General features: G+C 43.3%; 3 protein-coding genes across 10 annotated transcripts in view; 1 reads left to right on the forward strand and 2 right to left on the reverse strand.

Moving 5' to 3' along the window:
* The first annotated feature begins 4,597 nt into the window (after positions 1-4,597).
* Positions 4,598-43,120, forward strand: WASHC1 (WASH complex subunit 1). 3 transcript variants are annotated; one of them, XM_059845725.1, is made up of 12 exons: positions 10,288-10,340; positions 11,376-11,419; positions 15,551-15,704; positions 31,899-32,010; positions 32,717-32,863; positions 37,351-37,487; positions 38,396-38,531; positions 39,580-39,784; positions 40,242-40,406; positions 40,591-40,749; positions 41,333-41,401; positions 41,963-43,120. In XM_059845725.1, the coding sequence occupies exons 1-12, from the start codon at positions 10,303-10,305 to the stop codon at positions 42,112-42,114; spliced, it is 1,518 nt and encodes a 505-aa protein (XP_059701708.1). In that variant the 5' UTR covers positions 10,288-10,302; the 3' UTR covers positions 42,115-43,120. The 3 variants fall into 3 exon arrangements, with proteins under 3 accessions (XP_059701709.1, XP_059701710.1, XP_059701708.1); XM_059845726.1 differs by lacking the exons at positions 10,288-10,340; positions 11,376-11,419 and adding an exon at positions 4,598-4,690; XM_059845727.1 differs by lacking the exon at positions 11,376-11,419 and having other exon boundaries at positions 8,083-10,340.
* On the reverse strand, positions 43,065-59,717 carry DDX11 (DEAD/H-box helicase 11). Of its 5 annotated transcripts, none has more exons than XM_059845723.1 (26): positions 59,535-59,717; positions 59,220-59,444; positions 58,642-58,728; positions 57,140-57,297; positions 55,995-56,040; positions 55,359-55,466; positions 54,736-54,823; positions 54,072-54,274; positions 53,342-53,494; positions 53,193-53,239; positions 52,344-52,423; positions 51,153-51,197; positions 50,961-51,028; positions 50,541-50,579; positions 49,969-50,092; positions 49,314-49,448; positions 48,737-48,849; positions 48,319-48,391; positions 47,851-47,954; positions 47,145-47,294; positions 45,191-45,259; positions 44,919-45,019; positions 44,426-44,510; positions 43,809-43,884; positions 43,521-43,675; positions 43,065-43,396 (listed from the first exon to the last, which is right to left on the reverse strand). In XM_059845723.1, the coding sequence occupies exons 1-26, from the start codon at positions 59,679-59,681 to the stop codon at positions 43,367-43,369; spliced, it is 2,709 nt and encodes a 902-aa protein (XP_059701706.1). In that variant the 5' UTR covers positions 59,682-59,717; the 3' UTR covers positions 43,065-43,366. The 5 variants fall into 5 exon arrangements, with proteins under 5 accessions (XP_059701706.1, XP_059701705.1, XP_059701704.1 ...); XM_059845722.1 differs by having other exon boundaries at positions 49,314-49,451; XM_059845721.1 differs by having other exon boundaries at positions 43,065-43,675.
* A 65,697-nt stretch (positions 59,718-125,414) lies between these two features.
* PHF21B (PHD finger protein 21B) overlaps positions 125,415-143,095 on the reverse strand; it is a 145,274-nt gene continuing 127,593 nt past the window's right edge. For both annotated transcript variants that reach the window (XM_059847853.1, XM_059847852.1), the window contains 8 exons: positions 142,173-142,224; positions 140,282-140,358; positions 137,354-137,408; positions 132,846-132,868; positions 130,774-130,932; positions 130,028-130,103; positions 128,814-128,917; positions 125,415-126,596 (listed from right to left, as the gene is read on the reverse strand). In XM_059847853.1, the coding sequence (XP_059703836.1) occupies positions 126,372-126,596; positions 128,814-128,917; positions 130,028-130,103; positions 130,774-130,932; positions 132,846-132,868; positions 137,354-137,408; positions 140,282-140,358; positions 142,173-142,224 (771 nt within the window). In that variant the 3' untranslated portion in view covers positions 125,415-126,371. The remainder of the gene's footprint in view (positions 126,597-128,813; positions 128,918-130,027; positions 130,104-130,773; positions 130,933-132,845; positions 132,869-137,353; positions 137,409-140,281; positions 140,359-142,172; positions 142,225-143,095) is intronic.

Raw genomic sequence — 143,095 nt, forward strand, 5'->3', positions numbered from 1 at the left:
AATGGATGACCTTCGAATACCTGTTGCTTTTCTCTTAACCATGGCTGTTCTTAATATTTCTCTCTTTCATTTATTTTTTTATAAAGGCCTGCTATGGGAGGTTTGATCTCTTGCCAGGTAGCCTAGTGGGAATGCTCTGTTCAGTTATGCAAGGAGAATGGATTTGATCCCTACCTCCTGTTACCAGGCTCTTAGGAATCCACGTTACAGAAATAAAAGCATTAGCCTGCAGCCACGCTGCTGTGCTGTGCTCCCACACATCTCACGTGGGCAGCAGGTCAGCCCCACTCAGCACTCTCAGGGTTGGGGGTGCTCTGGCAGTGTGGAAAGGAACCAGAGAGTAAAAGAATGTGCATGGAACACTGTCCTCACCTGTGCTCCTCTCCAGGGATTTTCTACCTTTGTGGTCTATTTTGTTTCACTGATATACCTTTATTTCAGAAATGTGCTTTTCTTTAAGTCAACAAAGACTATTACTGTGAGCATGCAAAATTGTGTGGATCCAATGTGAAGAATGGCACTTTGAAGTTCACAGCTAAGAGTCTTCCCAGTGACACTTAAGACAGAGAACTTTGCAATCCAGCTTTTCCTTACCAATCAGTTCAAGGTGTGTCAGAGACACTAGCTCAGTGCAGTCACACAAAGAGGTACCATCCTTACCTGTGCCAGTAATACAAGAGTACTTTTATACTCAAGTGTGCACTGAAGAAGTTGCATTTTCATTGTTTATTTGGGGGGGGGTGGGGGGGGGTGGTTCCCAGCCTTGTCTGAGTGCTTCAGCCTGAGCCCTGTGGGGAACACTGTGGCACGTTGTGCCCTGCAGAACTTACAGTCTGATGGGCAGTGCAGGCACAGGGCACCAGAAGGGCTCTGGCACTCATAAGGAATGAGCAATGTGACGCTGGTGAGTGATGTTTAAAGATTCCAGGGCTGAGCAGTAGGCTTGGATGATAGTGGAGAAAGTGTAGAGGCAGAGGGGGTAGAGGAGAAGGAGAAACAAGAGTGGTTGAGAAGGGGTACAGGTATGGTACTTCTATCAACCTCAGGCTCTAGTTTGTTCCATTCCACTGCATTTTACCCCAAAGCCCCACTTCTAGGGGAAGAGGAAAGGCACATGTTTGTGAGGAAGTGTGTAGAAAAAGTGTCTCCAGATACCTGAGCCAGAAGAAAGCTTGTGCAAAAGGAAAAGGGGCTGCACTTGACCCTTGTTTTATCCCCCTACAGTAAGAATTCCTCAGAGCTAATGCAGGTATTCACGTTATAGTTGGAGCATCTGTATGCCATGGAGAAATAAAGCCTTTTCCTTTTCTCTCTCAAATGACAAAACACTGCTTAGTTTTGTCTTGTTTCAACATCTTGTGAGCATACACTGATCGTTAATGTGCACTCAGACGAGGTGCTAATTGTCACCAGACACAGAACAAGGCACAGAGTTCCTTCCTGCCTGTTCTTCTAAGGAAACACTGCAAGCAAAGCATTAGAGTCAGACCTGAAACAAAATCTGAGCTCCAAACAGTCTAAAGGTTAGGTGAGTTCGACCCTACATCCAACTGCAATAGCAAAACATCCCTGAGATCTGAAAACCCCCAAAACAAGAGGGATGTCTGGAGTGAGAACTGATTTGTGTTCTGACCTTGAGCAAAAGCGACTCAGACAGTTCTGCCTGAATGTTTGACAAATGCTGTTCAACAGACTACAGGAATTTCCAGCACCTTCAAAACACAACCACAGCAGCATTCTGTAGTCTCCTCACCTTTGCTTTTTACATTTTGCCTTCAGGTTCTAAGTTTTATGTTATTAAATTTTGGTATAAAACATAATAATAAATATTAAGCAGCAACATTTTCCATCCTAAAAATATTAAAGATGGAAAAATATTATTGTTTCTCTTTTTCTAGTGAGAAAAGTGAGGCAATAATTACCTGCCCAAGGTGACTTTTCTCAGTAAAAGATAAAAAAAGAAAGAGCAAGTTAATTTAATGTTTTGAAGGTTAAGTGTTTTGGTTTGCCCCCTTTTTAAAAATTTTTATTATTACTTCAGAAAAGCACTCTGGTGGGAAAATGCAGCTTTAGAAATGTGAAAATGACTTCAAATACAATGTGAATCTAAAAGGGTTGGCTGCTGAATTCATGAATTTGTGGCTGTGACACAACAATAGATGAGTGATCAGTTTGTGTATAGATAATTGCAATGGGTCTAGCCTACAGGAAAAAAAAATGCTTTTATGCAAGAGTTCTGGACAGGGTGGAAGCATTTGAATCTTGTAGTGGTGGAAAAGCTAACAGACAGAAGAAGACTCTAGACAGTAGAGACAGTAGGGCTCCTTTTGTTGGAGGAGAAAGATACTGTGTGTGACTTTTTGTTGGCTGGAATTGCCAGTGTAAGGCAGTGCAGGATGAGCTTGATGGTCATAGGTGCCAGTCAGATTCCTGAGAGTGGTCCTTGGTGAACTAAAAGGGTCCTGTCCTCAGGACCACCAAAAACAGCCAGTGAAAGTTATGAAATGTATCCAGTAAACATTTTTCTTGACAGAGAAGAAACTGTGTCCAGTATTCCACTGGCTGGGAATGAGTCAAGCCATGCAGCTGGATGGAGACTGGTGCCTTTGCACTTGAACTAAACACTGTGTCAAGCAGCTGCTCTCCTGATTTGCCTCCAGACTCCTTTTGTGCTGTTGTCCACACCTGCTTGTGCCTGGTTAGACAGATCTTGTCTGCATAGGAAAGAAGTTTGATATGTGACAACACCACCTAGGAGTTCACAACCATTTACAGCCTCTCACCCACGACCAAGATCTTCCTGGTCCTTTATCCAGTCCAGGGCTGCCCTGCTATTGCTGCTCACCCAGCACTTGCTGTACCCCTGCTGCTCTGCCCACCCAGCCTGAGAGCCTGTCTTCCTTTTCTCTCTCTCTGTTAGCTAGCTCTCTTTTGGTCCTTTAATGATGGATTTTGCAAACCTGCTGGCTCTTCTTCCTCAGGTTGGGAGGAGGACATGGGAAGGGACTGTGTCAGCCTCCCATCCATCGCCTCTTGCCTTCTCTTGAACTTTGAAAATGGTTTGAACTGGATTTCACCAAGCAGCAAAAAGCATTTGGCGGGCTTTCTGTCAGCAGTATATAAATAAAAATGGATAAGACTAGATTGGATTGTTGCTCCTTACATCCGCTTCCCCATTTTATTTCTGACAGGTCCTGACACCCACACACACGCTCCTTGCTCAGACTCAGATAGAGCTGATTTTTTATCTGCTTTGAGTTTTTGGCAGCATTTTTCATTCCTCGTGGAGAGTTTCAGTAGCTCCTATCCTGGTCCTTAGTGCTCAGGCCTTTTGCCCTTATGCTTTCCATACTTATGGGTCTTACCAGGCCCATCATTAAAACATCACAAAGGCAAGGACTGTACCTCCTCTAGGCTCTGAAACACAGAAGCTGCTGCTGGCTACTGATCTCCTTTGCAACTCCACTGGGTCCAACATCACTGCCCCCCTTCAGTCTGAGCTTCCCACTGCAGAGGAGGTGGAACCGAGCAAACAATCTGCAACAGGTAATTTATGTAATGAATTTACCCTTTTCCCTGAGCTAATATGCATGAGTGGGTGCTGATGTCTTCAAGAGCATTCCCTGTTTGAAGAGGCTTGCCTTATTTTTTTCCCCTGTGCACCGCTTTTAATGTTACATATCAATCACGAGTGTTCCCTGGTGCATCCAAAAGCTGGTGTTTGCTATTCAAATGGCGTGAAGTTGCAACTGTTTACATAAGTTTGGAGAAATTGTTTCTGATCCTGAAGTGGAAAAGCATTCAAATACCTCTGTGATGTGCCTCACGCAGCCCTTTTAAGTGCGAGTTTAATGTTTACAGAGGTGCTCTCACAATTCATTTTTCATGAGCGTTTGTGCTGGGAGACCTTGGCTCCTGGAATGCGTGCACAAAGGGAAGCGTGAAAGCAACACGGCAACAAACTAGTGCCAGATTCTTGAAAATTCTGTATTTGTAAAATCAGTTTTTAAATTGCCCGACTCTAAACATGAGCAGTGGAGAGGAGTGTGAGACAGAGATGCCCCCTTTTGCTTGCCATACTCTATACCAGATAACATGGAAGCAAAGCAGCCAGGTGCAGATGTCGGGCTGGACTTAGAGGGTGTCCAAAGGAAGGCCAAGAGGACGGTGAAGGGTGTGGAGGGGAAGCCTGTGAAGAGCAGCTGAGGGCGCTTGGTCTGTTCAGCTGGAGGAGACCGAGGGGAGAGCTCACGTTCAGCTTTCCTAAGAGGGGAGGAGGGGGCAGGCACTGATCTCTCCTCTGTGGTGACAGTGACAGGACCCGAAGAAATGGTCTGGAGCTGTGCCAGGGCAGGTTTAGGCTGGGTATCAGGAAAAGGTGTGACCCACAGAGGGTGGCTGGGCACGGAACAGCTCCCAAAGGCAGTGGGCACAGCACCAGCCTGGCAGAGCTCACGGAGCATTCGGACACGCTCTCGGGCACACAGTGCGATTGCGGGAAGGTCCCGCGCAGGGCCGGGAGCTGCACTGGGTGATCGCGCGTCCCTCCGGCCGAGGCCCTCCCGCCCTTCCCTCATTTCCTCTCGGACCGCGGCTCCGCAGGGCCGCCCCGGCCGGCCGGAAGTGACGCGCCCGTGAGGGCGGAAGCGGCGCGGGGCGCGGGGCGTGGGGGCGCGGCCGCGGGCGGCAGGTAAGGAGCGCGCGCGGGGGCGGGGCCGAGCCCGGGCCCCTCAGAGCCCCGGGCAGGCCCCGGGACCCGGGCGGGCCCGGGGAATAGCTCTAGGAACGGCTCCGGAGAGCGGCCGCGGCGCCGGTGGGTGCCCTCCCACCGGGCCTGAGCGGGGCCTCCGCGAAGGGCTGCGCAGGGGCTGCGGCCTGTCGCGTCTGGGGGCCACAGGCGCTGCCCTGCGGGAGCCCCGGGAGCTCTTGGGCAGGAGAGCTTGGCAGCGCCTGATAGGGAGAGATAGCAGGGCTCGAAAATGGTTCTTTGCACTTCATGTCCTAGGTGCGTTAGGAAGAGCATTGCCTGCAGGTTGAGGGAGGTGATCCTGCCCCCTCTGCTCGGTGTTGGTGAGGGAGTGCTGTGTCCAGTTCTGGACTCTCAGGCCGTGTGACACATGGAGCTCCAGCAGGGAGCGACAAAGCTGGTTAAGGGACTGGAGCATCTCTCTTGTGAGTGCAGGCTGAGGCAGCTGGGTCTGTTCAGCCTAGAAAAAACATTTTCCAGACAGGATGTGGAGTCTTCCCTCACTGAATATTCAAGGACCATTTGGGTGCACTCCTGTGCCAGGTGCTCTGGAATGATTGCTTGAGCAAGGGGTTAGACCAGATGACCCACGAAGGTCCCTTCCAGCCTGAGCCATTCTGTGATTGTTATGTGGTGCTTCAGTGCTGAGCCATGGGTTGGGTTGGGAGGTCTGCCAGGCAGGCATGGAGCATGGAATTCTCAAGTTAGCAGTGACATACAGGACTCCTGAACTCCACAGTGTTTCAAGGAATGGTGAGGGCAATGCCTTTTTTCAGTGTAGGTCAGGTACCCTGTAGGGATGGACGGGAGATGCTGCAGCCTGAAGGGAGGAACAAAAAAAGAGAAGGAGGTGTCTGAGACAGACACGGGCGGGGGGTTGTTTTTTATGTGATTTTTTTTCCTCAGAAAGTCAACTGATTGCTTGTGGTGGGGTTTGGGTGTTTTGTACTATTTGTAACACAAATAGTACTTTGTACTATTCCCAGGCCAGTACTTGTGCTGGTTGTAATGATTTGTCAAATAAAACCATATTGTCAGTGTTTCACCAAAATTGCTGATGCAGTTATTGGAATCATCTTTTTCTATGTTCAAAGTAAAGAATGAGTTGGCCAGCAATAAGGAGACCATAGGACTGCTAGTCCTAGCTGTATACATGAAGAGAGGATGCTGATGGATTTAGGGAATGTTGTGAATTCATATCCAGTGGTGATGGTCATTGATAGTATTTATATAAGTAATCAACAGGAAATCCTGTGATAAGTTTCCCCCCTCCTTTTTATTTTGTTTGTGGGGGTTTTGTATTTTGTTTGGTTTTTTTTTTCTTTTCTTTTTTTGGTTATTAAATGTGTTTCAGATATTGAATGGTTGAATAGCACCTGGATTTTCCCAAAGACCTCTTTCCAAAGAGGAGGCTATTTATCCCTGTGCAGAGCAGGCTAATTCTTGACTCAGTGCAAGTCACAGTGCAGCTTCCAACAAGCAGTGTGGGGTAGTCCTGGATGCGGTTGTGGCATTTCACAGGGAATGGTGAGGGCATCAATCACGTGGTTGAGGCGAATGTCAGCTGGCTGTTTGCTTGGAATGACCTCTTTATTTCATGGAGGTTGCATGGGGGGTGTTGCTGCCCATGTTGTGCAGACTGGGCTCACTCATCCTGGAGGCAGAACTGCCCCATTCCTTGGCAGCTCCCTGCAATACAGAGCCTTCCTGGAGCAGTGAAAGGAAGCAGAGCCAAGAGTGCTGCTCTTGCCAGAGGCAAGGCCTGGAAGCAAAGTGGCTTTGGCATGTCCTTGTAGAGACTTCTCTGCATGGTAGTTTTCTGGGAACCAGAGGTGCTCCAGTCAACTTGCTCTTGCTTAGATTTTATTTTAGGAAGGTTGGCTGATAAGTTCTCCTGATATTTCATGATGTTTGTCTTGTCTGAGTAGTGAAGCTGGGATGTAGAGGCTGTGTGATATATCTCTGTATTCCTGGGATGCTTTGGATGGGGGGGAAACAGCCACACCTCCAGAGCCTGAGGCAGAAGGGTGCCTGAGGAATGCCTAGAGCAGCACAGGCTGCTATTCTTAGCATCTGTCCTTCTTCTATCACTCCAAATATTTAAACTGAGTTTTAAATCTTCGTTCCTTCAGATGCAAAGTGCTGTTCTCTCAGCTCAGGGGTTCTTGGGCCAGAAAACTGAAAGATAATTCCTGGGAGTTACTCTGCAGTCTGGCTTCTGGGAATACCAGGTGACTGTGGTCACATCAAGCTCAACTTGGGGAGTGAAAGGGAAGGGTAGGAATTAAGGGCTGGGGAAAAATAGTATTGAGGTAATCCTGAAAGCAAGGCAGATTTTTTTAATAACATTTTTTTAGATTAAAGGTAATGTGCAGAGGAAGAAGAGGATTATGTCTGAAATGGTTATGTTTCCCATGGCTGTGGTGTAAGAGATTGAAGGGAATAATTTTTATCACTCAGAAAAGCAATTTCTGTAGCTAATCAGCTCTGCTTAGACTCCCTCACAAGATAACCTTTCCCAGAAAACAGTTCATCCAGGTGTCATTTTTTTGACCCAGCTTTTCATCAGCTCCTGTCAGTCAGGCCACTCTGTAGGGATATTCCTTCTAGCAAATGTGAAGAGACTTGAAGACATTCCCTCTTTAGTGAGTTCTCCTCCTGTCATCTTTTAGAAATGCAAATTGCCTTTGCTTTTGAATGCATTAAACAGACAGGAACTGATCTGGTCACTGGTTTGATTTAGTTGTTTCCTTAACTGTGTAAGGTTTTGTTGTAATGCTGCTCGTGGAGCCTGGGGGCTGTAAAACCCCGGAACTCTGGAGCAGAGGAGAATGTGGAGGTGAAAACCAGGACACTGCAAGTTATGGTTTGTGGCAGTGGTTGTTGGATCTGCAGCTGAGGTCCCTCTGCAGGAGGGTGGAGCTGATTTTGCATCAGAAAATTAGAGGGCAAAACTAGCTGGTTTTTTTTTTTTTCTTTTTTTTTTTTTGGACATGGTGTGTTTCTGGAAATGAGTATTGCTATGGCCTGATAGTGAGGATGAGAAGCTCCAGACATTCTGCAGGAGGCTCTGTAGCAGCATTCTGGTTAGCCTGGTTTTGGAATCCCATTGTTTAAAATACCTTATTGCAGAGAAATGCTTCTCTAGAGGACTTTGCATAGCCAGTGGCTTCTGTGTACTTCAGGCATACAAAACCAAAGTTCCCCCATTTAGGACATCAAAGAAGGAGCTGTGGCTGGATGTTTGGGATGGGATTCTCAACTTTAGTTATGGTGTTTGTAGAGTAGGTATAGCTAAGCTGTTTGTTTAGTCTTCCTTTGTAATAACTAGTGATAGGAAGGGAAGGCAGGCAATTAGCAGAGTGTTTGTGGTCAGTTGTATATGCTGCCCTGGAATCAGATCAATTGTTCATTACAGCATCTGTCTGTCTCCATTACTGCTGTGAGCCAAAGGTGGCAGTTGCAGAGGGGATTATCTGATTAACTTTAGATATCAACATCTGTCTGTCAAAATGAGCTTTATGTATTCAGCTGGAGGAAATAAATTTCAGGCTGTGCATTGAGGACAGGGCTTTCTCAGCAAGGTGATGCAGTGAGGGAGGCTGCCTGTGCTTCACAAACAGAGCTCTGTGTTGAGGGGAAAGATTGTCCTGAAGACAGTAGTGGCTTAGAGGGAGTCTTAGCTTGTGGAGCTGGCAGGATTGAAGTGCACCTCTAAATTCTTTTAAGTCTCTACTTTTCAGATTCTCTTTAAAAAAAGAAATAATGTAATAGCATTCTCTTTCTGGAGAGACAATGTAATTTGTTGTATCTAATCCATCTTTAAATGTCAGGTATTTTGCCAAGGAGTTGCCACATGCTATTGTAAAGCTGGGCTCTGAGATCTCAAATTTTGGTTCTTTCTCGTAAGCTTAAGTGGAATATGCCAGTAGTGACAACCTAACAGATCTAAGTGGCTCTGAGTAGTTTTTTGGAAGAGGGGAGTCTCCAGATTTCACCTGTAGCTGCTGCCACAGGTCTTTCTTTCAAAGCAAAGTGTCTGAGCCAAAGTGTTTTTAACAAGCTCTGACTTCTTGAGAAGGAGGTGCCTTAAATGCTGGGCTTGTGTTTTCAGAAGCAGATTTTTGACAGTCCAGTGCTTTTCTCCACGTAGTCTTGCTGACTGTCAGGTGCCTCAGTGCTCTACTGCTTCTGCAGGGCCGTGGTGAGATGTGAGGCTGGCTCCTTTTGAAAAGGGTTTGGCTGTTCAGGTTGTCCCATATCAATGAGCCGTTGTGGGAGCAGGAGATGCCCTGTAGGACTCATTTTCTACACGGAGTTTTTGTTGCTGGTGCTCTTGTGAGGTAATGCTGTACTGTAAGGATAGGCTCAAAGGCTGAGGTTGAGCAAGTATCCTCTAAAGCTGGAGGGGAGGAGCAGAAATGGCTTTTACAGCTGTGGCTAAAGTAACCTTGTGATGTAGATTGGGCTATGGTGTGCTCCTGCTGCTGAGAGGGAAGGAGAATGATGGCTTCTCAAGTTTTTCACTTTTCCTGCACCTGTTGCCAGTTTCTGTGTCTGGGGAACTCCAGCTCCTCTGTTTAATTCACTCCTTGATAGTGGGCAGGGTGGGACAGCTAGAATGGACAGAGTCATTTAGTTCCAGAAATAGCACTGGGAGGCAAAATCACAGCTGATGCCAAGCACTCCAAAGATGGAGAAACCCCTTTCTTGTCTAAAATAGCTACTAGAGGTCTTAAGACCAAAGCAGTAACATCTGCAAAGGAGTTTGAGGGTGCTACTATGAGAGACATCTAGTAACATGAGCACCCTGGTGGAGTACAGCCTGCTACGGGGCCTAATTAGGGTCTTATTAATGCTTTCTTTCATCACTGCCTTCCAGCCTTCAGATGGTGATTAGACCTATTTATAGGGGCAGAGTTCCTTAATATACAGCACGGTGTACTTCTTGCCAATCAAATCAGTAGCATCTGCATCTTTGATTGCTGCTTAATAACATTGTAGAAGATTGTTAATTAAAAAATATAAATAGACCTTTCATCCTCTTAACTTACCGAAGTGCTTCTCTCCTGTCCCCACCTTGCTTCCCCCAAAAAAGGTTAAAGTTGGATTAGCACAGGGACTGTGGTGAGCCTCTCATCTCACTGCTGGAAATGCATCCTGCTATCCTATCCAGGAGAGTTACCTCTTGTGTGCTCTGCTGGGGGACTAAATTTCATCACCTTCCATGAATGTCAGCACAGGGCAGAATGATTGTATGCTGCATGAGAATAGACTTGTATGTAGGCTCCTGTGCTGCATTTGAGCATTTTCTAGCTTTTGTTTCAGTGTCTACATTTGTGTGTGTTTGTGCACACACTGCCTGAACAGCATTTCATATGCAATGGTATATTTTGCTTTTCTAGCTTTTCAAGTCTCTTTTTAAAATACTGTTCTCTGTTTTTGCAGCTGGTAAACTCACAGGAGTGTGCTTCATCTGTGGAGGGCAAGGTGTTATGATTAACTTTTTATGTTGTTCTTATTTTTTCCTTAGAGGATTTAATTCTGATATTTTGATGGGACAGCCTCTAGGCAAGCCTCCAGAACAATCAAGGTATGACTTGAATATGCTAGCAGATTTGACCATGGGAAAATGTTTGTCCAGGTAAACATGGTCGAAAGTATTACATGTAAGAAATTACTCTCAGGGAGGAATTTGGGATGACTTCTCATGGTTAACCAAGTTATGGATGTGACTTTCCTCTGTCAGAGGAGACAGCACTTTCTGATAAGCTATGCCCAGAGCCTGTCTGCTCCATCTATTGAGTGTGTTTGATCTTAAACTGTAGTTCATTTGTGGTTTGGTCTGTTCCCACTTTGGAACCATACTGGTGGTAGTGGAGTAGTGGGGTGTGGTGAGGGACATGCAGATGTGCTTTATTGCATATTGCTGATCCCTGTATCCTAACAGGTGGCTACAAGGCATTGATCTTTTATTGAGATCCTACAAAAGAGAGACATAGGGTGAGAGATAGCCTGTCACTGCTTTTTGGAGATAGTACTGCCTGTGGGAATTAAAGGCCTCTAGTTCTTGCTGCCTTTCCAGTGCAGTGACAGAAGCAGCAGCACAGTAATTGCTAAAGCAGCCATTGTAGCTTTGAAGTATACAAACAGATTTTTTTCAAAGTATTTAATCCCTCTTCTCCCCTGAGCCTGCTCTTTTTAGCTTCTTGAAACATGTTAAGGAAGCAGGTATTGTTGATGGCTTGCCTTATTCTCCCTTTATTTTCACAGCAAAGTACTCATCTGGTAAGTGCTTGTATACAGCTTTACATTCTGTCTGTGTTAAGGGCAGCCATGCTATTTAATATTGCCTTTGTTTATGTTACTTTGAAAAACTAAAATATTTTAAGGTTGCAGGGTTGATTTATTTTTAGATAATTGTCCCAGTAGTCAATCCTCCATAGAGCAGTATTTCCTAAAGAATTTAGGGAAGTGTTGCTTCTTTTACAAACTCTGTTTGCTCTGTAACAAGTTCTTTTGGGCTTGCCTTAACATGAGAAGTTTTATTCTTATGGAGAGAGGTGAGGAAAGCAGGTGGAGTTTCTCTGCCTACCCAGAGCAGTGAGTGATATACTTTCTTTTCCAGGGGCAGAGCTCCACATGTCCCTCCAAGCATTAGACTTGGCTGTGGTGAGTGAAGAGTAAGCCCAGTTGTTGGTTCCAAATGCCTGGAAACCCTGAAGTGCTCAGCCTGGTTTAGGCCTTCTGGAGAGGCAAGACAGTCTGGTGGAGACTGATTCTGTTTCCCACTCCTGCTGTTTCTCTCAGTTTTTGCCAGTGTGAGTGTTGGAACTGAGAGGGAGAGAGCGGCTTTGAGTGCTGTGGAGGAGTAGCCACTAGCCCTGAGGAGCTTTGGGCCAGCTTGCCTGAGGTGAAAGGCACAGACAGCTTAAGGCAGAAGTGCAAATCTAAGCAGTCAGGAGCTTTAGTCAGAAATTCCAAATCAGAACATAGCACTTGGAAGCAGGTGGTGCTGTGAGAAAACAACCTTCTTCACTTTGTTTTCACTTTAATAAGGTAAATGAGGTTATTATATAACACCAGAGCATATTTGTCTTGATCATGAAAGCTGACATAGAAAAAATAATTGAATAAGAAATGGCTGGAACCCCCAGATGCTACAGCTCTTTTCCAAAGCCTCTTTGATCACCAAAAAAAAAAAAAAAAAAGGCAGCTCTGTGTTTCTGTGTTGCTGTTTCTTCTGCTTTGTGTGACCCACTGGTGGTCAAACCACTAATGATTAAATCTCTTGGATGATCTGACATCTGGTTTTGTGACTCATACTTTCTTTGGGCACACATGTTCATTTCTCACTGTAGCATCAGAGTATTTCATGTCAGCTGCCATAATTCCAGCATTGCTGTATTTCCTGCAGAAACACACCCTCTGTAAGATTCTGGAGTGATACTGGAACCAGTTTGTTGCTTTGTTGGAAGTCCCTTCTGTATGTAAGATATGAGCAGTTTATTTAAACCTTTGCTGTTCGTGTTACATAAAGGCTTGGCACCCAATGGATAGGGTACAAGAGTTGACATATTTTAACACCCAGCACTCACTTTTTTATTTTTTATGTACTAATTCTGATAGTGGAGCATGGCAGGAAAATGTGCTGCTTCCTTCTCAGTGCACTGAGTTTGAGATAAAGGAAGAGCCAGTCTTACTGAGTGATGTTCAGTCTTTGCTTTCCTTCCTGACTTCTGCTGGGAATATTTAGAATTTCCCTTTTAAAATATTCCTTATTCCTGCAGTGTCTCTCTGTTAAGTGAAGCAGTTCTCCTTTTATTCTAATCATGTGGTGGCCATAACTCAAATTGTTTGTAAAACTGGCTTATTTCTCCAATTCATTTGGTCCTAGGAGGTAACAAATAGCAGCTGTAGCATGGGATTGTGCCCAAGTCCAGTCATTTAGTTGTTGCTGTTTTCTCTCTTCCTTGCTGTAGCTCTCCAACTTGTTCTGTTGCACAGAAAGAATTGTCTCTTGTATCTGCCTCTGGCAGTAATTTCCAGAGTCTGCCATATTTCTCCACTGTTTGTTTTAGGAAAGGTGAGAATCTGAAGCTCCTTTGAGAGTCTTCATGGAGAACCTGTGAAGGTGATGTTTACCAGCAGACAAACTGTGACAGTGGGACCCAGGGATTTTCCTGCTTTGCCCAGTACTGGGTGCTCCTCTCTTTGCAAGGGAGCAGAGGGACCTGAGGGAGAGTCTGCAGCTTCTGACTGTAGGGAAAGAAATGTTTTGGGAGTAGCTAGAGGAGCAGTGCTCCCAAGTGGGAGCATCTGACAGTCAGCAGTTGAACTGAGCTTGGTTTTAGGAAGGACACTAGGAGAATTAGGATTGGCGCGAGTCTGAGAGATCATATTAGGGCTGCATAATCTTATCTGGCCTCAAGAGGTGAAAATCTTGGCTTTCTTAGGATTACCTTTTCACAGGAATGATTTTGATAATGAGACAAGTTTCAGAAGTTTCCTTCTTACCCCTGCTTCCCCCTGTGTTTCATGACTGGACAATTACAGCTGTTTATCTGGCTGTGGTAAATTGGGTCATTGAGCTGATTTGAGTTAAAAATAGGCTTCCCAAACATCAGGAGCACTGATGCAATGGCAGGGTTTTGACCAGTGGCAGGCAGGATTATAAACTCCTTTTGCTGCTGGGGCCAGAGTAACTCATAACCACATCCTTGCTGTGTTGTTATATCACCCTTTACTCCATGGTGACAGTCAAAGAGTAGCTTTGAAAGGAAAAGTATTGAAGCTTGATTGTGGTCAGCAGATCAAAAACTGCTGTCTCAAAATTAGCTGTACTCATCTCAGATTAACTTGTATGCTTTACAGCTCTAAATAATAATTTCCTGTCTGCAGAGCAGGCCCAGTCAAGAAGACTAATCAGTGTGCAAACATTGCTGCTAAAGAGTGCAGATACAGAGTCTTGCTGCCAGTGATGCATGAAATGAAACAGAGTAGGTCTAGGCTTCCTAGACTGGCAGCAGAGCCAGCTTTGTAATGGCTGGGCTTGATCTTGCAAATTTGTTAACTGTGGAAAGGCTTCTACATACCCTTACATCTCATATGATTCATTACTAAACAGCCCCTCAAAAAAACCTCCAAAACAGCTCAGCAAAGCCCACATCCCAAAAGAATACCCTTAAATAAGTCACATCACATTTACAGAAAGCTTTTCCTACCCTACTGTGGTATCATCTTAAAGGAAAAATTTGGGGAGGGTGGTGTTTCTTAAATATATAGAAATGGCTGCAGGGAAGTCTAATCTGTTATCTCTTCGTTTTGTGAAGCAAGATAGGGAATTGAAAAAAATGTGTGAAGACCCTTCTAATTTTCACATATTAAACTGTTTTTTTTATGTTGTGACTATCACTCTCCAGGCTCCTGATTTGTGAATTTCTCCTGTATGGGCTGTGTTTCTATGTCCTTCTCAGCCTGCACTGCTATGGAGCCAGGAATGCAGGTTGCACACAGCACTGCTCTCTGAACTAGCTCCTGCTCCAAGTACCACACAGGGAATGTGGTGCATCCTGAGATAGCCCTGGCTGTTTCTGATACCTTGATTTTTCATCCTCCTTTGTTTTGCTTCTCTTCAGCTTAATGAATATTTTCTTATACAGATGTACAGAGCTCTGTGTGGTGAATCCTTGTAATGAGCACCTGTAAAACCCTGCTTTTACAGCCTGAATGAGAAGAGACATAGAGAAAACAAGTTTGGAGGGAGTTGTGTAGAGCTAGCAGTAGAGTTTGGGTTAGAAAACTGTATGGATACTCTACTCTGTTCATTCTTTAGAATGTCCTAATAGAAATGTATTTGTGTGTTTGCAATTTCTAATGTGCTCAGAGAAATGGATTTTTTTCTCTTTATTCTCTTCCGAGTCCCAGGAACTTTTTTGTTATTTTTGTGAATAAAGACATGGGAGGCCAACTTTTTGGGAACTGCTGAGGGAGAGGTGAGCAAAGCTCAGGATGGAAACATGGGTGGTGGGTGACCTTCTCCTGGCTGAGCTGTAGAGCAGTGGTACTGGCCCAGCTGCTTCCAAAAGTGTGCATACAGCTCTGGAGTGTGGCACACAACTGAAACATTTTGGTGACTGGTTAGGCTAGAGATGTGAAAGGATTCTAAAATAAGGAGGCTTCTTTCAAGATAGTTACTAGGGAAAAATCCAGTCCAGGAGCAACAAAGAGCTCCTGGGAGAATGGAAGAACTCTCATTAACTTACTTGAAGTAAGGGAGTGTGTGCCTATGCATGCCTTGTAATTTCATGACTTCTGTTCTTGGAAGGGCCTGATGGTGTGTTTCTTGGAGCAGAAGTGTGAGATTAAATACTGCCTTTTGCTAATAGGGTTGGATGACCTGAAATATATCCACGTGGAATATGAGGAAAGGGAGGAGGGGACAGGGTGATTTGTGATGAGTTTTATTGCCACTCTGAACTGACTTTGCTTCTAACTCTGGTCTTTGTTTTCAGCACAATACTGAGCAGAGATTTGTTTACTTTAGCATGCTAAAGTAAAATTATGGCTTCCAAAAATGTTCAGATAAGCAAGAGAGTCTCAGTTCACTGTAGCTGCCTTGAATGTATTAAAAATCCAATATGTCAGCCTTACTACTTGTGCCTTTTTCCTCAGCTTACCAATTCTGTTGCAAATGCTTTCCTAAAATAATTAGTGGAGCAGAAAGTAGAAGTCCCTGAATAACTGCTGTGATAAAATGGCAGTGTGTTTAATGTGTAATGACCTATTTGTTCTTTCCCTTAGGTACAATGGCCACAGTAGCCCAGAAGCACTATTTGGAAGGGCAGACATACTCAGTGCCCCTGATCCAGCCAGACCTACGCAGGGAGGAGGCTGTGCAGCAGGTGGCAGATGCACTTCAGTATCTGCAGAAGGTGTCAGGTGATATCTTCAACAGGTAAAGTGCTCTCCTGGGGGGTTGGGTGCTTAGCATTCAAAACAGAGTGCTGGAATTAGGTTGCAGCAGTGAAAGGGAAAAGGCATTGTGTTGGTAAGCAATGGGAATTCAGAAAAGAGATGAAAAAGGACCAGATGCACTTCAATATGAGTTTATTAGATTTGAATCTGTCAAAGTTAACCATAATGAAATGGCTGCAGTTAGCCAGAGATTGTTGGTTATTAATTTTATATTTATTTTTATTAATGACTAAAAATTATTATTTTTTTATTCCACAAATTGCATTACTGCTTCTGCTGCATTTATCCCTTATTCCTTCTTGCTCATGTTTTGAAGGGGAGGCATTGTAATTTAGAGTATCCTGAAGATGTGTCTTCTTGAATCATTGAACTTGAAGCAGTGAAGTAGAAAATGTCTCTTTGTTCTGAGCTCTGCAATGTACAAACTGTTCTCTTTTGGCTTCTGGTGTTTCACACTTCCCTTTTTGTGTGTTGGAAGGGCTGAGTGCCCTGAGTAAGACTGGGTTTCTTGCCACGGTATCATAATCCATCAAAGTCTATCTCTTCAAGGATTTGGTCCAGACTTGGCACCTCTTGCATATGATCATCTTTAGGATTGGATCCTTAAGGCTGTCTACATATCAGATCAGAGAGATTCTCGTGTTTGCTTGCAAATGATGGTAGATAATGTGGTGCCTTTTTCTGTCCAGTGCCATCTTTGACATCTCAGTGCTCGGAGATGGTGTGGAGTATCACTGGGAGGGAAACAGATCAGCATTTACCTTCTCATAGTCTAATCAGTAAAGCACATGCTTTGGTTTCAGCAGGTCCCATGACTATCTAGTTTAATTTCTTAAGATGTGAGCAGGATCATGATGTTCTGTCTTTCTTTGAGTTTTGGAAGGTTTTTTTAAGGATAGATTGAAGTTCTGTGGTTTCTGATAATGATATTTGGAAGGGTAGCCTCTTCAGAACGAGCAGTGTCTAAGGCTGAGCTCAGGTTATTGAGGTTAAAAGGGTTTTCCACTGGAATAGTCTTTGTTTGGGCAAGGGCTGTGTGTGGGCTGGATTAGGCTGAACACAACGTCTACTTCATTTGTGCTCTTCCAAGTAGAGGAATAGTTCATGATCTAAGGCTGGGAGAAGGCTTTCTAGAGCTGCCATAAACATGTGGAAAGCACTTCTCAGACTTGGGCCTCAGTGCTGTCCCTCTCTGTGGGGTAAATGAAGCTCTTGATAATACAGGAGTGGCTCTTTCTCTGTCTCTATTTTTCCCTGTTTTTCCTCTCCAAACTGCTGTCTAACACAGTGCCCTGTAATTTCCCTAGGGAGATAAGCTTGCTGCTTTGTATGCAAGTCACTCCTGAGTACTGAGCAGTAACACTGAGCAGTGACTGTGATGCTGTTCTCTCACTCTTTGGTGCACTCATGACTTTTAATTACCAATTTTCTCCAACAACAGAGGAGGCTTCATTGGCTTCTTTGTTTGCTTTGCCTTTCCAGCGAGGTCTTGGCTCTCTGGTATAATTATGAGCGATTTAGTAATTATGCAGGCATCTGATTGGAAGTTCCATGACCTTGGTTGTTCCATGTCAATCAAGGGGCAAAGCTTTCAAGGTGAGAACTTTGCTACTTAGTGACCTTTTATCTTCCCTTTCCTGTGATAAGGCAGCTCGTTCTTCCATTTCCAGGGAGGAGCTGTCTTACCTGGGGAAGCTGGCTGTTTTGATCTGCAGAGCAGCAGCTTGCAGTGTTGATGAAGAGGAAACTTGTTCACTGTGGGAGACTTGGCTGAGTGTGTCCAACCCATTACTTCAGTACTAAAGAGATGCAGATGTTCTGAGGTTGTTTTGTGGGAGCAGGTGGATTGGTACAGTGCTTTTGAGAGTGGCAAGCCAATCTGTACTTTGTTGAAGGTGGAGTGAAAGTGTCTCCTACTCTCTATGAAGAAAGGAATATTTCCACAACCAGATCTTTGTTTCCATTGTAGCTAATCAAAGTTTCTGCTCAGAATTGTTGCTGACATGACAAATGAGTATGAAATCTTCAAATGAACATGTCCAGATGACACAAGAAAGATACCTTTCCATTCAGGGAATTGGAAGAAAATACATGGAGCTTTCTTCCACTTCCCCCCTTTTTGGGCAGTTTGAGAAATAACCCATGTGACAAGTCTCTGCCAACTCTTCTTTCCAGTCATTCTCAAAGAAGCTTGCTGGCTATCAACTATGGCAAGGTACTTGGTGAATGAGACTGCAGAATTCATTAGTTCATAGACAATCAAGGGATGTGTGGGTGCAAAACCACGGGTAAGCTATGGCTGAGACCTAGAGCATCCCCAGTGGGCCCAGCCTTGGAGAACAGGCCTGGACTGCAATCAGGAATCATTTAGAGCAGGATACTTCAGCTCAGCATCCCTCTCCATCATATTCCTAACTCTCAGGAGCCGAGACCCACCTGCCTTTTTTCACATGGGGAGCATCAAAGCTCTTGGTTGCTGGGCAGTAGAGATTGATGTCTTAGGCCAGTGCTGTCCAGCAGTGCCTTCCTCTGAGGAAGTCCTGTCCTCTTGGGGCTGATATCAGTGCTATGACAAGACCAAGAGGCTGCATGTCCTTCTCAACTTTATGCTTTGAAGTAAAGGAAGTTTTAAGCTTGTATGTGTTAACTGAATCCAAGTCATTAATCTATTGTGGAAGCTGCAAAGATCAGCTTCACTGCCTGTAGTTACTTAGATATTAATACTGCTTAAGACATAAATATTCTAACATAATATCTATTTGAATTTTACTCCTGGGTTTTAAGGAAAGGATTTTGATACAGGTCACAGGAGGTGGGATGACCAGTTTAAACCCTCAATTAACAGTAGTCTTTCATCTGTTTGTTTTCTCATTACCAGTATTTTCTGGGTGGGAGATTGTGTTGGAATCATGTGCTTTAGAGTATTTTACAGGAATGTTGTTGGTATAAGTGCTTAAAATAAGTGTTGAGTTTAGATTTCCTGATATTCCCTCCTAGTTAGGTAGGCTTGTCCTTCAGGATTTTTCAGTTTCTGAGGAGTTTGTGTTGGCAGGAAATGCTAATAGTTTCTAATATTGTCCATTTGCTATTCAAAGTGTTCACTTTTGAGTAATAGATGTGTGGAAAGTTCTTTTTGCAAGTTATCTCATGGAGTCTTACAGTAGTAGAAGGAAATCAAATGCTTGGGCTTAGAAGGTTGGTATCAAGGTCCAGGATTTTCCTGTAATCCAACCCCACATTGTCCTGTATACAAAATATCCCATCTTTATACTTCTTTTTTTGCAGTTTATGGAAAATTTTCTGGTTGTTATTTTTTAAAATCTTTATTCAGTGTCTTTTGCTTGTCTGGAATAATACTTTGCTAAACCAATGTATCCTGTTTCCTCCCCAGCTGAATTCAAACTAATTTCATATTACATATTTGAAAAGGGCTTTAATATTAAGCAGAAGTTTAACTGAGAGCTGCACTCTGAAAAGCGTAGCTGGAAAACAGAAGCACTGTGGAAATGCTCTTTGGGGTGGGGAAGAAATCTGGTAAGGCTGTGATAAGGAAGGTAAGGAGTAGCTGGCTGGGCAGCAGAGCCTTCAGGGATGTTTATGACAGGAGCAGAGCTGAGATGTGAGTAGTTCTGAAATTGAAAATACTAACAAAATCTTAATCATGAGGTACATTTGTGTGTTTTAAAGACCTCCTTGCTTTAAACTTACTACTTTGATTAGTCATGATCATCATTAATGGAAGTGGGGACTAGTACATCACTGTAAATGTGTTTAATTTAGGGGGTCTGTGGAATGGAAACTTGCCAAGAAGGGTCTTGCTGCAAGCTGCACTGTGCTCTTTGTTGTGCACTGGGGCTCTGGGATGCAGCTTGGAACTTGGACACTGCATTGTGTGTGTTCCTCTGCTGGCTGCAAGGGTGGATCTTTCTAGGAAGAGAGCTGTCCCCTGGGATGACTCCCCATGCAGTGAGTTTTCACCAAGAGACACACTGTAGCACAGGTAATCGAATTTTCTCCAGTTAATTTGAGAGTGTTGTGACTCTTGTTTAAAAACAAGGTGCCTCATGGTACTCTGAAGTTGTCCCAGAGGTCGTCTGAAAGAGGATGCTAGGTCTAGATTTGTTTCAGGTACCTCTCTTGAGAGGCTGTAGGAGCACTTGTTTGCTGCCAGGAAGATAAAGCAGAAGCAGTGAGGTAAAGAGTGAATGGGGTCTCCTGCAGACATGAGGAAATGGAGAACAGGGACATTTTGCCTGCAGCTAGTTGTTATTCTTGTAGATATATATCCAAGTAATGTGGATTTATTTTCCTTTTAAGTGTGGCACACACTTTGTAAGGCACCTTTCATTTGTTATGGCTGCCATGATCCTGTGGAAGATAACTTTGACAGCTTGTGAGGATGTAGCTTCAGAAAGCTTCCTAGACTGTAGAAAGAAGACTTTAGGAGGTGACACAAGGGTGTGATCAGCATGCTTGGGAGGCTGGGAACAGCTGGCACCAGCAGGCATCCTACACCCCCATAAAGAGGCAAAGGGAGTGTGACTCTTCTGCAAGAGACCAGGTCACAGCTCTTTCTGGATGCTGCTAAAATCCTTAAGCTTAAGATCTTCTGGGATCTGACCTGTGCAAAATTACAGGAGAGGTGTTCTCCTACTTCTGGAATTAGTCTCAAACCTGCTAAGCAAAAGGAGGCACACAAAAATTTCAGACTTTAAGGAGCTCTTGAGAACATTCTTTCTACTTTTACAGCAGTAGTGGAATATCTTGTGGAAATAGGAGACAGTTTGCTTTAAAACAGATGGCATGGGCAACAGGAAAGGCAAACAGTAAGGAGAAACTAAGGTAATTTCAGTACATTTGAATTGTTGATTTATTTTAGTTTGTGAGGTTTTTTTTAATGCTGACAGGGAAGTCTCTTGTCTGTACTCTGTTCCTTGTTGGGGAAAATTCAATATTGAGTAGCAGCCTTCAAGTTCTTGTAGCTAATTTTGTCCAGCAGTAAGTCTCTGTTAATTAAAAGGGTTTTGGCAAAGATCTTATGAACTCCTCCATGCAGAGAGTAATTCCTTTACCCCTCAGTCCCTGACTGCAAGTGGCTGTGGCTCTTACTCTCTGGAAATAGGCAAGGAGAAGCATGTCATAACAGCAGTGTGAGGCAGTGTGTGCCTCACAGCAGAAGTGTTCCCTTGTTTCTTAGCCCATGGTTTTGGCAATATTGTTGGATTCTCCCACTCCCACTATTCTTGATACAGTAACATCTGCCATGTTATCCCTTTATTACACAAAGTGATAGCTCTACCTTCTCAACCAGCTTCAGACACTGGAGATTCACATATGTTGGAGTAATTTTCTGTTCCTGTGGATGACTTTTGTGTACTCAGTCAGCCCTGGAGGAAGAGATTCAAACAAGTAATTTTGTTTTACAGGCATGACTTCCATTAGGGATCCAGCATGGAGAAAACTGTCTGGAAAATAACACTGAATGGCTTGAAATGTGTATTACAGGCTCATTCCTATGGGGGTGTGCACACTGAGGGGAGAGTTGGGGGAGGAACAGCAGTGCCAAAGGTCTGTTCTTCACACATGACTGGTGCATTAGATTCCCTTTCCATGGTGCTTCTTTCTGTCTTGCTGTGGTGCTGTCGGGTTTTGCAAATGGGGAAGGTTCTAAGGGTTTAGGTGTAAATGCAATTGACAGAGGAGACAGAGCAGTGCTTTTGGAGACAGGAGACCTATTTGTAGGTGCTAATGAAGGAGTTTCTGATTTTCTTCCATCTACATCTTCCAGAACCTAAATTACCCACCTGGGGTTTCTCTTTAATACATTATACCATCCAAATTCTTTAATTCAGGCTCCAGGAACTTTCATCCCCTCCTCTAAATGCACCAGACAAACATTTTATTGAAGGAATATACCATGCTGTGCCATTAATAATTTTTATCCCCTACTCTCCCTGGCACAGCATGGTGAATTGGATTCCTTTCTTAATTTATCCAAGAATATGATCCTTATTCCAGATTAATGTGCATTATAAAACCAGGTATTTGCATTTTAATTTACTTCTAGGACTCTCGTTTTAGATTGACCAGCAAAGCTGAATCTGAAAACATGCTTGATGGGCCTAAGAGGCATAACAAGACATTCCTTTTAGAAGAGGGGGTAAAGCTGTTGCATTTCTGCTCTGTGTGAGTGCAGTGGGAATAGCCTTCTGGTTGTCTGTGACATATATATAACATTCCAATACACACACACATATAAATATATATATATAACAGTCCAGTAGCTCAGTACCAAAAGGCAAGGAAGTTCATGGTCTCCACAGTGCAGTTCTCTCTGTTGTTTGTTTTGTCCCAGTGACTGGGTAGTTTGGTTTTGCTTCAACAATACTTTTGAGAGTGACATCCTGGATTTTGTTAATTCTGGAGTAAATTCAGACTCTGTGTGGTTTTTTTTTTTTTTTTTTTTCTTTTGAGTAAGGGAGGGTGAGAAGCTCACAACAGAGCACCAAGCAGGGTTTTCTTTCATTTTTCTAGCATCCAGGCAATTAAGGGAATGAGGAACAAATAGCCACATAGCCAAAATCATGCCCTTCATTACACTTCATGCTTACTTTTAGCTGGCATGAGGGGTTTAGCTGCTCTCAAAGCATTTGTCATAAGAACATTTCATGTGTATGTCACAGGCATAGTGGTTAAGCTAATAAAGTGTGTGAATTTACAGTTCTGGCAGTTTTGGGGTGGGGAAGGAGGTTTGGAAGGTACACTGTACAAATGTGTTCTGGTATTACTGTGAAGATTGTGTTTCCATTCTTAATGACTAATTGTGAGTTAGCGCCTGGGAAATGATTTTTAAAAAATTATCTTTAAAATGACAATGGGGGAAATTAAATCATGTGTCTAGACCAATTCTAAAGGTGTCTGATCACTGATGTGCCTCAGACTGTTTCATTGAAATGACAGAGCAGCTGTCAGTGCAAGCAGAGAGATATCTGCTTTTTGATGCTCTGAGGAGCATCTCTGCCTGTGGCCCAGAGTTTTTGGTGGAAGAGTAACTAAAAATCCCTCAAGAAAGTAAGAAAGTTGTAATCACTCAGGAAAGGTGTTAGATGGCTAAGGTGTCATAAAGAGTTGTTCTGATTTGTTAAAGAAGCACACTCAAATTAGCTTGTTGAAGGGCATATCATAGAAGGTGACTTTTGAGATTTGAGTGTGACTGCAACTGATTGTAGGAAAATGAAGAAGTAACACTAAACAACCTCTGTTTCTGAAGAGTAAATATTATTAAATAAAAAACTTCATTTGCAAAAAATAAGTGAAGAAGTCTATTCTTAAAGAGAAGGAGGCCTGTTTGAGAAGAAGAAGATCTGTTAAGTTCCCTTAGAAAGCAAAGGTAAGAAAGGGAAAAGCTAAATTAGTGAGGAAATTTTGTAACTGGCAAAGGGCTGGTAACTGTTTCTGAGAAACTCTATCTTATGTAGTTGTAACAAAATTTTGGATGGATCTTGGGAATCCACACTAGTTCTCTCAGGATGCTGAAGAGGATCATTGCTGACCAGAAGCAGTGAGAACAATGAAATAGAATTTTCACTGAGATGTAAGCTGTTGAAAAGTACAGGGATCACTGCATGATCCCTCAGAATCCCTGAGAGCATGAGAAACAGAAACATAGTGCTGAGTGCAAAACAGAATAATGATCTGGGTACTCCAAGTCATACTTCGAAGGCCAGTTTGGTCATTTACCAATCTGATTACAACTTCAACAGGTCAGCACAGTGAGGGAAGACCACAGAGGCAGACCCTTATTATGTGAGCAAAATCAGAAAGGAAGTAAGAGTTCTGAGAAGACATGAAGTGTAGTTGTCTTTAAACAGACATTTTATGGTAGCAAGTCTTTTTTCTGGGTTGGGCTTTCCTTCTCCTCAATATTCAAGTCCAATTGTGCAGGACAGCAGTTTTTATAGAGTAAGCACTAGCTTGTAAATGATAGCTTTTAGATATATTTTATTGAAAAGGAGACTGAAGGGTTCAACTTGTGACCTGCAAGTAAAATTTCGTGTGATTGCCATCAGCTACTTGGAAGTGGAGAAAATTTCAAGTCAATGCAAAAACCTTTACTTGTAAAAGTGTCTTAAACGTGAGTAAAGGCTACATTTTGGATCACAAGAAAGAAGTGGTGGTGATGAGAGAATTGTCAGTGTTTTGTGTCAGTTCTTGCTGGCTGTACTTTATTCTGGTGAGCAACAGTGGGATGGATTTGGCAATGGCAAGACATTGAAAAGGGCAGATGAACTTGCACAGGCGGCCTTAAACTCAGTAAAATGGAAAATTAAGCAGCTACTGAAAAATATGTGGTAAGTCCTGTGAATTAATGCAAAATTGTTCAAGTTAGTGAATAATGGACTGAAAATCTGATCTGCTGAAGCTGTACTGTGAATTTGCCTAGGTTTGCTTTGTTCCAGGGAACAAATGACTCCACTCTTGGTTTCACAAGCTACCAAGACTTAATTAACACTTGGAAATTGCTTGGAGATCTTTGGGTGAAAAGCTATGAAGTTCTGAGGATATTTGATTAAATGCAAAGAAAAGCAGTGCTTTTCTTGGAGAACGATGCGAATGTGAACTGCTATCACCAGGAATCATTTTCTGCTCTGGAGGCAGGCGTGTTTTGCTCAGCATTCTTATTCTTGATGACAATGGCTTGTTTCGGTGAGATCAGCAGACTAAGAGCAGTGTTTGTGCTGTGTGCTGTCACAGTATGAAAAACCTCCATCCCAATAAAGGAGTGGGAGCTCAGCTTTCCTGATATTTTCAGCCTCACATCAGGGCAAGACCTTTAGAGATGATCATTTCATTGTGTTTTGTTACCCATGTGTAACTGAGTACTACTTACCTTGGTTAAGAAAACTGATTTAAAACCATTTGGAAGGTATGGGGGAAAGCTAGGAATAAAGAGAAACTTCCTGACTGCCTGGCCAGGGAGGAGGAAGGCTCTGCAAATGTCATTCCTCCCACATGATCATGGCAACGTATCTTTGGTCAAGTGAGGCACAGCCTAAAAGGGCTGGGGTGGCTGCTTGTCAGTGCTCCTCTTCTGCTGTTGCTACCTTCAGGTGAAGCTCAGAAGAAACGGTATTTCTGGCTGGTGGCTTCTGAATTTCTCTTGCAGCCCCACCTGAGAGAGGGCACAGATCAGACATTCCAGTCCAGGCTGGTCTGCCTCCTGTAACTATTGCTGGTAGGGAAACGAGCATAATGTCAAATAAGAGTGAGCTGTGTAACAGAAATATTGTCTGTGTAGAATCAGACATGGCACCCTCAATGATCTAGAGGAATCTCAGATCTTTTTAAAGACATTAGCTCTCCCTATCCCAGATATAGTTCCCAACAGTGTCCCCTGGGCATTTCTGCATTGCTTGTGTTTCCTGTGACTCTGTAGTGATACACATCTTCTTTTCAATGGGAACGGGGAGAAGATCTTTGGCTAGCCTGAGAATGGAGCTTTGATGGGGGAATGAGAAACCTAATCTTTGTGTACACACAGTTGATTAATTTAAGGTTACAAGGTGCCAAAACACCTTCTCAAGCGATCTGCCAAGTAAGATCTATTACTTCAAGGAACATGGAAACAAAATTTATTTTTGACAGCCTTGTAAAATTCTGTCCAAACAGGATTAGCCCTCCTTTGACAAGTAATTAAAAAAAAAAGAACAAAACTGAAAGCACTTAAGGCTATTACTACAAAAGATTAAGCTTCAGTGAGTAAATACTTAATAAATTTTTTCAAGGATGAGTGGAAACTCTAAAGATAACAAACTATAATTCACTAGTAACTTTTACTGGTTACAGTACTAGTATCAGTTACTACAACTCCTCTCCTCTGAGGAAGGGCTCAGAGAGCTGGGGTTGTTCAGCCTGGAGAAGAGATGATTTGGAGAAGACCTCATTGCACCCTGTCACTACCTAAGGGGCTCATAAGAAAGATGAGGACAAACTTCTTAGCCTGTACTGGTTTTAAATTAAGAGGATGGATTCAGACTAAATGTAATGAAGACATGTTCTGTGATGAGGCTGGTGAAACACCAGAACAGGTTGCTCAGAGTATTCAAGGCTAGGTTGGCCAAGGCTCTGACCAGCTTGATCACCTGAAGATGTCCCTGCTCTCTGCAGGGGCTTGGACTTGATGGCCTTTAAGGGTCACTTCCAAGCCAAGCTATTCTATGATTCTGTGATTCTATACTGACTATCATCAGCTGCCTAGTATCTCAAGACTCTTCCTGTGGCTGCTGCTTTGGGAAGCAATTCCACTGCCAGTGGAGGAACTCAAAGGTCACTTGAGGAAACTCCAGCAGTACTGGTAAAGAGCCATTTTCTCCATTGCTTCTTTTAGAAGTAATTGAGTTCCTAAAGTCATTTTTCCCAAAAGTTGTCACTGTGATGGTAGGACCTGTGTTGTAGATGTGTATTAACACTGTTAATGGAGATTGACCAAAAGTAGCCTGTACAGTTTAAAGATCTAATGGTGTACTTTATTTGCAAACACAGAGTTTCTGTGTAGCATACACTGACTTTCTATTTAGTATATATTTATTCTAAAGAAACAAAAGTCCATCTGCTTTCAGACCAGTCAGTGGTATGAGACAAGTAAAAAACTTGGAAGGTTAAAGAGGAACTTGTTTGTGAGCTTTTTCTACAAAGAAAAAAAGAGAAGCTGCTTTTCTGGAGAGGAGAGTAAGCTGCAGGGGAAGAGGAGAAGGGTGCTGTGATGGTAGGTCAAAATTCTAAGTTTCCAGTTTTTACATAAACTTAATTCACAGTAGTGGGAGTGCCTTCTGAAATGAGAGATTAAAAATCAAAATGAATGTTTTTTTGTGTGAGAACATGACCTGTGGAGAGTGATATATGCTGGATCCTGCTGAGGATAACCTGGCAACCTTGATCACTCTCAAATCTGCAAGACCGTTCAGCATCACAGGAACAGGGCAATATGCAAATGCTGAAACACCTGCAAATCAGGCTTGAGGAGCAATCAGAGTGAGATAAACATTAATTAGTATAATACCCAAACCCTTAATGGAGGAAGGAACGTTGATTACACAGCCTCACTTGGGAGTTCTTTCTGTCAGAGATGGTGTATGATGACAGTTTCTGATTACACTTACTCAGATAAGAAGTAAGACTTCAAAAACTGCTTAAATATGGAGAGAGAAGAGCAGAAAGCAAACAAGTTGATCTTTTGATGAGTGGTTGAATGTGCTTGGCTCTTCATAGGAGTATGTATTTTTCCTTTTTGCCTTTCAAACTTTTGAGGTGAATTGGCTTTGTGAGCTGATTTTGAATGCTTCACTGGATCACTGTAAACCATAAGTGTCTTAGCAGACTTTCCTTTCCTCTCTCCATCTTGGTCCTGAGATGTTGCCAGCTGCAGGAGCAGAAGCACTGAGTTGGAGTGGGGAGTGGGCTTCTCACAGTGTTCATTTTGACACTTTCTTTCCTTGTTACCCTGCTCCATTACCAGCTGCTTGGAGTGTCTGAGAACAGAATTAAATACAACAACCATAAACTCAATCCCTTCTTATTCATGCCTCCTGCAGTAAGGGAGAAATTTAATAAAAGTGTACATCATTTAGCCAAAAAAAAAAAAAAAAAAAAAAAAAAGTGGCTTGACTTTTAGGCAAGAAGCCAAGGTTTTATAGAATAAATTTACTATATGTACCCTGAAGTTTAGAACAGAAATGCCAAGCATCCCCCTGCTATCTCTAAGGCTTGGAGCTTGGTCTGGGAGGTGATGAGAAGCCTGATTTTCTGTGATGTGTACAGTCCTCATTTAAGGAAAAAGTAATTTAATACTTCGTCTGCCTTATCCTCCTGTGCAACTTCATTTCTCATTCTGCTCTGTAATGTTCTTTCTCCTTGGTTGATCACTTACTTTTATACTTCAGACATGAAAATGAAGTTCTTTGGTATTCCAGAGAGGTTTGCTCCAGCCTCTGTTGCCTAACCTTTCTCGTTCACCTTGGTGTGCAGCTTGCCGATCCTCTCTCCCATTTCAGAAGTTTTGTCATCCCTGTCACTTTTGGGTGACATGGATGTTCAGCGTAGAGAGCAAAGGGTCTCTGGCTGCTGGTGATGCTTCCTTGCAGCTGAATTCTATCCTTCTCAGGCACCAGTCTTGGAATCTGTTGGCCTATCTTTAAACCCTCTCTGATTTTAAACTTTTTTTCTGTTGCTGCCTGATCCTTAGCAGATATAGATGATAAAAATCACCATTTTTTTGGCTGCCACTGTGAAGTGCAAGGACACTCCCATACAAATGTAGCATTATTGCCAGTGCTGACAGTACCATCAGGCAGTATCCAGTGTCCTGGATGCCAGATTCCTAATGCCTCAAATCTTTTTCCTCTGGGAGTAAGGAAACAGTGAATTTTCCACCATGAATAGATACAGCCACAGCAGAGGAAGTCTTTCAGTAGCCACCTGAATGTGAGATTTATCACAGGAGTTATAACAGAGTAAGAGGAAATTATCTGCTCTGTGGTTGCAGATGGAACAAAGGATAGGGGGCCACCAAGAGAGGCCCCCAAGAGGTTCCCAAGAATTGTGAGGAAGTATTCCTGGAACTTGCTGTGGGTGTTGGAGAAAATTGCCTGTAAAATGGAGAGTGGCTTAAACACGGCAGGATGAGGATTTTAGGACAAAGGAGAAACAAGGGCTAAGTTGGGGGTGAAGTGCACAGGGCTTGAGGGCAAAAATATTTCAGAGGGACAAGAGAAAGTGAAAGCTTGAATCAAAGCAGCTGAAAGGTTGGCTTTAATATCTGCTTAGATCAAAAAATAAAAGTCTGTATGGATTAAGAGATAATCCACTAGATAGATTTAATCTGCCATGTGTATTGCTTCCCCAAAGAAAAACAGTGGAAGGGGAAGGTTGATTTAGCTCAGCGCCCAGCATTTGAAGGTAGGTGATGTATTCTCCTTTTTTTCACAGACACACCCCCCACCTTCACTTGTCCTGAATGAAGCACATCCTGCTGAAAGGGAGGAGCTATAGCCTCCTGCTCCTTTGCAACTCCAGAGTCATATGGAATTTAACTAAAGGTGTTTCTCAAGCAGAAAAGAGCACTGAGAGCAAAATGACACAGCAATGACTAAGAAAATAGGCATGGGGTAGGTTCAGGTGCTCACGGTAATTTTGGCTGCCTGAGCAATTGGTTCTGAGAAGCAGAATTGGGCCATTTTCTTAACATTTAATCCCTCTTGTCCTAATTGTTCTTGTCTTCCCTTTAATGGAAGTTAAGGTCTGAATGCCACCTTTCCTCCAGCACTGCCCCTGAAATCCTCAGCCATATCCCTCCATCCCTTCCTTCCTCTTCCCTTTCTGTACAAAAACTGGTTGAGTACTTTGAGTAAGTTCAGTTTCCACAGCAGTAGAAATAGTTGATCAAACCTGAGGAGGTTTTCTCCTTTTTTTTTTTTTCCTGGTAAGGTATATGGTGTATTATCTCTTCTAAGTAACACATACAGCTGTATCTTGAACTGTTCATGCTAACAGTCATGAACTTCTAGGAGCCTGTACACATGGAATTTGGATTGGTTGGATTGAGGGGGTTTAATTTTAATTTCAAAGTTATCTTCTTCAACAACAAATAAATTAACCTGTAGACTGATATGTATGCCTTCTGTGTTGTGGGCCTGCATCTGTACCACCTCAGGTGAAGGTTTTTTGTAGAACCTGTAAGGTCAGTGGGTTTTGGCCTGTCAAATCCTTGAGCAGGAGATCACAGGAGAATGTACAGAGTGTCTCAGAGAGGATCCATCATAGTTTGAAACACCTGAGCTGGCACTGGACAACTTCCCCAGCTTGTGCTGGGAACAGGCTGTCTGTCTGAGATGGTCTCCTTTCACTGATGATATTTGGTGGGCAGTGGGGTTGGATGTCTCCCCTCTTTTTTCTTCCTTTTTCTTTGAGTGAGGGAAGGGAGGGGAAGAGGTTGGTACCTGGTGAAGCACTGGGGATAATGTGGGCCAGGAAAGGGAGTGAGGGAGGTGTTTGCCTCACTGGACCCACTCACATTCATGAAGTGAAAGGGGGGAGAACTTACTGGTTTCCAGGCCTAAGCTTGCATAACTATTTGCTTAGCACTTCCTTCTGGGAGAGAAACATGTGCCTTGTCAGATCCTGAAAATTGTGTCTGGAAGTCAGCAGGGTACTGGCTAAAAGGCAATTGATACTTTGCTTTTATTTGGAGCTTCAGGAAAGCTTTGTGGAGTTCTTCTAGGAGAGAGGTCTACTTTCAGGTGAGAGAGAAAATTGCATCATTGATTTGAGGGAGAGCAGCAAAGCAGAAATAAATGACTGGGTTTTTTCAGCTTTGAAGGAAGCAAAAATAGTCAGATACCCCTAGAGAGCAGTTCTGAAAATAGTGTCAATCAATACAATTATGAAACCTCTAGAAAAGAGGTGAACTGTGAGGTGGGAAAATCTGCTGGTGAGAGCAGTTAGGAAAGATTTAGGTCCTTCAGAGGCATCTCACACTTGAACAAAACAAGGCAATAGGACAGCCTTGTGACACATGAAATTTGCTGCAGACAGGTGCTAGGAAATGCAGACTGAAAGGAACAACAGAAACTACTCTGAGAACCTATCAAGTGTAAAAGTGATGTGAACTTACTCCACTGAGGCAGAGGGAGGGTGTGGGAAGGAAATCATGAACAGATTTGTACTCAGTGTTGGTACAAAATACAAGCTGTTAGACTGTGTTTAAAATAAAAAGGGGTAATGGAGAATAATTCTGAGAGGGAGAATCTCATGAGGTTCAATTTTGTTCATCTCCCACTCCAAGCAGAATAAGGTAGAAACAGGCTGTGTGCTATCATGCCATCTGCATAAGGAAGAATTTTTCATGCCTCCAGGAAGAGGAGAACATGGCTATAAACAAACAAATACTTCAAGTTTAGAGAAAGTGAAGGGTTTTTTTTTCAGAATGCTACAAGGAGAACAGGCTGCTTGTTTTTGCTGTTTTTCACTATCTGCATTGAGGGGGGGTTACATTTCTATACTGTAATAGAGAATGTGCTGCCCAAAGTGAAAATACTGGAAAATATGGATTTGGTACAGTTTGGAATTGGGAGTCGTGGATCTCTGCTGATCTCAAATTCATTACTGAAGAGAATTAGAGCAGAAAAAGAGCATGAGAGCTCTCTCCTCAAAAGCAAAGAGAGACTCTTGGTGAAATTTAAAGACAATACTTGAGATTGCTTTTTACAGGCACAGAATGATCCAGTGGAACTGGGGTGGAAGTTCAGAAGACTGTTCAGCTTTTGCCCTTGCAGCTGGGGAGAATCTGTTGGTTATGCATGGGGAAGGAGGCCTCTTTGAGAAGGTGACTCCATCATTAGCTGTGGCTCATGCCTGCTCCCAGCATCCCAAAGCAGTCTGATGCTGATCTAGTGGTATGGTTTATCTGCAGCTGGCAACTAAGCACCACACAGCCCCTTGCTCACCCCACTCCCTGCAGAGTGGGCGAAGGAGAACTAAAAGGGTAAAAGTGAGAAAATTATTTGGGTTGAGACAAACCCAGTTAAATTATTGAAATATAAAAGTAATGTAATGTAAAGAAAAATAACAAAAAAGAGAGAAATACAGCACAAGAAAGACAAGTGATGATAAAAACAATTGCTCACCACCAACTTGATGAAGCTTGTCCAGTCCCTGAGCAGTGGACCCCAGCCAACTTTCTCCCTAGTTTATATGCTGAGCATGATGCCATATGGTCTGGAACATCCCTTGGGTCACTTGGGATCAGGTGTCCTGGCTGTGTCCCCTCCCAGCTCCTTGTGGTGGGGTGAGAGGCAGAAAAGGCCTTGACTCTGTCTAAGCTGAGCAATAATTAAATAATCCCTGTGTTATCAACACTGTGTCTGTTGATAGTTTTCCATCTTTCTGTGCTTCCAACAGCCACAGGACCATCATGCTGTGAGTCATGGATTAATCCTACTTCATGTTGGAGTACCTAAAGCTCTCAATAGGATGGTACAAGCATGGCTCAACCATCACTGTTTTTCACTGTGAAACAACCCGCTCCCCTGAGATTCACATCCTTCTCTGAGGGGCTGGGAACTGCTGTTTTGAAAAGAACCACTGATTGTTCAGCTCAAGATGTGTTCTTGCTTCCTAGGATCTCTCAGCGGGTGGAGGCCAGCCGGGCACAGCTCCAGGCAATTGGGGAGAGAGTCACACTCGCCCAGGCCAAGATTGAGAAGATAAAGGGCAGCAAGAAGGCTATTAAGGTAGTGACTTCAGTGAAGGCTGCATGGCCTCTTTTCTTCTTTCTTTCTTTGCTGCTGACATAAGCTCTGGAGAAGAAAAGGTGCTCAGCTGCTACAGCTGCTGCCGACTCACCTCTCCATGCCTTACTGCTGAGTAGGATTGTGGTGAGAATCCCATTCCTGACTTGGCCAATGGATGAATTTTAGACCCATGAGCCACACACCTCCAGGCTTTATGTAGCCTTTATAGGTTTCTGTCCCAGCTGCTTCCTGAGAAAGAGAAAAGACATGTGCTGAGCTAAGCCTAACTAACACCTTCACTTCAGGCTCATAAACTCATATTTGAATGAAAGCTGCTGTCAGAGAGACTCCCTTTAGTGCATCTTAATCCCATTGAGCCATGTAAAACTGGTGAAAATCCTTCTTTCCCCATTCTTGCTCCATTTTATACAGTATTTCCAACTCCTTTGCTGCCAGTGGAAACCTTTTTGCCAGAGATCTCCTAGTCCTTTTAGAGAGAGAGAAAAGCTCTGGCAATTCCAGTTTCAGAAGTGGCAGCCCGTGCATTTTGGGGTCTGTGCACATAGCCCTTAGGAGCCTGTTGACTCCAAGGCTGTCCATTCCCACTGGCAGCACAGATTGCATGTTTGCTCCTCTCCATGTGTTTCTGCATCGTAGGATTGCCTAGTTGTTGGGGTTTTTTTAGTCCCTCCTTGTTTCTCCATAGGTATTTTCCAGTGCCAAGTATCCAGCCCCTGAACGGCTGCAGGAGTACAGTTCAATTTTTGCTGGTGCAGAAGACCCAGCTAAACAGAAATGGCCAAGACACAAGATTCAGAGCAAACACCAAATGCTGGATGAAAAAGCTCTGCAGGTAAGGAGGAGAACAGACCTTGGGAAGGACAAACAAAGAGAACCTGGAGGCTGTTAATCTCTTTGATAAAGTGGGCCAGGGCTTTGGGACATAGGCTAGGAGTAGAACATATTTTCATTTGGCCTGTCAGTGGGGAGGGTGTGAGGTCAGACTGGGAAGGTTATGGAGGTGCCAGTTGGAGAGGGCCATGTCAGTACAAGGGTTTGTCTGGGTGGCTGTGAACTGCCAAGTCTCTGGAGCAGTTCCATTTCCTGAAATGCTGCTGTTTCCTGCAGCAGTGTTGGTGGGTGCTGCTGCCTGGGCTTAAGGTTTTGGCTGTGCATAGTGAGGCAACTGGGATCAAGCTCATAATTGTTTCAGAAATAGTTTCTGAAGGCTCTGATATAACTTCTGGTGAGAGGGGGAAGGTAAGGAGGCTTGTGGTGTGTCAGGAGAAAAAGGAGTCATTCATTAGAGCATTTTTCTGCCCCAGGAAATCATTGCACTTGGGCATTGTCCCTGGGTTGGAAGGACAGGAGGAAGAGTTGCCATGCTTGAAGTTTAAAAGTTGCTGTGTATGTGCTGTGTCAGGAGTAGCAGATGTGCTGTTCCTAGCAGGTTAAGGATCAGTTTGACAACTTCCCTGCTCTCCACCCCTAAAGAGACTTCCTTCCTCATCCTTGTGTGACTTGGCCAAAAATAAAGCTGCCACTGAATAATTTATCATGCTAAACTTCCCTAAGTGTTAATGGAGTTGAGACTTCACACAGAGAGGTAGTTATGAATATTTCAGCCAGACCAGGGGAGCAGGATTGCTGGCCAAATGGAGAGCTGGCAAACTTGAGCAGGGTTCCTGCTTCCTTCCAGTCCTGGCAGTAGCACAGGCAGAGCTGCATGGGACGTGCTGGTGTCTGGCAGGGAGGCCAGTGAGTGCTGCTGTCTGGCTGGTGGCCCCATTGCTCTGCACTGGGAGGGGAGCAGAGGCAGGCAGGGAGCAGACAGGGAGATGGGCTCCCACCCTGAAGGGCTGGTGCTGAAGTACAGCCCCTTGCACAGGGAAGGGATTGAGAAGAACATCAGCTGTTAAAAAGTAGTATCCCACAAAGAGCAAATGGTGTGCCTGTTCCTCTGGCCTGCTGGCTCCAGTAGGCTCCATGTGCCATTCCCCACAGCCATGTGCCTGGGATGCCATCTCTCCCTGTCCCAGTCAGTCTCTGTACCATTGCCATGTTCTGCCCTTTGTGACTAAAGCTGCCATCACCACAGGGGCTTTGTTTGAGGCCCTGAGGGATGTTGCTCTTTTCCTGTGACCCATCTTTTGATCCTCTTTTGGGACTGTTGATCTTTCTCTGGCTTTGCTGAGTCTGCCTCATACAGCAGTTGTCACTCTTACCAAGCTCGCACACACAAGCTCCTCTGTGGGGTGGGCAATGCTGCTGTCAGCTGGGGAAGGATGGAGGGGCTGATGTGCTGAATGGGGCTCAGCATGGCCAAGCTCTGACCACATTCCAGGGGGACAGGCCCTTCTCAGCCATAGCTGAGCACAGAGCTGGATGTGCCTTGCAACAATGAAATGTGACAGGGAGGAGTCTAATGTTTGCATTTATGCTTTCCTCAATTATTCAGGGCTTTCAGCAGAGGCTCACTGCCTGTTTTCACTTCTGATGAGAGCCTTTTTGCTGCAAGCAGTCGCAGTGGCCTTTGCTAAACCCCACTTGCACACGTGCACTCAAAACCTCATCAGAAAAGCAAACTCTGCTAATGTCAGTCTGAGGGGAAGTGGTGGCAGCCTGGGCTCAGCCTTTAGGGTTTTTGTCTGGGGGGGTAAGCAACTGAGTTGGAAATGTGGGTGGTTCTGCAGTTGATTTTGAATGCTTCCCCCTTGGAATTTCTTCTTGCCCCCTCAACCCCAAGCAAGTGAAAACTCAGCTGTTGAGAGGATGCTGTTAAGGTTGGTAAGGTAAGCACTGATGGGTAAGAGTGCCAGAAACACAGTGCTTGTGGCAAGCCTGGAAAGCCTGTTGCTTTGCACAGTGCAGTAGTAGCAGCAGGGCAGGGCTCAGCAGGGAGCTGGCTGCAGCCCTGTGGGCTTTCCCAGGCACTGGGCACTGCCCTTGTGGTGGGAGCTGTGTCTGGGTGCTGCACATTCCACTCAGGAGACTGACAAGCAGGGTGGGAGATGTGGTCTGCCTAGGCTTTGGAAGAAGTCCAAGCAAAAATTACCATCAGTAACTTGGCATGTCCTTGTGGATTCTGCCTCTCCCAGAGCCCACCATAGGCATGTGGAAGCTAAACCAGGCTTTTGTCTCTTGCTCATCTTGAAATACTTTCCCAGCTGGCCTCAGCACTCCATTGGCATAGGGGGATTGGGATTTCTGGTACATCACACCAATTCTATTTGTAATAGTGTGTGTTAAATTAAACTGAAAAACCAGAGTGACTTTATATATTTCTAACTGTAAGTTCTTTGGAAGAAAAATGTCTGAAAATGCAGTGTCCTTGGGGGTGTGATCCTGCCAGGTGCCAGACCCCAGGTTGGGGTGTTTGAGTATTCAAGCAACCCCCATGACTTCAGTATGTCAAGGTTGCCAAACTTTGGCTTAAGAACTTAATGTTCCTATAAGAAAACTAATTCTTAAATGGCACCTTAACTTGTGGGATTCACAGTTGTAGGATATTTTTGACAGTGTGTGGAAGTTCCAAATTTCAGAGCATATCTAGGTACTTGAGTAAGACCAGCACTTTGATGGCATTTAAATTAAAAGGATTATATTTCACGTTTCAGAATACTCATGCTTAGTGCTTTTATAAATTCCTTAGATGAGGTTTTTAAGTAAATGTAGGTAATGGTTGTTTTCTCACGAACTCTTAAAGTGATGCACAATCTTCCAGTGCTAACTGAAATATACAAAGAGAGAATTAAAAAAGCTATATAAATGACTTGAGGGCTTAGTGTGTCTGAGCAGTTCTAGCAAAAAAAGTCAGTACTCCCTCATGCTTAAAAAATTAAACATTGGGAAATGAATATTAATGATCACAAGAACTTTTATTTTTAAGTCTCTGCTTCTACAATCTCTAAATAAGAATTTATATATTTTTGCCTATTTGCTTCCATAAAAAAATAGAAGGTGTTAACTTCAATGTATTTTTCACAGGTAGGAACCTTAATTAAATCAAAACCTTACAAGTCCTTTCTTATAGCATTTTATAGTCTCAGAGCATCATATAAACTCTTAGTGGATTAACTGAACTGTGACTAAGCAATTTCCTTGGATTTCTGGCTACCAGATTCAAGACTGAAATTTCAATCAGCAGGAACTGCTTGTGTCCCTGACATGTGGTCTTAAAACTGAACCACCAGTGGTCTCCATTTCTCCCATACAAGTACAAGGAGGGAAGAGGGACTCAGAGAGTGGGGTGGTGCAGGGATGCTGGAAGTAGTGAGGCAGTAGGAAGCTGTGAACAGTATTTGGAGTGGTCATCCTCTGGTGGCAGAAGAAAACCGCAGGTATAGCGAGTTACTTAGCCTGACAAAGGGCTCTGGTTTCTCCTGGTATAACACTTACTGCTGCTTTCCTTAGTTGTGATGAAAGAATTGTGAAGGGGCTGAGAAGGGGTCTACAGAAGAGTCTGAGGTGGAGGTTTGTTCATCCCAAAGTGTCTCTGTTCAGGAACTGATGCCTTTCCTCCCTCTAGAGCAGAGTGCTGTGGGTGCTGAGCTTCATCCCCCAGAGCATGTGGCAGTGGGCACTGTCAGCCAGCTGAAACAGTGGTCTGATGTGGGATGGCAACTCCTGTGCTCTATAAAAGTCAGGCAGCTCAGATGTAATAAGTCCTTTTCGAAAGGGAGCTCTATATATTATGCATGAAGTTTTAGAACTGAGAGAGAGAAGATTTCAGTTCATTAGAGTTGAAAACTCCTGCAAATCCCTCAGGCTTTGCAAAACCATCTGGCACACGTTCCACTCTGTGCACTCCTTTCTGCCTGATCTCCTGCCTAGTGCAGGCACTCTGTTCTTTCCTAACCTCTTTTTCCTTTACCTTCCTGCCTACCCCATCAGTGCAATCACAGCTCTTAAAGCATCAAGTGAAGGCAACAGAGGGGAGGTAATAGAGATGTGTGGGGAACTCTGCCTGCATGAAAATGTGTTGTAGTTGCAGACACTTAACAAAAGCCTTTTAGGCTGTGGTGCCTGATCCCTGCCTCTGACTATAGAGCCAGAGTGGTGGTTTTACTCTGGTGGATACTTGCCAGAGTAACAGTGTTCAGTATGACCCATCCACGGCACCAAAAGCACTTGCTGCCACTCTCAACTGCCAACACTTGTCGTGATTGTAGGGTTGCAATGTTGTCCATGTACTTTCTAGCTCAAAAGGAAATAGAGAGGGAGCAGCAGGGTTCCCAGACCATACAGTGCATCCAGCAGTGTGGGGTGTGGTGGTTGGGGAGAGCTGCCTCAGCAGCCATGGCTCTAGTGTCTTACCAACTTTTATCTGTCTTCTTGCAGGAAAAGCTCAAGTATTTCCCTGTGTGCGTGAGCACCAAAATTCACCAGGAGGATGATGCAGAAGAAGGCCTTGGCAGCCTTCCCAGGAACATCAGCTCCCTCAGCTCCCTGCTACTCTTCAATACCACCGAGAACCTGTGAGAGCTGGAGCAGTGCTGTGCTGCTCACCTGCCCCTGCTTGTCCTCAGAGGAGCTTTCCCTTCCTCAGGCATTGCAGTGACTGCTTGCTTTCCTGGGGATGTTACCTATCAGGCTCTTGATAGGACAGGGTTTGATACCTCTGTGCTGGCTTCCAGCTGGGAACCTTCCCTGCTCTTTGCCTTGGGTGGAAGCAGTTATTTTGTCCACTCCTGATCCACTCACCTGATTGAACCCAATTTTGCACTTTCTTTTGCTTAGTTCTTCCTATTGTTCATCTAATTTCTTCCAGCCTTGAGATATGCAGTCACTCCTGCCCTTCACTGCCCTGTGTGCCAGCTTAGGTACTGCTTCTTCTCCTGACAATTCCTCACAGCATTACTTTACTGCTTTTGCTGCTTCAATGTCTCCACCACCTCCCTCACTGCAGTTTCCTTTCCCACTGGGCTCACATCATGGTTCTTCTTTCTGCTCTTAGTGAAGAGCTACTTTAAACTCTTCTTGAGCTTTCAGCTGGTGGACCTTGTCTTCCTTCTCCTGAGCCATGGATCATTTCTCCTTTTTGTCTGTCCTCCTGGACCTTGAGTGACAAGTCACTGGTGTCCTGCTGCAGACTGTAGGATGATTTCAGGCCAGGTGGTGGAAAGGGGAGAGCTTGGTCATGGTGGCACTACAGTGGGGCTTTGCTTTAGAATTAGTCTGGAGGCTGCACTGGCAGGGTGGGGAGCTGCTTGCCTCCTGGTTGTGGAGGGGAAAGGCAGGAAAATGGAGCTAAAAGAAGGAACCTGGAAGGCCCAACATGTTCCATCTTTATGAGTGAAGTCAGGTCTCTGCCTCCAAGGCCCTCTTGTGTACACTGTTTCTTCTGGCCTTGGCTCTCACTAAAATACTTGTTTTCTGCTCTTAGGTACAAGAAGTATGTGTTCCTGGATCCCCTGGCTGGAGCAGTGACCAAGACCCATGTGGCTCTAGAAACAGAGACAGAAGAGAAGCTCTTTGATGCACCTCTCTCCATCACCAAAAGGGGACAGCTAGACCGACAGGTGAGATGCAGCTGCTCACATTTCAGAGGGTTGTGCTCAGCTCTCTGAAAAGAAGGACTTTGATAGGCTGGTGAGCAGGTAGGACAATAGCCCCTTACAGGACTGCAGAGTGCTTCATTTATCAGAAGGACCTTGCCTGGTTTTTTGCTTGAGGTCCTGGTGTGAGCTTGATGAGTGAGACAAAAGCCTCACACTTGGTAGGTGTCTCTCTGCTCAAGCCTTTGTTGAGTGGTGAAAGGAGAGTAATGGCATGGGATATCAACTCACCTTGCTGCTTGACCTTAGGGCTGTAGGGAGGTTTGGAGGATCTATCACTTGATCAGCTCCCTTGTGCCAACTCCTGAGCCTTGGAGTCTGAGTGTGAGGTGCCACTGCTAGAAGGTCCGTGGGGTGAAGTGTGATTCCCATCATTCCTGCTGGGAAGGGGTGCCTACTGGTGCAAACAGAAGGGCCAGCCAGACTGAGCAAAGGGCTGTGCTTGGTGTACACGTAGGGTGGGCAGTGCACCAGCCCAGTTGCCCCAACATGTGACTGGCACCTTATAAAGGCCATAACTGGGGTGTACCAGCTTTGCTGGAGTGTCATTTGGGACTGGGAAAAGGAGCCTGGGAATCATTTCCTTATCATGAACTCTTTATTCACAGTGCACCATCATTACTGTGTTACCTGTGTGTAAAACACAAAAGCAAACCCCTGTAACTACTGGGTTGTGCTTCTGCATTTTAATCTTTGAAATGGTTCAGACACTATCCTCTTCTGGAGGAGAAGGGACTGGTTTATTTAGGCTGCAGCAGTTAGGGCATGAACCCTTCAGAGTTCACTTGCTAGTGTGAAACCAAGAAGAGTCCTGCACTTCCTCCTCCTGCAGTCTACCTTTCCCAAGACTGGTCTGCAGGAGGTATCTTCTAAGCACAGAGGTGTAGGGGTAGCTGATATACCAAAGTACACCAGCCCAGCTCTGACTGCTGCCCAGATTGTTCCCTGCAGTGCCCCTGTTTGCAGCAAGCACATGGTCACTGCCTTACCTTGTTGGTTTGGGTTTCCTTAGGTCGCTGAAAATTACTTCTATGTGCCAGATCTGGGCCAGGTCCCTGAGATTGATGTGCCCTCCTACCTGCCAGACCTGCCTGGCATTGCTGCAGACCTCATGTACAGCGCTGACCTGGGCCCTGGCATTGCACCCTCTGCCCCCAGCAGTGCTATTCCAGAGCTGCCCACTTTCAACACTGAGTCGGTGGAGCCTTTGCAACCAGGTATTTTCAATCTCTGATCCCAGGAGTCTGTGAAGGAGCAGGGATTGCTAGAAAGTGGAGATGAGGCAGAAAGTCCCTTGGTAGAAATTTTAAGATGGATGATGGATGTGGCTCCTCTGGCTTAGGCCTGAGGGAAAGCTGCAACCTGCTCAAGTTCCGGCCTGACTTTACCTCCCTCCCCCTCTCTCTGCATAGCTAGGGGTGAGAGAGCACAGTGTGCAAGGACTGGGTGTGTGTCAGCCTGGTGGGATGCCCTTGTGCAAGTGGGATGCAGCTGGGGAGGGAGTGTAGGGGAATCTCAGACTCTTGCCTTGGCCCTGCCTGCTGTTAAGAGATAGTGCACAGGGCAGGAGTGCTCTACTGCAGATGCTGAGGACTCTGATCTGTTGCTGCTAAGGTGTGTGAAGCTCTGAGCTGAAACTGGAACTCTTCAGATACAACTTCTTTCATATTTCAGATCTTCAAGATGCTAAGCTGTTGCCACCTCCTCCCCCTCCACCTCCCCCACCGCCTCCTGTTATGCCAGCTCCGGTGCCTCCTCCACCGCCCTTGCCCCAGCCCACAGCACCCTTGGAACCAGCTCAGGCAGTCAGCGAGGAGAGCAGCAGCACAGTGCCTGCAGGTAAGGGCTGGGCTCCTCCACAGCTGCACCAGCCTCCTTGCCTTCAGCCTGTGTCCTTGGGGGCCTTCCAGCGGGGGAGGAGGTGCAGTCAAGGTATTGGAGTAGCCCTTGCCATGGGAATTTGGCTGGGCCTGTAGCTGATGTGCTGACCCATGTCTGCTGCCTGTTCTTCCTGTCCCTGCAGCTTCAGTCCAAGGAGCCCCAAAGGAGGTGGTAAACCCCTCTACTGGGCGTGCCAGTCTCTTGGAGTCCATCCGCCAGGCCGGGGGCATTGGGAAGGCCAACCTTCGCAGTGTCAAGGAGAGGAAGCTGGAGAAAAAGAAGCAGAAGGAACAAGAACAAGGTGCTGAGACTCTTTGGCAGAACTTCTTTTCCTTGCCCAGGCTGGGGAGGTGTTGGGTCTGGGGGCAGGCAGGCAAGTCAGGAGCACAGTGAACTCACAGAGCAGAAAGTTGTCTTCTCAGAGACTGATGGAGGTCTCAGGTGTTCACCACTCAGACAGAGTGAACTTGCTAAACCCCAGTGGCCCGAAGGGCATCTGTCTCAGGGCTTGTGGGGAAGTTTATGTGTGATGCACAGGACCAGGCATACAAATGAAACCCTGAAGGACAGGGCTGATCCATTTTAAGCACCTTGGCTGAGGTAGTTGGGGAGGGGATTGATGGAGCTGCTTTGGCAGAATGAGACTGCAAATGCACAGTCCCTCAGTGAATTCCACTCTTGGTTTTCCCCAGGAGATGCCATTAACCCTGCTGTGCCTAATGTTTTCCTGACCTGAAAATGGACTGTAGTTTTGGGGTGTCATACAAAATTAGAGGTTTGGAGTTTTTTCTTTAATCTGAAAGCAGTATTGCAGGGAAATGCTTTTGCCATAGTGCTTAGCTCAGACTAATCTTTCTTCGCTGACTTCTTGTGCTCTGTTTCAGTGAGAGCTACAGGACAAGGTGGAGATTTGATGTCAGACCTCTTCAACAAGCTGGTGCTGAGGCGCAAAGGTACTGTCCTGCAGTGTGGGCTGCTCCTTTCCCCTAGCAAAGAGGGAGAGCACTCCCTGGTACCCAGGTTGTGTCAGCCCTAGCCTTGGAAACAGGAACAGAGATTTTCCTGGGCAGTGTACCACAGTTCAGCTAGAAGTGTATTTACAGAGAATGAGCAGAGAAATCTCCACCTCAAGTCCAGCTGGAGGCACTGGAGGGGTTTGTATGTTTCAGAGGATAGACCCTGAAAGCTGCCTGTGCAGAAGGGACAGCAGTGTGTTTTCTAATCCAGTGCTTGGGCAGCTAGGCCCAACTGCCCATAGGGGCACTTGAGATGCCATGGCAGGCTTCTGGGGCATTTAGATAGAAGGTCACACCTCAGTGCTGGGCAGACAACAGCAGGGACTTGCTCAGGGGAAGCTGTAGTTAAACCTTGGCAAAAGTCTATGGCAGCATTAAACATGTTGGCTGTTCTGGTTACCTGGGTGGTGAGAGCATGGCTTTCCCCCTCCCCTTTGCTGAATCTCTTTGGTCTCTAGTCCCCAGGTGTCATTCACTGGTGATTTCCTTCCCTCACAGGTATTTCAGGGAAAGGCCCAGGAGCCTCTGGGAACATGGATGCTCCTGGCAGTCCTGCTGGTGCCTTCGCTCGTATGTCGGACTCAATACCACCCCTCCCACCCCCACAGCAGCCCGTGGGTGAGGAGGATGAGGATGACTGGGAGTCATAGATGGGATCCATTGAGTATTAGTGTGAAACTATTGCTGTCTGAAAAGTTTCCATGAAGTTGAAGGAAGCAGGTCCTTACTGCCTTCACTTTGGTAAAAGTGAGAAGTGTCATTAATTAATTGTGTGTAAAGGGAAAGCCCAGCTGTCCAGCCATACAGCCCAGCACCACAGGCTGGAGGGCACCAGCTGCTAGAAGCAGGTGCTCCCCTCCCTGAAGGCAGAACTTGTGCAGACCACAGGGTTTGGACCTACTCAAGGGGCAGGTGACTCACAATGGAAGTTTCTCAGAGGCTGTTTCTCAGAGCTGTTTCTTTCCCTGTGGGGCTAATTAACATACAGGGAGTAGGTCACAGCTCTGTGCCATAAGTACTTTCTTCCTTGTGAAGAGCCTGGAGAGGCAGCATCGAGCTGCTGAAACTGGAAAAGAAGCAAACAGGGCTCCTGGGATGAGACTTGCTCAGGATGACAGAGGTAGCTGGGAAAAGCTGAGAGAATTATGTGGCTGGCCCTCCAGCACTCACTCATAACCCTGGAAAGAACCCCAGAAAAGTTAAATTTAAGAAGTAACTTTGAATTCAGAAACTTAGGAGTTAAAAAGAGCAGAGCAATACTGTGCTTAAATATGATCAAAGGAGAAGTGCTGTATTGTGGCCATATCTTTATTGCCCTTGTAAGAATGAACTGCTTCAATCTATTGGCTGCTTGAAGCAAGGCAGAAAGAGGGTGAGAAAAAATGTTACCCACAGCTGCTCCATTACCACTCTGTGTTATTCCAATATGACATAAATTAGTAACCTGCTAGTCTGCAATTCCTGTGAAAAGCTCAATGATGGCATTGGTCAGTCAGGCCACCTACACTTGGTGGTTGATGGGGAAAAAACCATATGTGTTCAGTCAAAATAATTACTCCCCACACTTAAGTGTACTTAAATAATACTCGCCATACTTGAGTGTTTTTATTGAAAGTATTTAATCAATTTAAATAAAACCTTAACAGCTGTAAAGAAGTAGGTGCCTGCTGCTACTCTCTTCACCTGCCTCAGACCTACAACCAGTTTCCCTCCTGACTGTGGTGCTGAAGGCTATCTCACCATCACAGCATTCAGATAATGAACAGTAAATATCCACAAAGGAGGCAGAAGGCAGAGATTTTATGAAGTCCATGGTACAGAAAAGCAGCAACTTGTGTTACTTTACCTAGTCTTCAGAGGTCTAAGTCATAATGATGAACACCATCTGTTCTCTGCTCCACATCACAAAGCATCCAACTTGCCTCGATGGAACTGGGAACACACAAAACCAGGCAGTTTGTCCTCGGCCTTACTCTGAAGGGAAAGCTCTAAAAAGGTCCAGATGAGGACAATGGGGACAGTGTTGGTAGCAGGACAAGATACAAGGAGTTCTGACCTTTCTTAACTCAGCAAACGCTGATCCAAAGGCAGGTTTCACCTGGGTCCTCTCCCTGATCCACTGGGGCAGTTTGTTAAAGATGGCAGGGCGTGTGTACCTGTGGTCCAGGAGCAGGATGCTTGCAAAGTCCTTCTGGTGGCGAATGGCTCTGCCTGTTCAGAGGATAAAAACAAAGAATGGCCCAGTCAATTGTTTGTTCTCATCATCTGTAATGCCCCCTTTTTCCTACCCTCCTCCTTCAGTGTATTTGGTATCCCCCAGCCTGTCCAAGGAAGGATGAATTACCTATCGACTGGTTTACTGCCTTCATGCACAGGTTTTCAATCAGCACTCTGCTTGGTGTCTGGCCACCAGCTCTGGGCTGGAAAGAAGAAATAGGCAAGTCTGAACAAATTGGGCAATCTTACTGACAAAGTGAGGTAAATACTTTTACCCAGTAAGTAGCCAGGCAGACCCCAAGTGGAGAGTAAGGAGGAACAGAAGAAAGGCTGCAGTCAGTAAACTGTGCTGAACATTCACAAAGAGCCAATCCAAGGTGCCCTTGAAGGCAGAAATCTTGTCCCCAGGAACAGCACCTCCAGTGAGCAATGAGAAAGGACAAATGATCCTGGCAAGCAGCTTCTACCACCACCCCCTCTGGGTTGAAAGGCCCTTGCTCCCCTTGGAGCTCAGAGCTGCTAGCAAGTTCTGGTGGCATTTCCCTCCACCAAACTTCTCTGTGTTTAGGGCCACCTGTCCAGGAGCAGCCTGGAGAAGGCTGTGCTCTCAGTACCACACTGTCTGGGAAATGAGGGCAAGCTCAAGAAAAATAAAACCTCTGAAGGCAGCTCGGGGGCTCATGTGCTGGGAACTCAGTACTATAAAGCAGAATTGAAAGAGACAGAGGTGTAAGTGGCTCTTACCATTGTTTTGTCAAGCCAAGTCATTTTTTCCTGGAGTTCTGGTGATCTAATGTTGGGGTAAGGCATTCCCACCATAATCACACACCTGCAAGGAACGACTGCATTATTCTTAATGTCTCATCCTAGGGCACTTTGCCAATAGACTGATAAATTAGAGGTCACTGCACCCCTGAAAGACAGCCAGCCCTGTAAACCAAAGGCAACAGTAAAGCACAGCAGTCTGACAAGCACGTGCTGAACAGAGCTGCAGAGGGATTCAGGGTGCCAGAACAAGGGATTATCTAGCACAGCAAGCCTAACTGCATTATTCACAGGAAGAGTGGCCTGGACAGGTGGATTTTACACCACCCAGCAGCCCCTCCTGTTGCTTTAAGCATAGCTAACTCACACATTCCCCAGGATTTTCTGTCCATGCAAGTACTGATGTGCCCATTATGCTTGGAGTCACTACAGCACAAGCCAGAGCTGGCTTTTCAAGGAGCAGTCACCTTACCTTCCCAAGTCATCAGAGAAATTGATCCCTTCACTCATTTTGCCTCCAACTACAGAAAGCAGCAGGGCCCCTGTCATCTGTCCTCCTGTCTGGCTGCAGCGCTGCAGGAGAAGGACCAGCAATTTAAACCAGAGCAGGGAACATTTCTGTGCTTTAGAAACACTCCCACACCTAGGCTAGAGCCCTCTTTCCTTGATAAAAGTGCTCTCCTTTGCAGCATTCCCATACCTGCTGGGCTGCCACACTCCCACCAGCCTGCCTGCTCAGCTTACCTTTATGCATTTGGCATATTCCACTAGCACCTGCTCCACCTGGTTGGCTTTCTTAGGCTCCTGAAAGATCTGTCAGGCACAGTTCATCAGTTCAGCAACACAGCAACAGGAAGCAAACAGTTTAAAGGAAGCAAATCATTTTACCCCCATGCCATTAAACAACATATAGGACTGAGGTCATGCAAGGGTAAATTGCCTGAAAAACTTAACCAGTACCTTTCCTCCACCCTGAAAATGCACTACAGCTCTTTTCAGCTAGGCTCTGAAGGGAGCAGCAGCTGCTCCTGCCCCTCCAACATTGCCTTTCACCTTTGGGAGACTTGTTCAATACTGCAAGAAGTTACAAGTCCGAGAGCTGAGAGACAAAAAAAGCAACGTGCACCTCTTGCACCTATGAATCAAGACCCTCTGGGGTCAGGAGACTCTACAGCTGCAAGATCTTGGAGGACAGGGACAGGAGCAATCAATTTGAATCATCAATTAATTCCAAGCAGGGGCTCCCCTTGCCCAGGGAATAAATTAGCTTTTCGTGCAAAGCATAAATAAAGTAGTACCTAATTAGTTACTGAAAACCTCTGCAGTTAATTAAGCTGTATTTTTATAGGTGCTGTATCTTGGCCTAAAACAAGTAGTTTTCCTAGTAAACAAGAGGTCCAACATCTGTCTTCTCTGTAAGAGTAAATAACCTACAGAATGTGTTTTCCTTTGGTTAGCAAGAAGTAATATAAAATTTTACCACTCAAAATCAATCTTTCAGTAGAAGAATAACTGGCATTTATAAATATAAGTCAAAACTAACTTATTGAAAAGTAGCTATTTAAGCTTCTGATTTAAATTAACTTTCCCTGTGTGATTTGTATAATCTAAGTGTGATCTCACCACAGGAACCTCAGGAAAGCCTTCAACCTTCCCCTGCTAAGATTTGATCTTGTGTGTGGGCAGCTGAAAGTCTCACTTGCTGCACTTACACCAGATTACCTTACTAATGCATATCCAATTTGCTGGAGACTGCAAAGGCAAAACAAGAACAATTTGGAGTGAAATTTGGAACAAACTGTGTGTGGCCCAAAGCCTTGGAGGAACCAGGCAGAGCACTGGGACCCTGACAGGACACAGCTGAAAGGCATTCCAGAGTGGTAACTCTACAGACACAGAGAAAATGAAGCACAATGCTTCCTCCCAAAAACCTACAGGCTGCCCCATGTGTCAGAATGCCAAGAATCACCAAAGCTATGAAATATCTGGGACTGTGGTAAGTTGTTTAGCTTTTGGTACACATAAGTCACAGCCAGGGTATTTGTAATTTTTCTTTCCCCTGGCACATGATCCAAGATCCCTGCACCACAGCTGAACTGCCGGACTTTCAATACCCAGCTTTCAAATACCTGAGAGAGTCATTGCAAAGACTTCATATTTGCAGTGATCTCCCTATTTAATGTTTCTCATGGCTTCTTCAACAGGAGTCACCACTGCTTGTCTTCCAGTTCTCATCTCTACTTCTGGCAGATAGGAAAATGCCATTTGTCTTATGAACTGCACTGTCTCACTCTGCCTAGCCCTTGGCTGTGCTGGTCTGGGCTCAAAGGACACACAGATGAGCCTGGGAAAAACAAATTCCCTGTAGGAGCTCAACCTGAACAGCCCCTTCCAGCCACAAGAGAACAAGCCTGCTGGCTATGGATAGCAAAGACTGTCTGCCCCCATGGCCACTACAGAGAGTGTGCACTTCAAGGATGTATAGCTGCAATCTATCTCATTTAGACTGCAGCTCAGTGCTCAGCCACCCAGGAAGTGTAATTTATTCATTCCTGGAGGGATTAGCTGGATAAACATCCATTTTGCTCTGCTGCACAGACCATGGGAACAACTCAGAGAGAGGTCCATAATGCATATGGAATTGTTTGGGTTTTGACACCTCCATGGAAAGTCCCAACTGCCCTGGCTGCACAATCACCTTTTTCCTGGCTGCCAGGCGGGAGAGCAGCCCTGATTTCTCCCAGTGTCCATACACCTGCTTCTCGTATTCGTAGGAGGGGAAGAAGCACACCACACCTCCTGGGATCACATTGCACAGGTTGCAAAGGATTCGACCTGTCTCATCCATCTGCAAGAGAGATTAGAGCATATTGCAGCTGACAGGGGCCCCAGCTAATACTGCTCCAATTCTCTGCTCAATCCCAGGATCACACCTTCCTTGTGACATGCCTTAGGGGAGGAAAAAATGTAGGAAATATGCCAGGTCTGTGAGAACTCCCATGGGGAGCTGGGCATCACTAAAAATCTCTTCACTGCTTGGCCTTCTTCCCTAGCCCAGGGTTTCTGTTATGGCTGTGGAGCTGTGGTCATTCAGGAAAGGAAGGTTTCCCTCAGTGGATGGAAGCTATCCCATTAGAACAGATATTGAGAGCTGGTTAGCACATCTGCCTGAGCTTCAGCAGGGGCAGAGCAGAGCTAGTGTCGATCCTTGGGTGCCCACTGGCCTGCCACAGGAAGAAGGAAGACGTGCCAAAACACCTGCAGCTGTTTCTGTGGTTTGGGATTTCCATTGCCATGGCTTTTGCTCAGCTCCCCTCTTAAAACACAGAGTGTAGCCTGCTCTGAAATATAAGCATGTGAAGCAAAAAAGAGATCTCAAGGAAGGGAACAAAGGACAAACTGACCATCTGAGGCAGGTCTCTGGTCTGGTAAGTGAACTCCAGCTGCTGGTTGGAAGGACCACTGCAGAGGATGATGGGTAAAATATTTTCTGGAGGAATCACATGTCCTGGGGACAAAAACAAGTAGGGATAGTTAACATCACTGCTGTTGGCACAGACCCCATGAGCTGAAGAACTTTAATTGCATCCTAGTGACAGAGGCAAACGTTTGCCTGGCTAAGCCAAAGTGCCTAAGTCACTCAGCTGCTCCAACTTCCATCCCCTCAGCCCCTGGGAGGGAGGCATGGCACACTGCCTGCTAATACCAGTCAAGACCACAGGGAAGCTCAGAGTGAAAGGGAACTCACACCCCTTTGCTGCCCTGATTTTTAGAAAAGATGCCACATATCTCTCAGTGCTGACAGATTAGTGCTAAAGGCAAACTGCAGCCCTTGCACTGCTGAGCCCTCCCTGCCAGCACTGCACACTCACCACAGGAGAACTCCACGATACGGGCAGGGTCCACGCCAGCACAGCACAGCAGCTGCTCTCGGAAATCAGCCACCTAAGATCCACAAAACAAAGACAAGTGAAGTACCAGTGTTCAAAAACCTCTACACCAGCAGCAGCAGCACTGCTGCTGCAGGGCAGCCTGCACCCGGCCCAGCAGAGGAGCGGCAGCGCCCTCTGCCCGCACACAGCGGCACTGACTTTCCGCACAGCCCCCGTGGCGTGGTCCCAGTGGGATCCCAGGCCCTGCCGAGCGAGGTGGCATCACGAGCTCCTCCCACTGCTCCCCGTGCTAGTGCAACCTACCACGGGGTCAGCCTGGCTGCTCTCTTTCCACCCCGGCTTGCAGATAGCACCACCGACCTGCTGAGAGCCCAGCAGAACATCCTTATTCCCTCACCGGCTGCATGGTGCCTCCGGCAATGATGACAGCACGGCATTCTTCCACAACCTTGGCAAAGTGGACAGCTGGATTCAGCAAGAGGAATTTGAGGCTGCTCTGTCCAACTGTGCCTGGGAAAAGGAGAGGAGAGTATTCAGGAGGGAGCTGTGAGACATACTCAGGGACATGAGAGATTCTCCCTCCTGACCTGGGCACTCTGGCAGGTACCCCCCTCTCAAAGACTTGCTGTTCAACACAGACAGAGGCAGCAGCAGGTAATGCCAACATGGAAGTTACCTTCTGCTTCCTAATCTCCCTGGAGCTGCACAACAGGTGCAGTAAATTGCAGTACAAAACTTGACATACAAAGTGGGAGCAGACCTCTGCAAACCCTGCCCCAATGCCCTTGGTTAAAAATTCCCTTGGAGTCATAAGCATCCTCAGACAGACCAAGCGTGCCAGCCTACATCACAGATGGCACAAATGCAGGTTCCAGGTTCCCCAGAGACTCTTTTATCTCCTCCCTCAGTGCCAGTGAAGCACCCTGCTTGTGACTGACTCATGCCACCCCTCCCCAGCTCACCCTTTCCAGTACCTTGCCTGTTGAGAATGACTCTGCCATCCTGGTTTGCATTTGTGAGGGCTGAGAGAAATCCTTCAATCTGCATCAGTGGAGAGGCAGTTCGGAGCTGGTCCTGCTCAGCCTCCATGGGAGGGCTCTGGGGGGTACCTGCTGGCCCAAAAAAGAAAGGAGAGGCAGGCAAGGCAACTTAGGCCACACTTCTAAAGACAGGGGTTAAGCACAAAACATGCTCTAAAGGAACACAATATCTGGCCTACATATGCAGGCAGAGAATAAATACACATTAAAGGGGAAAACCCAAATTCTGTCTCATTGCTAAATTAAACAAAATAAAAGAAAAATCTGATTTTTGTGGATGGCACCACTAAGCAGAGCTACTACACACAGTAGCTCAGGTCCCAGAGCCAGCAGGTCACAGAAGTGGAAAGCTTCAGTGCATGTGGTGTGAACTTGGAATTACATCATTCAGCTTGAAAGGGACCTCACTAATCCAATGTACAGTTGCCTAGGTCAGCTAGTGAGACCTGTTAAAAAACACCCATGCAGGACACCTTCTTCAGTCTCTCATTCTGCACATCTGCCTCCCCCCTTTCCTCATGCAGAGAGATGTGGGTTCCACATTCTCACTCTGCCCACAGATGCAGAAGGAGAGGAAGCCTGAACTCACCCTCCTTATCAGATCCCTGCTGAAGGGTCAGAAGAAAGTCCTGCAAACCAGCCACCTTCTGGTTCTCCTTGTTGGTCTTCACAGCTGAGGAGGGGCCCCCATATCGCTCCACAAACCCAAAAAGCTGCCAAACAAATGCCAGAAATACTAAGACTACCAATAGCAGGATTTAGAGAAGATAAAGGCAGGTTTGCTGCTCTGCCACAAATTAAATTCCTCAGTAGGTGTTCACAAACCAGCCTAATCAGCTCTCATTACTTTCCTACACCCACTGAATGAAAAGCAAAACAAGTTTCTGATGTCTGTTCTTTCACTGCAATGCAGCCTACCTGGCTGGCAAATTTGAGGCCAAGCAGCACAGAATTGGCACCCACTGGAATACCACGGTAAGCCACATTATATTTTTTTTCTAGATAAGCAAGAGTTAATCTGCCATATAGTATTTTTCATAGGAACCAGTTTGTTTGGAGAACAGGATGGAGAAGACAAGCTCCCACCCAGCTGCTGCATCTTCCATCTCAAACTGCAAGTGTGGAACAGCATTGCTGACCATGACACCTCAGGGCAAGTACCTTCCTGCTGATAAGGCTCTTCTCACAGTACCGCTGAACCTGTTGGAGGAAGACAGGAAAATGAACTGGCATTCAGCAGCCCTTCTCCATCCTGCTGTCCTTGATCCCTGTCCAGCAAGGCTGTCACTTGCTGTGCTTTTGGGGAGAGCTGCATAGCTCTTCGTGGGCACCACCAGCCAGACCAAGAGTTTATTACAGTGGCATTCCAGAGTGGAAACACATGCTGTTTAAAGTGCTGTGTTTGGAGGGTCAAGGCGGGGAGTTAGGTTACTGGAGTAGCAAAATTTCTGCATCCACAGCCATTACAGTGCAGCTTTGCCTTACAGATAGTTAGAAAGTATGGGCTTTGGCTCTACTTGCAGCTCTCACAAAATAATCTCAAACAAGTCATCACCACCTGTGCCCCAACATTCGCATTACCTTGAAGAGGTTGATATTGTCAATCTGGCTCTGAAATAGAAAGTCATTGATGGATTTTAGTACTGTCCCTGAAAGAAAAGACAGAGAAAGGGAAAAGAAATTATTAGCTTCTGCTGGGCCTGCACCCCTTACTACTCACACCCATGTCCCTGACTGATAGCTCCAAACCCCAGGAGTTCACACGTGTCTTACCTGTTTGGGAAACTGTCTGACTTCCAGGATTCTGGTTCACGTTACCTGTAAAGCATGAAAACAATTCAAGGTAGCCTTGAATCTATCTCAAAATTAAGCAGGAAACTAAAGACTGAGCTTGATGCATACAGTGCACAAAAACCCCAAGAACTACACATCTGCAAAATGTAGCTATACAGACAAAACACCAGCTCCCACTCAGTTTTAATTTGCCCTAGAGTAGCCCTACACTGCAGAACAAGTGTGCTGCTGCATCCTAAGGAACACCACCTACATTCTTTCTGACAGGAAGCAGCAGGTAGGGCTGGGGATCAGAAATGCTCACACCCTGTGTAGTCATCATGCTGCAAAGACAAAGGGAAGGGACGGCAATGTATCCCTCACCCCTCCTCAGTGCAGCAGCAGGGAGCTGGGAAGGACAGAGGCTGGCAGGCAGCTGGGAGGAGGGGAAAAACTTAAGGACACCTGCATGCCCAGAGCCCGACAGCCAGAACAGGATTAATTGCTGCCACTCACTGCATTTTATGTCCTAGGGTTTAACACCGACCTCACATCTCATTTTGCAGCCTCTGCCCCAAAGAGCTGCATTTCCCCTGGCATGGAGGAAGTTCTGTATGAACTTGGGACATGCCCTCCTCAAGACACACTAAGGTCTAGGAAACAGGTCACTGGAGAAAAGGAGTGAGCTCTGCAAATTCCTGTGGACCTAAAATCAAAGCAAAGTTTTTTTCTCACAAAGGAAAGGCAACACTCAAGAAAGATCCACTCTGCAGATAAATGCTGACACACAGAGGCATTGCTACCAGATGACCTGGAGATTTATTTCATGCAGTTCTTGTGCTACACTGTTATACATATTATACATCTGCTGTATTCCTCATTTAGCATCTAACATCATCCCCACTTCAACTGGATCTCGAAACCACACAGAAAAGGAAACTGCCTCTACCAACTTACAATGTCATCTGCTGCTCCTAAGCTAGTGAAACAAAGAGAAGGGATCCAGCAGACATCAGTCAACTTCCCCATGTGCAAACCAGCCTGCAAAATAAAACTACTTGCATCTGAACCTATAGATAAGCAACACTTCCCTGCAGTCTCTGCAGAGGAGGAAGGGGGACAGTGTCCTGAGGAAGTACTAACTAGCTCAGAGTTTATCAGTATCCCTGGAGACACAAAAGGTTTGCTTACCTCCCAGCATAGCCACAAACTGCTCCAGTAAATACAGAATCTGCTTAATGTACATCAAGTTCTTTGCCTTCAAATGTTTCCTATGAAAAAATGAGACATGTTTAGGCCCCAAAACCTCTTTAGGGACTAACCAAAGGAAATGAACTACAGAAACAAGTACATGAACTCTTCTTCATTTTGGAGAGTCAGGAGCTAAAATTTCTTCCAAGTTCACTCTCCCTGTTTGTGGCAGGGCACAGTCATCTGGATATCCTGCCCAAGGTCATCCCAAAGCATCAACCCATGCTCCCCCCACTGTTCCTACCACTGCACTTCTCCTTGCATATTAATTATAGTTGGTTTATTACAATGGCACTGATGCCTCAAGACCCTGTTGCAATAATGCTCCAAACAGTCAGAGTTATTATGAACACAACAATCAGCCACTGCAGGGATGGCAAGATGCAGAGCCAAAACCCACATACAGCTTCCTCCTCCTCAAAACTTCCTGCTTCTATCATAATGCCAATCAGCACAATGGAAGACTAAGGGAGAGACATGAAAGACTGAAACCTTTGAAACTGCATCACAAAACAGAAGTGATTAGAGGGAGATATAGGGAAAGGAATTGAGTGTATAAGGGGAAAACAGAATCCTCAGGGTATCCCCTTCTTGCTGCTTAATACCCCAGGAGTCTGAGTTAAACAGATTCTAGACAGAGATAATGAAGCAAGTGTCTTTTTATCAGCAGAACTCTTAATGCAGTAACTTTCCACTTGGGAAAAGCAAGCAAGACCCTGCAGCCATGGGGCAAGCCAGGGCATCCACAGACCTTGCCTCTGCTGAGCTGTTTTTCCCCAAGATCCTCACCTGTATCGCTCCATGTACTGCAACAGCTGGGAGTGGGCACAGCACAGCTGCACAAACAGAAAGCAGAAGCTGTTGTTATAAAGGAGAGAAGAAAGAGCACTGCTGGAAGCAGAGCTCCCTCTCCATTAGCAGGCCAGGCTGTGACTCACCTGAGAGCCGCTGACCTCGGCACTATGGATGCAGGTGATGGTGTCTATGAGGTTGTGGGCCTCGTCAATGATCACAACCTGGTCCTTCAGCTTGATCCCAGCAGCATTCCTGGTAGGCTCATGCAAAAGCATCTGATAGGGCAGCACCACCAGCTACAGGAGAGGCACACACTGCCCTGATTCCAGCTCTCAGCCTTACAAACTTAAGGCATTCTACAACCACTCATTAACAGCCCGTATCAGAGGGCCATGCAGAATTCAGCCAAGTGACTTACTCTACTTATGGGAAAAGTAAGAACAAAAGCAGGGGCACATGCTTGAGAGGGGCACTGGGATGTAAGCTGAAGAGAAATTATTATGGTACAATTGCATATGGGCTCAGGTTACCTTCTAAATCTCCTTTGGAGCACTGAAAGCATGTCTTCAGAGAGAACCCAGAAAGGAAGAAGAGTGGTGTAAGAGCTAAGAGTACACCTGTATGTCAGTATTGCCTCACACTTGCTGAACTGCTCAAGTATTTCAAAATGCTGAGACATACAGCATCCTTATGAACTTCTGATGGGAATTCTCATTTTCCTTTGCTTTCTGACTAAAACTACAGCTGGCAGAAACACAGCCTGTTTACAAACTCCCCCAGTCTAAGTAACAGTACTAGAGGGAGCAGGCCATCAGTTCATTCACAGTAGAGTGAATTAATGGCATTAATGCCACTTAAACTGTTACGCCTTACCTGAGCAGCAGGGATAGCAAATCGACTCCCATAATATGGGCAGGCTTTGGTCTCCCTTCCCAAGGACACCAACTGCTCAATATCCTTCACTTCCACCAGAACTTCATCACGGAGAAACTGCATTTGCTCAAAGGAATTAAATGGGCACACGGTGCGACTCACACGTCTCTTCTTCCCCTCATTCTCCTCATTGCTCTTCTTTTCTAACAGTAGAAATCAAAAGAAAGCTATGAGCAACACACACAGCAGCCTAGAATAACCACTTTGCAGAACCTCATGGATTTTAAAGCAAGCTTTGTCCTGTGTATTCCTGACCCGTCACCTATTTTTAAATTATTCAGCAGTAACATTTCCATCTCCATAGCAGACACTACTCTTGCCAGTTAGATTTAGCATGTGACATCTTCTAACATTTCCAGCATTGAGTTAACAAACACAAGTATCTTTCTGTGCAGAAGTCCTGACCAGCTTAAGACACTCAGAAAATTTATTCTGATCTCAGCATAACCTGGAGGAGATCAAGAAAAGCACCAAGGATTCCTGTTCCTCCAACCTGTCATTTTCAAGCTTCTACCACTCTTACTAGAACTGACTGGCAGTGCCCACTGTCTCCACACTCTCATGACACCTTTATTAGGAATTGCTTCCCCAGGAGCATTCTTACCATGTTTGTTCTTTTGCATCTCCATGCAGCGGTCATTGATGAGCTGGAGAGCGCCCAGGCGTCGCACCTCCTCATTCACACACAAATTCTGGCACGTGCAAAGAGAGGAAGAGGAAGGGAGTCAATTCATAGCTGAGTGCCCCCATGAGCACCCCCTGCTGTAAAATGAAAGCTTTTCTTTAAAGCAATCTCAGGCCAGACTCCAAAAATGAGAAGTTTACCACTTAGACATTGTACATACTAACTGCTACAAATATGCTCAAAACTCACAGAAACTTAGGAGAAAAAAATGAGAATAAGAGGGCTCACTGCTATACAACAGCTTCTGAAAAAATGCTGCCAGAAGTACTAGTTTACTAAGAGAAACACCTTCTCAGTGACTCAGACATCTGTAATACTCCATATTAGAAAAGGTAAAACATATTCTTGTATTTACATCAAAGGGTAAATGACCAAAACAGAGTTCACAGAGAAATGTACATCACACAAATCTCTGTTGGGACCCATGGCTGCCTTAGTTTTTCAACAGGAGACTCAGCCAGTCCCCAAGGTGACTTGTGTGGCACCAGACCCACACAGCTCCTGGCAATGTGTTCTGGGTCCCTGAGAACACCAGCACGTACCTGCCTGGATCCCAAGGAGACCAGACGTGTGTCTTTGCCAAAAGGACTTTTCTGCACCTCACGCACGAACTGGGACAGCTGGGAGTGAGTGCGGCTGCAGTAGTAGATCTGCAGTGAGGAAGAACAAAGGGAGGACAAGAAGATGGAAGCCAATCCCTACCTATGACCAATCCTATGAGGAAGCAGCCAAGCACTTCAGCAAGGTTCACCTTGCTCAAGCCTTCAAAAGCACAAGGCACATGTTTGAGTGTCACCTTACAACTGCTGAGGCCAAAAGCCCCATCTTTGTTTTCTCCTCTGCATTTGCTTTTGTTGCCATTTAATTTTCCAAGGTCTCTATAAAACAAGGACTCACCATGGGAGAGCAATAAAAAACTATTTATTGCTGTGTGCTTTTACAGCAGGCCACAGCAAAAACAAAGCAGTGCTTGCACAGCAAGCTGCTTAGGCAGGCAGTGTAGTCCAGAAGGAGATGAGCACAGCAGAACTAGCTGTCTTTATCAACAAAGCTGGCAGGTTTTGTAGCTCCTAAATCCTTCTGTACTGCCTGACTGTTGGAAAGGTACAAGGAAGCCATCATTCTGCTCACTCCTACACTATTCATTGAAGTGGCACTATTTAATTTCCTCATCTCACCTTAGTCACATGCTCCTCTTCCAAATCATCATCATCTTCTTCCAGCCTAAGAAAAGAGAAAGCTCAGTTTCCTTTCATCAGACCACTCACAGTAAGAATCAAATGATGCTCCACCACAGGAGTGAGGTCTCAAGAGAGATGATTCAATCATCTCAAAAAGAGCCTCAGAACTCATCTCAGGTGGTAAAAGAAAATTTAACTTTTTAAGAACAGTGTAAGTGTGCATAATCAAGTCAAGCCTTTCTCTTTAAAGGAAAAATCTCTCCTGGGCTGTGCCTTTTTTCCAGGTTCAAGATTTTTTTTTTCTTTTGATTCAGGGGCCTCTAAGCCTCAGGCATCAGCTAATTAGTGCTATACTGTTCTTTGGTGAGCTTATTTATATATTTATTTTTGTAAAGCTTTCCCATTAGAAGCAATTTACCACCCTTCAGATATTGCATAAAGAAGGGCTTCAGGAAAGCATTCAGCTGCAATAGAGCTCCTCAAAGGCAACAGCAGTTCAATGTTTGATAGACTACCTACATATAAAAAAAGTAGTGAAGTGTTCTTCAATTGTTAGGCAGAAGGATGAGTCTAGACACAAATTAGCAAATTGGTAATTTAAATGTGTTTGATTTTTTGTCCTGAAGTATGGCTTCTGGCTTTCTGCATAAAGCAAATGCATGAGAGAGAAAAGTGTGCATGGGATTTTCATGCCAAAGCTCTGTCTTCAGAAATGTGAACATCTCTGCCTTCAGAGTATCACAAGGTGCCAGTGCTAATCTGCAGAACTGACAGCTGACTCTGGTGTCCTGAGTTCCATTCTGCTTTTCTAATGCAAGGAACTTGATCTCAGGTCATTCACTCAGCATCCAGAGGCACTCTTTGGAAGCTGGGCATGGATAAAGGCAGGACACTGCTACACATTCTAAGATGCATTTTCTCAGAAAGCACTTCAAGTCACTCAGATCTGTCTAACAAAAGTTTAAAAAAACCAAAACCAAACTAAAATCCTCCCCAAACAACCAATTAAATAAAACCCCAGAACAACCACCACTTTACACTGTCTGAAAAGGTGAGAAACATTTTTTAATAAAATCTGCATGACTTCTTTAATCAGGGCAAGACAAAAATTAGACAGAAAATGTCTCAGTCGCTGTCCTTACCCAGATACCACTTTCTTTTCATCATCACTCTCATATTCAGCAAGAATCAGCTCCTCCTCATTGTGATCCAGCTGGTCTAGAGCACCCTCTCCAGCTCCCTGTGAAAGAGCCTCCTTGCTGAGCTGAAGAAGGCGCTTTGCCTCATCCTCCTCGCATCTCTGGAAGGAAAACAAAGGCACAGCATTTCCCATATAAAAAGAGTGGCACAGGGGCTGCTTTATGGCATGAACAGGTCACAAGACAGCACAGTCCCTCACAGAAGGCTGAAGCTGTTCAGCTCTACAGAAGGCACCTGTTACCAACAACCAAAGACTTGCCCAAACAGATGGTTATGAAGGGGAAACATGAAGGACTTTCTCTGCAAAAGGCCTGCTGAACTAACAGACCCTTAATGAAATGTTCATGTAATCCACAATTAGTTGCTTAAAGTGGCCCATAAAAGATGTCTGCCTGAGAGAAAATAGTGTGCAAATAAACCTGAACAAACAAACAAACAAACATGTAAGGACATAATCAAACACTGTGCACATTTAACTCAAAGCTAGAATCAGCTCAGCATCTGGTTTAGAACAAGATTTCTCTTGCTGTTTTTTCTCCAGTTGTATGACTGTTACTCTAACACAAGTCTTCCTCTCTACAAAAATTCAAACTGAACTGTTGAAGAACAGTTTTCTGATTAACTTTTGTGTTATGACAAAGAAAAGTTCATTTTTTCCATCTTCCAATGTCAATGAGCATTTTATTACCATGGAATTATACAGAAAATGCAGTTAGTAAGCACTACAGAAAAGATGAATCAGTTGCTTTTCTAAATCTCCATAATATTTCTCTCAGTTGCTTTCTTTATTTTCATTATGCTTCTCATTTCACATGCTCTTCATCCTCTTTTAAGAGACAAGTTCTTTGTTCCATTTATTTTTTATTTGCTATTCTTTACTATTTCTGTCATTTCCTTTTGACAGGAGCTGACCAGAATATTACACATAGAGCACACTAGAAATTAATAGCCTGGCAGCATAATAAATCTATTTGGGGACCTGAACTGAGTATTTCTGGGAAGTATAACTCATATAATCAAAATTCATCAAGAGCACTGAGGCCAGTTCATGCACCTAAATGAGAGGAAATATGTATCTGTGAACTTTAATACCATTTTTATTCCAGAAGTACAGACTGTTCACACATGTTCATAAAACAGAGATCTTTCCAAAAAAAGCCTGAGTATTAAAGCTTTTAAAAGAAAAGCAGAAAGCCAGAAGGCAATCAGAACACACATCATTTCTGCCCACACACAAAAACTGTCACAGAAAATTATCAATGCACAAATTGTTTTAAAAGAAAATTTAACAAATAATTTCGGATGACCAATTTCAGAAACCTCATACAAAGAGCTCCTCAAACAGGCGGGTTGGAAAAGTCAGTATGAAGTCACACATAAGCAAATATGAACAATACTGAAGGTAACCAAACCAGAAAGTTTTGATCTCTGTGGAGTAACTCACCTTCCTCTTTGCTGCATATTTTAACTGCACGTTTTGCCGAATTTTCTCAAGACGATCTTCTCGCTTTTTCCTTCTGATCTGCTCTTCCTACAAAAATGGGAGAGTGTAGGCAGGATTAAGTGGATTTAGTCCTCAACCCTTGGTATCACTACTTATCCTCTGGGCACAGTAAAAAGACTAATGGAAACAAAATTGCCGGGACAGGGTTCCGTTCTCCCAGGAGTGCTCGCCTACTGCGCGTTACTCTGCTCAAAGCAATACAGTTTCCTGTCTTGGGCAACCTGCAGGCAAAGACACAACACCACCAAATTTGCCAGACGTATTCTCCACTCACCATCCAGGACACAGGAACAGTTTGCTCAGAGAGGCGCTGGAGTTCCCTTCCCAGGAGATGCTAAAAGGCCTCCTGGACACTGGGTACCGCGCTCGAGGGACTCTGCTGGAGCAGCGAGGCTGCTCTAGGTGACCCCACGGGTCCCTTCCAGCCCCAGCCAGCCATGCTGTGACTATGTGACATCAGCCCTCCCGATCCTTTCCCCGTTATTTCAGCCGTCCTCTACACACGAGCGCTTCCTCACCTTCAGCCTGTCCACCATGTCCTGCTCCTCCTTCTTCTGCACGAAGGCCGTGACCCAGTCCGGCTGCCCGGCCGTGTCCGCGCTCCCCGGCCGTGCCTGCTGCGGGCTCAGCGCGTCCTGCCCGCCGGCCCCGAGCGCCAGCAGCCGCGCCTCCTCCTGCCGCCGCTTCTCCTCCCAGTCCCGGAGCCACGCCAGGGCCCCGCAGATGAGGCTCAGCGATTTGCCCTGTCACGGAGAGCCGACAAGGTGAGGAGCGCTGCCGCCACCGCCGCGGCCCCGCTCGGCCGCAGCCGCGGCTCGGCCCTGCCGTCTCACCGTGCCCGTGGGGCTCTCGAAGATGCCAACCCGGCCGGCCTCCAGCGCGCCGTACAGCGCCTCCATGAACTGCTCCTGGATGCGGTACGGAGTGTAGGGGAACGGGAACCGGCCCGCCACGGGACCCGCCGCCGCCCCGCTCTCCATCCCGCCCCGCTTCGAAGCGGGCGCCGCGGCCGCCCCTTCCCGTGACGCGGCGGAAGAGCCGCCCCGCGCTGCCCCTGCGCACAGAGCCCCTTCCCGAACTGTCACCCCTCCCTTTGCCATTCCCTGCCGTCACACAGGGACAGAAAATTAGATTACAGAGAGAAAAAGAAAAAAAAAGGTTTTATTTAGGATGTGTGAAAAATGCGTATTTTATGATTGGCTTTTCGCAAATATTAAAATGAGTATTTTGTGTGTTATATTAGAAAGTTATGCTGTATTAATTTTCTTAAGTAGTGTGGTAAATATAGTTTTAGTTTATAACATAATGTTAAAATAAAAGCTATGCTATGTTGCTATGTAAGATACTTATTTTTAAAGAAAGGACTTGTAGCAAGATAGCAGCCACAGGTCACCTAAATCTTTCAGAGAAAAAGAATTTATTGCTCCCTTATCAGAAGAAACTAACTTCTTCCTGCCTCGCTCAGCTCTGAAGACGCCGTTAGGATTAAGGGGAAGAAGTTGACACTGACCAGACAGAATCCTGTCTTTAAATGGAATTTATGCATCATGTATGAGGTGTATGAATATGCAACAGGCTATTGTTTTTAAGGGTTAATCCTCTGTTAACATGGGACCTTTTTTGGGCTGATTTTGCCCAGAAAGAGGTACCCAGACTGTCTGTAACTCTTTGTTTTTATTGTCTCATATTGTCCTAATCCAAATTGTCCAAATTATTATTACTCTAATTATATTGCTATTTTTATAACCATTTTATTATTATTACACTTTTAAAATTTAAAAAACAAGTGACTGGCACTTTTCACCGATGGAAACGCACGGTAATAAAACACTGCCATATAGAAGGGATTTATGTCATACTTAGTCCTTAAATGCTGAACTGTCTATGTTAATACTCTGGAAACAACATTGACCTAAAGAAGAGTGGCATCAAAAGAACAAAACAATTGCAATCAGTCTCTGGACCAGCAGTGAGAACTCATCATGTACTGGTTCACACTAGGCCATCTGGGGCCAAAGCCTTTCTTTTTCGGTTAAATAATATAAGACCACATTTTTGTCCATGTTTTGTTGATGTCCCACGTTGGAAGGTGTTTCAAATCAGCAACAACAAATCTGGGAGAAGCTATAGACTGCCTTTCAACTGGAAGCACTTCTGCATCCAGGTTTTCTGGGAACAGCTATTGGGTTTTGTGATACCTAGCTATCATGAGGTAGGAATTCTTTGTCCCATGTAAGATTTGGAAAATAGAAATGACAAACAGATTTAAATTCAGCTCTAAAGCCTCACTCTGAAAAGATCTGGAAATGCCTTGTCAAACACTTTGTAAACTTACTCCATTCATGAAAAATAAGGGAAGGTAATAGAAATAAGAGTTCCTAAGACTACTACAGCATCTAACAAGCCAAAGTTTTGAGTCAGAACCAACCTGGAACACTTTATTTTGATCTTCACCTTAGCTGTATTTTACAAGCCCAATTCACCCAGTTATTATTCTAGCATACATTCACAGTCCCCACTTACCCTGAAGCTGGTGCTCATTCCTCAAGCTCTTGGCACTCTTCCTAAACCCCCAGCACTTGACTCTTGGGTCTAACTCCCTGTTTCCAGATCTCCTGAAGTCTTTTGTGCCCCTGGGGTTAGGCACCCAGTCCTAACAGCAGATATACCATGTCTCCAGTCAGTTTCTTCCCACTGTGGTTCTCACCATGCATTCAGGTACCCACAAAAATTTCTTTATGTTCCTGCTCTGAACATCCGCTCCATGCTTATGGCAGAAGTGAGCAGGAGGTGAGGATTCTTCTACCCACCAGACATTTATAAGGTTTCTTGGCTGTGTGGATTTTCAGATGCACTGTAAGTGTTGAGCTTTTCAGGAAGGTTTTCCCACACTCAACACACTTGTAGGGCTTTTCTCCTGCGTGGATCCTCAGGTCGGCACCAAGAGCTGTGCCAGACCATTTTCCCACACTCCTCACACTTGCAGGGTCCCTCACCACAGTGGATTCTCAGGTGCATGTTGGCAGCTGAGTTCCAGTGGGAGCTGTCCCCACACTCCACACAGATGTAGGACCACTCCTCATGTGCAGGCTCTGGTGCTTGGCCACACTGGAGAGGTCACTGCACCTCCGGCCACACTCAATGCGCTGGAAGGGGCTGGGCAGGAGGCACAGGGGACACACAGGCAAGGCCTTTCCCCCATGGATCTGGCAGGGAGTGGTGAGCACCAAGTTCTGGCTGAAGCCCTTCCTGCACACAGGGCACTTGGAGGGCCTCTTTCCCCTGTGTGTTCACAAGCGTGTCACCATTGAGGAGCTGTGCCAGAAGGTCTTCCCACACTGGGCATTCATAGTGTTCCTCTCCAGTGTGAACCCTTTGATGATGAATGATGGCTGAGCTGTTCCAGAAATGCTTCCCACACCCCTGGCACTTGTGGGGCTTCTCTCTGGTGTGGATTCTCCAATGTATGATCAGGGAGGAGCAGTCCCTGAAGCTTTTCTCACACCATGGGCAATTAAATGGTTTCTCACCCTTGTGGCTTCACTGGATGATGAGATGTGAGCTGGCTGAAGCTCTCCCCACATTTGTTACACAGGTAGTTGCCATTGTTGAGGCAGTCATGACACAAAGCAGAGACCACAAGCAATCTCAGATGGCAACTCTGTCTTCGAACATGGCTGACCTTTCATACACTTTCTAATTGTTTATACTTCTTCTACCCTATTGGCCACAATAAATCAACATAACACTATTGGTGAAAAGTTACAGCGACTTCAGCTAACTTTCTAAAAATTCTTCATCCAGCTGCAAAGTTCTCTTCTTATCTTTCTTCAGTTCCTCACTTCTCTTGGTCTCCTTGGTTACAGCTTTGGAGAGAGTTCCTTATCAGTTTCTTCTTGCTTCTCAGCTTCTTCTCGCTCCTTCAGCTAACAGGCCTGCTGTTAGCCCCTTCCACAGGTAGTGTCTCTCTCTGTGTGGGTGCACTGGTGCCTGATCACATTAGACCTCTGGCTGAAGGTCTTCTCATACTTGCTGCACTTGTTGGGCTTCTCCCCTGTCTGGATCCGCTGGTGATCAGGTCTGAATTGCAGGTGAAACTTTCCACATTGGGAGCAGCTGAAGGCTTTCTCTGTTAGGTGGATCCTTTCATGCTGGCTCAGGTATGAGCTCCTGCTGAAGCTCTTCCCACACTCCAGACACTTGTAGGTTTTCTCCCCGACCTGCTGAATCCAAACGGAACTGTTCCCCCACATGGGCAGGTCTGACTCATCCTCAGCAAGGATAGCCTTGCTGATTTGGGCTTTACCACTGTCCCTGCACTCCCAGACTTCCATCCCATAAGGAGGTACCATTCCCTGTCTCTTTGGAAAACATCTCCCTCTCACTTCCTATTTCCAGCTCCTGCTTGTGGTCCTGTCTGTGGCTGGCTTCCTGGAGGGAAACAGATCAGTTCCTGGAGGGGAACAGATGGAGTTCAGCTCTCATTGAACCTTCCTGATGAAGGCTGCCCTTCTGCATGTCACCCATGGTCCTGTCACCTGCTGGAGTGAGCACAGGAACTAGCAATGAGTAACTCTCTGCTTCTCTGTGGGGGAAATCCAGACAGGGAGGCCACCAAGACCTGCTGCATGTCACCCACCATGAGCTGACAGCACAGAAGACAGCCCCTTGGTATTTTCCCAGGGCACAGTGAGGACATGGAGGCTCAGATGAGTGGGAAGGGAATGTGACTCAAGGATGGGAGGCCACTGCAGCACAGACTGCAAAAGGGATCCTCTGTTACAGCCCTAAAGGGCAAGACTTGTCACTTGCTTGCATTTTAAGTTCCCATGTCTAGCAAGGTTAGAGGAACATCATGACTGCTTTCCTTAATAATTCCCACTGTATCTACTTCTCCTCCTGCTGCCTGTGAGTCACTGCTCTTCAGCCAATATTCCCATGCTGATCATGGAAGAGATCAGCCTACAGCACAGAAGCATCCACCCCTACCCAGCAGACTATTTATTTCCTTTCTTCATTCCAGTCATAGCCCTTTTCCTTAAAAAGAAAGCTCTGCAGCAAATTGTATCTAGATTTCATCTACAGAACAGATAGACAACTGAGTAAAATTGTAAACTGTTTTATTAACCTTTAGACTGAAACATTTGGAGGCTCCTGGTTTTTCATAGGTTATACTCATTTGGAGACACACATTGGAAATTCATGCTGGAATGTGAGATACAATGGACAGCACTGCTTACAGACTGAACATCATCCTGTCACAAGGAACAGGGTGTGATGCAGCACGCTAAACAGCTCAGTTTTGTTTCAGTTATCTGCAGATTTTGGAAGACACCACTACACTGGTTATACCAATCCCCAAAGTTTTGTTTACAACACTTAGCGCTGAAAAACATTTACAGTACAAACAAAGGTACTCAAAAGCACCTCAAAGCAGCAAACTGACCCAAATATTTTCAAATATTGTCAGCACAAAAAGAAGAAAAAGCCATACTTTGGTTTATGTTTTTTAACATTATGAGTATATTCTTCGCTGAAAATATACCCAAGATTGATTTCACTTTGGAGAGTCTTTTTGAAAGGGTATTAGATACCACAGGACTTTGCCATATTCTGCCTACAGATCTTCCTGGAAGCAGAATCTCTTTACTGAGGGAACAGAAGAGACAGGGTGAGTGTGGAGTGTGCAGCATGATGCACCCCAAATTTTCAGCATTCAGCTCTTCCCTTCCCAGACATGCTCCATGCAATTTCTCACCTTGTGAGCAGTCTCTCTACTGGCTCAGTGTTGGGTTGCTTCTGGTCACAAACCTGCTTCTCTTCATTTATCCAAAAGGTTAAAGCCAAGCTGGGGACTGCAGGTCCTGATCAGAGGAAGGAAAACAGACATAATAAATACCTGTCATGGTAGCAGTGCTGTAGGGTGAGATTACAGGAGGATAAGTATTTAGGAGCTGAAAGTAACCTAAACCATAGGAAAATGATGCCCAGAAGCATGAGTCAGGGTCACTGTCTGTCCTGCCATGCACACTGTGACACCACTGTTCAGGTCCAATAACCAGGGCCAGCTCAGGTAGCACACACAGGTCAACCAGAGAGCTGCCTGACAGCTCACTGCCTTCTCACAGGTGTCTGGGTGTTCATCCTGCTGCTCTTCCAGACCAAAAATGCCTCCTGATGAGTTTTGTGTAAGAAAACTATCGATTCCTCAAACCATTTTCTCTCCATCAGCTTTCTCCCTAGTGTTTCCTGCCATGGTCTGGAGCCCTGTTTAGTGCTTTATGGATCCTGTCTTAATGGATCAGCCAAGCACACACAGATCTGGGCAAGAGACAAGATTTTGATCTGCTCACACATTATCAACAGCAGCAGCCCAAATTTCCTGTCCTGTGCTCCAGAAAAATGGCCATTTGACTGCCTCTTTCCAGATGGATTTTACAGGCTGGCAGTGAGCAGAAAGAAAGAGTCACACACACCTGTTCATGCACAAACACTGCCTGGGGGAGGGGGCAGCAAGGAGGAAGCAGGAGCAGCAGAGGATGGAGTGTTCAGAACGCAGGTGTCTGTGACATCAGTGGCAGAGCAGCAGAGGTGACAGCTCCAGCAGTGCAAGTGGGCCCCAACTGTCACAGGCACTGCTCCCAGTGCCATGACGGCCTTGTGGGCATATCTGGCTTTGTCTGGTGAGTAGGAAATGTCCCTCCTCCAAACCCAGCTGTGAGGAAGGGCAGCCAACCCAGCTGCTCTGCACTCTCCCCATCGCTCCTCAGCTTGGAGGCAAAATGAAGGGATGAAGAATCCTCCAATGCCTTAGGTGCAAGGATCCCAGGGTTTATAATTTTGTCAATTTTCACCCCTGGAGCTGGTATTTTATTCATCAAAGAGGGCCACAGAGTGACCTAAGAGCCAGATCTGGATGCAGTGGGCACAGGCTGGAGCAGAGGTGGAGACTGGAGATGCTGTGACAGGGACAGCTGGGTGCATTAAACCAGACACAAGTGCTAAGGCACAGGTCTGGAGTTAACCCACAAAGCTAAGAGGGAAGAGTTGTCCCAGTAAAGCAACATGGGAAGCAGGAGAAAGAGGTCTGAGAGAGGAACTTGGTTAAAGGCCTATTTAGCCAGAGGAAGAAAGTTTACAGAGGCTAAAATTCTTGAAAGGAAACAGTCTACTTGCTCCAGCCCCAACAACAGAGCAATAGTCTCAGTTTCAGCTATGACTTCCAAGACATTTCTCCCAGTTCAAGATTTGAATCTCCAGAGCTTTGGTGAAGGCCCCTCAGCCACATACTGTCACTCCTTTCAACATGGGCGAAGCAAATTTTCCACAGGTCTGGACCTTCCATCTCTAGCTTGTTAATGCATTTTCCATGTGCTGGATCCTGCACCCAGAAAAGGCAATGGAGATGTGGATTCAGTCCTCCAGCTCTTCCAAACATGTCATGGATAGCATTTCCTTCTCCCTCTGACTCCCTGCACTCTATTTTCCACCAGTGCTCTTGGGCTGGGGCTGCATAGCTGGCCCTCAGGGCACAAAGGCACAGGAGCCAGGAACACCCCTCTCTGACCAGGAATACCACCAGTTCTTCCAGTTCCTGCGGATCACCATCCAAGCCAGAACCGCCTGCCAGCTTCGCGAGCTGTACGGCTGCAAGAACTCACTCATCCAGAGGCTGGATGAGTATGAAAACCACGGAGTCATCCCTTCAGGTAAAGCCAACCATGATTCCTAAGGGCAGGCAGTCCTGCATGGCCCTGATCACGGGGAGAGAAAACACTTAGGATCTGGGAGGAGAAGCGGGGGAGAGAGGTGGGTAGCAATCCTGCAGTGAGGAGATGGCATGTGCTCATGGGCATCCTCTCTCACATTTCACTGGATCCACACGTGTCCCTAGGACCAGCCTCCTCTCACCCCTTGGCTCATGAAGATGACCAAGAAGCAGTGGAGTTTCTCAAAAGGTCCCCAAATGACACAGGGGTTTTCATGGAGGGATGTCACTCCACAGGAAGGTTATTGCTAAGGGGGATGCCAGCACTGGAGTCTGTCACTGGGTCTGTGTCTTTATTTGCCTCTTTCTAGGGCCTATATGCTCTGAACAGCCAGGAAATAATTTCTTCCACAACTTCTGCACCTTTTCTCTTTATCGTTGTATTATGAAACAGTATTTCCTTAAGGTGAGTTATTTAGCTGTTTCCTGAAGACTGTGGTGTGCTCTGGGCAATTAATAGGCAAAAGAGAGAGCCCTGAATATGAGTAAGTAGGAAGACAAAAAGCTAAAAGACAGGGAAGACAGAAGAGAGCCATGGGCAGCCCATCATCCAGGGGCACTCACACCAAGCTGATTAGCTAACACAGATGGCACCTGCAGCCACTTGCCAAAAAGGAGACTTTGCAGAAGCATTCTTCAAGAAAATGAACCTTTGAGGACCACCTCAGCCCTCCTCCCCAGCTCTCATTCCCAACCAAGTTGAGACAATCTAGGTTTCTTCAGAAGAAAGGGGGATTCATGTAGGCCAGAAGCAGAGAGCAAAGAGAGCTGTGAATTCCAAGAGGTTTATGGGGAGACTTGACAAGAAAAGGATATGAAGGTTTATTTTGCTTTCCTGGGCTCATCTTAGTAGGAAACGGGCAAGATGAGGTTGTGCAGTGAGAGCTAAACCCACAGAAGAGGGCTGTGCATAGGTGCCTGCTCCTAAGGCTCTCCAGAGGAATGTTTTCTCCTCCACAGAGGACCGTGTGCCCAGGACACAGAGCGACACAGCGCATCCAAGCAGGTGCCAGCAGCATCATAAGCAATGATGCCACGCCATCCAGCAGCTTTGGTCCCCTGCCAGTTCCCCCCACGCTTCCCACATCTCACTCCAGCCCTGAGACAGAGGCACCTGTGATCCCCACCCCCTTACCTGTGAGCCCAGAACCAATTCCTTCCGGCCCAGAAGACACAGAGGTGACAGCCAGTGGCCAGCAGCAAGGACACCTGCCCAACAGTGACATCGAGGATCTCCTCCTGAGGATACTGGACAGCCAGGTGCAGACTTCACTGCAGACAATGAAGTTGTTGATGTCTGTTGGGAAGGTAGTGAAGGAGGAAGAGCTGCAGAGGGCTGCCACAACCCTGCTGCTGGCTCTGAACAAGGCAAATGTGTCTTGGTCACCAACCAACTGATACAGCTCAACAGTGTGGTAAACACAGGGGAAAAGCCATCTCTTCCCAATGCATGGGGAAACAGAGCCATGGGAAATGCCATTGCTCAGGATTCAAAGGAAAAGATGGTATCCTCTTGGAAGTAAATGTATTGAAAAGATACCACTGTCTCCTGTAAAAACTGTTTGCTCACCATTAATGGTGTTTGTTGTGTCGTTCAAGGGATGTCATGGGACAATGATGGCTTTTCTTCATTAAATGTAGGTGCTCCTGCTCAAAAGCATTAAGAGAAGAACCTTCTTTGAAAATATGTATGTGAATATACATACACAGATATACAAGGGGTGCGCTACAAGTGCAGAAAGGCTTTATCCTGCAAGGGAACTGCTGGACCCATGCTCTCCTTGTACTGGGGTTTGCACATGGCTGACATCTACTTCTGAAATGTTGTTATGAAACACACAGGATAAATATTCATATTAAGAGCCTCCTCTTGTCTCTCACAAAAAAATCAGAGGATCTGATTCTTGGAACTTTGGCTGAAGTGCTGTCTCTTTTCTAAACACTGAACATGCCTGTAAGTAAAACTATGTGAAGCCATCTGGAGTCTGCACTTGCTGCCAAAAGCAGAGTGGGAACTCTCCAAGAACCAGCTCTGGTTGTCTGACTCTCCACTCAGAAGAAGATTGTGTTACCTTAAACTCAATCTAAGCTCCAGTGGTCTTCTGCTTTCAGGAGACCATCACTGAAGTGAGACTCCCCTATTCACTTTTCCTTCTGCAGGCTTTCTTGTTTTCTATTCCACTAAGGGCTCTGAGGAGAAAGGGGCCAAAGGCAGCTCTCTCCATGATGCACCACACCAAGCAATATCCCTGTGGAGACAGTCTGGGATGCTGGTTTCCTTTACACTGCTAAGTGACACAGACAGCTGAGTGAAATACAGGCTCTGTGCCAATCCATTGAAGGAAGTCCTTAGAAAGACGGTCTCGAAATCACAGGTCCTCCATTGTCCTGGGAACTGTAATCCTTCCCAATGCCGAAGGCAGGTAACACATGGGAAATGTGCAAGCCCTGGAACATTCCCTTGCGGGTGGGATCCCTAACAGAGCGTACACTGTCCCGGCCTCTCTCTGGCACACCAGCTCGTTCTCTTCTCCCTGGAAGGTGTCCAAAGCTGCCGGATCGCTGCCTGAGGCACCACGGCTTGTGCCCCCCATCCAGCTACCTGCAATGACAGCTCCCCGGGCAGCAACAGCTTTCCCTGCTCCAGCAGCGGGAGCACTTCTGGCACCGGCCTTGGCTTGCCATCCCCACCCTCGGGGCTCGGCTGGCAGCCCACACGTTTGGGTGCCAGATTTGGCAGCCACGAGCAGACCGCTGGAGATTTCCCACTCGGATGGCTCCTGCACGGTGCCGCGTCCCTGGACCATCCTCTCGCCAGCGCTGCGGGCCGGGAGAGCCGCTCCCGCCCAGCCCCGCCCGAGCTCTGTTCCTGCCCGGCGGCCGGAGCCCACCGAGCCCCGCAGAGCGCCCTCCCCGTTCCCTTGCACGCTCCCTCGGCGCTGCGGCGGCGTTCCCAGCCCAGCTTTTGCTCCGGGGAAGCCGCGTCCCCCGCGGGCTCACCGGGAGCGGGGCCGAGGAGCGATGGGGCCGAGGGGCGCTGGGGCCTGAGGGGCTGTGGGGCCTGAGGGGCTGTGGGGCCGAGGAGCGATGGGGCCTGAGGGGCGATGGGGCCTGAGGGGCTGTGGGGCCGAGGAGCGATGGGGCCTGAGGAGCGATGGGGCCGAGGAGCGATGGGGCCTGAGGGGCGATGGGGCCGAGGAGCGATGGGGCCTGAGGGGCGATGGGGCCGAGGGTCGCTGCGCTCCTTGCTCCGGTTCAGCCGCCTTCACCCGAGCGTGTCCGGGCGCGGCCCCGCCGGTGCGGATGGGGATGGGGATGGGGATGGGGATGATGGGGATGATGGGGATGGGGATGATGGGGATGGGGATGGGGATGGGGATGGGCGGCGGCCTTGCCCCGGGCCCTGCACGGAACCGCCCCGGGAGGCCGGGCCCGCTCGGCAGAGGGGCAGCGGTGATCCGGCCCCGTGTCTCTGCCACCCAGTGTCTTCCCCGGTGGTCCGGCCAGCAGGCGGCTGTTTTGGGTGCCGGGGCTCTGCAGAGATGGGAGGGTCGTCAGTCCCGAGTCTAGCTCATGCCTGCACAGAACACCCAGCCGGGCTTCCAGCGGCCCTTTCCACCGATTCCCTGCGCTGGCTGGGTTTTACCGAGCCTGCGGGCCCTGGCAGGGAGGGAAGCATCACTGCTGAAGCCTATAGCACTTTGTATGAATCTAGTCCTTTTCTCATTGGTTGCACCCTACTTACACATTAGTTTTGGCGTGTTTTTTTGTGGTTTTTTTTTTTTTTTTTTTTTTTTTTTTTTTTTTTTAAGCAGACCCATGAAGGTGCAGGAGCTTTTACAGTATCTCAAAAATATGGAAGTTGGATGCTTATTCTCCACAAATGGTTTGGACACTCAGTGGATGAAAAGGAGCAGTTCAGAGTGCTGGTGTAACTTAAGTGGTGGATCCTGTATCTCATTTGTAACTGCACAGGGAATCTCACAAGCCCACCACAATCCTGTGTTGTGCCTATTGCCCTTGTTGCTTCATTGCAAAAAAAAATTATTTTGCGTGAATGACATTGAAATACCTTAAACTTTTGGCCTCATCTGCGTCCTGTGAAAATGCAGCTCTTAACAGAGCAGGATGCTGGCTGAGAGGAATCGGAGAAGATTGCTGGCGTCCTACACTTAGGACCCAGTCATATCTTGTCTCAGACCTTGTTGAAAATGAGCAACAGTGGTGACAGGGATAGACAAGGGATGAACTTAACTGCAAACTTTGCATTAAATCTGTTTTACATGGCATAAAAAGTGAAACTGCTAAGATAACATTAGGTAAGCAAGGAGACATAAAATTTAAAAAATAGTAGCTGTACACAGTCTCAATTTTGTAATATATGAGAAATAAAGTAAACAAGCAAAATAATTTAATTAGAGAGAACAGCTGGCCACAACAGTCAGATGGACTTAGTTCCTTCTTGACTGAAAGAGGAAGAAGGAAGGTCAAGCATTGGGATGGGGCTGCCCTGGGAAGTGGTGGACTCACTGACTCTGGAGGTGTTCAAGAAACAACTCAACATGGCCCTCTGTGCTCTGATCTAGTGACAAAATGATGTTTGGTCAAGTATTGGATTGAATTACCTTGGAGGTCTTTTCCCACCTTAATGATTCCATGCTTCTATGTGAATGGGATGTCTTCAGAAGTTTGCAGCCTTTTTAATCTAAAGGATGGAAGTGACAGAACTTCAGACTGCTTTCTGTGTGCCCTCATGGATGAATCAGTCATTATTACATGTTTAGTATCCCCAAACCTGATGGCTTCAGTAACCCTTCACTCCCTTTTCAACATTTTGCTATAAAAATTCTTAGGGTTTCACTAAAAGCCTAGGTGCTGAAAACATCACCTGATGCTCAGAACAGGGAGCATTTAACATTTTCTCCATTTGAATGTGGTATCTAAGTTGGTCAGAATCAACTTCCTAAAACAATTTGAAGCATTGGAATGCAGGCATTCTTTATCTGTGCAGGACACACAGAAAGTGTCTCCTTATTCTGTGTGTGTGGTGAGACTTTACAACAAGGTATTAATTCACCATAATCACACATATTCATTAAAATGTGCTTCTTATCCAGTACATAAACATCACCTTTCTAGAACTAATTTGAATGCATCTGCCTCCTACTGGAAGTTCTTTTATGGTCCTGGAGAGTCATAAACAGGGGTCTCTGGTGGTTCTATTCACTGAATGGTTCAGTATTAAAGATGACCTTTAACTTTTTCTTTGGGCATGTGCTATTGCTTCTGTGTTACAAGACTTGCAAAAAATACCATGGTCCTTTTAATCAGTTTCTCCACTGGTTCCAGCCATGTTGATCATCCTGTGTTCATACCTTTACATCCTTTTATCTTTTTTTGCCATGAAGTCTTTAATTTCTATCCAGCATCTCCAAGAGAACTGAAAATTTCTATTCTCTATGTTATTATTAAGTGTTGTGCCTCATGCCCTGTGTGGGAGCAATGCAAAGCATCCATGCACACCATGCTCAGGGGACAGAGAGCTTCCCATTGTTGGGCTTTGGCTGCACAGATGCTCCCTGCCAGAGCTCTGTGCTGACTCTGATTTCAGCTGTGGAGCAATGCCATGGTGTTTCTAATTTGGAGGATGATGCCTTGTGCCTCGCACCCTGAGTACCCTGGTGCTTGTCCATGTCAATTTGCCTGTGCGAAATAAAGATAAGTGTGGAGATAATGCAGCACTGTCCAGAAGGGACAGTGGTGTAGACACACTACACAGAGGAGGAGATATGAATGCTTGATTCCCTTTTAGATTATCTCCTGTGATGAGCTACACAGCCCTTCCTCTGGCCCTTTAAATCTTTGGCTGCAAAATACTGTGTGTTGGGGTTATCCTTCTGTAAGGCCATTTCTTCTGTACAGGCTTTTTTTGACTTGATACAAGACACGGTAAAAATGTTTTAGTGCCTTTTGACAATGACAGGGAAGGGGGAATTATTTTCTGTCAGTATTACAGTGTATGTCAAGTAACAATCTCAAGGAACTTGCTGACAACTCATCACTTAGAGGATTTGTGTTGGGGTTTTTTCTTGGTGTGAACTGGGAGGAAGGAGCAAATAAAATTCCTACCCAGAGAAGAAGAACAGAGCAGCAATTGCCCAAATTATAACTGGCCTAACATGGTACATGGGAGCTGTATTTCCTTTGGCCTTCCTGCTGATGAGGCTCCAGTAGCTGTTGGTTGTCATTCTTCTGGTACAAATTACAGTCTTCTAGAACTGGATTGATGCAAAAGAGATTGTATTAAATCTGTGTTAATTATCTTGTTGATATTATACTGTTTCCTTACATATCCCATTTATCAAAGCTGTTGGATGCTACAGCTGACGACTTCTAGAGGTGAGGCAAGTGACTTTTGCTTATGGAAATAAATTAATTTACCCTTGTGTCCAACTGTGTTCAGAATTTTGTTGGGCAATCTGTGCCCTTAGTAATCTCTCTGTCTCATGAAAGGAAATGGGTAAACCCTCTAAATTGAAAGAGATGTGGTAAAATATCTGTGCTGAGTTTATGGGAAGCACAAAGATAAATATAAACTTTGCAATATATTTCACTGCAGTATTGGCACCTGACTACAGACAGGAAAGCTAAAAATGCACCAGCAAAAAAAACGTGAAGAAAATTAAGATGGAAAGACTCAGGGTCACACATTTATGAACTAGATAGGTATTATTAGTTTAATTTAAATGGTTTCTTACCACTGGAGAGAATTTTTTATCTGTTCTTGTCTTGCAGCTAAATGGTGCTTCCTTCCCACTCCTGCGTGTTTTTTCCTCCTCCACAGCCACAGCACCAGTGACCTGCCATTCAGGAAATACCAGCTGAGCCTGTTTTAGCCCAGTGTATATAGCTGAATTTAGTGCTCTTAATTTTTTTCCAGCTTTGTTTTACAAGGTTTACAGACATCAAAATGTTATGGCATATTTAAACACTGAGATCAGTTCAATTGCCCTTATCTTTTTGTTTAACACTGTGTAAATTCTGCTTTGTCAGGCTGGGCTATGTGAATGCATGTGCATGAGAGGAAATTCAATGAGCTTCAGTGCTGAGAGCAGCAGATTATTTTCTGCTCTTCTCAAAGCAAGTCAGTGTGATTACAGTTCACCCACACACGTGAAAAAAAACCAGAGACAGGCCCTTAGTATGTGTCAGGCTCTGGGTTTCCAGATTGCTGCTTTGACATATAACATGGAGAGAATTGTGTGGTGTTTCTAAATTTTTATCTTGGATTTTTGTGTGACATTTCCAGCCACAGAGGTGGTCTCTGTCTGGGATTGGTTGCTAGCAGCTCACTTTGCATTCACTGAGTGGATCTTGCACAGAAGCATTTTTACTGAAGACAAAAAAAAAATCTGTCTCAAAATGCCATAGCAAAATTTTGTGTCTTGAAACCATTCTAGCCCTCTCCCACAAGCTATGGAGTCCTTAGCAAGTCACATTTCATCTTAAGCAAGGAAAAAGAGATTCAGAGACGTGCAGCCTGGTCTTTTTAAACCATTAATAAGAGACAAAATGTTAACATAAATGAATGGGACAAATCCAGTCTTTCACAAGGACCTATGAAGAATAGATACACTTCAGCCTTTCTGTTCATAGTTACTTAACTTACTTGAAAGATGGGTGAACTCAGTTCAGGGGGCTCTGTCTAAATATAATTGATGATGAGTTACTTAAATAGGCTTTAGGTCTGTTCTTCAACTTTCAGTGCTTTTCCCAAGGTGACTGATGGTAATTTACAGGGGTAGCAGCAGTTCCTTGAAAGCTGGAAGCACCACTGATTTTGATCTAAGTTTTCAAGCAGGGAATTGCCAGTCACTTCTCTGAAGGTTTCAGCTGCTGGGTGACAGCACATGCAGCACTGGCTCTTCACTTTGAGATGGCAACATAGCCAATGTATCAATGCTCTCCTTTTGATAAAGCTCGTGGGCAGGAGGTGCTGGAGCACTATTTCTAGAAGTGGGGATTTTCAGACATCTCAGATATAATTATTTTCCCAAGCAGAAATGTGTATATATTATACCTTAGGGGGAAAAAAAAAATTGCTATCATACAGAAATATGCAGGCATACATACAGGATAAGGAATATTAATGACACACAGATGAGCCTTCCTTTAAGCCAAAAAGCTTTTTATAAGTTACTTGATCATAACTGTATTGAATTGGAGATTTTTGGTAGGATGAGCTAGAAAACAGTACTTGACCTGTGCTCTCTGCAAGATCCTCTGGTAAAAGAACCTAAGTCATTGCTGCCCCTGCCATGCTGCTTTATTTCTGCATGTTTCTTGGATTGTGCTTTCTTGGGCTCCTGTTTTCCTCCTCTTCTACATTTGTGAACATCCCAGCAGAGAAAAGCTGAAGGCTTGAGTTCCTCCAATGCATATAAAGAAATAAAAGACTATAGCCCAGAGATTGAGTAATACCATCTAAAGAACATGTAGCTTTTGGACAATTTGTAGTTTGTAGTTTTGGGACTTTCTGAAGAAAGTTTCTGCGTAAGTACAGAGATTTTCAAAGAATTTCGAAGCACCACGCACCTTTCTTTTAATTGTTCCAGCTTTATTTCCAATGGCTTTTGGCTTTTTCATGTGCAGTGATTGCTCATAGTAATAACCCCTAAAAGAAAAGGCAGCATAAAGCTTCTGAAAGTGTAACAGATGCTTGTAATATCACTGCCCTCTCTACAGGGACTTCTGTAAACAGATTCCTTGCTACATTCAGCATGTTAACATCCAGGAGCAGAATGCTGTTTGTGGAATTTATAATGGAACCAGGGATTCCAAAAATTGATCCAGAGGGTCTTATAACTACAGGAGCTCCAAACTATATGTTATCCATCTGCCTTGACTTTGCTGGTTTTCAAACATAACTCTGTTTGCATTTACAGTCTGTTTGGAATAATTTTCACTTGGTACATCCTTATAAAGAGACTGTGGAGAAGAATGATTATCTGCCAAGCACTGATGTGTTTGGGAATATTCAGCACAAGCTTTCATGTGTTATTTAAATGAATTACTTATTTTGTCACCCTTGAAATATGCATCATCACTTTGGCAGCCTCTGTGTGGTGGAAGGTGTGCAGTGCAATGAGATGCAGGAATGAACAAGAGGCAGGCAGCAGGGCATACATGAGGAATGAGAAAAGTAACTCATTTAGGAAAGCCTGGAGTAAAATCAGGAGGGGCAAAAAAAAAATCTCTCTCACGTGGCTGAGGTGGGAAAATGGGGTTGGTTTCATTTTCTTTTGTCTTGGCAGATGTCTGGGACTGCTTGCAAAGGCTTAGAGGGAAAATGTGCATGTAAAATGCAAAAGTTCATGAAAAAACATAAACTCATCATTTCCAGTGTTCAGTTCTTTTATGACATTATTTTATCTTCTCTGACTCCCTGTTATTTTCCACTGATTTCTCAATCCTTTCTATGAATAAAATACTCCCACCACCCCTCTGCCAGGCTCTGTAACTGCAATTATTTTGCTGCCCCAAAAGCTCCTTCTTCCCCACGAGCTCTTTGGTTATAAAAGATGATTTTCAGTCACAGAATCTCTATCCCTATATTCCTGCCATCCCTCTTCCCCACCTGCAGACATCAATCAGCACTTGCTGACTTACTTCCAGAATGTTGCCTCCGACACCCAGCTCTGCTCTAAGCCCCAACATTTTCTTTGCCTATGGCTTCTACCTGTTTGAGGAGGTACATAATAAATACTTTCCCTCAGCAATGGAATAGCATTTTTTATGTTCTTGATCAAAAATATTATTATTTCAGTTAAAAAAAAAAAAAAAACCTTAAACCTATTTTCTTGCATTTGGGTTTTACTTTTTTTTTATTCCCCAGAGTGGTTCCTTCAGATCACGATTAAATAGATGAAATGAAACACTTTTCAAAGTAATTTTTTGGTTAAAATGATCTTATTGAAAAGATCATTTCAGGAATGAAAAGATCATTATTACAGGAATATCATAGGATATTCCTGTAATAATGTGCAATTCAGAATTATTGTTTTCAAGAATAACACAAAATACTAGTTTGCTTGTCAATTAATTATGATTGAAAAATGTAAATTTAAATAAGTTTAAAACTTTTGCTGTCCTGTAACTTTGCAGAATTTCAACACCTGTGCATATCTGTTCAGCACCTCTTTTTTCTTTTTATTTTTTCCTTTTAATTTTTTTTTTTGCTTGCCTAGCTTATGTCTGTGTATTCTCCTTTTGCTACATGTGACTCCCAATAGGGTTCTTGAATATGTACAATACATAAATCATCAAATCATAGAATCACAAAATGGTTTGAATTTGAAGGGTCTTTAGAGATCACCCAGTTCTATCCCCTGCCTGTCCTTGAACACTGCCAGGGATAGGGAAGCCACAGCTTCTCTGGACAACCTGTGCAGGGTCTCACCCCCCTCACAGGGAAGAATTTCTTCCTGAGACAGCTAAGCTAAACTTGTTCACTTTTATTTTTATTTTCTTTAATCCCAAGTAGTTTAATGGAAATCCTGGTCTTTGTTGAAAATGGCAGTACATGGACAGAACAGCTTGTTCCTATTTCTGTCAGCATCCCTTTATATAGGCAGCTGTCCTGCAATCAGTATACAAATACAGGTAAAGCAGTACCATTTTTTAGTGTTAGAAAGATGTTACGTGTCATTTTCTTGGAATAAATGATATATACAAAGAGCAGCCAGCCCCATAAGCCTTTGAGGCTGGGACATCTACTTTGTACTTGCTCCTGTTGATATAAAGAGCAGTAGTGGAGCCACCATCTTCTATATTCCCTTGTTAATTGGCTGCTTATCTCATCCCCATGAGAAGTCCTAACTCATCATCATGAATTCTTTAACCACTCTGAACACATTAAATCAACCTGCAAATACCTGGGCTTCCTCCACTGGTTCTGTTTTCCTCCTACAAAGCCACAGTATCCAGCATAGCTTTTTTTTGGTCCATTTTTCCTTTCCTGATGGATTTTAGATATTGTCCATACTTCAGATATTGTCCATGCTAGTTTAGCAGCTTATCAGGCACACTCTAAGGGTCTCCATTATCTCAGTTACACAGTTACAAGATCACTAGGCTGTCTCACATTGCTTTAACCAACTCAAATTATTTAGCTTTAAGCGCATATATTTCCACTATTCCACTGGTTTAGGAATGCTTCTTGTCTTCTGAATCCCCTCTTTTTTTTTTTTAATAAAAAAATTAAAATATTTTGGGTCATGATAGGTGGGATCCATATTTAACAACCTGTATGACAGCATCACTAGTTTTGTGATATATGATGCAAATACTGCATTATTTTTCACACACCAGAAAAACAGAATTGCTACACTACCTCAATTATTCCCACATCTGAAATCTTCTCCAAATTATATTTGCAGAAAGATGCTCCATGGCCAAAACATGTGAGAGGATAAAGGCATAATACTCATGTAGCACAAGTATATTTGGGAAGATAGATTACCATCCCCTGCAGGATCATAATGTCTCTGTTTAGGGTCTTGTGTCACTATAGGATATGAAATAACACATCATGCACACACTGCTGTTTTTAAGGTGGAAAAGGGAAGTCTATTTTTTTACTTCAACATTTATAGATTTTTAAAAGTGACAGTGGATTGGAGGGTGAAAGTGCCACCTCTCCAATGACACTGGACAAACTGACAGTCCATCAAATTTCTTTTCTTCTATAAAAGAATGCAAAAAAATAGGTTATTTACAGAAAGTGTGTGAGAAAGTTTGTTATAAGAATGTAAACATCATAAGGCTTAGAAAAACTGTAAAAATCAGGGAGACATGAAGATAGATTACTATCCCCTTCAGGATCATAAAGTCTCTGTTTAGGGATTGGTCTTGTGCTTAGCATGACAAGGGTTGGTCTGTGCTGTTTGTGTTCCACAGCCATGGTCTGACTGTCCTCTATTTGGGGATGCTGGAAACTCACCTGGACAGAGATGTGTTTGAAAGCCCACGTGTCTGAGCTTTGGCTTTTTCTGTGACCTCTGTTACCAAGGTATGCTACTTGGAGATTTGGACAATTGATCTTTTAGAAATTTCTGACAACCTGTTTACATTTTCTCAACAGCAACCTCTCAGATCTCTTTCTGAATGATGATTTTGACCTCTGCAATTCATGATAGCACTAAAGTATTTACCTTTCTGTGCTTCAAAGTGTTCCTTTCCCAGATGAGACCGAGTAGGTAGGGAAACTAATACCACATGTGTAAGCATATTCAGCAGAAAATGCTAATAATGCCACATTGCTGGATGATGATTTGTCTTTTTGGTTCGTCTTTGGTGAGGCCCTGAGGAATTTGCACAAATCCAGAGACAGGTAGGCATAAAAGAGTGATGAATGGCTCCCTTGGCTTGACAACTAAGCAGCAGACCCAGTTTGAGTGATGAACCAAAGGTATTAAAATGACACTTAGGCAACAGTAAGAGATGCCTTCATCAGCACTGACAATTACCTGTGTAAATGAAGCATTTGCAGAGGAGCTTGCTGGACTTACTGGATCCACCTCAGGCCACCCCCAGGATCAGCTGAACTCTTCCCACCTAATGAAGGCAGAGGTTTTTGCTCTGTGATTTATCAACACATGCTGCTTGGAAGAAATACAATTGTATTTGTACACTGGTTTTAAAAAATATTTTCACTCTTGATAAAAGTCTGATTGATATAGAATATGAGCCATTGAATTATCACACACTACATTTTGCTAAGAACAGTCTAAATATGCAAATTTATAGAAGGGGAAGCAATATTCTTACTCCTGATTAGGAAGGGTTTGATAGAAATAATTCTCTTGTCACTTGTTACAGTGAAGCAATAATTTTGCTTTGTCTTTAGGAAGGCAAAAGCCAGCCATCATGTTACAGAGTAGATTGCATACATTGGTTGACTTTCAATGCCTCTTTCTCCATAACATCTTAGGAAGAGGAGAAGATTTCTAGTGTCACACCATGGTTTAATTGACTTAAACCACATCTTAGGCAAGCTCCCTGACCATTTAATTACCATATAAATAAAAATGTGTGTATCTTCCCTCATGTCAGTATCTTGCTTTTTTTGTTGATAACAAAAATATGTTAATGGATAAGAGCAGCTTTTCATTTGAATAATGACTTAATGCTTATGTGAATTTCAGATGGTGGAATAAGCCCTTTCTTTAAAAGTTTGCAATTTCCCTGGAGTTCACCAACTACCTCTACTCAATGGAGGAAAAAAGGCAAATGGGAGACTTCAGACCTCAGCACCTGATGGGGTACTGCTGTGGTTTACAAATCTGTTGAGGGAGATGAAACATTCAATCCTCTACTGTCTTTTGTTCAGAAGACTGACATTGATGGAAAAGAGGAAAAGGCCCAGTGGTGTTTGATTGGGTGTAGGTCAGGCTTGTTTTTCCTGCCTCTCCACATGGAAATGGTCCTTGGCAGGTACTCACTTCAGGTGTACAAGTCACTGAGGAAAGAAACACCCCTACTTTCTTTTGATGTGAGCATAAGAGAGGCAACAGATCTGAGTGAAAATGAATTCTGTGAAGTGCACTAGTGTTAATTGTTCAAGCTGGAAATTAGTTATGGGATTCAGTGCTAGCTGTGATGCCTCCTTCATTCTCTACTGAGGGCCATTCCTCCTACAGGATGTTTTGTTGTCTTCATTTTTCAGTGGTAGGAGGATGTAAAACCCATTTGCTAGTTAGTCAGTGAATCCCAAAATATCCTGCTGCCCTATTTTCTGTTGCTTTCCCAAACTTTGCACACTGGACATCAAAATGGCTTTGATCCAGCTAAAAAATCAGTAGCACTCCAGTCAAAATGAGAAAAATAGTGGGCAATAGCATTAAACCAATCATGAGAGGTCTCTGATAGTCTGTGAAGATGTGGGTCAATAGTCAGCCCCTAGGCTCTTCTCATGTTCCAAAGGGAAGCTCCCAGCTCAAACAGGCATTGTAGTTCAAATCACTTTCCTATTTTAGGATGAAATACAAAGGCAATACCATGCTCCCCACACCTCATTTCTGAAATACTTTAGACTTGAACACTGACTATTTAACAGAAGTTTTGAGCATGGCAGGGAAGGTGAGAAGGTGGTTTGGGGCAGGAGTGTCTCAGTGCAGCATCCCAGTCTGTCCTCCTGCACTGAGGGGCACAGAAGGGCTCTGTCCGTGGTGCTTGTGAGACAGAGCTTGCAGTTAAAACTGCAGTTTGGAATCAGCTGTCAAAAAATCAACTTCCACTAGGTGGAAGGCTCTTCCTTCTGTTTGCTCCTCATCTCTTCCTCCACGTCACAAAGCCTGGGACCACTGTGCTTTGATTGCACCCCCATGTCACTTGGAAAAGCACTTGCATTGCATCACCAATTCACTCTTCCATCTTCTCTGGTTTTCTAAAGGTGTACTTAGCACATCTGTCTGAAAAATCCAAACCATTAATTATTGGCTCCAAATGATATATATGTTGAAGCTGAAATCAAGAAAAGTATCAGGGTTTTCTCAATAATAATTTACTTCTCCCACATGAATTCCTCAAAGTATCTATATGCTTCTATCCCTTTCACAGTAGAACAAGAATCTAATACCATTTGTCTTGCTAGAAAGGAAAATAATACACGTTGCATATGCAATTGCAATAGTGCTGATAGAAGAATGTGTAAATAGATATGCTTGTATTTGCTGCCATCAGCCTTTGTGCAAGAAAACATGCAATCCTGCAAGAGTTGTGCTGTAACAAAAGAACTTGTTTCATTAGAGTGAAAGGGTTTCCTGTTAGTGGAATAAGGTTTAGCTTAACCATCTTTATCAAATCGAAAAAAATTAAGTCAAGCAAGCGTGAGACTGATGTAGAAATAAAAAACCACATTAAGAAAATCCAGTTTGAGTTCTCTTTATAAACCTTCTGGGACATTGGTGTAAACTTGGACTCCTAATTAAATACATCATTTTGAAAAGCCAAACACATCATTCCATAATAGTGTACAGAGAAGTTTCAGCGAAATAGACAGAAGTCAACAGAAGCCATATGGAAAATGAAGGAGATTGTTCTCACTTTGTTGCCCATTATCATCTTGTTCAAGTTCCATATGGTGACTGAGCTCTATTTACATAACTCTTATGTGTAGGCAACTATGTTATTGGAGCTGTTAACCAATTAATAAAAATCTACAGCCATTTGTGCTGATTCTACTGTTTGCTGTTGTATCTGCATTGGAAACTGATCTGGGAAATTTTGTTCTCTGTTCTGTTCTGATACTAATAATGTCCTTTCTTTTTTTTTCCCACACAATATTCATCCCCTAATTGCAAGAACCAATCATCTCATTACCCATCTATAACGACTCTAATAATTATTACCCCATATCCCACATCACACATCTTGCACAGGCATTGTGTTCATTGAGATGAACAGCTGGGTTGGCCCTGAGGTCTTCCAGCAACCATCCTGTGGTCCTTGGAGCCATCTCTGCCCTGATCTGAATGAGACCAGGAGCTTCCTCTCCCAAATTTTTAGAGAATCTCCTTTTACAAACTGAGGTCACTGCCACAGTATGGGGTTCTCATAAAGCCACCTCTAAACAAGCTGTTTACTCAGATATACAAATAGATGCAGAGGGGATGAGGTGCAAAGGGGAAAGTTTGATGCTGCCTGAAGATTGTAGAAGGGCATTGGTCCAGCAAAAAATCTGGACTTGCCTCCCCACCCCTCCCATTTGTGCTATTGCTCTGAGAAATTAAATGTCACTCTCACCATGGTCTTCTCCATCTGAAAGTAGACAGCCTGGAGTCTCATATCATTTGGGAGATAATTAAGGAAGTGGAAAAGTCCATGGAAAAAAAATCTCTTTAAAGACCAAACTAATGTTAGAGAAAAAAGCACTCTCTGGGTTCTGTATTTAGCCATGAACTTCACATCTACTTTTTGTTTTGAGGTGGCAGTTGGCTGCAACTGAAGATGAGCAAAATGTTTTGAATCAATGAGATTCATTCTAAGTCCATTCACTGGAGATATTCATGAGGAGGAGAGAAGAACTAGCATTCTTCAGTTGCTCTTCTTAAGTTGCAAAGTGTTAATACAATAAAAATGAAAGCATAAAGAAATGCATTTAAAATGGAAAACAAATGCAAGGCCAGAGCATTCAGGCTGCATACATAAAATCCCAAAGGTGTGGTTGTAAGGGAATCTGGGAATCAGGCTATGTGTATTTTTGCAGGAGAAACCTGTGAGGTAGACTTTGAAACCAAAACCACACATTTGGCTTTTTGGGCCTGAGGGGTTAGTGTAAAATAAACCACAGGTATGCTGGGCCTTCATTTCGGGTCAGACCTAGTGGCCACAGTGGCACAGGAAACTGAAAAGTGTAGGGATTTTGTGGGGGACTTGTATGTAGTGAGAAAATGGACTGATCCAAACAGCTACAGGCTCTTTGTCTGACCTCATTAGTACACAAAGCTTTGGAACAAACGCTGAAGGAAAGCTAATTAAAGATGTGGAAATACATGAAAACCTAGTTAAAATGCAGCAGTACTTCCACAAAGATAGAATATACCAGACTAAGCCAGTATGATAAAGTCTGATAAATCATTCTCTTAGACAATGTAAATACAGTAGATGAAATCTATCTGGACTTCAATAAAACAATTGAGAGGTTGCCATGCAAGAAAATATTAATTAAGATGGAGAGATGTGGATGAATGTAAGAAATGAAAAGTGAGGTCAATAGCATGTGCTGAAAGGAAGAGTTTTGGGGGAAGGAGGTTACTAATGTGGTTCCATAGGGACCAGTCTCAGAACTAATCTTGGTTAAAATTTTATTAGTGACCTTGGCAAAAAATATGTGTGAGCTAATTTAAATTTGCTGACAACATAAACTTAGGACCTGCTGTTACAACAGAAAAGGATTGGAATGCCTCATGGAAAGAACTGGATGAGTCTGCAGAAGGAGAAGCTACATGCAATTTAATAAAGAAAAGCAAAGTGAGGTCTATAAATGCACGATTGTTACAGTGGGGGTTGTTTGTTGGAGACATACAAATGACACAAACTCTTAGAAATCCACATGGCAGCAATGGTTTAGTGTGGAGGTCTTGCCTATAGAGGGGTTTGAAACACCTTGGTTTAAACCATGATTGGTCTGGCTTTAACACCACCCAGTACAGGGATGTGCCCCCTGTTGATGGAGTGACAAAATTCCCTTGTCTCCTTAAAAAGGAAAAAAGCCCAGAACTTTCTTTCATCAATTAGCAAAGAAGACACCTCATAAGACTTGGGGGGGCTTCACCTCAAACTTAAGGATAGCCAATTGGACAGAAGCAAAAAGTCCCACCTAAGCAGTTTACTAGAAGAAGAACAAAGGAACCAATGGCTTTTGTGAGGTGTTTGACCAGGGGCAAGAACCTCTTGCACCTGGCTCAGGTTTTCTCTGTAAAGAGTTTAGTTATTTTAACTTTTATTAAAACTTTTCTGTTTCCAACACTGCCACAGAAGCCATCCTGCTGATTTTATGCCTTCTAAGGGAGCTGAGCTATCTTGGGTGTGATATAGATCTCCAAGAGCTTGTGAGACCTGGCTCAAGGAAACCATAAATCAGTGAGATATCTGCAGCCTAGGATGGAGGGTGACTGGGTGAAGTCCCTGGTTAGGTTTGAATGAATCCTACCATTGTTCACCCAGGGACTGTTTATAGAGCCTGTTTATGGCTGGGTTTCTTATTTATAGGTGAATTCATTGTCCAGCCACAGACCAGCTGTGACACAGGATAATGTGCATGGTGAGAACCCAGTGGATTGGGTGCTCCATCTTGAAATGCTCCATGGGATCTTTTAACACATTGCTAAGAAGAACTAGAGAAGATTCAGAATATAAATTTAATGAGTCTGTTCTTAATTTTAAGAAGGCACTGAATTATTATGAAAGAATGTATTACCTGCTGTATGAGGAATAGGCAAGACTGAAGTGCTTTTGTTCAGACTCTACATGGCTTTCCTATTACTGTTCAGTATTTAAATCTATCACATGAGGCAGAAAAAAAGCACAAAATTATTATGTTTTCTCTATACATAATTTTTCATGTGTTTACATGTTCTAAATATGTAGAACAATTAAGGCAATGAGAAAAGTCAGGAGTTTAGTGGGATTCTTTATCTCAATCTTACTCTGTTTTGGTCAATGTTACTAATGAAATTCTGCAATGTCAGGTGAACTTCCATTTTCAGAAGCTGTCCCAGGCTGTGAAAGCCACTTGCTTGTGAAACCCCACCTGCAGAGTGGCCTCCAGTTCTGGGCTCCCAGCAGAGGAAGGACATGGAGCTGCTGAGTGAATCTGGAGGAGGCACCAAGCTGATCCAAGGGATGGAGCACTTCTCCCATGAGGAAAGACTGAGGGAATTAGGTTTGTTCAGCCTGGAGAAGAGAAGTTTCAGGATGACCTAACTGTGGCCTTCCAGTACCTGAGGGAGGCAACAAGAAAGAGAGAGAATATTTAGAAGGGCCTGGAGTGACAGGACAAGGGGAGAACGTGTTCACCCTGACAGAGAGTAGGTTGAGATTGGATGTTAAAAGTTCTTCCCTGTGGGGGTGGAGAGGCCTGGCACAGGTGGCCCAGAGAAGCTGTGGCTGCCCCATCCCTGGAAGTGTTCAAGTGTTGGACAGGGTTTGGAGCAACCTGGTCTAGTGGAAGGTGTCCCTGCCCGTGGCAGGGGTGGGACGAGTTGAGCTTTAATGTCCCTCCCAACCCAAGCGATTCTGGGATCCTGGGATTCTGTGAAATATAAACCTGTTTTAGAATTTTTCTTTGGTTGTAATTTCAAAGCATCTATAAAAATCTAGTGGGGGGTGTGATTTGAAATATCAAGGTTCTGAGGGTGGGATGTACTGATGTGAACAGAGGGGAAAATTGAGGAGGACTGCATTATGTAAGGATTTGCTTTCAGGGTTCCAGTCAAGGCAGCTGTTGTTGCTGCTGCATTGTATGGCTGGTATTGAAGACACAAACTTGTCCTGAGCTCCTTGACACCAGCAGAACAATGACTGAGTTATGTGAAACACTGACTGCCATGTCAGCTCAATGGCCACTGTGCATTGAACTTGTAGTAAAACACTTGCATGCCTTACAGCATGACATTTAGTTATCATAACAGAACAAACTATCCAGCTTGCAAATATTTAATCTTAATGCTTGTGACTTAATGGAGAAATAATTGGTTTGGGCAATCCAACAGCTAGCTGGGTCTTCAGTGCCCTGGTTCAGAAACAGTCTAGTGCAAATGAAGAGACAGAGGGATGACAGGTGTTGTTGTCATCACTGATTTTGAATTGGGATTTGTGGCTAAACACGGGCTATATGATCACCATATAGAATGGCTCTGGAACTCTGGTACTTTACAAAACTGTTTTGTTTTGTTTTGTGCAGCTTGGAGGTGAAAGGGATGATGGTAAGCCTGGGTATTTTGGCAAGGATTAGAAACATTGACCTGTGTTGCATAAATACAAGAACAGGAATTTATTTTAAAAGCCCTCATTTATTCCACCCAGAGGAATCCCCAGTGAATAATTATGCAATTAAAAGAACCCTTTTTAACACAATACACCACATCTTTGTCCAGTGTCTTGTCAGAGGAATTTAATTAAAACCCCCAATCTTAAAAATGTACTTTTCTGCAACTGAAAGTATGTAATCCCTTGAGATGGAAGCTAGTTAAACAAGAGTTCAGCCCAATGTAATTCTGCCACATTAGTGTGCACTGCAGTACTAATTTGGAGAGCAAGTTCCATAGATGACTGATCATTAGTGTTTATTATGGTAACAATATAGTAATTTTTGTTTAGTCAGTGACCAGTTATGCTGAATCCAAAAAAATGGTGTAGTGTTTTTATTGCAACTACTTGTCCAGGTAATTTTGTCCTAATGATAGAGCAAGCTTACATAAGGCTTTCTGTCAACTGGTTATACATTAGGCACTTTTTTTTTACCTCATGTGCTTGTACTGTGCCAGATGAACAAGTGTATGTGATAAGAAAATATCTCTACTGTTTCAGACAACAAAAAAGTATTTCCAAAATCTCTTTGCCAGTTATGACTAGAAATAGTCCCTTGTACTTTAGTGCTTTCAGAACTGGGAATGGCTGATACATGCAGGTATTTATTTATCTGCAGTAGGGAAACACTCTTTATTTCACTGTGACATGCTTAATTCTTTCTCATGAATAGGCTTTTTGACTCCTTCCAGCAGAAAAGGTATGGCAGGGCGTAAGGGAAGAGATTATGCTGACATATTTTGTTGTCAGTGAAATGACAGTGTGTCACAGGTTTTCCAGCAGAGGAAAACTGGTGATGGGGAGTTGAGGTTTAAGGTTTCCTTACCTGCTCCAGTTCTGCAGCTGTGACCACAAGCTCTATAAAGGTGCAATGCCCTCTGAGGTTGGATGTGTGGTATAGCTGTAGAAAAATGTTACATCAGGTGAGTGTCATCATGGCAACCTGCAAACTGACAGAGGGCAGAAGTGGATGGGATATGAGGAAGAAATTAGGTTAGGTATTGGTGATGAGTTCCTCTCTGTGGGGGTGGTGAGGCTCTTGCAAACAGAAGCTGTGGCTGCCCCATCCCTCGCAGTGTCCAAGGCCAGGGCTTGGAACAACCTGCTCTAGTGGAGGGTGTCCCCTGCCCATGGCAGGGGGTGGGATGAGATGATTTTTAAGATCCCTTCCAAGCCACACCAGTCTGTGATTCTATGATCCTGGAGCAAACACTGAAAAGACCCAACTGCATGAACTTGTGCTTCCAAGTGCAGGACAGTATAAACCATCACTGAGTGAACACTGCTCACCTGTTTTCCAAACTGAAATGGAATGGATGAGCCCAGTAGAAAATTGCTCTCAGAGAAACCAGCACTGTTGGATCAGTGTAGAATTTGGTAGGCTGGAGTACAGATGCTCTTGTCAGGGAGACAGTCTTCCTTCAATCTGATTTTCAAGGCTGTGTCTCAGTTCATTGAGGAATTAACATTTCAGTGTGCTCCTTCTCTGATCATTCTGTGAAAAGAGGTTCAAAAACCTCTAAACTAATGTGATATAGAAAGAGTAAAGTATTTGGATTGAATGTGAATTCAATCCAAATTGACATCAGAATGCCAATTGACATATGAATTTAGTTTCTACGTTTCTCTCTTTCATTTTAACATAATGTTTTTTCATGTTGGCCCTAAAACCAGGAAAGTTCTTGTATTATTTCTGCAACAGAGTAGTAATACTACATAGCACAGTGTTCTTTTGTATGGTGAACTGGCAGTTTTAGCAATTATGAATTTTTTACTGTTTTTATTAATTCTGAAAGAACAGAGGTGTCTATGTAACATGTAAGAACACAAACAGTGTTACATTTTATGCACACAATAAATGCTAAATGGTTGCAGGAATAGTTTTAAATATTTTTCTCCCCTCAGCTGTGGCAATTCTTTTGTCTCTCTTAAGTACCTGCTTATTGTCTCCTAGCAACACGTGTGGGGGAAGATTCCCTGAGAGAAAGGGAAAGGAAGAATCAGAAACCTCAACAATTAAGCAGGCAGTGAACTTTTCAAAGTAATAATCCTTTAATTTTAAACATCAACTTAGCAACATGTGTGGCATCAGCATTCAAATTCCTTGTTTTGGTTTTTTTTTATTAAGTTGACGAATTATTTCAGCAGAGGCACCCAAAGAACCAGAGCCCTGTGTGTGCTCTCCCTGTCAGTCTCAGCATCTATTTGCTGATTTTCACCAATTCATTGCCAGTAAAGAATATGAAAAGAAACTATGCCAAATAGCTGAAACCAACTCATAGTGAGAAATTCAGACTTGGGGCTTGGTAGACATTGGGTAGGAAAAACACTGAGGAAAAATAGTGTTGGGGGCAGACAACCTAGGGGAAGACAAGGAGAATGTTTCCAAAACATTTTTCACAAGTACATTATGCACTCAGCTCATGTGTTGCTGTGTTTATAGATTCCACAGCAAATTTCTTGCAGTATTATAAATAATAAAAGGATCTCCTGAAAGCCCTTTGCCTGGTTTTGTATCTGATAACCCTTAGCAGATTCTGGCTTTACACAAAACTCTTGTCCTATCAAAATGTAAATTGCAAACTGATGTTACACTGTTGAGCTGTGTCAAGCTGTTTAAAAGTAACAAAGAATATCAATGAAAGGCGAGAACATTGGGGGAAAAAAGGAAGGGAAACCACAGTATTTACATTTGATGAAGAGCATATCTGACAGCTGAGTGAACAAAAAGAATTGGCATTAACAATGCCTGTGCCTTGACAAATGCTGGAGGAATCTCTTGCCTTTGGAGTCTCTGTGGATGGGAGTTCATTAGCAGGCAGCTCTGTGTGTGCCTGCCCTGTTTCTGCTGAAGCAATAATCCTTTAGGGATGTCAGTGAGTAAGAACCTTGCCTCAGGAGGAATACAGTCTCTGATATTTTGTAAAATACTTCCAAATTTCTACTATTAATTAAAGGCTTGTAGTTTGGGTCTTTTTTGGACTTTTTTTTTTTTTTTTCCCTTCAATTTCCTTTCGGGTAGGGTGGGGCTGGGGAAGGCACTAAATCACTTTACTAGGAACAGTGATATGTGACATGGAACACTGTTAAGGAGATTGTGTTAAGTCTTAGGGACAGAGAATGCTGCAGTCCACAGGAAATCAGTTTCTAATTTTGCCTCCTAACTGGAAACTTTCAAATTGTTGCTCCAAGGGAGCAATAAGCTGAAAACCAGGCAGATGGCTTCTTCTGCACTTCCCTTATTCTTTGGTTCCATGTAAATAATTTCTAGCTTCATAGCAACTTTTTGTGTTGAACATTTGTAAATGTTTTAAACCTATCAAAGTTGCTCTCTCTAGTACAGTAACTTGGCTGCTCAAAATGTTCAAAATGTTCAAGATGTTTTTCAGCTCAGGGGAAACCTGATTTCAGATTTTTAACTCTGCTCTCTCTAGACTGAGCCACTACTTCTAGCTATAGCATTAGCAATTCTGAAGGAGAAATTGTATTTTGTCCCATGCTGTATATTGAAGGATTGTATTTAATTTTTTTTCCTTCAAGCAGGGACTGAAGGTGATGGCTTTTTTCCTTCTTCTATAAATTTTTTGTGTATAGGTAAAGCTTTACAAAATAAGGGCCTTGTTACCAGTGTAAAATCATGGCTCAGGCCTGTCACTCTTCATCTTGACTTTGATAAACTTCTTTTCTGTTGGTAAAAGTGCATACCAGGGGAATGACTACAACCATGTGTGAGTGTTCTTTATTTACTTTCCAGAGGCTGGGAGGTGGCATGTTTGAGTGGATGGCCATGAGGGCAGAAACTCTGCTCTAACGAGTGCTTGGTGGTGTGCCTGGTTTTGTCTTTCCTCCTGCCTGCTCCCAAGACTTTCTTCAAACTTTCCCATAACAGAAACATACAAATACTGCAGCCTGTGCAATAAGGATGGGTCCTGCTGGAAGAAGCAGTGCTTTCTGTTTGGTTTTTTTTCCCAAGCTGTTGCAATTAAATCCATTGAGACCTTCATTGCTCACATCATCTGACGAGCATTCTAGTGCCATCATTGCCATTCCAGTGTCAATGATATAGCCTAATTTTTGGGACTTATGTTTGCATTTATGGTTTAAATCCAACAGACTGGAAAGGCTTGCTGTAAAATAGGTAATTCAGAAGGAAGGCAAAGCCCATTTCCCTGTAAGAGCTTTTGGAAATGGTTGGGATGAAGTCCATGAAGCTCAGATATATATTGAAGGTTGGCTTTGTTTGTTCTGAAAGTACAAATTCACAGGTCCTTGAAAGCTTCTCAAAGTCCTTAAATTCCTGAAAAATGTAAACATTTTTGTAGGGCTGACCCAAGGATCATTTAGTCCCTCAAGAATCTGTTTGCAAGGTTTGCATAGACTTGTTCCTAAGGGGAAACATGTCTCAGGTTGACTATGAGAAATTAGCTGAAATAGGTAAATATTTTTATAATATTTCAAATTGCATCTGTGCAGGTAATCACAAAAAAGTGATTTAATAGAGTATCTTCAGTAAATGAGAGGCTTCACCCACATCCTGTAATGTTTATTGGAGCAATCCAGTGTTGGTTACAGCTTCTGTGGTGATGTGTACCCTACTAAAGCCATCAGGGTGGAAGGTTTGTTTCCTCCATGCACCTTTTGTGAGTTACTGCCAGATGTTCCCAGTGCAAGTTTGGGCTGTTGGAGCATCACCATCATCCCATCTTGTGGCACAGGTGGGAGCCATTCTCCAAGCCCACAAGTATGGAATGAGTTCATGTCAGAACCCAGGAAATTCCTCTGGCTGCCCTGGACGACTGGAGACCCTGCCAGGGGGCCCAGAGACCTTGGCACAGAGCCCAAGACCCTGTGCCTTTGATCTTGACCCATGGAAAAACAATTACAAAACTTTAGATGAAGAATCAAAAGTCAAAAGAGTTTAAGTAGAATGATAGTGATTTTATCACAGATTTTTGGGGTTTTTGGAATGGGGGTTCAGGAGGCAAGATGGAGGAATCCGGGCATGTCCTGTCTTTCTCCTTCTTCTTCTTGGCCTCCATCTTCTGCTGGGATGTTGGCACTTTTAGATTGGTTTAGAGTAGAAGCTCACAGTCTAACATAGGTGATAGGTATTGGAAAGTAGTTGTAAATATTGTACACGTAGTTTTTAGTATAAAAAGATAGCACTGCCCCAGGGGCAGGCAGAGTGCCTCAACCTGACCTGCTGGACAGACCTCGGCGGGTCAGAGAAAGAATTTTATAGATAAGAAACAATAAAAAACCTTGAGAACAAGAATAGGAGAGCTCAGACTCCTTCAATGGCTGGGCTGGGAAAAGAGACTTTCTAACCCATTTTGGGGTCACTCTGAGCAGCAGAGATTCTGAGAGGTACAGAGCATTGCAGGTACCTGCCAAAGGTGTTCATTGAGTGGGGCAATGTGACCCAAGGCATTTGGGGCTCACAATTTGGAAAGATATGCATTACTTTTTTTCCCTTGATTTTTTGGAGATGCCAGGCTGAAGCCCAGAGCAAGGATCTTCCAGAGCCTGCCCAGCCTGGCTCAATCTCAGCCTCCCTTTCCCTGTCCCTTCCCTTTGCTCTGCTTTCACCAATTCACGATTTCCAGGAGCAGCTGGCTGACATTTGTACCTCTAGGGACTGATACAGAATCCATGGAAAGCAATTTTCATCCTCAAACTTGCTCAGCTCTGGCTCAGGCTCCTCACAAGGTCTCCTAGGCTGGATTAAACAGCACCAATGTTGTGAGCAGGGACAAAGGGTCCTCTGCTGCAGCCCCTGGAGCAAAGAACTCCTCTGTCATTTGCAGGAGAAAAACAGAGCTGAGGTGTCCCTCAGTCTGAAACGCTGAATCTTCTTTCTTATTGATGTTTATTATGAAAAATCTTTTGAGCTCCACTCCTGTTGTTCAAACATGAAAAAAAATAAAGAAAGAAAGAAAAATAATATAAAAATAATTATCTCACTAAGTTAGGGTTATCTAGCTTTTCAGCAGGTATGGTTATTATTGGCATTTCTCTAGACCATGTGAATAAGTGGAGTACCAATAGTGTGCATATTTACTTTGCTGTGGAACATCTCAAAGTCAGATTGGTTATTTCTTTGGTATTTTTGAACATAAACTCTGCTTTTAATAACACAACTCCCACTTCACATCCCCACAGAGGAGCAGCTACTATTTCTTTTTCTCTTTTCTCTTTGAAACTTTCTTGCCTTAGGTGGTTACAGTGCCCAGGCATGAAGAGGAAAAAAAAAAAAAAGCAAAACCCCTTATAAACCAAATAGTGCTTTACTTGTTCTGACCTTTAACGAGACTTAAATATTTTTGCAAAGAAAAAATTGTGGAATTTATCTACTGCATTATGTTTGTATTATTATTATTCTACCCAGCTCTTGGGAAAAAACCATTCAGTAAAGTGAAAGAATACTTTCCCAGTTAAGGTTAGTGTAGCTTTTTATATATGATAAGCTTTTAAAAGGTAGAAGAATACACATTTTGGAGATAATAAGGGTTTAAAAATTTTTGTGTATCTGAAGAAAGCTCTAATGGTGTCTGTCTAAAGGCAGATTTTTTTTTTTTTCCTGTAGGACTGCTGATTTATTTTCTGAGAAGGCTTTTATGTGAATTCAGACACAAGGAAATTTAAAAGTACTACACGTGCTGCTGACTCCTTTGTGTTTTGAGGAAGCCCAGCCACTAGTGGCATTTTTCATCCTTGTGAAATGTTTTATTGGTGCAAATCATGTTAAAAATGAGACAATAAAACCTTCATTTGGCTGTTTGCAGGATAGAAAGATACTGAGAAATGGTGAGTGGAAAGCATTCCAATATATTTAATACAAGTTTTTCTCTAACACTTACTAGCTGCTGGCACATAAACATGTCTGAAATAATTGTTTATTTTCTCTGCCCTAGTGTGCCTTGTGTGTTGGTCAAGGAACATGAAATATGCAGCTGATGAGAAGAAAAATGTTCTAGTACTTTTGAACATGACACTAATAATGTTATTGATCACAGAATAATGGAATACCAGGTTGGAAGGGGAGGTGAAGGATGATGTGGTCCAACCCTTCTCAGCAAAGGCACAAAGTGGCCCAGAACCATTCCCAGCTGACTCTTCCAAGTGTTCAAACTGAGAGATAAAAGTGTTAATTCTACCTTACTAAAACCTGCAGGATAAAAGGAGGGGGATGACACACAGCAGGTGGGGCACCATAAAACATCAGTTTTTCTCTTTCCCTATGTCTTCTCTTAGGCCACTAAGACACTTGTGTATTAGCTAATATTAATTACCCCAGATTCTGTTGAAAACATGTTATTTCCAAGACTACTAGGCCTGTTTTCCTCCACAGCTGAATGCTCCAGGAAGACCTAAGAGTTCCCTGTCTGGAGCTGAGCAGCACCACCACGTGCACATGGCCTTCTGAGCTTTGCCTCATCTCACCAGCTTTCTGCAGGTAACCTCTGACTGGACAGGGATGTTTCACAGGATGTTCTGGGTAACAACAGGAGATGGAGATAGCCCCAAATATCAGAAGATCCATGCCATTCTTTCAGATACCTGAGGTCCCATAAGTAGCTGAGTATTGTCTTTACTAACTGGTTTGTTTACAGCTGATGATAATTGGGAAAGAAGGTGATTACCTTCAGCTGCTGCCACATGCCCCCATGCCACCAGCTCAATCACATAAATCTGCTGAGTAAAGTGCTTTTAATCTCCTGCATGGATTACTTTACACTTTATATAAGAACCTCTGTTATTTTGCTTCCAGGAGAATGAGCTTTCAGGGAGGAGAAGGAACAGGCAAGGAGTGAAATGAAAAAAGAATGTAAGACCTACTGGTGGTAATGTTAAGTGAATGAGATGTGTATTAAACTGCCAGTTAACTCACCTGGAGTCTCTACTGGAAGAAGCAATTCATTGTGTTCTTGCTGTCTTGAATTTATTGACAAATTCTCATTGTAATTAAAAAAAAATTACTATGTGAACCAGTGAAAGAGAAATTATAGCAATTTAGTGCTGTGTGCTGTGGAGGCCTTCCCTGTAAGGGAAACTTCTAGGGTATTTCCCTGGAAGAATTTACCAGAGGCTTTGAGAATGTCTCACTCCTCAGGGTGAGTGGGAAGGGGCTTCTCCCCTGGTGCCCTGCAGCATTTTGTTCATCTGCCCTTTCCTCATGGCTCCCTGCCCTTTGCCTGCCCTTGAGCTACCCTGGCTCCTGACCCTGTGCTTGTCTTTGTCCCTGGAATCCTTTGGTGTGACTGCAGTAAACCTCTCTGGAGCTCTGCACAGAGACCCTTTCTGTCCTTCCTGGCTGATCTATCTGTGGTGAGTGTGGGTTGAGTGACTGGACTTGCCTGAGCAGCTTTCTCAGAAGATCTTTTGGGAAGGCAGCAGCTAACACCATCCATATTACCACTCAGTTTCAGTGTCCATATGTTCTCATGAATATTTGCTCTACTTGACCTAAATCACTCAGAGTGTGGTTTAGTTATTTTCATCTTAGTGGATTTTCTGTTTTATAAAATTATAAAATTACCTGCATTATGTTCAGTACATTATGCTTAACATTTTTATATGTATATACTTTTGGGGATTTTGTGTTAAAAGGAGTTGTGAATATATAAATTAACAACATTCTTCCTTACAAACCTGCTGCAGCAGGACATGTTTCTGCCTTGTAGTTTGTCACTGCAAGGAGATCTGTTTGTTCAGAGTCCTGTCCTTATTAAGCATTTTAAACCTATTTGGAGTTGTTGTACAGCCTCCATTGCTAAAATGTTTGAGTACTTTTCAAACACCACCGTTGGAAAGGACAAAAATGCAAAAGTTGTTTCAACTTCTCAGAAATGGAGAGGGATTAAAAAACAGGTAACTTAAGAAATTATTTTGTGAGTGTGCTGCTTCATTTTTTATGCTCTTCACAGCACATTTTCCTGTACCTGAGCCCACATCAAGCTCACTTGGAAAATTTGTCCTTAAAAAGAACTGAAGGCAAGTGTTGAATGGGAAGGTAGCAATATAGCTATCAAGTGATCTGGTTTTAGGTAATTAGATTCAGATGTTGAATTCTGAGAAAAAGCTGTAGGAAATGAGTAGGCCCTGATTGCTTGCTGTTTTGTGATGAAGTCACTTAAAGAATTGATTTGGTAAAGCTTTTGTAATGTCACTGCAATTCTGTTACAGTCTTGCAACAGGTAATTGACTGTAGAAAAATACTGGTTATTATATGCCTCCAAACCACTCTGTTATTTCTAAAAATACATGTTTTCTGGATGCAATGTAACAAGGAATTTACATGCTGTAAATAAACCACAAGGCACTCTGTTTGTAACAATACCTGTTTAGGTATATTTTAACTTCAAGACTCTTAAAAAAAAGTCTTGATTGACTGTCACTACTACTTTTCTCCATCGAAATGCCACTAATACTTAAATCAGGGATCAAAACAGCATTATATTAATTGCAGTGTCAATCCTTTTTGCAAGGTACTTGCAGGCTAAGATTCACAGTATGCTGAGGGAATAAGATAAATGAGACTGGGAGTGCAGGGTGAGAACTGAAGGGCTTTTCTATGCAAAGGGAGAGAGTCAGAGTTCTTCATACTTGCAGATAGTCACAGCCCAGTAAATGGCAGGGGGAGCTATCTGCTTTATGGAATGGAAATCACTCACATACAATTAAGAGCAGTAGTTGGGGCTGTTGCAGAATAAGAAGACAGCATTGAGAATAACATGAGAAATTTGAAATCTGACACAGCAAGAAATGCAGCCAGATTGCTCTGCTCCATCACTGCTTTATCTGAGTCACTGAGCTGTGTAATAAGCCATCCTCTGTTCTCAATTGTAGAAGAAAGGGAGTGAAAATCATCTTAAACTATATTGTAAAAGAATGAGCACACAGCAATCTGATTATAAAACATGCAGTATTATTTCAAGATGGAATGCATAGTGTAGTTCTTTAAATTAATTTTAAGGGATTTAAATTAAATTTTAGGGAAATGATTCACAAACTCAGTCCTCACAATGCAAACAAGGGAAAGACAAATATATTGAAGAAGAGCAGTTTAATTAAGTGTAATGGATTTTTCGAGGATTTAGAAACTTTTAAATTGAGAGGAAAGCCCAAAATGTAATCTTTAGTGTTTGAAAATGCAAAATGACATCATTTGCTTTTCTAGAAGGAAGGACTTTACAAAGACTGAGAAAAGCAAAATGAAAGTTGTTTTTAGTTAAAATGCATCTCTTAAATATTTCTTGGCAAGCACAGTCCCATATTGTATTCATTTTTAAGTGATTCATGAGCACTGTAGTTTTTGTAACTATTGTGAATATTCTTGGGGCTGCAGGGTAGAAACAGCTAATCTTGAGAAGCCAAAATGAACCAGCCAAACATTTCCACTGCAGCAACTTGCAATTGAGTCAGTTTCTGAGTGCTAGAAAGCTCATTAAATAGAAAAGGGAAATTTAACTTCCAGAGAGATCAGGACAACTAAGGTGCATGTGAATTTTTCAAAAATGTATTTATAGCTAAAAATCATTCCAGAATATGCTGTTCTTGAAACAAGAAGAGTAACTCTAAATCTTTATTTTAACTGGCAGTAAAATACACGTCACTGATCAAGGACACAGAGAAGTGGTGGGAAAAGTGTGACAGAACAGGATGTCCAGTGTCTGCTGATGTCTCAGGAATGGAGATGGATTTACTTTTGTTGTTGGTTTGTTTATTCCTGGTTTGTTTTAGGATGGGTATGGAAACCTTCTAGGAAAAAAAAACCCCAAACCAAACAATTAACAAAACCCAACAATGAACCCAGAAAAATTCTTGATGGACATTGCAATACTCTGACAAAACCATCTTCTTTCTTAGCTGAGAGGTCCTTGGGAACAGCTCCAAGCAGATGCTTTTGGGACACCAGTGATTTTCAGCCTATGCATGTTAATTCCCTCAGTGGGAATTAACATTAGGGGTACTGTTTGACATACAGCAAAAATTGCCTGCAAATTCTTAAAAAGTGTGACTTCACAGGTACACATTGCAAATTCTTATTTTCCCTGGATCTTACTGTGTCCAAATGATTTCTTGTCTCGGAAAGTATGACACACTAGCAGTTGAAAAGTGAGTGATCCTGATACACTTAAGCATTCATATCTAGCATAAATAATTCAAACCCATGCCTGTCATCTTAGATGCATCCTCATCTTGACCTTCTGATCACCCTGTTTGCATCCCAACTGGTTGTTTCTGTTTGTACTCCACTTCTGCCACTGTGTACCTGGATACTGGATCTGAGTGTAATTTAGTAACACTCTGCTCTTTGTCTTAAATCAGCAACAAAGCTGTTTGCACATTGGGACTGACAAAATAATTGAAAGTATGAGTGAACTCTGAAAAGATACACAAGGCAGAAAGGAGGAATCAGCTGAAGCTAGGGAAAAACCCTCTTTACTACTTAAAATGGTTTAATAGCTACCCATGCCTTTTCTTTTCAGGTTAACTGTAGTTTGGGTTTGCCAAAAAAGTTTGGGTTACTAAGTGTGAAATGGCCCATGTACAATTTGGCTAAATTACACTTTCATCAAAGACTAAAACTTATTAATATTGTTAATTTACTAGAGTAGTACAATTTAAAATTGTTTCATAGTACTTTTGCATTCCAGTTTTGACTAATCTTATCTTAGCAAATCATGCTGTTAAGTGTCAACATTAATCCAGTTCACAAAAATAAGGGAGAAAAATTCTCTAGACTTTCTGTTTCCTAACTTTGCTGAATTATAGGCCAGACTCATTTGTAGATAGTGTTGCAAATGAAAATAGCAGATGTAAAATAGATTTCATTATTAAGAGGCTGTATTTATTTTTCAGTGGTCTGTTTGTACATTTGGTACCTGCTAGCACGTGGTCTCAGTACTTTTACATGACAATGTATTTGCTAACAGCTGAACAAATGGCAGAGATATTAGAATGAAGTATTTTAGCATACTTTCATTTGGGAGTGTTTAAGAAAATGTAAATACTTGAATTTTTTCAAGTTCCTGAAGATGATTGATCTTTTTTCCAGTCCCAAAAGAAGTGAGCAAGAAGGTAATGTGTTAACTCAAGAATATTTTCTCTGAAGTGCAAGATAACTGTAGAAGATCACATTTCTGTGAGCTGGCAGAACCTGTTATGAAAATAATAAACATTTAGGTGGCAGAAGTACCATTTTTAAGAAGCAGCAATTATTTCTAATTTCCCACGACTTTTTTACATATTGTGGGTTCTGTGGCACATCCTCTATTACCAGAGGTGGTTACTTACAGAGTTATGTGCTCAGCTGTGGCTTAGGAAAGATGTTGGAAGTTTGGGCTCTTTTGGATAAGAGGCACTCTGGAGAGCTCTGGAATTGTGCAGGCACAGAACGATATCCTCATGAGTCCCAAAATTCCTGTTAGCTGGCTGCAGGGCAGTGACTGTTTGTTCCCTGTGCCACTAGAGGGAGGATGTGCACGTGGATTGGACAATCCAGGGATTAACCCATCCATGCCAGTTTTCCCCCAATTTTACACTGAAAGTGAGTTGCAGCAAAGTGCACTTTTTACCATCAGCACCTCCTGGTTTTCTTGACACTTCATTTCACTCCGGGTATTTTGTGTTGTGGAAAAACAAGGCATTATTTCAGATCACAGGTACAAACATGTCCCTGACCCTTGTTTGAGCACCTCAGCTCACAAAGTTGTGTGTTCTGGCTGAAACTCAGGACCTCACTGATGATACATGGGGCTTCAAATCTGGAAGGCTGTTTTGTACAACTTGTAGAAAAGAAATAGCATTCCTGGTGTTTCCTAGAAGCTCTCCAGCCCTTTTCAAAAGGGGAAAGGCTGATGGCTCAGCACTTCAAGGCTATACACTATCAATGCTTTGAAAATTTTACCTGTGGCTTAAGTACTCTGTAGTTTATTTCTACATGCCCATTATTTTGTCTTTTATACCTACATAATACAAACATGTTATTCTGTTGGCTAGGGAACATTTTCTTGAAGGTTAACAGTGAGTTTTCAGTGAGTTTTCTAATGCTGTGTGAAACCTAGTGTCCAGTGCCTTTTAAAGCAATGTTTTTCATATCTGTGGAAATCACAAAACATTCAGATGGAAGTCAGTTATTTTTATTCAAATCAGACTCTCAGGCATGCACTGTATGTGTTTGATCATATGAAATGAAATATATCTTAGGTCTCCTGCTGCTTCAATTCCTAATTTTGAGGTGCATCAGCACTTGTAGTTTTGTAGATTTAGAAGAGAAACCTTTTATAAATGTTCCTCCCATGCTAATTTTTATACTACTTTGTGATTTTTTTTTTTAATTTTTTTTTTTTTAGCCACAAGTTTGGGGAAAAGATCACCTTCTTGAGTTATTTAGGTAACCTGGGGCAACATCTCAAATATGACCAGTTAAACATTCCTCAAGAAGCCATCTGACATATGGCAAATTTAATATACATTGCCCCACTTTTCTCAGGTGGAGTTGCCTCTTGATCACTGTATTCCAAGAAGAATCTATTTCTTCAGTGTAATTTACCTGTTTGTGCTATGTTGGATTAATTCTGAAAGCTGCATTGCCATCAGAGACATACTGAAGTGCATCAGGTTTTTAGTTTTCTACAGATTTGGAAAAAATCCATCTCTGTCATGGAGCATTTTCTTCATATGATTGCTACTTCTGTGTTAGCAAAACCAATCCACAGGTCATTGCTGCTTGTGAGTATCATACCATTTTCTGGGGAAAAACTGAAATCCTGACCTCTTTCCTTGCATATTGTGACAGATTGGCTTCCTTTCATGAAGAGCATTCCCAATCAGCAAGATGTTGATTGATTTTAACCTTTATGGATGGTTCTATTTTTAGTAGGTCCATTATGTTTATGTGGTGTGTATCTGTGTGTGTTGGGGGAAGTATTTGAGAGTGGATGGGAGATGAAAAGAACTGCACAGGGCTGGGGTAGTCAAGCACCAGTATTAGTGCCAATAAGTCTTTCTAACATGATGCTTTACATGGCAATGCTTTGATGTTCTGACAGAAAGTGATTTTATGTCACTGCTGAATGAAAGCAACTGGAAGCTTTGATTATGACTGTTACTGATGCCTCATGGCTTTTTACACACCTTTTGTGTAAATATGGGATAACAGAAAATACCTTAGAGCTCTGAAGTTATAAATTGGATTGCATGGTTGCCAAAGAAAATGGAGCTGCAATTTGAGGAGCAAAAATGGTTGGATTTTGCTGTTAAATTATAGTGTGATTCTCTTTTTTGGACACATTTATTGCTATGCTCCACTGGCTGAAGCAAAAAGACTCTTCTATGTCTAATCCTACTTAAAAAATTCCTCCTGCTGAAATTCTGTAAGACAAGGTTCTGTAAGACCTGCAGCATGTACACAATTGTCAGGAGATCAGCATCATGAGCAATACTTGTAGCTGTTCACATACACAGTCTGTCATCTGCAGTGCACAGAATATCACTGAAATCTTGATTTTTTTTTTTATTTGCAGACACAATGAAAATCTTTGGAGGAAACAGAAGGGAAAACTTCCACCTGTGGTTAAGGTTCCTCCAGCATGGCCACCTCTGCCTACCCAGCAATCTGGAGTCAGCCTGCAATAGTAAGCCATGAGAGTCCTAAAATATGAGATTTCTGTTGCTGGTGGATGCTGACAGTCTGAAAGTGTTTTGGAGATGTTTAGATTATGGGTGACCAAGCCAAAACATTGTCCTGTGCTGTAAGTTCAGCTAGCTCTGATAAAGCCTCATTGCTGCACCTGATTGCCTCTCTCATCAAGGAAGGGCACAGCTGAGCTCAAACACAGCACACAGAGTTGCCCTTGACTAGCTGTTGACATTGTCCTATCTGATTAGTTTTTAAGTCTAAAATTAAATATCTTTTCTGAGAAGACAGGAAATGTTTTCTTTTTTTCTATCTAATGCCATGGATGGGGGAAAAGGGACAGAGAAAACATTCAAAATTGCCACAACTGTGCAGCTTTTGCTTGTTAAGTTGTTATCATAAACATTTCAGAGTGCTTTCCTTGTGGTCATAATCTTCCTGTGTATGGATGACCTGGGAGGAGGAATGAATTCTAAATCAAACCTCCGTGGGCCTCAGCAGGGAGAAAATGAAAGGGAGAGGAAAAGCAAAGAGAGAGAAAGATGATCAGCCAAGAATACCTAATGACACTTCAGTGCTGTGTGTGAACCCTGGCAGGGGTAGCTGCTGTCTAGGAATGAGTCACTGGGTGTGTAAGGTGCTGCTGTGATGGATCATGTGTCCTGCAGTGAGGAGTTCTTCTACTGAGCACTGTAGAAATGCTCTGTTCTGCCCATCACTTAAGCAGAAAGAGTGAGAAAATATCATGTTTGAAATGGCCTCTAGCACTGCCCAAGCCCCAGGGGCAGTTTGTGTTATCCATCACAAGGCACAGCAGCTCATCCCTCCATCCTGGACAGCAGAAGCATGGATTGCTTGGCAGGATCCAAAACCAGGGGACAGAGGTGTCATTCCATTGATCTTTGTGCTGGTCTGATTTGCATTAGCTGAAGTAATGTCCTGAGCATTTTGTGTCATTTCAGGTCCAGTAAAGTGAAATCTGTGTCCCACAATGGGAAATGCTCTGGAAATGCACAGCCCAGCTCACACAGTGCACAAACACAACAATCCTTTGCATGTGACTGTCAGGGAATAGCCTATGCTATTTTAAAATACCTTTTTTTTTTTTTTTCCATAGAAAATGGTAGAAGTGCAGAAACTGTACAACTGTACCTTTTTTTTTTCCTAGAGAAAAAAGAAAGTGATGTGCAGGGTTTATTATTACAAATTATAGCCTAGTTATTTGTTTTATCTCTCTGACAGATATACTAGTTCTCAACAGGAGCAAGTGCTGTAAATAATCAGTTTGCTATTTATACACTGAAACTGGAAACACATTTATGGCTAACAATAATAATTAGAGAACATTTTAAAAAAGCTGCTGGGTTGCTATTTGGTTCCTCTGGAGTGAGCAGCTGTAAGAAAGAAAATGCAATCAGTGCAACTTTAGAGAGGCTGAGAATGGGTTCCATGAGCCTAAATTGTCCATAATAAAGATGTAACAGCTTCCAAACACATTAAAGTCTTGATGATGCTCCCATTTAAGTGAGTTAGGCTTTTGACTAATTTTAATAAAAGCTGCTCTGAATGTTTAGGGTTTAAATACATGAAATAAAATCCTTTGACACACAAGGAGTATGTTAGAACTCCCCTTTTAGAAAAGCTAAAATTAATGTGTGGTTTTTCCCCTTACCTTGGTTTGCTGCAGGCTTTTCCTCACTGGCATCTGGAACACTGGCCTCAATACTGACCTCATCTCCCACCCCCTGTTCCTCACCAGCCCCCTGCTGGGAGATAGAATTTCACTTGCTGTGCAAAGAGACCCTAGAACTTTCTTCCTGGTGAGGTTTATGAGCAAAACTAATTTATTAATGGTGCTGCACAGCCCCTGTGTGACTGTGATGTTCTCTGAGGGCTGTGCCATGAGCCTGGCTCTGGTGTCAGAAGCTTCTCTCATGAGTGAGTTTTTGCATGGAGTACTCCTAGCCTTTGGTTTGGCTCTCAGAGGTCTGTGAGAATGGGGAACATGGAGGTGGGATTGGTCTTACAAGTCAGCTCATAAATATTTCTGGCCATTATCATGTCATTATGCTGCTGCAGAGAATCAGTGCTCCAGCAGGCCCAGTACTGTTTTGTACTGAAATTAATGGTGCCTCGCCAAAATGTAAAAACAAAATGTTGGATAGCCTCATCTAAAGACTATCCTTGCAAGCAGCAGCAAATCATGATAATTTCTAATGTATAAAAGACCATACTTTAGAATTATCTGAATTAAATAAATTCCCTGCTGCCAGTCTTTTCTTTCCTGCAAGTGTGGTGTGTACATTGCATGCATTGTGGAATTTATTTGGTCAAATGTCTGAGATGGTCACATTGTGGACATGGTTTGGGAAATTTGGCTATATTTTTAAAGCAAAATTTCTGTGTTTTTTACAGCAAGGAAAATTCCCCTCTCCTAAACAGTTGATGTTGCATGTAGGTACAGTAGTGTCCACAAAGGGATATTAACCTACACAGAGAGCATCACTGAATTTTGTACACTTTAGATTCTGAAATGGGTATTTTCTTGAAAAAGAACAGTCAGTGGATTGATTTTTAGCAAGGCTCACAGAAGAGCTTTGGGCATATGTCATCCAAACTTGACAGAGGAGTAGAGCTTTCCCAAACATTGCAAATTTTTAAAAATCATTGCTTGAAAGGATAGAAACTGTAGCAGGAATTGAGTTTTCTCTTGCCTTTGGTGTGCTGGTGCATCAGTCAGTGTTTAGATGGTGGTTGGTTATGAACCACTCTTCATCCTATGAGTAAATATGAGACAAAGTGAGGGAGGACATGAAAATACTCTTTAAGGGAAGTGAGGTTGTAGATGGTATGAGGAAATAATCTTTGATTACCAAGAGTGAAAGAGGTTGGACATAGGCTAGAAATCCACAGCAGCAAAGAACAAACTTCATTAATTCTGCAGCTTCCTTTTAAACAGCAGATTGGTCTAATAATTGAAAGAGTAGAGAGAGCTCTGGGAGGTGCATCAACATGTAAATTACAATCCCATTGTAACTTGCAGGGTTTTCTACAGCACATGGGGAAGTGATGCATGAGCTCTAGTGGGGGAAGGTGGATAACAGGACAGATACAGACTTTCGTGTCTGGGGAGAGGCTGGATGGGGAAAGCAGGAAAGAGGAAGAGAAGGACTGCTTGGGCAATGAAAATGTGATTGGGAGAGACTGTCCAGGTCAGTGACAGCACTGTGTCCCTGGAGTGATGAATGGAATCAAAATATTTCATGGCTTAATAACCAAATAGCATGAAGTGAATTCCTGAGTCAGTTTATATCCTGAGAACTGGAGTGGTGATTGGGTGCTGGCATGAGAAGATGGAGAATTATTATCAGATTATTGTATGATACAAAATATCTGATATTGTCTTATTAAATAAAAACAAATCCAAACCAAGCACTTAACAAGTTTGTTTATTTTTTTTTCTCTTAGGATTAATTAGGAAACAGCAAATCTGAGGAGTGTCTTGAAATATGCATTGTAAGCCCATATAATAGAGTTTGAATTAAGTAGAATCTCCAATAAAAATCAATGTATTGCAGTTTTTTTTTCCATTATTCAAACAATGTGTGCCTTAATATGGGATCATTTTAACTATTTCCACCAGGGATTGGTCTGAGTTTGAGTTTACTTAAACCCTAAGTCACAAATTAAAAATTTGCACTGAATAGGTTTCACAACTGTGAAGACAAAAAGAAGCAGGCAAGAAACACACACCTTCTCAGCTTCATTGCTAATTTTCAAGGGAAATCCTGGCTTCCTTTAGGTCAGTGTGAGATAATATGTATTTAGCTGAGGACAGACTAGATTGATATTTGCCCTCATTGCTAGGTTATGCTCCTTTGTAGATAGGAACATTAAATAACTGACCACTTTATTTTCCTGTATATTTCACACCTTAAATGAACCTTATTAATGATGGGTATGGGAGAATAAGAGAGATGTCCACTGCAAGGGGTGGAGCATCTGTAGGGATGCCTGTGAACAAAGCAGCTGGCTCCTTGCCCCTGAAAATTGCTGATTAATTTCAAAATTGCTGATGAACTTCAAAATGCAGCAGGCAAGGCCAAGTGGGGCCAGGTCTGCTGTTCAAGGTGAAGAGTTCTGCAGTAGGTGAAGAGTTCCTAACAGACCTTTTTGAATTCCTCAGGGTGCAAATTCAGGATTCCCACTCAGACCCACAAAGGACTTTGGATGTGCTGCTTCCAGAGTGGTGCTGGTTATGACAACTTTGCAGAGGTAGCTTGGACCAAATCTTATGGTTGAATAGAGGGGAATGTAAATGGTTCACAACTAAGAATGTTGAACACAAGTGAGTGGCATTCCTGTAATTATAATTGTAAGAGGATAATTAGAGCTGGTGTAGTATATCAGTGCATGCCCCACCTGCAGATGAAAGCCAGAAGTTTTTTTTTGTATTTTAAAGTGTTGTGAAACAATCATCCTTCCATAAACCTAGTTTATCTTAATAAGCAAATACCTCTTCCTTACTAATCACAGGAGTCAAGAGAGCTATAATGAGGATGAGTGAGGCCCTAATATTACTACCTCTTACATCTGTTATTGCCTAGAAATTGAGTGAGAATACAGCCTCTGAAATGCTCATTAAGTTTAACTTTTGCCTGTGCATATGAGAAAGGCTTTGCAGTCTGGTACTTTCTGGGGCCCATTGAAAGATTGCAAAGAAACAGAAGATTTATGGCCATCATTCTGTTGTGTTAGTGACCAACAACTAGTTACTCTTGCACTGATCTGACAGAAAACCTCTGTGTCTTGCTTCTGTTCTTTCTGGGTATTTTGTTTCATCACTGCTGCACCAATTTCTAACCCTTCTCCCTCAACAACTGCTGAGTCAGCTCAGATACTCACAGTTTTCTGAAGCAGCAACACCAAATGAGCAGTAGAGGGAAAAAAAAACCAACTAGTCATGATGGTTATGGTTAAAAAAACTCCAGGGTTCATCTTTGGCACTGCAGAATTTCTCCCAGAGGAAATGTTTAGATGAAATGGAATGTTTTTCCATTCTGGAAGCAGCAATCATCCTTGGGTTTTCTCCAAACCTTTGGCTAAAATTTCATCTATTCACTGCAGTGTCAGTACAGCTTGGAAGGGATGGACTCTGGTGGGATGAGATTTCTTGTCCTACTTTCTGCATCTTCAGAAATCAATGGCATGGTAGTGCTGGCCACCCATCCATGGTCCAATTCAAGCACTTCTTAGCTGAACTATCAGGTTTTTTCCCCCAGCTCTCAATCCTTCTGTGCCCTCAGGAAGGAGGGTCCAGGGCTCTGTTAATGTTGTTACTTTCCAGGCAAGCCCAGGTTTGCTCAGAGCTGTGATATTCCCTATCATAAGGAGATTTCCACAAACCAGAGTTCTGAAGAGAGATTCCTTGTCAGGTACAGCATTTTTGTCATTCTCAGCCAGCTGATGCTTGAAAGCCAAGTACCTGTCATGCCCAGGCTGTCAAGCAGTGGGTGATAGACAAGCATTTTTTGCACTTGACTGTAGGTGTGCAGGTATCTGTTGTGCCTGCTGTCTGCTGTGATTTTAACTCTTTTATAAATCTGGAATATCTCAGTTGTGCTGTCTCCAGTGAGTGCTGACCTTGTGGGTTGCTGTCAGCCCTGGAAGGGTGACTGGCAGCATTCTTTGCACTCCAGACGTGGCCATAAGCACAGTGAAAGCTTCAGTTTGTCTTCTGGAAGTGACAAAAATTCACTGCCATTGCCCTGTTTTATTCGATTTTGGCAGAGTTTTCAGCCTTGCAGAGTTAGCAAGCAGGAGATGGGATTTGGTTTTCACCCAAGGTGCAGTAGTTCCACTCTTCCTTCCATTGCTACATTTTCACATCTGTGTACTTGAAATCAGCTTTGGAAACTCTGAGTTAGATCACAGAAGCTTCTGCAAAATCCTGCTTCATCAGGGTTAGGATTTCTTGAATCAGAAATTAGGATTGCTTGAAATATCAATGGCCCTGTGGCATCCCTTCCATCCATTCAGACTCTCATTTCCTGAGCAGCTCTGGTGCAGGAGCAGTGCTGCCATTCAGCACCTGCAGTGCTGGGTCCAGCCTGAGGAAGCTCCCAGTCCCTGAAGTTCCCTCAACCTTTTCCACCTCACTGATTCCAGTCCCTCTGACTGATTGCTTGGGGTCACAGCCTTCCTCCTTGACATTTAAATTCTGTGCCTCAGTTGCAGACACCTCTGTTTGCAGCAGCTCCTCCCAGTGTGGAGGCACCTGCACAAAGGAGCCCAAACTCCCCTTCCTGGACCCAGTTTACATTTACTGACATTGACATTTTTCTGACTCTACAGCTAGACAGCTCTTTCTGACCAAGATTGCCCTCACTGGGTCTCACTAGAAGCCCCTCAGTACTTTTACAGAGACTAAAGAATTTCCTGTTTGCAGAGACTCATCTACATCTATTTGTAGTTTAGAAACAAGAACTATTAGAGCTCATGCCTCAGACAGTATTGCAATAAACACAACAAGCTGAAGTTTCTTAATTTCTGTAATTTTCAGGTTGTTTTTTTTCAAGAATGGAATAAAATAGAGCCATTTCACCACTTTCATTCCAGCTTCACTTTAGAGTGAAAAATGGTTTTAATACTGAATTTTAAAATTCCTGATTTGGGTTTTTTAAACTTCTACAGAGGGGAACTGGTTTCCTAAAATGAGTTCTGAGTGTCTGAAAAAAATCCTCATCTCATTAAGACTAAACCTCAGAGTTCATCTTCTGCACCAAACCAGAGAAGTGCTCCTAATTTCAGACAGAAGGGTGTGGGATGATCCTGAATCCATGGGATGCCTTAGTCAGGCCAAACAGGTTTACCTTGTAAAAAAAGCACATTTGTATCTTGATATTAACCAGAAACCAGAGGACATTTTTTTGTTCCATGCACAGCATCAAAACCATCTAGTTTATAAATGCAAGGCTTGACTTGCACTAAGTAAGATTTTTTGTGTGTGCCTACTATGCCCTGAGAAATTACATTGCTTCATTAAACATCCCCTCTCTTTCCAGAACAGCTCTAAAGTGTTTCCAACCTGGTGTTGTTCCTTTGGCAGGGAACACCTGATGCTTCTCTCACAGCACCTTTTCTCCAAGAAGACAAACTTGGCCATAGGGTGCTCATTTTCTTTCTCTGGTTAGTGTCTCTCCTTGTGTCCTCACAGTCTCTTCTGTGCCAAAGTGAGATGTAAAAGAGGCTGCACCTCATGGCCAGCTGTTTTTGTAAAGCCATGCTACAAAGGATAAAACTGCACAACAAAATCTGTATTTTGTTTGCAAACCCCCCAACATCTGGAGGTGAGGTTTCAGCTTTTGTGGGATTTTTATTTGATTGAGTACCTGTATAAACTGCACTCTTCAGACCTGAGTGAAGATGTCAGATAGGTTGCAAAAAGCAGGGATGTCACTCAAGGCTATTTTAAATATTGATACACTGTCATTTGTAGCTGCTTTGATGCAAACTTTGAAATATAGAGGTAGGATTATTATCATTAATGTGTTTCATGTTTTAGAGAGTATCCTCAAAGGTATAAACAACATTCTTATTCATGCTTTAAAAAAATTTAAAAGCAAAGTAACCTACAATGATTATTACTTAAATTTCCAGTATTTGATAACCAAGCCATGCAAAACCAACCCATCAGGCATTACAAATAAATTATTTGCAGAGATTCCAAGTGTAAACTGAGACCATTGATTCCTACATGCAAAGGCCACAGACTGTGCAGTCCTAAACTGCAAGGACACTTTGGATATCCAAATACACTTTGGGTTCTGCTGCTGCTCAGATTTCAGTAGGGCTGGGGCCCTCTCTCCCTCTGCCCTCTGCTCTTGCTGTGCATTTCTTGCAGTGCAAATCACCTCTATGGGCTGCAGACATCCCACTCACTTGCTCTGTACTCATTGCACAGAATGCAAGGAAAAGGGAGGATGTGTAATCTCCTCCTCAAACTTCCACTGCTATCCTAGCTTTAAAAAAAACATAAATTCAAATTTGTCTCAAACAGGAAAGTTAATGCCACTTTTAAGAGGAAAAAGTGACAATTAAAATATGCTATGAACTCAGCAGTCCTTGTTTTAGAAATAAATCAGTTCTGATTTAAAAAAAAATATATCTTACTAGAACTAGGAAATCTGAAAGAAGATGTCTTGGTTTAGACATGTATTAGTGGGAAGGAAAACCACTTCCAAATCAGGATGGACACTTTGTGGGACTTGGCAGGACCCCAGTTGTAAGAAACATTTCCAAACTCAAGTTGGGACAGAAGGGATTCAGATGCTCCCTCTTTGCCATTTCTCTTCTGTAAGCAGACAAATTAACAAAGGTTTTTGATGCCAGCAACCCTCAAATCAAGGATGATTGAAAGAAAAAGAATGTAATTTTCTTGTCTGCCTTTCTTTGACAAGTTTCCAGCAATGTGCCAGCATGCATTGCTTTAATTTATCTTTAACAGTTTTGATTTTCTGTGTCTTTTTTATGGGACAACTGATGGGGGCAAGTAGGAGGGGAGCTAAGCATTTTTAGCAACAGTAAATAAATGCAGAGTGTGACACAGTTGTGTCATGACACTGTGAAATTTTATCTACTCTGCTGAAAGCCATCTTATTTCAATGTGGAATGAAGTGCCTGCTTGTTGTCATTTATGATTACTGACACTTCAATAATTACTCAGTTGCATTCTCAATTGCAGTATCACTTTTTATTGAATGTAGATGACTTCTTCAGAAGTCAAAAGCTACATTTTTCTGTATAGCACTTAATATTTAGGAAAAAGTGTCCCTCTTTTTGATCTGAGGAGTTTAGTGCAGGGTGGTAAAAGTCCATTGATGTCTATATGTTTTTCTGGTGAAGGGAAGGGGGCAGTTTGTGTGAATTACCTTACCACAGGCTCTCAGTGGTGACAGAATGTGGTGTCATGCAGTGTCCATCAGAACTGGGGAGTCCAGGCTCATGTCCCTCATCCCCTCACAGGGGCTCTGGCACTGCTGCTCCAGGGTGGATATTCTGTATGGACTCTGTTATTCATGCTATTCATGGCAAAATAGCTCAACTTGTACACACAGCCCAAAAAAAAAAAAAAAAAAAGCCTTTTTACAGAGACAGCTGTAAGGGGTCATGCTGTAAACAGGATTTGACTGAAGAACATTGCTAACAAAAATTAAATAGACTGCTTTAAAATTATTTCTTGATAGGACAAAAATGAATGCCTTGAGCTGTAATGATCAGGACTACCTTCAGTCAATTTTGTTTTCCCATCCTATGACTCAGGTGGTTTTAGCATGCATTTTGTCTGCAATAAGGAAGACACAGTGAATAATTGTATTTTAGTCTGTGTAAGTTGTGTTGGCTCACTCATGGTAGTTCAAAGATCTGGGTTGTTTTTCCCCCAGTGCCTGAAAAGGCAGATTCAGATGCCTGGAGAAGGTGTTTCCAGGCTTATAAGGCTGTGTAGTTACCCATCACAGTGGAATATCCAAGGGGAGGTATCAGCTTCCTTCCTTCCTTCCTTCCTTCCTTCCTTCCTTCCTTCCTTCCTTCCTTCCTTCCTTCCTTCCTTCCTTCCTTCCTTCCTTCCTCCCTTCCTCCCTTCCTCCCTTCCTCCCTTCCTCCCTTCCTCCCTTCCTCCCTTCCTCCCTTTCCCTTCCCAAATTGGGGTGACTTTATGATCCTGTATCCCCTGTCATCAGCTTTATGCCCAGAAATGGGTCCCATAACTTTAAGCTAGGGCTGGGAGATGTGGGGAGCCAGGAGGATTCTGCCAGGAGGATTCTGTCAGTGATCTGTGCTCAGGCACAGAGGCTCCCCTGTACTTGTTCTCTGTCCTTCTCAGGAGTGAGAGAACTCATGCCTTGCTTTTAGCTAGATTTTTTTCTCACCTGAGGCAAGAAGTTTTCCCCAGGACTCTGGCTTCTTCTTCTGGAGCTGTTCAGCTTAGCTCTGGTCGGGAACACCAGAACATCCCCATGGCCCAGTGAGGAAGGTTCAGGGATGCCACATCCCAGCTCTGGACCTCAGGAGAAGCTGAGCAGGACTCTAAACTCCACCAGCTTTCTCTGCAGCAGGAAGGTTTTAATATTATGAATTATTTTCCCCATGCCTATGTGCAGTCTGCTTGTTAAATAAACAGTTTTTTTCACTTTTTTCCCCCCCAAGAAATTCCTGTAACAGTGGTGGGGGAAGGCATGCCAAAACCTACTTCTGCAGAGGAGATGCCCCTTTCAGGATGTTCTCTCCTAACTTTCCTCTGTCTCAAACTGAGACACTTCCCATCACTTGTTCTGAGACCCTTGTTGGGGTGATATGCTAATGCTGTTCATGTTGTGTGACAAGGGAAATGCCATCTCCTAAATAATGGATTTAGGTAGCTTTCACCAAACACAGAGAGCACTAAGAGCAATTAATAAATTTACAAATTTCTAAAGCAAAGTGTCCTTTTCAGTTCATGTTTATCCCTGCTCATCAGTGCACCCAGGCTCTTTGTTTGCCCCCATCAATTTCCCCATAATTGCTGTTGACTTGTATTTCTGTTTAACAGAGACTGAAGTTAGAACCATAGATTGATTTTTAGATTTGCTCTAATTTCTTATTTATGGTCTGAGCATCTTATACTCACAGAAAGAGAAAAAAAAAGAAAAAAAAAAAGATGTGACTCTTGCTGTTGAGGTTCATTTACTGTAGAAGAATATTTTCTTTTTCCCTAAGAACTGTACTAACCTACACTTAATCATGTGTCCTGTCATTTCGCTGGGTTGCCCACAAATGTAAAAACACTGGGTGTATTTACTTTGGCAGCTGGCTTGTTGCCACCTGTGATCAAACAAATTGCTGCCTATTGATTCAATTTCACCTGGCCTGGTAAGTGAGTTCTGGAAGAAGCACAGATATTGCTGTGTCCCAGCTTTTGCAGATGAAGATAAAAGTTGCTTTTTCCTCTCCAAAAACATAACCAGCAAGAGTTTAGTGTTATGTGCCATTGCAGTGGCATTGATGGGAGGCAGAGCCAGACAAGTACAGCTGTTGTCTGTGCTACAAACAAATGTCTTTAATAAGACTCTTGAAAGCTTAGCCAATAAGTGTACAAACCTGTTAATAATTGATATTTATTACATTACTCCTTACAGCAAGAATCACATCAGATAAAAACATTAATTATTAACCCAGTCCCTGAAAAGCAAATTGGAAGTGTTTGTGGATATCAGTTTTCTGAAAGAGTTGTTTGTGTAGAACACCTAGTCAGTGACAACCAGCACAAAATTCTGCAAATTCTTGGAAACAATTGCTGAGGACAGTGCCTTGATGAGCTAGCAGCTCCCAGCTGCCACTTCCCAAACTGTGTTTTTAGACAGGCTGTACAATAAATCTAATGGAACAGTTTCACTACAGTGTTGTTATTCGCTGTAAATTTATTTAAGTGAAACAAAATCTGATGGAGAATAAAACCAGAGGTCAAATATATCCTACTTAGTTCTTTTAGTGACCACACATGTTATGAAGCTTAGATATGGTAGTTTGAAATGTCAAACTCCTTCCAGAACTGAGTGCATGGGCTAAAATTTTAATATTCAATTCAACAGGCAAGGGCATATATTCCCAGGAAGTAACTGGGAGCTGTGTTCAGCTGAACTCCAGCCAAACCTCTAAATCCAGTCAGTGCAGTGCTTTCAAGCTGAGCCTGGGGTCCTTGGCAAAAGTCCCTGAAACTTGTTTATGAAAATGTACTTCAGTGCTATGCTATCAGTTCTTTTAGTATAATGACCTAAATTCAGGTGACAAATCCATGATGGGTTCATTAAGGAATTTTTTATTATTTACTGATTTTTCATATATGAAATACAGCTGCAACCTGAGTGAATTTGCAAGAATGGCTGAGTATCCTTCATTAATGAATGACTCATTCTAGAACAAAGTAAAGATTCTTGATCATGCAAACATGACCACGTGTACTTTAGCTGAAATACTCAAATGTTTCAGTCTGGCCACTTACCTGCATGAAAAAAAACAAAAAGTCTATCTGGTCTTCCTCACTCATATTTAGAAACATACAGTAGTGCCTCCAAGGCTGTGGGTAGTCTGCCAACCTTCTCAAATCTGCAATTTTATGTTTTGTCAGACCAGCACAAGCTAATATTTTAGATTACTCTGCTCCCAGGAAGAATTTCCAATTCAGACAACATGTGAGTGAAATTACATTATGTGCTGGCTGTGAGGAACAGCACAAACTGGAAAGAAGGAAAGGGAGAAGTGAATGAGAGTTTTACCAAACTCAAAAAGCAAGAAGTACCACAAGCCTCAAGAAAAGCAACAGTTCTTGGCCCCATCCTATTTTGTATAATCATTGAGATAAATAACTTACCTTGAAAACTGAGGTCCAATGAGATCCTTTCCCAATATTTTTCTTCTCTAGATGAAGTCAGATTTCAGTTAGTCCACAATGTTAGATAGACATCTTTCAGAAGATTAATGATAAAAAATCCAGAACTGCCTCAAGACTAGAATCAGATATTTCAAAATACCATGGACAGGCAGTGTTGAGTCCCAAAGGCTTCTAGAGAGGTGGAAGGAGCAATAGTCTGCAATAAAATACCTTAAAACAGCTTCCTTTTAAAATTTGCTTCATAGTTGTTTAATTTTTAAATTATTTTTCAGGACTGCTAGCAGAGGGCCTCTTCAGGAGCTCAGACAGCACCCAGAGTATCAAAGATGTGCAGAAACTCTGCAGCCAGGGTAAGCTCTCATCACACCATTGCCAGCAGCAATGTGAGTGCTTAGTTCATCCTGGTTTTGTTGGTGAAGCAGAAATGCAATTTCTTGCAATTAATTAATCAAAGCCATTTCTAACATAAAATAATAAGAGCACTAGTATAGAAACCTGAGAGATAGCAACAGGCACTTAATATTCACTGAACAGCAAGTCATCTCTGGATGTCACACCAGAGCTGTAAAAATATCTGTAACAGCTAAGGAGGTTTGAGTCAAAAAAGATATATTTTTTCACAAAAAAGTGTAAAAAAATATTGAGTCTATGCACTTTACTGTAGTTACAGAGGAGAGTCCCTGTGTCATCTTGCCTCTGGTTATGGCAGAGAAATATAATTTTACCTAATAATTTATGAAACGTAGTGAAGTAATTTTGAAAGTCACTGACCGCATTGTGAAGTAATTTTATGAATTGCCTTTATGGGGAGAACCTCTTTTAGGAAAATTAATAAAACTCTATGCAAATGAAAAAGGCAAAAATAAATATCAGGAGTTACGAGCAGAAGAAGGCCAAGAGACTCTGTTCAAAATGTTGTGTGAAACAGCTTTCAAGGAGCAGCTTGAAGAACAAGGAAAACATATCACTGAACACCCACTTTGCTTCTTCTCCTCTTAGGAAAGTCTAATAATTTTGATGATTATAATGATATCCATATTCCTGTGAGGAATCCACTGAGGTAATTGGCATTCAGTAGCTCTTCTTGGGCTACAGTCATGTTTGCCATATTTTAGCCAACAGTGTATTTCAGAAACAAGTGCATTTAATCCCTTCTTCTGTCTAAATACTAGCAGAAAGCAAGATTAAAGGATAAACACATTGATATAACCAGCAGTTGCTATAATACCAAGATGTTCATTTACAGTTGCCCAGCTGAACTCTAAAGCTATAAAGGAAATCCTGATGTCATTTACCATTATTTTAGCAACTGAAATCTCTCCTCAGCGTTATGGGTCGTGTAAGTGACTTTGTTCCAGTAATAGATACATCATCTTAATGCACTTCTTAAGAGCTGAGCACTTCATATGTTAATGAGGTGTGCAAAAGTAGCACACAGAATTTCCTGTAATTGGGCAACAGAATATAGCATTCTTTTTGAGTAGGCCTTATTATGTCAAGCACAGCATCAAGTGATGCTAGTGCTCACATCTGCAGTTTTTGCTGATCCATAGGTTTTCTTCCTTAATGTCTCAGGGAATATTTGCATTTGGAAAGGTCAAGGGAACACAAAACATTCTCAGAGCTAGAAATTTCTATTCATTGCAGATTGGTGTGCTGCACAAGCTTCCACAATTTATACTTTAACACTAATCCCAGTTTTTACCTGCAGGCATCAGCCTTCTGCCTTACATAGAAAAGGCAATTTAATTCTTCCATGAGTTAAGTCTTGAGTAGTGCAAGAGGTACTTGTAGCAATTTCATGAAGTGGGATGAATTGTAATCACTAGATAGAGGTTTTAAACACTCCAAGTTTGATACAGGCTTGTGAAAGAAGAAAAAAATCCCTATTTTCTCTGCAGTCTCAACCACCTTGCTTCCTTCTAGTCCAAGAGTGCTTCAGCAAGGCAGCACAACTTGTACAGAAGTAACAGACTTGAATTTCAAAAATAGGTCCAAGTTCTTTAACTTTGGATTAGTAGTGATTTTGCCAGTAATGAGCCCAGTGGTGAAAGGTAAATAAATCAGCCAGGCCATCTCTGCTTTACAGTCCACCTAGCTGCTAGAGAAGGGTTTGTAAGGGCTTCTTGAAGCTGGAGTGGACTGAGGTCCCATGGCAGAAATGGGCAACCAGGAGCAAGAGGGAAAACAAAGACCTGTTTTCACAGGCTGGTCCCTGAATGATGCCTGTGGAGCTTGTCTGTGCTTCTCAGCTGGTTACAGGAGAGATGAGTGAGCACAAGGTCCCTCAATAATGCCTGTGGAGCTTGTCTGTGCTTCTCAGCTGGTTACAGGAGAGATGGGTGAGCACAAGGTCCCTGAATGATGCCTGTGGAGCTTGTCTGTGCTTCTCAGCTGGTTACAGGAGAGATGGGTGAGCACAAGGGCTCGTGTTGGACAGGCCCTGCATTGCACTGGCAGTGGATTTTGTTTATCAATGCACATGCAAACTTAAAGGGCTCAAAGAAGTCTCCTTGCAAAGAAGGTGACTTGCAAAGCACTCTGAGGTCTACAGGTATCCAGTTTTGAAGCCAAAAATCATTTAGTTGAAAACTATAATTGTATTTTTCCGTGACAGTTTAAGGCTAAAGCAGCAAGAGAATCTGCAGAGGCTTACATTTTCCCTACCTGCTGCTGAGTTCTGTCCCTGCAATCATGCCTGATGTGGGGGTAGGATGGATGACTTGCCTGGAAGAACCATTGCAAAAACTTGCTGAATTCAAATTGTCAAACCTGGACCAACTAGAAAATGGACTAGGTTTGGGGCCCATGGGCTGTGCTTCAGATCTGCAACAAAAGGAGCAAATTTAAAACCAAATGCAAGCTGTAATAAACTGCTCTGAATTATTGTTTATTCTCAACCACTTGTCCAATTGAAAAGTGGAATTACCTTCAGTAAAGCTGGGAGGTAGCTGGAGATGTCGGGAAGGATCAGATGACTCAGCCTCACAGAGCAGATACAAGCAGTTGGCACATTCACAAAGTAGCTGACAGTGGGTGGTAGAAACTTAAATTTCACTCAGTTTGTGGGGGTGTTTTAATATCTAGTAATTTTCTTTTGAAAGTGTTTTGTAGGGTTCCTTTCAGCATTTTAACTGAGAAACCAAAGAGCTGGTGATGTTGCTATATTTTGAAAATGTAGTAGTAATTGGCTGTTTCTACCCTCTGTATTTTGCAGTTTGAGTTCATTGGGTAGTGTAGTGCCTGCTTCACTCCTGTGGTATTCATGAATCACAGAATTATCAAGGTTGGAAGAGACCTTCAGGATCAAGTCCCACCATCAACCCAGCATCACCACAGTCACCCCTAAACCATGTCCCAAGTGCCACCTTCAGACACCTCTGGGACACTTTCAGAGATGGTGACTCCACCATCTCCCTGGGCAACTTATCCAGACTCCGACCACTCTTCCAGTGAAAAATTCTTTTCTAACTGTCACAGCTTGAGGCCATTTCTTCTAGTCCTTTTGCTTGAGACATGGCAGAAGAGCCTGACCTGCCCCTCCACCCTGGCTGCACCCTCCTGCCAGGGAGTTGTAGAGAGTGAGAAGGTCCCTCTGAGCCTCCTTTCCTCCAGACTGAGCCTCCCAAGCTCCCTCAACTGCTTCTGGTACTCCAGACCCTTCCCCAGCACCATTCTCTTCTCTTGACATGCTCCAGCCACTCAATGCCTAAATTCTTGGGATTTTCCTCCAAATTCTTGGAATTTTAATCAGTGGAGTTATAGTGTGAGTGCATAATACAGAATATAGACTAGCTTTGAATACCCCCAGTGTTTGGACTGCATTGCTTTTGCAGATTGAGTTGACAGAAATTTCAAATTTCTTTAGAAAGCAGTAAGAACAACAACTTGGATAAGATACCAAATATTTTTACACATTGAAAGTCTGTTATTAGTCCCAATGTGAATTATTAGCCAGCATAAAGGGAGAATTTTCAGTTTTCTTTCTAACTATGCTGTGAATATTGCTTGTGTTTGATGAACTCCAACAACCTACTGTTTAGGCTTAACTGTTAACTGTTTGCTAATGGCATGTATTGAACAAATTATCATCATATTTGCCTGTAGAGCAGGAGAAAATTAGCCAGTGTTAAAAAAGGTAAGTGATGTTTTCCCTGATGCTCTGGGCTTCTGTACAGAGCAAATGAAACAGAGGGAATATTTAGATTGCAGTAAAAGTAATGGTCTCAGGAGGACCCTCTCCTCTGCAAACACAAACACCAACACCTTTTATCCTACAAGTTTTAGTGAGTTGAGGATTTGTGCTTCTGTCCTTCCTCTTGGCAGCTGGAAATTGCCAGCCTGTGTGAGGAGTGCAACAAAATCCAGTCACAGAGGGTGAAGAGAATTTGTTCTTGTCTCAGGAAATTATCAAATATTCAGGAGGCTGTGGAATGCTGGGTGTGCCAGGCCTTCCTTTGCCCAGTAGGTGTCATCTATAGCATTAGGCAGTGATTAAAATAGAGGCTTTAGAACAAGGTGGGTTAGGACCAACTTCTGATGGCACAGCTGCATGTTTTCTCCTGTTCCTCAAGTGTCATAAGGACAACATGTGGCTTTTGAATATCTGTAAGTAATAACCACCTATGACTCCCATTTAAATACAAAATCTGGCATATTACACAGAGAATAATTAACAAGAATTCAGGAGTTTTCAGCAAAATGAGATTGCCAAGGACAAACCTATCAGTTTTGTATTGCAACTCACCAGCTTTACATCTGTGTGAGAACCCCCTAGCCCTCCTAGGTGTATTGAAACTCAAACATACTCATGACTTATGCTCAGCATTGCTCAGCAACTTCATTCTGTACATCAGCACCCTGTTTTGATAGGGGAGGAATTTGACCTCTGGGAATTAACAAAACCACAGTATTTTGTCACCCTCTGACTGTGGTCAAAATACAGATGTGTTAGTTACACTGTAAAAAACACAAAGGAGCACCTGGCATTAGAAAAGTTCCTTGGGATTAAATACTGGTAAGTCCTATAAAAGGGTTGTTTTCTATTTCCTCACATCCTTTTTTAAAAATTCAGCCAACACCAAATGGCATTTGGCCTGCAGGCTGTGTTGCATAATGGGAGTGGGAGTCCTGGACAGCTTTAGCACCCTAACAGACCAGAGCCCTGTGGGTTGAAATCCTGAGTTCATAGAAGTCAGCTTTGCTCAAAACATCCCCAGAGGTAGGTAGGGGCTCCCACATAGATTTAGTTCTCCCACTCATCCTAGGTTGGGAGACAGCAGGAATTTGCCAGCTGCAGTTGTCAGCACACAATTGTCTCTGACCCCTTTGCTTTTACAAGGAAAAGGACAAGCTGCAAGTATCCCTTCAGCTGATTTCCCTGTCTGTGGACACTTGAGATGATAGTTAAAGCCAGACTCCCTCTTTCAGTATTGGCCACATGATAAACCCCAGGTCTTCCTCTTACTGCTGTGTAAATTACCATTTCCTAGCAATTAACAGCTCCTCTCATTTAGTGAGTGAAGAACAAAATGGTGCTCTCTCATGACAAGGTACCTTTATTCTTTAAAGAACAGGTAACACCTGTTATCCCAGTCATTTCATGCTGCTTAAGAAAACCAGAAGCTCAGGTTCTGATGGCCATTAGCTCTGCTGGGGAGAGAGTGATGGGGGCTCCTGCTCCCCTTTGCCTTCCTGCCTCCCCAGCAGGCAGCCTGGGCAGAAACAGGGAGGGACTCACCTCTTCCCCAGCCTTTCCCTACAAGGCTGCTGACCTCAGGAAATGGACTCTCCCAAACTTAAGGCACCTGGGTACAAATTCCCAGTGATGAGACCCCAGCTCTGTCCCCCAGCCCTAGAGGAACTGGTGAAATCCTCCATCTATGGCAGAACCCTCCCAGTCTCTGTCCTCAGTGCCAGACTTAACTGTGGCATTAAATCAGCTCCCATGAATTATTCAGAAGGCTTTGGAGTGAAATTCATGTTAGAGAAATCTATGTTTCAAATTTCCCGACTCTAAGAGGAGTCCTGGAGGTGTCCCCTGCAGTTACTTTGATAACAGTTTCTCTTTACAAATGATAATTGCACGATTCAAGCTTTTGTACAGTGTGGCCTTGTGAACTCTTCTCTCGTATCAAAGAACAATTTTCAGATCATTTCCATAGCAAAAAGAAAGTGATTGTGGAGATAATCTGTTGAAAATACACATGCTGGATTTCAGTTGAAAACAATAAAATGCAGTCACGAAATGAGAAATCAAGTGTTACCTAGTTGACGATATATAGAGAATAAATTGCCGAAGCATTTTAGTTTCCTGAGCTGCTAGGAATTGAAAATTGGGCCCAAGATTAGTCTGATTATCAGGACACCTCTAGCAACAAGCACCAAAAGGGAAAGGGAGTACTTTTCTACCCTGAATCTATGAAGAAACAGAAGAAGATTGAACAATGTCATTAACCAAGGGGGTCCTTTGCAGTTCTAACAAAAATCTTCCATACATGATCATCATCCATGTTTAGATGATCTCTCTGGGTGTGCTGCAATGCTTGAGCAGCATTCATCACAGAATCTCTCAGAGCCTTTTAAACTTTAATATATTCATCACCCATGAGAAGACTAATAACAGAAAAGTTCCTGATATTTCATTTGGATGATCAATGTATACTTAGGTAGCAAGATGAACTTCTAATGGGATCGATGGTACAATCACACATCCCCCCTTTTGTTTCCTGCCTAGTTTGTATTCTCAGCTGTGGAAAATGGAGGTTTTCCAGCACTCTCACATTCAGAGAGGCCATGGAGATGTTGGATCATGGGGGAAGAAGGTGAGGGAGAGTTACTGCCAGCACCTGGAAATTTTGATGTGAGAAACTCATGTTCAGCCAAACCTCTACTGGTCTGTAGTGTTCCTGTACATCCCCTGTTCATTTCTAAGAGGTTTTCAATTACAAAGAGAAGTCAGAAGCAAGCATGCCCTGTTTTGAGCAGGAACACTCCATCAAAGCCAAAGGTATGACTGAAATGTGTGTGAATCCTATATTCAACAGACATGGCTGGGGTGTGAAAGGTGTTGTGCCTTTCCTGGTGGAGTAATACTCATTTGCACAATCTGAAGAGCTAGAGTTTTGTCTTTATCCATGCACATCCTGGAAAGCCATTTCAGTGTATGGAATGTGGCAAAGGATTCCAGTGTCCTCCAGCATCATCTGAGAGCGATGGAAGATTGCAGTGAGATGCTACAAATGCTCTTTTTGGTCTGGCTTGAGAAAAATCTGCCTTGAGGGCTGGTGATTTGTACAGTGAATTGGGCTGGAAACTAGTAAGGGAACTCAAAAGGAACCAGGAAAAATGCCCTTTTCCACAGTGGGTTGATCAGCATCTAAGAGCTGTCACCCAGAATTGTCACTCTGAGGGAAAAGTCTTTTGATTTGGTACATGAGTTCTCATGTTTCTTCCTAACTGGTGTCTTTAGTGCTAGGTAAGCTGTAGAAATTGTACACAATAGGACCACAGACCTATTATTCTGCCTGTTCCTCTCTAGAATAGTTGGCAAATGAAAAAAACCCTAAAAATTAGCTGATTGAAAAATTATTTCTGCTAGAACATGACAACTCAACAAAAATTACAAGTGCTTTCATTAAAGGCTAGTTTTCTTGCAATTTTTCCAGAAATCATGGAGTCCTTCTAGAAAGCTGCCTGTGTCCCTCTGAGCTCTGGGAAACTCACAATTGATGTTTGGAGATGCAATGGAGGAAGGTAAGAAGAACAAAACACATAGTCAGTGGCTCAGCACATATTTTTTTTATGATGCAGTTTCAAACCACTAGAAAACTCTTAAGTTATGCAGGTGCACTTTAAACCGTAACATAATATCTACAAACTTTCATTTTTCTCAATTCACTGCTTTGTGAATGTATTTCTAATGTCACCCCTTCTTAATTCTCCTTGGAGTTTCAGTTAAGGCAATATTTCCATGGCCAAGCAAAGCAGGAGGGGCCCCAAGATGCAGATGAAGACAGTTGGGAAGGTCTCGTGTGAGAGTGAAGGATGCATCATTTCTTTTTCAGCAGCTACAGCTTAAACCACAACCCTGGGTTTTCAACAACAGGGAGCACACTGGCAGCAGGACTCTCATGCTGGGGAAAGGTTGTAAAGATCTCCCAACTCCTTTGGTACCTTAGAGGTTGCCATGCTTGGCTGCAGAGGGAGGGAGGCTTGTAGCAGGCACTTGTCACTCCAGTGTTGGAGCTTTTACTCACCTGTGTGCAGGGACAGAAAGTCACTTCCTGAGCCTGTGTCTCTTGTCCTCCCTTCTGCCACTGCAGCAAAGCACCCCAGTGTGAAAAATGAGAGGGGAAGGAAAATGTACTATTTAAAGAGATATTGAACTCACTCATTAAACTATTATTTCAGTAATGAATCTCATGTCACTCTGATTTTCAGGGCCTTGGCCATGGTTCTAGCTTGGGACCCTGTGCTTTGCTTGGATTTCCCTTCTGTGTCCCTGAGAGGGAGGTAAGCAAAGCATGCAGAGCTCCAGAGATGAAGGAGTGAGCCACAGCAGCCTCTCACTGGGCTGCCATCACAGCAGCACTCTTGCTTGGCAGGGTGACCACAAACACAGTGGGGACAGGGCCACACACCAGCAGTGAAGTGTTGCTGTTCCCATGTGGAACCAGCACAGCACCAGCCCTGGGATGATCAAGGTTTCCACCTCAGCAACTGGAAAAGTGTCAACTGCAACTGGACTGCCAGTCAGCTGTGTTTCTAGCATGAATACTGAGGGGAAAAGGGATTTATTGCAGCCTTTAAAGCCCGAAGATGAAATGCAAAAGTGAATTTAAATGTCTGTGGCAACTGCTCAATCAAAGGTTGGAGTGCAGTATTTCTGCCGCATTTAAACAGCAAAGAATAATCTGCAATTTGCCAGTGCAAATGCAAATAAGAACTTCAAAAGGGCAGCGGTATCTCTCTTTTGTTGATGTTTTCCTTCTTCGTGGCTAGAATGTATTATGGCAAGCTTGTGTATGCTTTGTAGTATTTTTTCCTGTCATGAAAATTTAGTTTTTGTTTGCTTTTTTAAGGGAGGGAAAAAAATCCTAACTCTTGCTTTAATGATCTTCACTATGGTGAACTTTAAAGTGGCTTACAGCAGGAGAGTGTGGTATTTTCTGTTTGCATCATCAGTCACTAGTGATTGATCTCAAAAGCCAGCTTTCAGTTTCTGAGCAAAATAGACTGCAGTTGGATGAACGTGATTAAGGTGGGAAGAGTTTTATCTGATGTGCCTCTATTGCCACTCATTTCAGCACAATGACGTTCTTTCCAACTACAGATGACATGCAGAACACAGAACAAAAAGTATGTGTCATTTTATAATGCATTCTTCCTAAAGTTTAAGTGATCCTAATAGGCCATCAAGCTACTATAAAGCAGCTTGGCATGTGCAATAAGCTCCTGATCAGGCTGCTGTAGTTTGTGTTGCTATCCTTACAAAGAAGCCTGCCATGAGAGAAGTCGCTTGCTGGCCTGATGTTATTGTGAAATCACCTTGCAACATCTTGCAAAAATTGCTGCTCTGATTGTAAATGAAATACTAAAAAATTTGAGTGGTCTTGACTTTGCTTCCTGACTTCTGAGTGTTTAGGTCTTAGTGGCTTCTCCGCTAAAGAGTATGAAACCTCGAGACATCTGAGATCCTGACACAAAAATTGCTCATTCTGGCATTGCTCTGTGTTACTCCCCAACAGAGAGAAGTGTTCCTTCTCCTCTCACTTCTGAGGGACAAGAGACAGTGAAGAGGAAGAAAAGGTGACATTACATTTGAAGAGGTGCAGAAACAAAACTGACAGCCCTGGAGAAAACATGCTTCATTCAAATGGCTATTTGCAGAGCAGATCCTCTTCAAGATAACTTATGGCATGTGAAAAAGTCCTGTGCACAGAAAACAGTCTGTCATAGTAAAATAAAGAGCCCTGAAGCTGTGAAGTCTGGCATAGCTGTGAAAATAACTTTCACTTGGGAGGGAAGGCAGGGAGCCCTGAAGCTCCTGATTCTTTTCAGAGACAATGCGTGTACCACAGCAAGGAGCACAGAGGCTACTGTAACCCCTGCAAATCTCCACCTAAACCTCAATTTAAAATACTATCAAAGATTAAAGGCTGCACTCTCTTTCAACTGCATTAATTATCAAGGCAGCATGCAGAGCTCTGTAAATGGCTCCTGTCTGTTAGCACAGCACTGAGTTTAAAGGTTAGGGTGGTGGCAGACAGATGATGATGATGATGACAACATGTGATTTGTGGAGTTTTCTGGCATGGGGGGAGAGGTGTCTTCTCATACTGGAAGCAATGTTAGGAAAAATCTTCTAATACTTCTAATACTGGAAGCAATGTTAGGAAAAATCAGCCTGCCTCCCCTGTAGCAGTGGCTGGGAGGGAGGAGAGGGCAGCTGAGCTGTGGGGAAAGCAGGAGCACAGTGCTGAATTCCCTTGCCTACTGCAGCCTGAAATTAAATGGTAAAACTGCCAGGAGGTGAAGACAAGGCAACACACTCCCAGACCAAAAAAATACCCCTTTCCCTACCCCTGATAAGAAAACCCCAACCCTATTTCTGCTCTGCATAAGCACTAGCCACTGTGGCAGGCTTTATGCAGCTGTGACAGTCTTATGCTTTAATTTGAATTTTATTGGGAAGAAGTTCCATGACTTCCACCAGCCAGAAACCAGCCAAACCCTGTTAGAGCCCTCTCTCCCTATTTCTTTACTAGTTATAAAGTGATTTATAAATTACTTTACAAAACAGGGTCACCACACATTTGAAAAGCATCTGAGAGTGCAGGTATGAAAGGAAAGCCCAGGGGTCTGGTGGACTGGCAATTATTCCAAGAATGGGGAAGCTAATCAAGGGACTGGACAGGATGCCTCTGCCTGGGAGACACAGTGGCCTCAAGGAAGAGGCCACCTTCCTGACAGAAAGCAAGCAGAAAGTATTGTACTCGTTCTTGCAGGGCTTAAGTTTGAAAATGGAACACAGTGGTGGAGAAATTTCTTTCCCCCTCCCCCCCAGGAGAGTCTGGCCAGGCAGGGGGTTCCTCAATAGGCCCTGGGCAGGCCATGCTGTGACCCTGGGCAGCAGAGACCACCACAACAATGCCAGGAAATTCTCAGTCAAGTTTAATGCATCATAAAGAAGTAAAACTACATTGGCATATTTAAGACAAACACTTCTTTTTTTTTTTTTCTATGCACACTATCCACTGGACAGCCCCCTTTTCAAAATAACTACTTTTAACAGTTGAAGACAGTTTTTCAGAAATTCTTCACATATTCAACCTTCTACACTTTTCCTTTATTTTTCATTTGTCTGAGAAGGAAAAAAAAATTATGAAACCTGAAAACATCTACATTGCAAGCCACTCAGAATGCATAATTGCATACATTAACCAATGTATAACAACTGTGTTTTACTTAGTTCACTCTATTCATCAATAAAAGAATATAAAAATCTTGTTCAATCGAGAGTTGTGTATTAAAATAGATTTGTATAGTACTGCACAGTTTCTCCCGGAGTTGTGAAAATGGTTGAAGGGACCATGTGCTTTCTGGGCAACAGAAAAAGCCAGTCCCTCATGTGTTTATTTTTTAAAATTAAAAACAAAAAAGGCTATTCGGCACCACGTGATATGCTGATGTGAGGGACTAGCCTTGCGTCCTGCTCTGGTGGCTTTCCATAGGTACCTGTTGTGCTAATTGATGGAGAACTCACAGGGACAGAGACAATGGCCCAGGGGAGTGGGAGCTGAGAAAAGCAGGGTGTCCATCAGCACCTTCCCAGGCAGCCGCAGCAGACAGGGGGGCTCTGGGGCCAGGCAGCACCTTGCAGAATCAGGAAGACCAGCTAGTAAACAGGCAGGTGCACTGGGATTCTCTCAGGCTAATGCTTAACACTTCCCAAATATGCTGAAATCCAACAAAATGTTAAAAAGGAATTAAGTTCCCAAAACAAAATCCTCCCAAACCTTTTTAATTTTCTATGCCCTGTCCCTCCCCCAGAAGTCTTGTGTCCGAGTCTCCAGTTTGAGAAACAACCCCTTGAGGCAGTTTTTTTTCCCTGTACCATTTCAGCAGATATTTCCACAAAAAACCCCAACCAACCAAAAAAACCCCAAAACAACAAAAAAACACCCCCACAACAAACCACAACAACAACAAAAAACCCCCCAAACCTCCAAACAAAACAAAACAACAAAAAAATCATGTTGCATATCTTTAAAAATGCAGTACAAAAAGGTTATTTTTTGGCATATTATCTGTACTGACAAGAAACAAAAACCAGAATATTTATTTGCTTTTTTTGTTTAAAAAACAATCCAAAATGAACAAAAAGACAGAAAACCACAAAATAATAACTTTAAAAAAATGAAACCCAAACTGTCAAAGGTATCCACTGTTATGGTTGATGCTAAACCTTGCACAAAAACTCCATGAGAAAAATACACTGATAGTAAAATAAGTAAAAAGGACCTGCAAAAGGAGTTTTACAGTTGTATTTTTTAAATATTTTGGAACGCATATACAGATGCATCAGCATGAAAATACTTCAATATTTTACTAGAAATGCTAACTTCATACAGTTTCTTTATTTAAATATCTGCAATTCTCAAGTCTAATAATACAGAAAAAAAAGATCTTTTGTTTCCAAGGCTCTGTGAGTGTCCGTGATGCTGTCCTGGTCACAAAGACCCCATATCCAGGTCACCTGAATCAATGGGGCCAAACTTGTTCCTCTGACATCCATGTCAAGTGCTAAGTAGCTCAGTTTCTGGTTATTTCACCAATTCCCCCCCACACACATAGCTTTCAGCCCAACTACTTCTCTAATACCTCCCTACCTCCTCTCCCCTTGGAACAGAAAGCCTGTCTGCCACCACAAAAGGCTATCCTGCTTCCTCTATCAGCCATGCTTCTCTGGCTCATCCTCAGTCATAAATACATTAAGGCCAACATAACAAAACAAAATGTCATAAGCACTGAAGGTCTTGGCAAATACAAAACCGCAGCACAACCCGCTCTGTGGGAATGTGCTGCCACAGTGACCTACAGACTGGGCTGCCTGGTCTGCAAGTCTCTAAGTGTATCAAAACTGAGATTGCTCCTTCTGTCCTTTGTTTCAGTTTCATCTCCCCTCTGCTGATGTGCACAAAGTTTCTCGTCGCCGTTCCTCGCGCAGCCGACTCCTGTCAGTTGTTGCCCTGTGATGGCTGCAGAGCTTTGTGCATGGCAGCAGAGGCAGCAGAGGGTTTGATCCAGGGGATGGATAGCAGGGAGGTGGTGGTGGTGGTTGTCATGGTAACCTGAATCATCTGCTCGTTTTGTATCAGTCTAATGAGGGTTTTGAGACGTTCCAGTGATGACTGAGTCCCTTTCTGCTGGGCCATCAGGCTGGTTTTTAGCTCTAAGCATTTCTGTCAAATAAAGAGAAGAGGAGAGAGAAGGAAAGACTGAGAACACATTCAAAGTGGTGTCAAACATCTCTCCTAACATCCTTTGGTGCCTTGGGTGCACATTCTGCTCAAATGAAGTATGTTCTCCTTTGGGGAACGCAAAACCACAGCTTAACAAATGGAGCAATCAGCAGTGCTGCACACACCGCAGCAGCTGTCTGAGGGAACAATATCCTTCCCAGGCAAAACGCATTTGGAGGATGTTTCTGACTCCATCCTGTAGACAGCCTGGCAGGAACACCTCCTGCACTCCACAGAGATGCCTGGCACAGGAGTGCAAGAGCTGTGTTAGTGAAAATACAGAAGGCACCACTCAGATCTCTCACTCTTACCAAAGGACCCTGATAAATGCTCACCAGGATGCATTTCATACGTGCCACACATTTCAGGGAACAGGCACTGTGAAGACACATTAATCTCGTTGAACATGATATCAATATTTTTCCAGCAGAAAACTTTGCTCCAAGACACAGCTGTTACACCAGAACACTCACAAGCAAGCTTTCATCCCTCAGGGTGGCCAAATTTCTCCCTGTGATCTCTTGAAATAAAAACCTCCATGCAAATGGGCACGAGAGCAGGGGCTAAACAAAGGCATCCCAAATCCTCCATTTCTCCAAGAAAAGGTAGGAAGAATCAGTAATTCTCCTTTCCCTCCCCAACCATGGACTGCTGCATCCAGCACCCCATTCTTCAGTGAGGGACAGACCCACACCCTGAGTCTGTCTGCAAGATGAAAGGGGACAGCAGCCTCTAAAACCTGAAACCTGTTTTCTTTCTCCCAGTGCACCCAGGATTCTGACCAGACCAATTACTTGTCTGCAGATTGCTTCCCTTTGGCTATGGTCCAGGCTGCCCAGAGGTGGGGATTCTCCAGTCCTGGGGAATTGGGAAATGCTCACTTGGAAATCAACCTGTTTGGAAAGCAACTGTGTGGAGCAGCTCAGAGGTCGGTTTGGAGAGATGAAATTTCAGATGAAAGATAAATTATGTTCTGTTTTTACCATTGCAGCTGTGGGGTATATGAGAGTGTTCTTTTTGATATAAATCTCTGTTAAAATGTCAGAATGAAATTGCTCTGTGAGGGACACCTTTAATTTATTTTCTTCTTTCAAGTGGATGCATTTCCAATAAATATAATCATTGACTGATATTACCATTTAAATAAGACAGTGTTGCCCACTGGAAGAACCTGATTTTGCTTAGGTAGAAATCTTACTGATTTTGACAGCCATGATACACACCTGATAGCTGACAGCTTTTCTTTTTCCAAATTCCTCAGCCCACTGCACTCTCCTACCTATCACATACACATGTGGTTCCATTAGTGCTACACACATGTACAGGGAACATACAGTGAAGTCTTTTAATAAGTTATTGCTTTTCCTTCCACTCTGTTTTACATGATAAATATTTTAACATGCCCCCTCTGGATAACTGCAATGGTAAAACAAGCAGTGACCAGTTACTCCTGCTGCTGCCACTTGGATTTTTCCAGGGTAAGGAAGTGTCAAATATTTATTGAGGCTGCCATGCAAACTAACAGCTACCTCTCAGGATGGAGATAGCCCCAGACAGTTCCTTCAGCTATGAAGGGTAGGAATTAGGCTTTGTCTTCAGCCCATTCAGCCAGAGACTGCTCCTCATAGCACAATATGTGTGGAAGACACCTCCAGACAACATTTAGCTTTGAAATCAGTTTGAAGAGACAAAATAGTCCGTGTCCAGTCATGGAGAGATGGAACAATATTCAGTAAAGATGGTTATTTCTACTTACTATCAGGAGGTTTGAGCTAATGGACAAGCAGCTACCACCAGAGAACACACTTGTGACCAAACCTTTCCCCTAGAGGATGCAAGTACCTTGAAGTCATTGGGTACCTCAGAGCTATGGACGCAACTACAAGGAAGGCAGCCATGGCTATTTGTGGAGTTTTGTTTGTGTGTGTTTTGCCACAGAAATTCAAGTGATTTCTCCTCCTCTGCCTGCCAGAGTGGCTTACTTTTGTGCATAAAGAAAATGCACACGCACTTCCTCAGAGAGAAACACATTCACACTTAAAAATCTATCGCTTGGGAGCTTGAATCATTTTCTAGCCACAAAATACAATTTTTTGGGGTTTAAATTCTTTATAAACATCTCTTCAGGAGACTCTGCATCCCCATCAGGTGTCCTACCTTCACTGCACTGTTGAGAAGTCGATCTTTTTCTTCTAACTGTCTATGCTCACTCTTCAGCTCACTGCTTCTCTTTAATAACTTTCTCTTCTCTTCTTCTTTGACTGTGGAACAATAAGATTAAGGATGCAGAGGTTAAGAAAAGCTTGTACTGTGCACTTGAGGACAGAAAGCAGAAGCAGGTATTTTGCAGGGTGAGTTTAAGGTCTCATTAGCCTTTTTCAGCAGGTACAGCCAAAGAAATCTGGAGTTTCTGCTTGCAGGCATTTCTTTACTAAAAGGGTGGTTGGGCACTGGAAAGGGCCACCTAAGGAGGTGGTGGAGTCCTTATCCCTGGAGGTGTCCATGGAACAACTGGACATGGCACTCAGTGCTCTGGGCTGGTCGACAAGGTGGGATCAGTTACAGGTTGGACTCAATGAACTTGGAGGTCTTTTCCAACCTAAATGGTTCTGGAATTCTGTGCATGTGTCTATGTCAATGGTTAGCACACAGGAAGACAACTCAAAGGGTACAGTGCACCTTTAAGGTGAATTAAAATTAATCCTTAGACTTCATGTGATCCTGGAGGTCTCCAAGAAAGAGGTGAGTGGTATTTAGGAAGAGGCCAGCCCCTTGGAATGGCAATAGTTAGTGACCCTGGCAGAAAAGCACAATTATAAATGTGCCAGACCCCTATAAAGGTCCTTACAAACATGATCTAATGCCCCAAACAGCCTGTTGTAAGAGTGCAACAGGGAATTAAAAAAGAGAAATGCTCAATGCACAGCTGTCAACACAGCATATGACTCAAGTGGCTGCCATACCACAGAACACTGAGACAATGAGAAGCTGGTATTGCTCTGGTGTCAGGGACACTAGTCTGGCATTGTGTACACACCCAATTACATGGCTCTGCTTAGCCTGACTGCTTCACAATGATTCTGCCTCAAAATCCTGTTTTCAGCACTGTTCCAGGGAAGGCACCACTTTGATGACAGCTTCCTCCAGGAGAGTGAAGTTCCTGAGAGATCACTCTCAACTTCCTTACAGAGAGAAGGCAGCAAAGGAGCAGACCAAGGGGAAGGGGACAGGAAAAGTCTGCCCTCCCCAGTCACTCATGGCCCCATGACCTACACCATCAGACCTGGCAGCATTGTAACACTACTTTGATATTTCAGCTAAGGACTCAAATAGTATTGCCTATCATGAGCAGTGGCTGAGTTAATCCCTACCTGTTTTATGAGTAACATAGGAGTGAACAATAGCCAGAGTTCCAGTCCATGGCACATTGTCATCTTTCTTTAAAACCTATAAGCCCAGGAAACAATAAATGGTTAGGATTCCAAAAAAACCACGCATTCATGTTTGCTCCAGCCTTACAGTTTGGCAGGACCAGAACTTGGGTCCTTGTCTCAGAACATAAAAGTGATCTCAAGGCTAAGCACAAGGAACTCTATGGCACAGAAGCTACACTTTAGTGTTTCAATAATTTTTTTCTTACTTGTGCAATCAGAATTATTCACAGCAACTAGACAGTTTAGCATATCTCACATAACTGTGATGAACAGTTGTGTGTAACAAATGTGGTTTAAAGAAAAGGAAGTTTTGCCCTCACACCTTTCAGATGCACTGGTGAACAGTGTCTTCTTCTGACACTGCCTCCCTCATCTCTAAGATTTACATTCTTTTGTCTGGCTACGTGCTGGTGGTGTCACTGTAAACAAAGCAGCTGAAGGAACTGAAGAGACATCTTAAGAGGACAATTCTTAGCAATTAAGAGGCAAGCTACAGCACTCCCTGTATGTTCTAACTCTAGGATGGTGAAAAATACTGCAAACTGCACTAAAAGCCTCTCAGTACTTCCTTATCTAATGTAGTCCACTGAGCTATGACCACAGGTCAGATTTGTTTAGGGGTACACAAATCCAAAGTGTCTCCCATTTTCCCTTCTTGGTATACCACGCTCCATGTAGCTTACCTTCTGTTGGCACTTTGGGCAGACCCAGAGCCCTTTGGGGGCAGTTTTGAGGGGTGGGTCCAAGCAGTTGAGGTGATATGCTCTGGGACATGTACCACAGGGCTGCAAGTTAACTCCACGCTTGCAAGCAGTGCAGTGTTCATCGTGATGGATCTCGTTCTGCAAGAGAAGGGTGCCCTGGGTAAAGTCAATCCATTGAGAACTTCTCTCTACACAGCATTCAAAGCCTCTACTGCAGCAGACAGGCTCCTTCAAACACGAAATCTAATTGTCAAAAGGACCCTGACAGACACAGAAGACAGAAATAATAGATACATGATAGCAACAAATACAAACAACAAATGACCCAGAAGCAAGTTACATAAATTGAAATAGAAACATAAAACCCACTAATCAAACACAGGAGAGAGTCAACTAATATAGCCAAGTTGTGATATAGAAATTATTTCACTTTTTTCTTGGCCAGTGTGTTACTACAACACATGTATCCCCATGCATGGCTCTGTCCTGGATCAGAGTTAATGTGGGGATCACTTGTCTGTCATGCCCAAGGCAGAGGGAAGAAAGCAAGAAAAGGGTTCTGGGGAAGAAGCACATTCCATGTTTAATTTCCATTGCCTCAAAGGGCAGCCGGGGAAACCGGAGGCTGGAGCAGAGCCTCGGCTATAAACCCTCTTTTGTGAACTCCTCTGGCCTCTTTCTCCCTGGCACTAATTGTTCTCTGCTCAGACTCGCTCTGACAATCTTTCTCCCACAAGACCGACTAGTGCTCTGTCAGAGGCTGCAGCCTCTCTCCCACGGCCGCGGGGCTGTACGGGAGCCCGGCTGGGTGCCCCGGCCCGGCCGCAGATGGCCACACGCAGTGCCACTCCCGGATTCCCTCCGGAACCCTGGGCAGTGGTCACCGTCTGCGGCGTGGGTGGCACAGGCGGGATCGTGGCTACGAGGTCCCGAGGTAAAGGAAGGAGGAGGGACACTCGTATAGGAACCAAGGATCTTTTCATCTTCCCCGGCGGGGTAGGGACAAGTGACCAGGAGTAGGGCGGGGGGTGGAGGTGCTCATAAAGGGAGTGGGTGCGATGGGAGGAGATACAAAGCCAACCAAGAACGAGGACCCAGGGAGGAGCGTGGGTTACAGCTAAGCCACTGAGAATCACACAGGGGAGGGGAGAAACCCCAGTGACAAATCATCCATCGAATAAGGGATGATTGACACAGAGAATTCTCGAGATAAAGGGGGTGGTTACCATGACTGACAGGGGAGGGGGCAGCTCCAAAAGGGAGGATCTAGGAGGGAGAAACCATTGTGAGGGAAGTACATGGGGGGAACCGAGGACCGAACCATTACTGAGTTACAAAAGGAATAACCAATTCTAAAAACACACAATGCCACATGAAGCAACACACAGCATGAACTAAGACTCATCAACAAAGTTACAATGTCATGTAGTAGATTGCTATGCTAATCTGGTGGCAACATTAATTACTCTTTTTATTAAAGGAGACTGATTCTGAAACTCTCATGCCTTGTGAATCATTACAAAAAATAAAAAATTTCCTACTGCTTCTCTAGGAAGTAGAATAGTAATTTTATGCTTTTCAATTCCAAATGTGTGCTTTCATTTTTTGGAACGGTAATTAAAAAGTTTCACAGCAGTTTTAGTCAGGTTTGTATCCTGAATTCTAAATCAGTCCTGTCAAAAAATCACTCCCCAAAATACTACTCATTATAAACTACCTGCTCAAAGAATCTTAATTTTTACCAAAATGTAAAGAGATTTAATCTTTACGAACTAGAATGATTATTCATTTTTCTTATCAAATTTTCATTAAACTCATAAATCTGGACTAGCAATTTCTCAATAGGTGGAGTCAAACTCAAGCCTTGCATGTGAAAGCCCAACAGTTCATCTCTTTAAAAATCTAGCTTAGGGACACAAAGATTTAGTTAAGTGGGAGAAGAGAATGGTGCAATTAGGTACCTTGAGTGTGACTACGATAATCAGAGGCAAGCACTGAATACACAGTGATGAGAAAGATACCTGCTAGTACACAAACTTTGCCACACATACCTTCCAGAATGAATCCTCATTTGCTAGCATGTAAAAGAAGGGCAGAAAACAGATCAGTGGAAAATACATTGCTGCAGCAGTTGCTAGTTCTCAGCTGTGGGAGTAATTTTAATCAAGATGTGGCATAGGGGAACAGGACGTTGCCAAAATTAATGCAGGCAGTAAAGAATGTAACAGCAAGCACTGAAGTTAGCATTTGAGATTTAAAATTTGAGATTGCAGGAATCCCATGTCCAAAGGCCTGATGCTAAAAGGTCATAGTATTTGAAATTTTCAGAAATTTTCATGCAGAGCTCCTCTGCACATGCCAGTAGTCAAAAAGTCTTCCTGAAGGACCACAGCATGCTGGGTGTTGAAAAGCCTGGCCCTGAACCAGCAATGCACTTAATGTGGTGTATGAAATGGGTGCCTCCAACTAATTGTTAAACACAGATTTAAATGTTGAAGTGATTCCTGGACAAAATCAGCTCCTGCAGGAGTGAGCCTGAGGGGATCACCAAGTCCTTCTCATCAAACTACTCCCACCCAGAACACCAGTGACCTCTGGATGAACTGAGTCTGAACTGATTGTATTCACAACCTGATAGGAACAAGAACGAGTAGAGCTCACTGGAAAGCAGGCCAAGACTTCCATAAAAAAAAAGAAATAGTGGAATTCAACACACTTTGGTCCAAAAATAAAAAACCAGAAAAAATTAAGGCCTTATGGAAACTGCACAGTGTTCTGCAATTTCTGCTGATGATTTCATAGAATCACAGAATATTCTAAGATGGAAGGTACCATCAGGATCATTGAGTCCAGCTCCTGGCCCTGCACAGACACCCCAACAATCCCACCCTGTGCCTGAGAACATTGTCCAAAGTCTCCTGGAGCTCTGGCAGCCTTGGGGCTGTGACCAGACCCTGGGGAACCTGTTCAGTGCCCCTTCACCCTCTGGGGGAAGAACCTTTTCCTGATATCCAGCATAATACGGCCCTGGCACAGATCCAGCTATTTCCTTGGGTTCTTGCATGGGGCTGGAGCACACTGTCCCAGTGAAAAACACTTCATGGACAGGGATTTCTTTGGATAAAAGTGGAGGCAACCAATCTGATATACCTCTCCTGTCCTCCTTCAGCTCCCTCTCTGATCAGAGTAGGAATATGGCTGTCCCACTGTGATCCCTCATATCAGACCCACCTGGAAGACCCCTCCCTCCCTTACACACTGGTTTTACACCCTGATGTGTGCATGCAGGGGAAGATGCACACGTGAGCAGGCCTCACACACATGGAGAAGGAGGAACTGGAGAATATAGAAACAGCTTCACCTGACTTGGACCACAGGCTGTAAATCCCCATGTCCTTTGCTAACAGCACACAGTGCTGCCACTCCTGCAGAGTGCAGGAACAGGACAAACACTGAGTAAATGCAAAAGCATCCTTCTGATGCTGGCAGTTTATGGCTTCCCTAATGCTGAGCTTGCATCTTCATTTCTGTATTTAACAGCCTCTGATAGACTTTTTTCTTCCATAAATTTCTCTACTTTTCCCAATAATTCTACACTATTTTGGCAATGAGGTCCCTAAATAATCACAGACTTATAAAATGTGTAGATGTTTCTTCACATCCAAAAAATACACACACAAAGGTCCACCACTGTATGACACCATGATTACTCAGGGGATATAAATGTTATTCAGATAAACAGAGGCTTGATAATTGATGAATCTTTTGTACAAATGATACATGTCAGGGGATGTGACCTCATTTCAGAAAAGACATTTTCATTTAAATCAATCCTGATCAATTAACATTTTGATCAAAATTTACAAGAATTGTCCTCTTGTATATCCAGAAATGACAGTTGCTTCCTGGATATCATGGGGATTTTTTTTGTTTGTCTTTTCAGCTCACTTTTGCTACAAAGTTTTAAACTTCTTAAAACATGACCACTTCCCTCTTCTAGTTGCTGAAAAATTAAACTGAAGACAATATTTTTAAAGGAGCACTTTATAAGAGAAGGGCAGCCATCTCTGCACTGAAGCTGGAGAACTGCATCACTGCAGAGCCAAGCAATCTGGGACAGCACCTGCCCTCTGCTCAGTGCTTGCACAGCATCCAGCAAAACAGAGCTGGTGCCAAAAATATCCTTGCAGAGGTGGGGAATTCTGCTGTAAAGAAGTCCATCTCAACATTCTCAGAATATGCAGAACTCCAGCAGGTATTCTGGAAAAACCAAAGATACAGGACTCAAAGAGGAATTAATGATTACGGAGAGAGGTTGCTGATTTCCAGGAAGCTCTGAGACAGCCACAACTGTAGATGTCTGTCACTTGCCTACTTCCTTGCAAATATAATGAGAAACATGTAATGAAAGGAAGGTCAGAGATATCAAAACCTAACTTAAACCCACCAAGGGGCTGGAGGCAAAACTTGCTAACAATGCCATTCTGTCCTGATTTCTCACTTGTGTTTACATGGGGAAAACAAGTGCTATGATAAGACAAACAATCTATTACGATTTTAATTTTGAATATAAAACTAAGCCAGGAATAATATTCTTTCTAGTGGGGCTCACCTGAGCCTGGCTTCCTACTAAGAGGTACGTCAGCATAGCTGCTTACTGTAATAACCTCTCCTGTCCTCTGAGACCAAATGCATTAGAGGTAAGTAAAGTAATGCATATGGTAAGTAGGCCAAGTGTCTGTATCTGGCATGTGAAATTTTGAAGGCAAAGAGAAGCACTGCTGCCTTTCAGTTGGTGCTCCTGTGGTGCAGGAAGTCAAGGCAGTGGCAGAAAGGTGAATCTCAAGCACTAAACATGACACTTGACAGTAAGATCAAGCAAACACTGAAAAACTGTCAAAACTTCATGTCTCAATTATAATTACCCCTGCAAGTAATATCGAAATAATATTTAACTTAGATAAAGGTCTCTCTTCCCTTACCTCTATTGCATCTCAGTAGAGAAAAAAGTTATAAAGGTAAAGCAAGGGCAAGGACAGAATCAAATTTCTTTACTGGATTTGTCTCCTCTTCTGAAACACAAGTTTCTCACTTTCTTCCTTAGAATAGTACATGGGTCTTGTCTGAAGAATTAAACTATACTCAACATTCCCTGTGTTTCACCTTTCATTCCCAACTCTTTGTCTTTATGTGTTGCACATTTTTTCCTGAAATGTGATTCTTCCCATGAGCTAATCATCAGCATCCCCAAATGGCTCCTCTGAGTTGTTAATTCTCAAGGCATTTACTATTAAGTATCAGATATTAAGTTCTTATAAGTACAAGACTATAAGGTATCTTGAAGGTCATCAGGTCTAGATTTATGACTCTTCCTCTTGCAATCAGAAAAACTGGCTTTCAACCCTTGTTATTGAAGCAAAAGTTGTGGGAAATTTCTGGTGCTTGAGGATGGAAAACAGTTTCCTAAAGCCGGTGGAAAGACGTACATGAAAAGCCTAAAAGAGTAATTATTTTTTAATATATATTTTTAAGTACTTGGGGTTGGCAACACTACTTTCTTCAATCAGTTCCCGCACTGCATGGTGCTTAAAGTGCCTGTCTTAGGCTGCAAGATGTGGCTGGGAGTGTGTATTCTATTGCCATCTCTTAGAGGTTGGGCAGTTATCTTCTGTTAATTGGGCCAGCCATTAAAACCAGGTGGGTTTCGTTATCTCTTCCACAACTAATCCTCCCTCCAAGAAATATCATCTGTTAATGAGCCATTGAGTCTCACTGCATAACTAATAAAAATTACATAATCCCATTATGAGATGCTCTCCCCAGGGGGAGGAACCAAGCATTCCTACCTGGCTATAATCTGAGATTTAGAGAACCACAATCAGCCTTTTCCACTGGATTCCCAGAGGAGCAGCTTTCTTCTCCACTGAATTCCCAGAGGAAGACCAGGCCCATCTACGCCACCACCAGACCTCCAGAGGAACTCCACCCTTCTACAGGATCCCTGCTCCAACAGAACCACAGCTGTCACTGCAGGAGGGCTGCAGCCACCATTTAATGGGACTGCTGCCACCACCCTGACCCACAGGGTGTCAGGGCCTATTCTGACTCTTTCCATGTTGTTTTGTATTACTGCATTTCTATTTTATTTTTTTCCTTAATAAAGAACTATTCCTATTCCCATTCCCATCTTTGCCTGAGAGCCCCTTAATTTCAATATTATAATATTTCAGAAGGAGGAGGTTTACATTCTCCATTTCAAGGGAGGCTCCTGCCTTCCTTAGCAGACACCTGTCTTTTCAAATCAAAACAGTGCCAGAGATCAGATTTTTCACTGATTGCAGAGGTTTTGGATCCATCTCTACAAAACTGTGACCTTTAGCCTTACCCTTACATTGTTTTTGCAGGAAAACAATCTATTTTCACTCCATATTAAAAAAGACAGGAACATTACACAAAGTAATGCCCTGTGGTATCCTAACAGTAACTCATATGAAATCCTACTAATAAATATTTAACAGGTCATTAGAAGAGTAGTATATTCACTTAAAAATAGGCTTACCTCTCGTTGAAAGGAACAAGGGGTTATTCAAATAATTCGATGCAAGGCGTTTCCTCTACAAGGGAAAAGAAACCAACCCCCATGTCATTGCAGTGCTCTGGTTGTCTCCTACATTTCACATTATCAATCTCCATGGGCTTACCTCATACCTAACCAGCTCTCCAAAAGCTCCTTAGAGACCACTGACACAGTCAGACAAACAGTTGCATGATTTACCTTTCTAACAAGTTTTTCATAGAGCAGGTTATTGTGTATTAGATTTTATTAAGAAGAGAGAAATACAAATTGTGAATGTTATTGATGGGGTTGCAGGATACATTGCATGGGCAACGTAAGGTAGGGCAGGACTACAGCAAAACTAACTCCAAACCAAACAACGTCCATGAGGGAAAATTGTTGCTGTGAGATAACATTTTTATTTGCATATATATAAATGGTGATGGATTTCTCACCTGCAGGAAAAACACTACTACCTTTATGACACCAGCTAAATTGCATGGGCTGGTAAGAGCAAGACTACAGCAAAACTAACTCCAAGCTCAACAATGTCCATAAGGGAAAATTGTTGCTGTGAGATGACATTTTTATTTGCATATATAGAAATGGTGATGGAATTCTCACCTGCAGGAAAACCACTACTACCTTTGTGATACCTGCCTACAGTTCAAAGGAACATACTGCATTTGCAAGCAACAAGTGAGGGCCTAAGCAAAATATTTCCCTTTCAGAAGTGACTGTGCAGGACCTTGAGGAGCTGGCAGTGATTTCTGTTTGTTGAGATCACCAAACTTACAAACAAAAAGCACTGCAAACCTGTTTGAGATGTTTAACTCATCTAACACAGCCCACGGCCAGCCTTGTCGGACACAAGCTGTGGTCCATAGCAAGCCAGGCTTCATTAATAGCCTGGACACCCCCAAATTGTTCCTCTGAGCCACCCAATACTTGTACAGCAGGACTGGAAACAGCACCATTTTCCTCCACTAGATGTTGTCAGATTCAGCTTGGAAGAAAATTAGAGGGGTTTTGCTACTAAATTTTTTATTCTATGGTGAACAAACTATTCTCTTATAGACAGGTGCTTGCCAGTCTGTTAATGAACTTTGAATAGATGTTTCTTTCTTCAGAAAGAAAAAATAACCAATCCAAAATGTAACCCTTTCCTATGAAAAAAAAGGCTACTGAGGGTACAAAAATAAAATGGTATCTCATTTTTTTAAAGAACAAAGCTTTGAGAAGAAAAAGCACACCATTCAAGTGAAAACATAAGACCATGATCATATTTTTGCAAAGTTAGTATCATCACTACAAATGCTGAACTCCTGCCATTTTTAGGGGTGTTGGCAAATAAAAGGTCTAATTTATATGCAATTTCAATTAAAACAGTCATGAATTAAAGATCATTCAGTAGACTAAATTAAACTGCACCAAAATGGCTGAAATGCCACCAATACCTCAACTCCTTGATTAGCAAACCAGTCTGAGCAGCTAATTGATTAGACAAAAAACATCTGCCTCCATTTTACTCGAATGACATTCCCCATGGTCAGTACTTAATGACAGCTCCTAATGAGGACACAGCTGATCAGCCACAGGAGTCTTTCACAGACATTTCTTTCTCCATGCCATCCTTCCTTCAAGCATATGCTTTTGAGATGGTGAGAAATATGAACTAGGGGTACAGTAGACCTAGGCCATCTTCTCTTCTGCCTCTCCAAGGTAGCAGAGTTTGTCACAAACACCAATCTGGCTACAGCCACTCTGCTGCAAATATTTTAATAATCAGGACAGAAACGTCTAAAGAACTACAGATTTAATGCTAGCAAGGCTAAAGTTCCTACTGTGGTAAGTACTGCACATATGGACATCAGTATTCGCACTGAAAAAAAATAGTTGAGGAATTCTGAAGAACTGAAGTGCCCAGAGCTGCTCTGGAGTATAAAAATCTCCAGTGCTTTCAAAAAAAAGAACAATCAAGCAACTCAGCAGTTTGACTGCAGCAGTGTGTTTCTTCTTAGCCTCATCTCTTTGCTATCTGCCAATGAAGACAGAAATTTGAAATACTGGCATACCAGAAATTCTGCATCACTTATGCCTAAATAAAGGACAATCACTTTCTCTAGTCCTAGAGAACTCAGAACACAGAGAAGCCTTGCTGAAATGGAGAGCTGGCTGCAACTGAGTTTCATCCCAGTAGAAAGTTCAGACAGTAAACCCAAACTGTGCTGAAATTTTGAATATGAAATTTTAATTAGCTGAATAAATCCATATATGTTAATTTAGAAACAAAAAAAATACAGAAAAAGCTAAGCCTACTTATATGCTGCTTTTACACCAAGTTTGCAATCCAATATTACACAGGACCAAATTCTGATACAACTATAAATGCAACAGTGTAAGTGTAACAGACAACAGAGATTATCCAGAGCATTTTATTTTTAATAATGCATTATTATATTTATTATGCAGATTTCTATACCCTCTGCAGACCACACTGATTCTTAAACCAACACACCCCTTTTATGAATGTCAAAAATTTAAAAAAGCAAAGATTATTATTATTATTTATAATTTGGCACATAAGAAAAGAGAAATAGCAATGCACATTTGAACATAATGCAGCACTTCTGTTCTCCAATTATGATTTAAAGGGACTACCTTTGTAGGTAGAAGAGTAATTAGGTCCCACATTAATTTAGTTCTCTTGGACTTTACTAAAACTAAGATGAATTCTAGTTTGGAGCAAGTGCTGTTGTGTGGTGAAAACCTGCTGCTTAGCCACTGAGATATTTTCTTTCTTTTTTACATCAGGATCCCTTTACAAGTAGCTGTGGTTCTGCGTTCATATATATTTTTGTAGTAAGAAACACTTAGAACTTTTGTTGATATGAAATAGAATTGTGGTAAAAAAAGTGAATGATAAAGTACCTCTGTTTCCAAGAGTCCACTGTAGGCTGGATTTGCTGTGCTTCTTCTCTTTCTTTCCTGACGCTTGCTCTGGATTTCTGTAACCAGGGAAAGGAACATGAACTGTGAATTTCTCATTCATCAGGGAAAAATGTAGATATAACTTGTTAAGCAAGATGATCTTACCCTCACAGCCCCTTGAACTTTGTGTTCTGTTTCAGTTTCTAAAGTATATTGGGGTTGCATCAGCATTGATATTTGCTGCAGTTCAAGGTTTGACACTAATAAGCTTTTTCTTGTGAGATTCACAGGCATTTTTTATTTTTTTCTTCCTTCAAGGTAGATTTCTGCTGCCCTACAAGAATGGTATTATGATCTCTTCAGACACATACTCAGCAAGCATCATCAGAGAGCCTTCAAAGTACTCTCCTTCATGGAGGTTGGAAAAAGCATAGTTGAAATGGCACAGCTGGATTCAGTTCTAACCAGGGTGTGATGATTTATCCACTCAGAACACAACTTCACAATCCTGAGCTTGCAAAATGCCATTATGAGTCATATGTGCACGTATGTCACTGCAAACGCCAGCACACAGATGGGCTCTTTGGACTGCAGCCCATTTCTTCCTTCCACTAAACTTCCACAACTCCCTTCCACTAAATGGTGACACCTATTGGAGATGACACATGGTGAAGACTGTGTTTAGCAACCACTAGCCATGTGCACAACTCTGTAAACACAGAGAGATGGAGCAGATTACCCAGCCACAGAAATCTGTAGGTTTAATGCTACTTTGATCTGAGCCAGGATTCCCTTTACATCACATGGAATTTCTTTCTCCAGCTCTTGACATCAGTTCAGAATGCTGAGATTATTACAAGCATATCTTTTAGAGCCTATTATTTTGATTACAAACCCCAGACACACTTTAGCAAGGAGAGCCACAGCATCCATCCCGTGACATGAAGTGTGTGCTCCATTCCAAAATATTTCCTGTGTGAATATTGTAAGGTAAAGTTTAGACTTTGTGCTGAGGTAACAGAGGGTAGTCTAAATGCCCCCATGGTGGTGATACCTCTGCTCTGTCTTGCTCTGTTTCAGAAGAAGAGGAACTGGCAGGAGCATGCTCTTCAGCCCAGAGGCCCTGGAGCCCACCCAGAAACTCAGGACACCTTCTGAATATACAGGAGATCTGGTGTCTTTCCTCAAGATCTGAGCTGAAGAGGTCTATCTCAGAACACACTCAGCACAAGAAAATTGCCTATCAACCTGATCAGTAGTGATCAGAGCCTTGGCAGGATTTTTGTTTCACTGTTTCTTCCAGGTCTTAACATCTTTTAAAGGACCATGATGACTGAGTGAGTCCAAAAACAAGCCTGTGCCAAGCAGTCTGGTGGCTGGTTGCAGGCCAGCCCTCATGCCCCTTGAGCACTGCCATGGGGTGTGGAGGCAGAGCTAAGTAAGGCCACCCACTACTGTGAGACTGAAAGGCACAACTGTGCACAGGTAACCTTTCATCTGATTTTTTTAATTTTCATTTTTTCAGTTTTCATGCCCTTCAGAGAACAAGAGAAGGAAAAACTGAGAGGGAATCTTGTTGATGTTTATAAATATCTGCAGGCAGGGATCAGAGCATGGACTGGGCTCTGCTCCATGGTGCCCAGCAACAGGACAAGAGGCAATGGGCAGAAACTGATGCCCAGGAAGTTCATCCTGAACATGAGGAAGAACTTCTTTTCCAGAAGGGTAACAGAACACTGAACAGATTGCCCAGAGAGCCTGTGGAATCTCCTTTTCTGGAGAGATTCAAAAGCCATCTGAACACAATCCTCAGTAATGTGCTCTGGCAGAGAAGCCAACAGAAAAGGTTTCACTCAAAAACTGAACTGTAAATCAACATATGCCACCTTACCTTCCAAATGTTCTGTTGTAACCAGTCCTAGTGCTACCATGAAGGCAATTTTCTAAGGAAAAAATAAATGGGTTAGATTTTCTATTATAATGATCATGGTAAGAAAATAAATAAAATTTGCATTGACAGAATAAACCCAGTAAAAGTCTTTTAGAAATGTATCTTATTTGAGTGCATAGTAATGTAAAGAACTTTAACTGAAGATTTGCTTGAGATATGCCTGGTTCTCCTTTATGATTATATAAACTCAAGCAGTTCAAAGATGTCTGAAGCCAATGCTAAATGACTACTGATCTAACACAGCACATGACCAATATTCAGTCAATTCAATCAGTTCAATTTCACACTGCTAGCTGGATTGCTACTCAATTCTTTAGTGAAGTAATTTTGCATTATTTTTTACAATCTGGACATGACACACTTTTATGGGATATGAGCAAGCTGTATGAAGTGAAGCAAGTATGAACTGCACAACACTAAACAAGACATCAGAAGCATATTGAAAGTCCTCTCCCATTAAAAAAAAACAAAACAACCAACCAAAAAAATTCCCAGAAATTTCTCTTCCCAAGTTTTAAAAGTAACATCATGTGCATGGATTGTGAAGATATATACTGATCCAACATTTTTCCTCCATGGGGAGTGAACAGACATCTCCCACTGACACTGGTGAACTCATTTTGCAGTGCAGAATCTGATCTAAAATATTACTCACAACTCTTCTAAACTATATATGCACAAAACATATCTTCATACCAAAAAATCTTCAGTAAGTGCTGATGCAGTGATAGGACAAGTATTAGAGCAGATTCTACATTTTCTGTCAGTGATCTCTCACTGGAAAATGTTTCCTTGCAGAAAGGTTTTGCTGAAGTTTTTATCGCATGTTTTTGATCAAAACTGAAATTACACTGTGTTGTTCC

Source organism: Haemorhous mexicanus, chromosome 5 (genome assembly GCF_027477595.1).
Source record: "Haemorhous mexicanus isolate bHaeMex1 chromosome 5, bHaeMex1.pri, whole genome shotgun sequence".
Lineage (NCBI taxonomy): Eukaryota > Metazoa > Chordata > Aves > Passeriformes > Fringillidae > Haemorhous > Haemorhous mexicanus.

Bases quoted from the DNA above. Each gene is read 5' to 3' on its own strand.
- WASHC1 (XM_059845725.1), top strand. From the start codon at position 10,303: ATGGGACAGCCTCTAGGCAAGCCTCCAGAACAATCAAG. The intron at 10,341-11,375 runs GTATGACTTGAA...TTTCTTTTCCAG, and splicing joins AAGCCTCCAGAACAATCAAG to GGGCAGAGCTCCACATGTCC. The intron at 32,864-37,350 runs GTAAGGAGGAGA...GTCTTCTTGCAG, and splicing joins TGGATGAAAAAGCTCTGCAG to GAAAAGCTCAAGTATTTCCC.
- DDX11 (XM_059845720.1), bottom strand. From the start codon at position 59,681: ATGGAGAGCGGGGCGGCGGCGGGTCCCGTGGCGGGCCGGTTCCCGTTC. The intron at 59,445-59,534 runs GTGAGACGGCAG...TCTCCGTGACAG, and splicing joins TCGAGAGCCCCACGGGCACG to GGCAAATCGCTGAGCCTCAT. The intron at 44,511-44,918 runs GTAAGGTGACTG...CGTTCCTTGCAG, and splicing joins TTCTCTGATGACTTGGGAAG to GTGTGTGATTATGGTGGGAA.